The sequence below is a fragment of the Alnus glutinosa genome, chromosome 2, assembly GCF_958979055.1.
Source record: "Alnus glutinosa chromosome 2, dhAlnGlut1.1, whole genome shotgun sequence".
NCBI lineage: Eukaryota > Viridiplantae > Streptophyta > Magnoliopsida > Fagales > Betulaceae > Alnus > Alnus glutinosa.
Genome location: NC_084887.1, coordinates 31,258,744 through 31,400,104, shown reverse-complemented (window position 1 = coordinate 31,400,104; position 141,361 = coordinate 31,258,744). Strand labels below are relative to the sequence as shown.

Sequence of the window (141,361 nt, the reverse complement as noted above, 5' to 3'; positions counted from 1 at the left end):
TTTACGAACTTGACACAAACTGAACATAAAATTAGCGAGTTATGATTTAATGGATTATGGTCGAGTAGTCTAACCCGTTTAATTAAATAGGTTATATTAAAATTGACTTATAGAATATTATATTTTGGTCTCAACACAATCCAAACCCGTGACTAGATCGTCACCCCCTTATGGGCCTACCCATAAACTTAGCATTTGTCTTTCTCGTAAGGGTTAAAGATATTTTTGGTACATGTGGTTTAAAAACTTTATTTTTTGGTACCTTAGTTTCAATTTGCATCGCAGATGATACATGAGTTTTGAGAAAATATGGATATGGTATATCCGTATATTTTTCCATACAAAATTTAACGAATTACCATGTGTCTACTCTCAAGTGTTGACACGTGGCACAATGTAAAAATAAAAACAATAAAAAAAAACTTTTTTTAAAAAAAATATATTAAAAACTTCAAAAAAACAAAAAAGAAAAAGAGCCACCCTCATTTGGCATAGGGAGGCTTAACTACTCCCTTGGCCGATCTGGAGGTAGTTCGGCCACCACATGGCCAAAGGAAAAAAAAAAAAAAAAGAAGAAAAAAAAGATAGAAGGTTTTAGCCCTTGAGGGTGGCTCCAAAGCCAAGCCATCTATTTATTTTTTATTTATTTTTTACTCTTTTTTTTTTAGTGGGTTTGGTGAAGGGCCTCTTTTTTTTTTTTTTTAATAAAAGTTCTTAATATATATATATATATTTTGTTTTTTAATTTTTCCTATATTGTGTCACGTGTCAATACCTGAGGCCGAGAGTGGACACATGACAATCTGTTAAATTTTAGACGAAAAAATAAACAGAAATACCATATTCATATTTTCTTAAAATCAAAGTATTATTTGCGGTATAAATTGAAGCTGAAATACAAAAAAACTAATGTTCCGTTTGTTACGATGTAAAATGATTTCTGTCGTAAAGTATTTTCAACGAAATCATTTTCAGAAAAATAAATTTCTCGAAAATATTTTTCGGCGTTTGGTTCGCACGAAAAAAGTTACAAAAGAAGAAAATGAAACTGTCGCCGGAATCCGGCAACGTCCGGTCGCCGTAGCCGGATTCCGGCGAACACGTTTGGCCGGATCTGGCCAAAATTGTCGGATTCCGGTCGGATCAGTGGCCGGATCCCAGCCATTTTGGCCAGATCCGACCGGATCAGTGGTCGGATCGATCCAAACCCGGCCGGATCAATGGCAGGATCTGGTCAGATCCGGCCAGATTTGCCCGGAATCTGGTTTGCCGGCATACGGCGACAGTGGCCGAATGTTGCTGGATTCCGGCGCCGGAAGTATTCCGGTGACCGGATGTTGCCAGATTTCGGTGCCGCCTGGATTCTGACGACCGACCATTGCTGAACTCCGACACTCGGATATCAAACGTGCGTGTAAGAACGAAGAGTTTAATTTTAGAAAACGATTCATTTTCTAAAAATTAAAGAAGGTTTTACGGTCAAACCGAAAATGATTTTCGTTGATAATTATTTTCACCCCTACCAAACACCGTAAAATGTCAAAACTATTTTTTAAAAATCATTTTACGCCGAAACAATAAAGTTTTCAAAACACATATACCAAAAAGTCTTTAACCCTTCTCTTAATCACTTCAATCTAAACATGGGAAAAAATAAAAGAAAGAAAGAAAAAAACTGTAGAACGCTCTCTCCGTTGAGAATCTTCGCCGTTCTAGACGCTACTGGACCCTTCCGAAGCCACCGCCGTCCGCATATATCATACACCCACAAATCACTTCCGACCCTTCTCAGGCTGCGCCAGCATCAATCTATGATTGGACTCCTGTCGTTCACACTCACTCCGTCTCTCTCTGTAAGCGAAAATGTTCGGCGTCGTATTCCCAAACCGCAGCTTTCCAATGGACATCTCCACCTTCTCCCAAATCGACACCTTCCACTGGGTCCTCGACATGAACACCTTCGTAGGTACGTACTCGCTACTCCACCTTACCCCCGGCGCACTTTAGTCCCCGCCTCCTAACCAATTATAACCTGCGCAGGTGAGGCCTACGATCAGGTCCGGGAGGTCTGCATATTCCTCCTCAACAGCTTCACTCTCCCTCCGGACAAGGCCCTGGCCGTCTACATCCAGTCCCCGGGCTCGTCCTTCCTCTTCTGCGGCGCCATCACTCTGGCTCGGCCCTCAGCCGTGCTCTCGTTGCCGTGGCCGGATCCGGGCGGCCAGATGCAGCTCACCGCCGACGCTGCGCCGCTCTCGGCCAAGATCGGGGTGTCGGTAGAGGACCTGGCGACGCTGCCCTCGCTCGACGTGGCGGCCGAGAGGAGGATCGAGCGGCTGGCCCTGAAGGTCGGGGAGAACCTCTTCAACTTCATGCAGTCCTTCTGCGGCGTAGACGGGAGCAAGCTGGTGGTGCCCATGGATATCTTGGATCGGTGGTTTAAGAAGTTTCAGGAGAGGGCGAAGCGGGACCCGGAGTACTTGAAGGGCTTCGTATTGTGATGATGGAGGTATTTCTAGTTTTTGTAATAGTTAAGTTGCAAAACTTGTTGCTTTGTGTTTCTTTTTTGGATGAGCTGGGCAATGAGGAAATGGCCTTTGTGGGGTTCTTTTTATATGTATGTTGGTTCATTTCCATTTTGTATCTATTAGACTGAAGAGCAGAATTTGAATGAAAAATGACTATTCAAATCAAAATGGATGTGGGAAGTGAGGTGAAAACTGAGGAATTTATGAAAGAGGAAATAGAGAAAGTAACCGTTGGTTTGGTTGCTGATCAAACTTTTTTCAAAAGAAATTGGAATTTTTAGTATATTGCTTGCAAGTTGAGCATTTTAGATTATGTTAATCAACCCTGAAACGGCGGTAGTGTGCTTAGCAATTGCTTAGGTTCATAGAGATTCGAAGAGAATGGAGGGATTCTTTGTTACTCTGAAAGATGGTTGCTGTCTAGAAGCCGTAAAGGGTAGGCATTGTGTTTAAATGGGCTTCGTCTGAAATGTTTCAACGTGCAGTTGCAGGTGTGCCTGGGTCTAGCATAGTCAAATATTTGGTAGAATTCTATCCTGGAACTGGTTTTAAGCGACTGCACCAGTCTTGCGCTAAGGGCCTACTGTCTTGTATGTAGTTGAGAGAGGCAAGCTGCGATATTTGCAAATTCAAATTTCTGGAATTTACAATCTTATGAAGGATGCGCGAGCGCATTGGCTTGGGTAAGTAGAGTTTGAACATTATGCATTCTGTGACTTTTAGCACTCATTACTGCCTCAATCCTTTTGTGGCTTGAATTTTATGGCACCAGAAGGATGGTGAGGGAGCCAAAATTATGGAAGCCAAATCGAATGGGACAGAATGCAATTGAATAATAGGTTTGATAGAGAGAATATGCCAATAGCTAGAATTATACTAGTACTAAAAAAGTGTGGCATATCTGACATAGTTGAGACAAGGGCAGGTTGAGTTGTTTAATGGATGTATGATCTTAGATGTAAATTTTTTTGATAAGTAATCTCATTAAAAGCGTGAGACCTCCCTTAGTACACTGAGAGTATACAAAAGGAAACGTCTAACAAGAGAAACAAGTAAGGAAATCAAGAAAGCTAAAAGATAAGGGGAACACATAAGCCGTAATCTAAAGATACAAAGTGTTATAGAAGGAGGATAAAAGTTCGTTAGGGGTCTTCTCCACGTCCTCAAAGTTCCAGTTATTTATTTCCCTCCATAAGCACCAAAAGAGGCAAGTGGGCACCATTTTCTACATCGTAGCACTCCTCGACCGGCCCAAAGACCACTAACAAGCAAGTAGATCGATAACCCGTCGTGACATAATCCAAGACAACCCAAAGTGATTGAAAAGAGAGCACCAAAAGGCAGAAGCCACATTGCAATGAAGAAGAAGATGGTCTATGGACTCCTCCGTCTTCTTGCACATGCAACATCTATTTATCACAATAACATGACGCTTCTTGAGATTGTCCAAGGTGAGGATCTTCTCTAATGCCGCCGACCACGAAAAGAAGGCCGCCCTTTTTCAGTAGCTCTCGTGGGTTGAGACAGGGTGACCCACTATCTTCTTTTCTCTTCGCTAGATGTAAAATTGCAAACGAACATTGCTATAGCAGGAGGAGCTCATGTTGATTTGAGTCCATGAATATAATGGTAACTCCAATCTAGACTCACAATCAGTCCAACTTGTGTTTACTTTTGTAAGACTAAATTTTCCATGTTAAGCTGTTTGCTATTGAATTTAATGCTCGAAAATGACTCAAGTGGTTAGGATCACATGTAGCATCACTACCTCAATCAGTTACCCCACATAACCTTTTAGAACTGAAGCAGTTGGATCTCAGTGGACGAAGACCTTATTATCTTTAGGTCCACAAAAAGGATTTTTTTTTAATTTTTAATTTTATTATTTATTTTTTAATTTTATTATTATAAGTAATTGAACCATATTGTGGATTAGGGACTTCTGGACTTTGATAAATATCACTTAGAGGGTCTTCGCAATCTGTCATTACTATGTATGTAAAATTTGTAAAGAAAATGGAGTAAGACCGGAGCGTTACGAGGTTGTCGGTTGTGCCATTTTCAGACTCTTTTATGTGTAATATGTTGTAAATGCCGTTAGGGTAGGTTCATTGATACAATACTGAATACATAGCGGCAATAGTTGTCCTTTTGTTGCGATAAGTTATTTGATATATTATCGGAAATCTGTTTTGTCACGTATATGAATTTTACTTCCATTTTAATTTCCCTGTTCCCAGAAGAGTGGAAGTATTTTTAGCAGTTAAAATTGATTGTTTATCTAGCATAATAGCTCTGTTGATGAGGGTGTAAAAAGGGGGATATGTAGAGATGTCATGACAGAGAGTATAATCTCGTAGTATTGAGAAGCATCCAGCTGTTTTTCATAGTCTGCAGTTGGAAGCAAGACAAATCTAAATATAGCCATGAATCATTAGTTGGAAGGACTAGCTGATGCCTTGAACTCTTGGATACTGTTTGCATTTGACATTATACTGTTCATCTATATCTATAGGTGAAAGAGGCTGTATGGATCTTAAAAGGTCTCTGCATAATACCCAAGTCTCTGCATGGTATCCCAGCATGCCTTACAGTAGAGCTCAAATTTCCCATGTGTGTTTCAGGTACTTCTTTCTGACGTTATGCTGGTTTTTATGCAAAGATATTCTACTACGGAGAAACCAACTTATCAAATGTGTATCTCAGATATATGCTTGGAGATGTATGCTTTGACTTTTCTTTTCCTTGTGTTTGGTTTAAACTTTGGTTGACTGTTGCCTTAGAACTTAAACCAGCTATTGTTTTACAGGATGATAAGCTTTTCTTTTTTTTTTTCTTTTTTTCTTCTTCAAATTGATAATTACACACACGTCCATTAAATCTCGAACCCTGATTTCACCTTATACCTTATCTTAGGGAGGAGAGGAAGTGTCATTTGTTTTGGAACTCGTTATTTTACAGAATGATAATCAACAAAACATATTCGTTACACTTTTGATCTTCCTCCGATTCTGAGAAATTGATTAAGTGGGACGCGACCCTTGGCTCACCTGTCTACCCTTTGATCGTCCTGATTCATTATGGAATTTTGCATCATAGTTGTTTCATATCATGAGAGATATTATAGAACAAGATGTACCAGTTTACGAAGGTTAGGGATCATAGATAATTTTTCTTGTCTGTCGATGAAATCTCATAAAAATATTCCTTTTCTTGGACGTTTTAAACCTCTCATCCATCATCTCATCTCATTTGTCTCGAATCACACTTTAGTGGCAAGATCTTGCTGTGTTCTGCCCTTTCTTTTAAGCGAAAGAACTCAAGAAGTTGTGAACCCACCTTCTGCTGGTGGAATGTAATGCCTGCAAAATGAAAACCTTAGCATAAAATCAATGGCATATCACGTCAAGGATTAGTATGTTATTCTCTTTTCTTCAATTGAGCAATCTGAAAAGCATTGAAGAAATAATCAGTGGATTTCACGACCGAATGACACAAGAAAAGGTGTAGAGATATGAGTTAACGTTAACTCAAAAGAACTAGAATCCACGAGGAAAAGAGAGGAATCCTTTTGAATAAAATTTATTTAAATGATGATTAATAATTTGTGTAAGAAGTCTAAAACATGCCTTTGTATAAGTCATAATAATAAATCTTCACCTTAATAACTACATATGGTAGAAACGCCTTTTAAAACGAGTAAAATATAATAAAATTCGTGTGAAAAGCCATAAACGCAATGTTATTTGCTACCGAGACTTTTTCAATCTTTAGACCTCAAAACCTGTTTTAGAGCAATCAGAAAGTACATCCTTATCATAAGTGTATCTGTATTGAGTAATGTTGCATACTATCATTTTATTTTTTTTGTGGCTTTTAAAATCACCATTTGATTTGGAACGAACTAATATTAAATTTTGATTTAATGACGATTTTAAAAGTTACATCAACTTTGGAAGGATAAAAAGATGGTATATAGCATTACTCATTTTAAAAGGCCATTTGACTTTCTTCTTTGTGAATGAGATTGAAATTTGTCAATCATGTGATTTTTACACTTAAAGGACACATGACAATTTTATAAACTGAGTTTGATGAATTTTTTTAATTCAGTTTGGAAGAAAACTTTGTCCTTCTATTTCAGTTCATATAAACCTTGAATTTTCTTATTTTGAAAACTAGGCAATAGGCTTCTCCTTGAATGCTCATGAATGGTTATTCATCATGGTGGGTTGCATGCTTTACCTGTCCTGAATAGGTGAGTTTCGCATCTTTGGTTATCTAAGGTAGGTATTGTTGATACATTTGACTACACGTCAATACATCCATTGAGAGAACCTGTAGAGGGACAAAAAATATAAGTAAAAGAGGCTTGTTAGGTATACTGGCGAGAGACACCTCTGCAACTATCATAATTACTATGTCCTGACTCCTGAAGGTGTCTTGACCTCAAAAGTAACCAAACCATGCTTTTTATCCTTTTAATTTATCTAACTTTCGAAGATTTTCAATCTGCCATTGATCATATTCCAATAAAGAGGATTTTTGTAGGGGCCTTTAATTATGAAGGGATGGAGGCAGATGCGGAACCAAGATTTTGATTTAGGCGAGTCAATTTTTTTTTTTTAATATAAAAAAATGAAGAAAATAATTTTTTAAAAATTAATTAAAAATATTATAAAATATAAATAAAGAAATGAATAAACAATTCAACAAAATCATTTTTGTTCTCTATAATTTTAAGTAACTACAAATATATATTTCAAACAATTAAAACATGCAATAAAAACGATATATATTCATCTACAATTAATTTAAAAGAACAATTTTATATAAAAGTTTAATCAATGTAAAAGTTTGATTACATACCTATTAGGTTGTAAAAAAGAAAAAAAAAAAGAAAAAGCTAAGCCATTGATTTGAATTGTTAAAAGCTAAGCAATTGAAACTTTCCACTTTTTTTTTTTTTTTTTTTAAAAAAACTTGATTTTCAAGTGATGTGTCACCATAAGAATATATATATATATATATATATATATATATATATATATATATATATATATATATACCTCAATGGCTCAATTTGACAAAAGGGAGTCAGAAAAATGTCTTGAATATAGACCTCATGAAATCAAGTCGGTGTTGTTGATACCAGCAAAGTGAGTCAGAAAAAACAAAAGAAAAAGTTGGCCTTTGACCATTTTAAACAAATGCCCAAAGTCCTGCGAATAAAAGAAAAAAAGCAAACAAAAGCCAAGCTCAAAACGGTGTAGTGTGGGTTAAGTTTAGACGAAAGCAAAGAGATAAGTTAAACGACGCGTTTCGCAACCTTGGTTAAGAGTGTAGTGGGGATTGAATTTTTATTTGGTTTGTGAATTTTGAGGTAAAGAAAATGTATTTGGGTAATGAGTAGAATTTAAATTCTATTTAAAATTGTGTTTGGGTGTTAGATTTTTGAGAATAAAAAGTAGTGTGGAATAATGATAAGAAATGATTGGAGGTATAAAGTTATGTATAATGATTGTGAAAAGTAGTGTGAATAATGATTTAAATAATAATTATTTATTATAAAAAATTATTATAATATTTAAATAATTATTATTTGGATTGAATGATTGTATCGTGCGTCAGTTCAGGTGAGATTCACGAGTGAATCCGATAGTTTTTGAAAAAAGCTTGATTTTTTTATTTTTTTATTTTATTTATTTTATTTTTTATTTTGGATTGAAACCGGGTTGGATTTCAAATATTGGGAAAAAATCCTGGATAGAAAACTTATTCTCTTCTGTGTGTTTCTTTAAAAATTAAAAGATCATCTTAAACCTTTAGCATTCTGACCTAATTACTGTGTGAATTACGTTTTTCTTGGAAAATACTTGCCCCTTGATCAATGTCTGAGAATGGGCAATTAGAACATCTCAAAGAATTCTATAGGGAGTGTAAGGATAATTTTCAATAGGTGAGGGAGAGGGCATTTGACTCCTCTCAATCCCAACCTCCGCCCCTGAATGCAGGCATAGAGCTAAAAACAGAGGGCCTGTTTGGAAAAATCAGGAACAAAACATAATAGTGGATGTCACTATTCATATTTATTTTATTTTTACATTTTCTAATAACAATTAACATTAAAATATTATGACTTTTTTCACTTTTTATATTACATTAATAAATTTTTTATTACTATTCAAATAAAAATTCACTACAATACAAATTTTTTTTTTACTTTTTTATACAAATTTTTTTTACTTTATATCATATCATTATTTCTTACTAATTTCAAAACTAATATTCTACTACTCTCTTCTGTATAAGTATTTACTTAACAACACCAGAAATTGAAAGGATTTGTCAATGCTGACTCATCTCCACCGTTAACTAGGCGAGGATTTGTCAGTTATTAATTAATTTTTCTCTACAAAATTTTGAAAACACCCTTTTACGTTCACTATTGTGTATTACAATGACCTTTGTTGACGTGGCTTGAAATTTTCAAGACCGGTGGGCCATTGTAATTACTCTTATTTGTTTTGAATTAGAGATATATCAAATATTTTATATCCATCTAAGATAATATGTGAAGTTTATTTATTAGAATTTGTAATATTTTTTTTATTAATTATTTTGATATTCTCTAATAAATAAGTTTTACATTATTTATCTCTTCATAAAAAATTTGGTTTCCCTAATATATATATATTTTAATTTTGGTAGCTGACATCTGTTTTTGGTTCAGAGATCGACTTGTATTAGGAGAAGAGAATAAACTTTAACCGACGTTTCTGCTCCTTATAAAATAGAGGTAGTCGGGCCTTTGTAAACGGGTGAGAGTTTGTTCTTCGTTTTTCTAAGGTCAATCCTACAGAGTGAGAAAAAAAATAGAGATCAGCCGTCGATCAGTTTGTCCGAGAAAAATAAAGTTTGTATTCTTATTTTTGTTTGTATTTCCTTTTAGTCTTCGCCGCTAATATATAGCCTTTCTTCTTCTGTTTGAAATTGATCGAAGTCTCCGAACTGGTTGAAGGGATTCAAGGGCGAGATTGGAGACGCAGGAGGGCAGGTTCGTCCATCGGAGTTGGCCAAAGCGAAAGGCGAGTATGGCTCTGAGTCTCGGTCTTTTCTTCTTGGGAAATATAATTTTTAGCTGGAGGTCTTTCCAGCAACGCGTGATTCTACTTTTAAAAACAAACAGCGTTTAATTTGTTTTGCTTTTTGGTCACCCACGACGTCGTTTTTCTCTTTTTGACTCTTGACCGCCCATTCCTTTCCTGGAGATGTCAGCCAAATCCTATTTTTGACCTCTCTTCTCTACACAGGCTACACATCATGTTTCCAATTCTAGAATATTTTTAAGCGTAATTATTAACATGGGTAATTGGGTATTACAAACAAGAAAATAGATATAAACATTACTAATAAATTAGGATCTTCTATAATTTTTAGGGTGTTATATCATGTAAGATATTTCAATTTTTTTTTTTTTTTTTAAAATATTTTGATATAAGTATTTCAAATTAATATTTACTAATTTTTATTATATTTTTAAAATAATAAATATTGATGTGATAAAATTATATTATTTGATTTAAAACTTCATCTGATGAATATGATATATAATATTCTAATTGGAATTTCTTCGAAGAGAAGCTTCTCCTGCTTGTACCGGTCGAAATAGGACTAGGATGGATCCAAATTGGAAGGACGGCCGAGAGTAACCGCCAATATTCGAGATGCCCATTCCATAAAAAGGGGAAACGTTGACAACATTCTAGAATGTCGTAAAGCGCGTACATAACCGCCAATTTGGGCAAAAACTAGGAAAAAGAAACAAAGCAAGTACACTGTCTCACCCGTCAGCAAAATCTAAAAGACTAAAACCTATCATATTAAAAATAAAAATAATTTTTTTTTTTAAAAAAAAAGCCTCAATTACCATACCATTATCACACAAGCCACCCCCTTCCTCTTCGTCTTCTCCCTTCTCTCGCGCACACCTTAAATGAAATTAGGGCTTTTCGGTTGTCAACTCGGAGTAGTCGTGCCCCACAACACCCGATTCTCGGTAAACAAATTCCTCCCCCTGATTTCTATGAAATCCGTGTTTGTTTCTCTCGGTTTTGTATCAAGGAATCTCTGTTTGTCATCTTGGGAAAAATATCTAAAGTGATCTCTGTGTTTTTTTGAAATCTTAGAGTTCAATTCTATTGAAAGTGATCTCAGAGTTTTTTTTGTTTTTTTTTTTTTTTTTCCCTCTCTTTTTGTTTGGTTTTGTGACTTTGTTTGCTTTATAGTTGCAGGATTATAGAGCGTACCGAGAACGTAAAAAGAAGCATCGGCTGCTGAAACCCGACGCCACAATTCACCACAACCACCAGGTGCTTCTCTTTTTAATTAATCAAAGTTAATCTCTTTTGTTTTTTTGAATATTTTAAACATATTGTCCTTATAAATGGGTTTTGTAATACAATATTGGATCTTGTTTTATTTTGATGTTGAAATAAAGACCATGAAAGTGTGTGATCGACAATTAGGAATCGATTTAATTATTAGTAGTAAGATTCCTAATGCTTTTTTAAGGTACTTTTTGTTTTTGTTTGAAGAAGTGTTCTGACTTGACGTCGAAGTCATAAGTAGTTTTTGAGTGTTTTGTGTTCTAGGTTGTTTGGTAATGTTTTTGTTTTGAAAACAGAAAACAAGATTGAGAAGGAGAATAGTTTAACAAACAAAGCTATTGAGGTTCTGCAATTTCAGTGCTGATAATAACTGCTGTTTAGTAGAGATCGAAAGTCATGGCCTAAGTTAAAAGTTATGCTGAAAAATAATTTAGTTATCATTTCTGTGGCCTCGGCAGCAATTTTATATTGTTAACAACTGACATTTTTGATTTTATTTTTAATAGAATCTTTGTTTTGCATTCAATATGTTATTATCTACTTCTGATGTCTGAATTATTTTATTTTATTTTGATTTTTATGTTTACATCTCTTTGTATGCAGTGTCACGCTTTGCTAGATCATTTCCATTTTTCTTCCATCAACTAAGTGGCACAACTAGATGGAGGACTGGGGTAATTTCTTCTGCTCTAAATTCTTATCATGTATGACATCAATTTGGTGTGCTATAGCTATTGGAAGCTTTTTAAATCTTGGGATTGGGCAAGCTAACTTTTCAATTCATGAGAATTGTGATCTATTTGTGGTTCTGTTTTACTGATTAATAGGGTTATTCTTGTGGTCAACATCATGCTCATTTTCTTTTCTTTATGACGTGGTATGGTTCGAACAGTTTGCCATTATCCCATTGATTCCATGGTGTCAATGGTTGTTAATGTCTTAGTGGTTCTTTTAATTCAATTTATCAAAATATTTTATTTCATTTTTATTTTGACAAGTTGTAGAATGACAGAGAAGGATCAATATATATTTATAAGTTTATAACAACAATAATTGCAGCGAGGTATAATTATTGTCAATTTATTATTTGTTTTTGTGCTGGTTGTTTCTATTCCTTCTGAATTTTTTTCCCACTATTTGTCTATTGGGAGATAAATATGGAATACTTGGTTGATGGACAAGTACGCCCAGGCACACTATATTCCCCCCCCTGCTCCCTAGTGCCCCCTTTCCCCAATTAAAGAAAAGAGAAACATAACTTACTAATCCTAAGTCCAAGGGTCAAGAAACTCAAAGCCACTACTTCACTGTAGGTTAATGACTTGGAGTCAGGCCTTTCTTAAGCAAAGATTTGTATTGTGATAACTCATTGATAGATTGGATCATTGCATGTGTGCTCATATTTATGCTGGAGGATGCTGTGGTAGAACCAAACAACTTTGCCTACTAGATATAGCTTGTTGAATGCCACAAATCCAATTGCCTATCTATTTGTTTAGGGATTTTCTTGATCTAGAATGAGGAGCTAGTATTCTAGACGATGATGCATGACTCGGTGGCTGAGGTTTCGTGGATCTGATGATTTTGAATCTGTATCTTTCGATCTTTATATGTTTGGGAAATGAGGCTATTCTGAGGCTTCCCTTTTGAAATTGCCATAGTTGATTACAAAACTTCTTTGAGGTCTAGATGGGACATTATTGGTATCTGCATCCTTTCAACTTTATATGTTCAGAGGGATTTTCTTTGTGGGGGTATTGGTGAAGAGTTTAAGTTTCATCTAGTGAAGTGGTTTAAAATATGTACTCTAATCAGCTCAGGGGGTTTAGGTAAGTGGTTATGGCGGTATACTACGGAGAGAGAGGCTATGTGGAGATTAGTGGTGGGTGCTAAATATGATAGTTTGGGGGAGGTTGGTGTTCTAAGGAGGTTGTGGGGCCCTATGTTGTGGGAGTGTGGAAATGTGTAAGGAGGGGGTAGGAAGATTTTTCTAAATTTGTGAGGTATGAGGTGGGAGATGGATCTATGGTGCGGTTTTGGCATGATTTATGGTGTGGGGAGCAGCCTTTGAAATTATCTTTTCCATAATTATTCACTATTGCTCGTTGTAAGGATGCGTGGGTGGCGGATCATATGCAGTTCCGGAATGGAAACATTCATTGGAATATTTGCTTTACAAGACCTGTGCATAATTGGGAGGTGGAAGTGGTCTCTGATTTCTTTTGAGTTGTATTCCCAAAGAGTAGGGCAAGGAGGTGAGGATAAAATGAGCTGGATTCCTTTTAAATGGAAATCGTTTGAAGTGGAGTGTTACTATCGGGTGTTATCTACTTTGGTGAATTCCCCGTTTCCGTAGAGGAGTATTTGGAAAGTTAAGGCTCCCTCAAGAGTGGTGTTTTTTGTATGGACGGCGGCTTTAGGGAAAATCTTAACTTTGGATAATCTGTGAAAGGGACATGTTATAGTGGTGAATTGGTGTTGTATGTGTTAGAAATGTGGGGGGTCTATTGATCATCTTTTTCATTGTAAGGTGGCAAAAAAGAATAATGGAGCTTGCCTTTTCATTTGTTTGGGGTTGTATGGGTTATGCCTCGAAGGGTGAGAGATTTGTTGGTGAGTTGGAAGGACAATTGGGATAATGTAAGGTTTTGGAATTGTGGAGGTTGTGTCCTTTGTGTTTACTATGGTGTATTTGGAGAGAAAGGAACGCAAAGAGCTTTGAACATTGTGAATGTTAAGAGTTAAGTAAGATGCTATTCCAATCCTTGTATACATGGATAGTAGCGTTGTTTAGATTGCATGTTTCTATTTTTTTTGAATTTTTGGAGTTATGTTCTTTTTCTATACTATAGGGGGTTCTCTTGTATGCTTCTTGTATTCTAGGGTTGCACCCATTTGCGCTTTTAATGAATTTGAATTACTTATTAAAAAAAGAAAAGAAAAACATGTGAGGATGTCTTGTCTTATTGATATGTTAGTCAATATTAGCTTTTGTTTGAATAAAAAAAAGAAGAAGAAGCTTTTGTTAATTGATCGTTCAGTGTCTGCATTTGTATGGAAGGGAACTAAATAAGTTGCATGCTATAACTGATTAGTTTAATTTTCTAGAACCTGAAGGGACTTTGAAAAATAAGTCAAGTTATTTTCTAATTTATTTCCTTTATAATTTCATCATGAAGTTTATCGTTTATTTTTCTGTTGGACTATTTAGTTTTACAAAGCCTTATGTTTTTATTTCAGAGGATGAACAAATTCCAACTCTTCTTCCGAAGGGGCAACCTAAAAATAAATGGGATGATGAAGATGTGGATGACAATAACGTGAAGGAATCATGGGAGGATGAAGAAGAACCTACACCGGTATGATTGATAGTTTAATTATGATCTCTTAGTATTTTTCTTTTTACACGTGGATTGGAATAAAAGGACTGAGTATTGGTTGATTGATTGATTATATTCTTTGAATGATTCGTTAGCTAGATATTGAGGGAATGTTGAATTTGTGTTATTTGCATAATAAATTGAACAGTTTGCAGAACTATGGGGATTTTCATCATCTGTATTCTGTAGAACAGATCTAGTCATTTTTTAACTATTCTATTTGATCAGCTTAGTTGAAAAAAATACAAATCAATTTTTAAATTTGTTTTGCGATTCTGGAGTTTGGCATTTGGGGTAGCCGGTAGCATACAGTTCATATTTGGAAATGGATATGTAATTTTGGGTGATGCTTGTATATTTCCATTATAGGGGGTATGGACTTGGTTCATGAAGGGATACATTGTATGGATTGTCTTGATCTGAAGGTTCAAGTTTATAGTTTCTTTGGACCGTTCTCTTGGCTGATGGATACGCTAGTCATATAAGATAGTCCAGAGATAAACTAAAGCATTTGAAATTGTAACATTTTGCTTTCAATGTATGAAGTCTATACAATAATCTCCGTTCCTCTCATTTTTTACCACACCAGTGACATCTGATGCTTAGTTCACATACTGGGGAAAAAAAGTTTCCTTTGTTACAAGGCTGTTTGACTGGGATCCAATGTTAAACTAGTGACATGGACATGTGACTCCATTTTTTGAATTGAATAATATTCCGGTTGCCTACACCTTTCTTGTCTTCTGCCAGCCTCAAGTAACATTGAATTAATCAAAATATATAAACTACATAGGAAAGTGCATATCAATATTTTCTTATCTGTAGTCCAGTGGGGTGATTGCATTAACGCTTCACTGCACATGTTGTATATTGTTCACCTTGTGTTAAAAAAAATTTAGCTCTTCAAATTTCCAAAGGATTATGTCTTCCACTGTCAACTTGTTCGATGCGAATATTTTACTGGAAGGTGGATTAGAGTTTGCTATTATTCTTTGTTGCTAGAGCACTGTAACATGGTGTGATGCCAATCTCTCATTATTGTGGTGGTTTGCTTGTTCATGTTGATGCAATATATGCTTTTGCTATATGTGATGGGATCAGGCACCTGAAGCAAAACCTCCAGCTGAAAAGGCCCCAAAGAAACCTGCAGTGAAGGCTACTGTAAAGAAAGTGAAAACTGCTGAAGTAGTAAAGGAAGAGGCAGTAGATCCTGTAGCTGAGAAACTTCGCCAGCAAAGGTTTGAATACTTCATTATGCTAGTGACGGATGCTTTTTTTTCTTTGGTAGTAAATTAGTTTTTGAGTATGGCTATTCCTCATCTGATGATCAGTAAATGATACATGAAAAGACATTTAAATTTTTTTGGCAGCAATACACTATGTTTTACACGTCTTGAGCAGCATAATGTGTTAAAGTTCCATCTCTTTTTTGTATCTATATTGATATGAACTTGTCAGCGATACGGGTATATTGCACTGTTATGGATTAGGTTTAATTTTACATTGATCTGGTTCTGAGCTCAGGCTTAACTCAGATTGTAACTGGTGATACAATTTAGTTTCTCTCAGTATGCTGCTAGTCTTATAAACTGACTTTGAAATTATCTCCTGTGCATAACAAAATTGATAATATCCAGAATACAATTGAACTGAAAGTGCATCAATTGAGGCTTAATTAAGTTTCAAGCTAAGTTTACAACTAAACCACATCAGTGTCCTCAAACTGATCCTTATCATGGTATTTCTTGTGAATATTTGGTATACTTCTTTTGTCCTCTATTCAAGTGAGACACTTCAGCTCAATTATTGGTTACTATTCTCTGGGAGAATTTCAATGCTTTTTTTGACTAAAAGAAAACAGACCATGTGGGCCTCAATCTTCACCAGGTAACACCGCCAACCATATAAGATTTCATCATAGAGAAAAGGTTGAACACATATAAGCTTCGATAAAAACAACCAGTAGATGATATAGTACCCCCACATACCCCAATTTTTTTTGCAGAGGTGCTGGACAGCAATCAAGGTAGAAGGGAAAAAATATCAAAATCTGATGTATTTTATCTGATAAGAAACTTCAATTACTTTTCAGTCATACAAATAGATGTTTGTTAAACTTTTTTCTCCAAAGTTATTTGGTATTTACGTGGAAAGACTCTTCATGATCAAGTTACTTGTTCCTGCTTTAGACCCATAATTAAAACCAAAACCTAGTACATTTATATTTGTTCCTGGTGTGCTTAGAGGGTCTTTACTGCAACTATATTCTCCATTGCAGGCTGGTGGAAGAAGCAGATTATAAATCCACTCAAGAACTGTTTGGTAAAAGAGGTGACGAGAAGACCCTTGATAATTTTTTTCCCAAATCAGAAAGTGACTTCTTGGAATATGCAGAGCTCATTTCACATAAGCTGCGTCCACATGAGGTGTGTGAAATAGTCTTCCTCTGTTTTGGCCAAAAGTTGAGAATTCTTCTAACTTTGATAAAATATGTGTGCTTCCTTGGTGCAGAAAAGTTACCATTATATTGGTTTACTCAAAGCTGTAATGAGACTATCAGTGACTGCTTTGAAAGCAGCAGATGCAAAAGATGTTGCATCTTCTGTCAACGCAATCGCGAACGAAAAGCTGAAAGTAGAGAAGGAAGCAAATTCTGGTAAAAAGAAGACAGGTATGTTTTTTATTGTACTTGAACTTGAGCTGGACACTTGAAGAGCATTAGACATGGACTCGCACTAAATGATTTTAGTCTCTTGTATTGGTTGGACGTTCAAATTTATGCATCTTCTGTCAACCCTTTCCTGCAGGCCCTAAGAAAAAGCAGATCCTGGTGGACAAGGCAGATGATGATTTAGCTGTTGATGGCTATGATGCTCTTGATGACTATGATTTCATGTGATTGTTTCACTTCAAGAAATGGGATTCAGCATTAGAAACATTGATATGAGTGCCATTGCTGTATTTTGTTGAATAGGAGAATGTGATTCGTGGTTGAAGGGCCACATAAATAGTTATGCATAGTAAAATTTGTCAAACAGAATCATTATCGATGTGTGGGGTAAATTATACCTACTTGAACCCTTGGCCGAGTTTGATATTTGCTTTATTGGGTAAAATTGTTAATTTTTGAATGGTATTATTCTTTTCATTTCTTTTCTAATGCTATTATTCTTAAGCTATTGTGATGGTGGTAACAAAAGAACCCAAAGTGATGGGACTGGACGTCTGGACTATTTATATGCGTATCACAGAGAGGGAAAAATGATCCGTGGATGTGTTTGTCATATCAACCTTATATTCTAGAGGTTTAATGACTATGGGAGACTTTTTGTAATCACTCATATGAATTTGATCAATCTAATAGATGAGGAACTCAACTATGCTCGCACATTCTTTCAAAATACATAAAATATGGAATAATATCACAACCCACTCATTCAAATTTGTGCTGTTCTTGTCAAGCCTTTGGCAGTACAAAATGACAGAAATAAAAAAAGCAACTCAGTTAATTTCTAGGGGTTGTCTTAATTGGTAAGGGCATTGGCTTTGGTGGCTTGATGAGTCTAAGGTTTGAATTCTCTTTTGAGGACAAACAATTATTTGGGCCACGCATGTCAGCAAAGTCGGAGTCTTACCTGACTTGTGTGGAAAGGGTGCTTTGCACGGGTCTAGAGTTTGTTTGACATAGGTGGCTACACAAAGTGACCCTATTTTAGAGGGATTCCGTCATTAAAAAAGAAAAAATGTAACTCACTTTATGAATTAACCAGAAGAAGCAGCGACTAGGCTTTACATTAATAAGCATATGAAGTGATCGGAAAAATACATTCTCCCAATAAGTGCTCAAAGTACTCAAAAGAAAAGTAAAATTATATTATTTTAATACACTTCCAAAAAGTAACTAAAGCGTATTAATATCTTACTATATATTTGCTTAATCGCATACTTTTCTTTTGAGTTAGGGTTCGTTTGAATTTGCGATTTTAAAAAGTGTGAAATAAAATAACGATTTTAAAATGTGCGATTTGAAAAAAGTGATTTTTTAAAAACCCAGATAAGCTTTTGGTAAAATCGCAGTTTAACTTCTAAAATCGCAAATTAGCTTTCAAAATTCTGCGTTTTCAAAAAATCACCATCTTACCTGCGATTTGAAAAAGCAGATTTTCTACGTTTTCAAATCGCAATTTTTAAAAACGCAGCTTTCAAACGATTTATGTTTTACGATTTGGTTTAAAATTGCATTTATTATCTACTAAATCGCAATATCAAACGCACCCTTAAATAAGAAAGAGAAAGTACATACTTAACTTTTATTATATCATTATATTCGAAATCGATAAAGTTTTTATTAGTTTACTTCTTTGATAAGAAAATTATTTTTGTTAATTTTATAAGGAAATTGTCCCTGTCCATGTGACAAATAAGGGCATAAATTTTAAATTTTAACAAATAAAAATCTGAATTTTGACATTGTGGCAAATAAACTAGGGGAGTGTTTACAAAAACAGAGAAACTATTCTTTTCCCAATAAAACTATTTTATCTTCTTTTCCATTTGGTTGTTAACGAAAAACTCGCTAGCTCCAGCCTCCACGTGACGGGCGGTGGGAAGGGTAACAGAATAGATCGATTATGACATCAAGACGTGACGGGCCACTCGCACTGGCACGGCCAAGATCAATCCACACAACATCGCACGCCCACGTATCACAATCATGGCGCCACTGCTCTTAAACGAAGTCTTCCAACTAATTAAGTGGATGAAATCCCATTATCCCAGCGATCAAAGGCCCCATTCCTCACTCTCGTTCCTCAGGTTCAAGAAACAGTCAGCACTGTCGGTCACACTGCACGCACTCGCAAATGGCGGAACCTTACGGGACGGAGAAGCCCAACGGTGGTGGCGGGGTCTTCCTGGAGGTGACGGAGGGCGATGAGACTAAGGGGCTGAACCATGATAATAGGGACAAGAGGACCCACCGGGGGCGAGGGGAGGAGGAGGAGGAGGAGGAGGAGAGCTTGTACGGCGTTTTCCGCCGTCTGATTTCCGAGATTTTCTTTCCTGATGGGGAGCAGCGAGGGCGTGCTTCGCTGCTGCACCGGATCAAGGCCTCTGTGGCCGAGAACGGCCCTCTCCTTCGCGAAGCTTCTGGAAACACGGGGCGGAAGGTTCTTTCCTGGACTCGGAGGGGCAGTCCTTTGCGTGCCCTCCTCGTCATTTCCGTGAGTCTCTCTCTTTCTTACTTTTACCTTGTGCTTCTACTACTTTTGGACCTCATGTTCTGTTGATCGTAACAATGTGTAGATCAATTTTTGACACTCGTTTTCCTTTTTCTTTTCTTAAGGTTTAGATTTTTGTTGTGGGTTTTGGTTATTTGATTCAATCTTTTGAATTGGGATCTAATTGAAATCGTGACTTGCGTGCTTTCTTTCCTTTGTTTTGTCTTGATTTTTTGGTGTAAGCAAGTGTGGCATGCGTTTAGAAATATGGTGATGATGGAATTTCTGTTTGGATTTTGATTTTGTTTATTGGACGTGAAGTTTTCGTTTAATGCAAATTTTTAGTGATCCAATTATTGGCTCAAAGTTTTTTCATCTTTAATTCTAAGTGTAGCAGCCTCAGCGAAAATTGGAGAAGGATTCAGTCAAATTAGTAGTATCCGCTAATGGATCTTATTTTGAAAATTCTAAGTTTTTTGAACGCCTTTTTTCCTTAGATCCCCAACTAGTTTCCTTCTTTCTCGATCCTTCCACATCCCACGATATCATGAGATCATATAGCTACTCGAAGTTTCAACTTTTCCAGAAGTGATGCAACTTGTGATCTTTCGCATTGTTTTTTATTTGTTTTTCTTTTGGCTTCCAGTTTTGCAGCATGATTTAGAAATTAGGAATCCCTTATCTTGGTTTGGTGTTTGAACATCCAGGTAAAAGTTAGAACTTTTGATTACAATTTTCCATTGTTTGTTTATGATGGTTGTATACCAGTTTGATCTCTTTTTCTAGTTTAGTTTTTCTCCTTCTTCTTCTTTTAAATTCATTCAAATCAAGAACACTTCTTTGGTTACTTGATATTTGGATAAATACTAAAAAAAATTAATGATGGTTGTATTAACAGTATCATCTATTTTTTTGCCACTCATGTTGTTTTTGCAGTTGCTCGTGCATTTTGCTCTCCAGTGGTTTATTCTCTCTTAGTAATGATTGTAACAAGAATACTTGCATTTTTATTATGAATTCAAAAGATGAGACCTACCATCGTCTAGATCTTCTTATGTTGATATTTCTCCAGTTGATACACCTGTAAGGATATTTTGATCTGGCATTGGGACTGTGTCCTCTGGTTGTTTGTTTACTTGATTGCTTGACTTAAGATGGTGAGAGTGGATAGCTTCAATGAAAATATAATTATGGAGGCATGGAGACGGGGAGCATCATAATGACTAGCGATTTGGTAACCTAGTACAGGAGTTATGCAAGTGAGGAAGGGCGTTATGATTGAAAATATATTTTGGGGGGTTATGGCTCTAGATCAAACTGAATGGCTAAAGGTCTCTTTATGGCTGAGAATAAAAGACAGGAATTAAAATGCTCTGTGCAGTTGAATTTTTGTCAATGTTTGAGGATTGAATGTTCATGATTCGTTTCTTATAAATTAGCTGTTGTCCCAAAATTTTAAGTTGATAAAAAATAATGAATTTAGTCATTTAATTAATATTCTAGCACTCTCCTTCATATAATTAGTGAGGTCCAACACATGAAATATTTAACCGAAATGAGGGGTAAATTGTAGAGTCAAGTTCGAACTTATGACCTTTACTCTAATATCATGATAAATTACAAGTTGCCTCAAAAGTTTAAGTTGATAAGAAATTCTGAATTTAATCATCTAATTAATGTTTCAACAGTTTCTAAGCTATGACTTGGTTTTCTTGCTACTTATGGCATCGTACAAATAGATATTCCCTATTTCTTCTCAAAAAGTTTAGATTATGAATAGGAACATGAACTTGTATGTCCTGTACATGTGCGTGGGTATATATATATATATATTCTAATATTTTTAGAGCTCTTCTAATTTCTCTTGATTTACTTTCCAAATCTACTGCAGGTTGGGACGATCACTTTTCTAGCGTTGACAGGATTGCTTGTCTTTATGCTTTTCTTTGTGGCTGCAACCTTCAATGCCATTGTCATATCTCTTCTGGTGTCTTTGGCAGCAGCAGGTGGCTTCTTGGCTCTTTTCTTCACATGTGTAACATTTATATACATTGGAGCATTGTCAGTAGCTGCGTTTGTTATTTCCAGCGCTACAATTTCAGCAATCATTGCTGCACTGATAGCTACAGGTAGAGCTGATTCTTTCTTCCTATTGTTTTTGGCCCCAAATTATACTTATTTACCTCTGATTATCAATTCCCACATGGTTAATGGTTTATCAATTCTCGAACCTCGCTCATAATTCCCCACTTTTGCACGTCAGTGTTAGTCTGAAGTGATTGCTGACCTTGTAATGGATGTTTAGCTTGAAATTTCTTTTAAAAAAAAGATTTTAACTCATTGAACTTCCCAATCAGTATCATATCTGTAAACAATCAAGTTCACAGAGATGACAGATATAATAAAAAAAATGATTGGACATCGCCCATAAACTGATGTTGAAGCCTTCAGGGGATCTTTTGTTTTGTTCTATGAAGATGACTGACAATGTGTAAGGGTTTCCCGGGCAGGGGACTTTTTTTTTTCAAATGATTTGGGCCGTCAGGGTACGTACAGGCCTCTGATAATCAGTTCTTCTGGGCAAATAATTATGTAAATATTCTTGTATCAGGATATAATTTTTTCGGTGCTTTCTGAGTTTGTGCAAGCAAGAAACCAGCGAATGTTTCATTGACTGGACCTTCTAGTGAAATCTATGCTCTATGCAACTGAACTTTGCTGCCCCATCCCATCAAACCATGGGCTTTATATTACTCTTCTTTATTATGTGACGCTTGAACTTTTTGTACTGGATTTGCTTTTGATTGTGCGCTCTTTCTCTTAACTCATCGATCCAAAATTTTATCTAAACCAGGTTGGATTGGATTCTTCTGTGTTTTGTGGTTGGCAACAAAGAAAAGCTTGGACTTTGCTAAGCACTCTCTGACCGTTACTGGTTCAGCACTCTCTGTCTACTCTTCTGGTAGACACGTTCGCCACCGTCAAGTAGTACACAAGGTTTCGGATTAAAAAGTTACTGCAAAGAGAAGTCCATGTATGTAGAAACTCCTACATATATTGTACATGGTTATGCTTGCACAATCCTCTTGAGACATGGCTGCTCTGATTATGTTGTTGCTAGGTATTGTTGCCTGTGGTTTGGAAGTATAGATCATATTTGATCCTACTAGCCAAGATATTGCGCGTCATATCTGTTTTTGGTGTTTGTTTTGTAAATTCTTCATAGTTTGCAGTCTGCTTGTCCATATGAAGACTAAACGCTGGTTTCTCGTATTTAATATATGTATTGATTCTCTCTCTCTCGTTTGGGTCATACCAAGACAAGATAGCGATTTCTCGTATTAGATCTCTATTTAATTAAAATCTCACTTTTTACCTAACAAGAAATCCCCTGCTGCTCATTAGGATTTGAATGTATTTTCCGCAAACCTGTTGGTCTATTGGCTAATCCAGTCAGATTAGAGTTTGTAGTCTGCTAGTCTATGTGGGTTATTCATCTTCCCAATATGGGACTGAGATGCTATAATCTTCTCCCTTTAAATTTTGTTGAGGTTTCTTTGATACCTTTTGATGGGCTATTTATCTTTTCAATGTGGGATTGGAGTATTACAATCTGCTCCCTTTAAATCCCTTATGTTTAAGTTTCTCTTATACTATTTGTTGCATGATAGAAGATTAGGGTCTAGTCCAAGTTGGATTCTATAATGAGTGGGTTTCTTTGTTTGATTGCTGATTTTGGCAAATAAAGGATCGTGCAGCCAAAGACATCTCTGAACCAAGAGTATACGACGTTACCCGTATGTGCCCTTAAAGCTTGGATGAAACAGTAGCGAAAGTTACTAGTCATGCTCAAAGGGCCTGCTCGTCGGTAACCGAAAAAAAAAAAAAAACGAGTCATTTCCAGTGACGGAAGTACATGTTGAGTAGGCCCCCCAAGTCTGCCACCAGTTCATCTTTTATCAGATTTTTTACACATTTATCAAAAATAGATATAAAAGGTTCATCTTCTTCTTCTTCATTTTTTATTTTATATTTTATTTTAATTCAAATAAAGGAAAGGGGAGAATATAGAGGTTCATCTTTTATTGGATTTTAGACACCTGAAAAATGTTAGAGCATCTCCTGGTGTTCTCCTAGTGTTTTCTTGGAATGGCATATATGTAATTAAAAAATTACATCTATGTTTTTTTGGATGGCATAAATGTAATTTTTTAGATTAAAAAATTACATCTATGCTATTCCAGGAGAACACTAAGAGAACACCAGAAGATGATCTAGTATTCATCTTAGACACCATTCTCAAAATATCTATAAAGGTTAAATTTTTTTTAGTATATATATATTCACGTCAGTCACTAGTTCATTAATATCCAACCAAGCATTTACATTGAACTCTTCAATTTTATTTATTTTTATTTAATTCTAAAAACTTACTTTAGTTGATTTAGTTAGTCACTTTTCGAAACTATTAAGTATCAAATTCTCTAAATATTTTTCTTCTTTTAACTAAATATTCTATTATATTGATGGAATTAACTTTTGAACTCTTTGCATTAAAAATATTAAAAATTTACTTTAGTTGAGAGGAAAGAAGAAAGAGTATGAAAGAGAAAGAAGATTAAAAAATTGAACTTTCACTTTTGTACTCTTTACATACAGAGAGTATTATTGACGAGAGTTAAATTTAACATGGATTTATAGAGTTTGTTAAATGGTGTATTTTGTTAAAATTTTAGAGAAAAACTAGAAGTAGAGAGTTCATTGTGAATGCTCTAACACCAATGAGCTCTTTATATATATATATATATATATATATATATATATATATATATATATATATATATATATATATATATATATATATATTTAACAAAATTTACAAAAACTACAATTTAACAAATTCTTTATCATTAACACTCTTTACATTCAAAAAGCAAAAAAGGTAAATATTATAATTTTTTAATATTATTTTTTTACATTGAATGCTCCAAAACATTTGGCTTGAATTAAAGTTAATGCATTGAATGCTTTTGACGGTTAACTTTATCAATAATAAAAAATAATATTTATTTAAAGTAAAGAAACATTTACACAGTTTGTTGTTTAATAATTTTAAAAAATGACTAGTTAAATTAATAAAAATATTTTTTTTGAATTAAATGACATGTCATGTCTCTTGTGGGCTCCAAATCCGAGCCCTTCTCTTCTCTTCAAACCTACGCCTACGCCGCCTACGCCGCCGCCATCAAATACATATGGTAGCAACACAAACAGGAAAGCTCTACACCACTGCTACCACCATCAAACATGAAAGCATAAGCCGAACAGCATAAAATTCTACAGGAATCTCACGGAAAGCCACAATCAATCGAGGTCTTGTCAAGAAGAACAAAAGTATTTTACACCGACAACCTTTTTTTTACTTTGCAATTTCTACTCCAACCCCTCTATTATCTTTAATTATCTTGTCTTGCTTGCATCAACATATCCCTTTCCCAAAGAGCTACGTATACGTACCATGATTAATTAGGACAAATTAAAGTGAGGATTTGTTCAATTTTAAGCATACGTTAACATTAAATTTCTGTTAAGAGATTTCCTAATTAGCCTAATCCGGTGAACAAAATAGGGAAATCTAGTAAATTATCTCGATCGGGCCTAGATTTGAAGCTAGCTACATCAGCTTGTTTTAACTGACTAGGTAATGGCCTTCTTCTGATTCTCGTCCACGTATATTAGAATTTTTAGGTTATTTTATTATCTTCCAATTTTACTTATTATTTTAAAAATAAATCATTATTATTTTATCATATTATAAATATTATAATTTAAAAACAAAAATAGTTAAGTAGATTAACCATATTATCAATTGAAAAAGATATATTAAATTTTTTTGAATATAAAAATTAATTAGTAATTTTACATCTTAAAAAATGAGAAGAATAATATTTAAATATATAAAAAAAATGTGTCATTTAAATTTATCGCCTTAAACCTCAAACACTATAGAACCAGCTCTATTCCCGTCGAAACGAATTGTAAAAAGAATTTGATGGCTGCTATGGATCCTCCTAGCTAGCTAGGCTCCGATCCTAATGCTATAAAACTTCTTACAAACAATATCGTTTTAAAAAGTGACGTACATGTGTCCATTAAATATATGAAAAGCGTGAATATGTATTAATTTTTTTTTTGGTCTAATCATATTAAAAAACCTCGTGAGAATCGCTTAAAGAATAAATGGCAACACGAAAAACACAGCCTGACGTACAGCTAGTTGTCAATATTCAGTCAAAAAGAAAAAGAAAAAGAAAAGCCTGAAGCGTTTCTGTAAATTAAATCGGAAGGATTAATTCCCATTTCCCGGTTTCATTATCAATATTGACTTTACATGAATGTGATGGAATTACAAGTAATTAATCTAACAGCAACAGAAATCAGTATTACAGATTACCACATCAACATGCATGCATGCAGTGGAGCTTAATTTGTCCGCCAGCTGATCGATCTTGAAGAAAAGCTCTGCCATTGACGTTTACAAGTATGAGCTGCGTTTACGTACGGGCTTGCTTTGAAACGTGAACTGCTTAATTAGCATCGATTCTCGTTCCTCTCGATCACTTGTAATATATTTTCTCATGTTTGCACGCACATGCATGGTAGAGCTAGCTGTAGGCTGTAGCCACACACAATTACTGGTCCCAAAATAGGTTGCACGTACGCACGCATGTACGTACGTCCAATCAACAGATTGATTAACTTTGATTGTCTAAGGTTTCCTCTTCCTCACAAGCACCCTTTATATATATATATATATATATCTATGACTTCTCAATCACGAAGATAATGAACTCAAAAACAAGAAAAAGTGGGGAGACAGTGAATTAGTCATGTTCTTTTGCTATGCCAGTCTGGTCTGCCTAATGTGAACTCCAAGCTTGGGTTCTTGCACTCCAAGTTAGACCCAAAGTAGCTCTTCAGTTGAGTTGAATCACATTCCTGTAATTTTTGTGGAAATTTGATTACTGTGCATATATATATATATATATATACATATATATTGAATGGGTTTTTGGGAAAACATGTCATGATCATCACATGATGCATGCATGCATGTCTTAAGAATTATTTTGAGGAGCATAATTGATTCATATTATATGATGGGACTCCATGGAATAATTAAATCAGTACCTGCAAATTGTGTCCTCTTGATCTTTGTTGTGGCTCGAAGGATGCTGGTTTGGGCCCCTCCATTGCATTGGGGTTAGCTTGTGCCCAAGCCTCTCTACTACCGAAATTAAGTTTTGAATTGAGTTAGTTAGCCCCAAACTATTTCGATGATAGATTATTTGTCATACAGACATATATATATATTGCATGGTAAAAAGAGATAGACCAAGCAAATTTCCCCTTTATATATTGGATTTATGTATAACAATTGATCTCGGAAGATTAGTTACAGCTTTAAATAAATTTCAATGAAACAGATTCATGATCAGCTCAGCTCTAAACATGGAAAAACTATACTCGATCGATCTTCTAATTAATTAGAATCATTAACTGGATTGAGTGAGGAAACCAATGCGGAAAATATTTAAATAAAAACGAGGATCTCACATGCTTAATTAAGCTAGGTGAGCATAAGGAGTACTTAACAAAAAAAAAAAAAAAACACTCAAGAAACACAGAATTTATGTTCCCCCCCCCCATTAATTCAGTGGACAATAATATGGGTTTTTTTTTTTTAATATTTTCTTAATCACTTTGATGTATGGATTACCAATTAAACGTCTACATGATAATTATATATAGCAAGAAGCACATCTTTTTTACTTGTCTCGTCTCATGCACCTGACAGTAGTCAACTAGTCATACCTCTTCCCCTATCCTATCTAGAGTTTCAATTTGAAGCAATGGCTTTTTGTGTATATTATCTGCTATCTATCTACATATTTGACAAGAGTAGTTAATGATGGGTCAGCATATATATATATATACAACGGATTATAATTAACCAGTTTACATGGAGGAGATCTGGAGATGAGATGGTTTTGGACGTTTTCCTCTCTAAATTTATTTTTTGGCTCTTTTTCTTCTCTAAATTATTACAACTACTTAACCTATATCAAACAAAGCATATAACACACAGAGACACACATATTTAGTTCGGAAATTTATGACATACTTTCAGCTCTCTTCAACTTGATATGTCAATGCCCTCTTATTGAAGAAAATAAATCCTTACATAAATAAACTAAGGTAATTGTATCAGTTTTTAGGCTAGTAATTTTACTAATTTTCACTTTGTTTTTCGTTTGACATATATGAGTAAAAGATACAAAGGGATTTGGTGTTACAGTCAACATCCTATGACAAAAGAAGTCTTAATTTAAAATAAGAATTAATGTATAATTTTATTAGAAGTTTAAGACTAGAATAACTTAGAGATAATAAGTTATCTTTATTGATAACATCAGAATTAATATTAGATTATGATTTAAATGTTATAGATGATATATATGTTATTATTATTGATAACATTAGAAGTGGTTTATTCTAATTAGTCTTTTACTTATACTTTGCATTGTAAGTGTTTATTTAAAGGCACCATAAGTTCTTTAATAAGAAAGCAAAGATTAATATTATTTAGCTCTAGAGTTGATTTGTGAGGCATTAGGGTTCTTCGAACTACCCTTATTTTATCTGTTATGTGCTTGAGAAATTAAGTCCATAACAACTTGGTATCAAAGCCACAACACGTCACCGCCAACCAAAAATATCCCTCCAATCTTCATCAAACATCCCCAACGACTACAACCAATCCATCAATCCATATTATTCAACCACCACATAACTCATCAATTCAGAAAATCCAGCACTGCCTGCAACCCAATTAAACACCACATACAAATCCACCAAAAACCCACCATCCCCACCAAAGAACAAAATTTGCTAGACCCCATCGTACCCAACATATCAGCCGCACTACTCCAGTCGCGCCTTCGCAAATCTCCCAGTAGTGCCCACGTGGTTCATGAAAAGGAAGAAAAGGAAGAAAAAGAATTCTACCCTCTTTGATTGGTTTAGGAAACGAAAAAAAGGAAATTTTAGGGCATTGAGGACAAGGTCATTTTAAGGGGATTTATGGGTCTACATCCTATGGCAGAAGAAGCCTTGTAGTAGCAAGATTATCTTAATTTAGAATAAAAATTTATAATTTCATTAGGAGTTTAAGACTATAAAAACTTAGAGATAGTAAGTTATCTTTATTGATAACATTAAAATTAGGATTAGATTAGGATTTAAATGTACGTTATAGATAATATACATGTTATTATTATTGATAATTACTCAGATACTGTCATAGTTAATTATCTCCTCACTTTAATATCTATGTAGTATATATAGTAGCTAGCGTAACACATATTGTTGACGTATTAATCTTTTAGTTTTTGTTTGTTTTATCGAAATTAATTTGTACAATTTTTATCTAAATTAAATTTTCTTCAAAATATTTTCTCTGAAACCCCTGCTAGAGAGAGAATTCGATCATTTTCTTCTTTAATTCCATTTCTTTAAATTTCTTATCAATCCCTTTTTCTTAGCCAAATTTACATGAACTACCTAAAAAGACTCAAAATATAGATTGGAAAAATATGTAGGAAGGAAATGGCATCTCAAAAGTGCAGGCCAGTATATTTGGATATAACTTATTCTATGCATGATGTTTTTGTATTTAACTAATTAAGTAAAACTTCATCTGAGTTTGATTTGGTTAATTAAACAAAGATTCAATTTGTAGCTAATTACTCCACATGTACTTCAATTATTTCTAGGAATGTCCATATATAAAGCCATTTCATTTTCAAGCCCTAAGCTCTAGTTATGACTAATTACTGGATGCTTATGTTCTTCTTGATCTAAACAATCACATGCATATCAATATGGTTAATTATTGGGTCTTCATATTAATGGTTAATCTGATGTTGATCAGCGTAATCTACAAAGTTGAGTAAAATCCAATTAGATGCAATATATATAATCATTTCCCTTAAACATTTTTTAATAAATGTAAATATTACATAAAATTGTAAGAATCACTTTGTGATCTTAAATAAATAAGAAATATTAATTTAATACGTACGGTCAAATGACCATAAGTATTTTATTTGGTAATAATGAAAGTAGGTTGTATATATACACATATTTAAAGCACACAGTCAGATATGCCTGTTTAAAATCCTTTCCTCGGATACCAAATCAAAAGTTAACAAATAAAAAAATTCAATTAAACTGCAATTATTCTGTATATTACAACTTTTCTATCTATCTTGTTAGAATCAGATAATTAAGTTCTTTTTCTGAAGGGCCGGATATCAACTTCTCAGAAGGTTGAGGATTAACAAAACAAAACCATTCTCATGTGATCACTAGAGTCAGACTCGAAGCAAGAAAGCCACTAATTTCATGAGTTCTTAAACTAATTATGACCCTCAACTAATTTAGAATAAAAGTTGAATTAGCATAATGATCGATCATTAGCAGAAATTATTTTAAAATAAGTAAATTAAGTTTCTTTTTGTGCACATTGTTAATTAGCTAGGCTCTCAGGTCATTCCTAATAATGCATGATTAATTTGATCGGTTATTACACCGTTTAATTTATATTGAACATGCTAACACTTCGATAATATTTTTTTTTCTTTGCATATATATTGAATTGATAAACTGGATCACATATTTCTGATATAAGGATTCTTAGACAGGAAAGATGATAATGAAGCCTCATAGTACTGTTTCGTGTATCCAAAAGTATATGATTTTCACTATATTAATTCCTTATACTTTATCATCATTCCCCCAATAATGGAATCAGTGACACAATGAAGTGCAAAGAATTAAGCATCCAATTTTGAATTAATTAGCGGTTGTAGATGCATGAAAAAGGAAATTTAAACTAATTAATTAATTAAACCTCCCAAGGACAGGCTAGCTAAACTTCATCCTATGATCACTCTTAATTAATCTAGCAGCCATTATATTTCCTGGCCGACAGGTTCCACTAACTAGTTGGCCGGCCTCCTAGGTTTTATACTCAAACAAAATTAAACAAATTAAAGGCGAAAAGAGGAAAGAAATCTAATGAAAAAAGGTGAAGAACATTACAATGGAAGCTGGTACCTCGAACATATATGATTATATCTATTATTAATATATATAAATATATATACAGTACTACTTAATGTGAACCTTGAAAAGAGGAAAGCACTCAGCGTCAGTAGAGTGGTCTTTTTGGTCATATATGCAATATCCTCGTGGACAGAATAAGAACCAGATCGATTTTAATAGACCAACAGTCATAATTATTAAACGATCGAATAAATTAAAAAAGAAAAGAAAAGGTGTTAACCTTGATTTTGTCTGTAACTTTTAATTGATACCTATCAAAGCTACAAATTAAATCTCATGTATATCTCAGCTTAAATAAAAATCTTCCGAGACAAAAGATAAAAAAAGGGAGAGAGATAGAGAGAGAGAAACAAACAAACAGAAATAAAGCAAAAGCTGCCGCAAGAACCCTTTTATTCTTCAAAAATGGTTGACGTGGGTTTCGTTTCTAAGCTAAGCTACCATGCAAAAGCAAAAGGAATGAGAGAGAGAGAGAGAGAGAGAGAGAGAGAGAGAGAGAGGTGAAGCTACCTGGAAGAGTTACTCCACAGAGTGGAGGAAGGATAGTCCATATGATCTTGTTGCACGGGCTGATCAGACGGTCCTCGTTGATCGGTATATGGACGAATGACACGGTCAGTAGCGCGCCCCATAGGGAAGATTTCGTCCTCACCAGATCCATCCGATTGGCCTTCAAGGAAAACCAAGATCGACTTTCATGTGAATGCTTAAGTCATGCACGCATATAGAAAATGTGATCAGTAACTATATATTATATATATGTGGATGTATCATGTATGATTATTGGACGCATGCCTTCATCAATGTTATGTATGCATGCATGTGGTATATATTCACGGGCAACCCTGTCTTTAAATATTATAGGATTAGAAGACACGAATGGAAATGAGAAAGGGAGAATTTACCAAATGGGTGGAGTAAAAACAATGGGAAAAGAACAACGTAAGGGGTAAGAAAAAGATAAGGCTGCTAAAAGAAGCTGAAGGCTAAGCAATACGAATTACCTGATGATGCTGCAGGCTTGTCAGTGGTCTTAACAGTCCGATACATCTGCAAAGCCATTGGGAATCATTTGTAAAGACATTCCAACACTTGGATATATATAATCAAGTAAAGATAATTAAGCACGGCCCATAAATGAGTATATAATGTGAAACAAAATTAAAAAAGAAAAAGAAAAAAAGAAATCAGATCTCTAGCTATCCCTCTCTCTCTCACTCACTCTCTCAGCTGGTTTCATCGTTAACCACGAAGTTGATGTTCGTTAAGGTTGTAATGATGTGTGTTATTGAGAAATGATGACTACTTTTGTCTGTCGTCATTCTACTTTTTTTTTCTCTCTCTCTCTCTCTCTCTCTCTCTCTCTCTCTGAGAAAGCGGAAGCTGTCTGTCCTGTCTCAGAAGCTATATACTCATACATAGATCACTAGTCTTTAATTCACTCATTCATTCATCATTCAGTCATTCACTGCTTTCATCGGCTACTGTGCCGGTGAGAAAGATCAACACCTTAATTCCAAGATGAATGTGCTACAGAGAGAGAGAGAGAGAGATTCTGATATTTACCTGTAAATGGCTCTTGACATGAGCTAATGTGAGATCCTTGACATCCATGAGCTCAAGAACTGACTTTGGTGTAGCTCCTGACAACACGCACAAAATCTAAAACTCAATATACAAAATCCTACAAACAGATCAAAAGAAAAAGCAAGAAATATTTACTTTCGTGGCCGCCAAGAAGCTCAACAGCGTGAACGAATCGAGCATGGAGTGTGCTAGTCCAGCGCATCCTCGGTGCTCTCATACTCCGCTTTGTTGGGAGCTTAGGCAAAAATCTTGATCTCATCATCCCATGAGAAGGCGGATCAGAAGCTCCAATCCCGTACTGATTGTGGTGATGATGATGGTGCAATTGGTTAGATTTGAAAGCATCTGTTGCGAGCCCATTAAACCTTGCTGTAGACATGATTGACATGGGATCCAAGCCCGGCCCTCCGTAGTATGGAGAAGGTGAATGAGACGCAGAAGAGGAAGACAAAGAGGGATAAGAAGGAATTTGGTAGAAGCACATCTTGGGATCTTTCTCTCTTGTGTGGTCCATGGGCAAGAAGGGAAATGAACGGCTGTGATACACCGGAATCCCCTTGATCGGCCTCAAACCGTCTGATGACACATCCAGTAGCGAAACCCCATTATTGATGTGATTTAAGGTGTGATTGTTAGAGTACTGGTGATGAAGAAGATGATGATTACTTTGTTGTTGATAAGGATTTTGTGGCGGTTCTTCAGCTCTACCTCTGCAATTCCTCCCAAGAGAGAGCTCAGTATGAGCTCTGGGGTCATTACTGGTATTGCAAATATTTGAAGAAGATGAAGTGTTGGGAGGAGAAATGTTGAGGGAAAGATCAGGATGTGGGGTTGAAGAGGGTTCAATGAAAATCCCTTCCAAGGGCATCTTCATTAACCGTCTTTACCAAATAGAAGCTTTTCTTTTGCTTAATTCAACTTTATATTAAAGAAACTAAAGAAAAGTATCTATGACATGTGGGTCTGTAATTTTTCTGCTCCTTCTTGAAGATACATTTTTTTTTTCCTGCCAAAAATACACGGAAAGCTATCAACGAACAGCTTGGTATGCTTTTAAGACGAAAGGGGTAGATATATATAACTCTAAGGGATCGGAGTTGAATTAGCAAAGAAGAAATCTGCTATCTTCTAAAAGAAACAGACATGCTCAAGAGAAGGAAAGATAAAGGGATGGGGAAGAGAGAGAGAGAGAGAGAGAGAGAGAGAGAGAGAGAGAGAGAGAGAGAGATGTGTTCTTAAGCAAAGAAGGAAGACATATATAATAAAAGAAACCCAGAAAGGCAGGGAAAGTAAAAGAGGGAGAAGGGGATTTAGGTCCGGTGTTCCTCGAGAGTATATCTAGGAAAATGACAGTTGAAGAAGAAAGAAGAAGAGCACAAGCTCTGTCTCTCTCTGGTCAAAACCCACAAAATGCACCAAAAAAAATGATGATCACTTTGGATTTCCCTTCCCCGGAGGACGGGATAAAAAACGTTAGAGAGAGAAAGACACCCTCATGTGTGATTCCTTTTCCCCCACCCTCCTCGCTCTCTCTCTCTCACTGTCTCCCTCATAATATTTTTTTTCTTCTGAAAATATATTGATGGGGGGTCTCATTTCCCTAAACATATGGGCAGGCAAGAGGCAAGCCGCAAGAGAGTAGTAAACGCACATGATAGTTTTAATTTTTTTTTTTTTTTTTAACAAAATCTTGGAGAAGATATATATATATATATATATATATATATATATATATATATATAGAAAGACCCCCATTGACCTGAGTGAGAGTGAGAGACCCACAAAGGGGTTTTTGTTTGCTTTCATGCGTATACGCATCATAAACCCTAATCCTACATTATTATCTCTTCTAAATTCCAATTCCCCCTTTTCATCCTCCCAAATATTCCCTTCCTAATCTTTCAGCATTGAACAACGACCGACCTTGTTTGGCATGGTGGGTTTTATTATGTCTTCCTCCACATGACCGTCTCGTTGACTACACCCCCTCTCTGTGTGTGTCAGGGTTTTCAAAACCCTAGGCTAAATCGAAGTCAATCTCTTAATTTATATATATGGGATCCTTAACTCTTTCTATTGGGAACTAACCCCTTTCTTTAAATGCTGTCACTAGAGATAATTAACAAACTAGCTCAACCTTTTTGTGCCGGACCATTTCTTAATTAATAAAGGCTTTCTTTACTATGCTACCCTAATTCAAATGCTGTTTGGATGGTGCATGCATTAAATGCAAAAACTGGGTAAAGTAAATGCTGTTTGGTTACTTTTTAGGATAGGATTTATCCGAAGAAAATTAGAAGGAGAATATTCATGGTTCAAATATTAGACTTTATAGATTTTACTGTACATATATGTTATTGAACGGTAAATATGTTGTATTTGGATAATTTATTTGTTAGCGTTGTTAAAGTATTAATTAAATGATTAAATTTATCATTTTTTAATTATTAAATTAAACTTTTAGGTCAAGTGATAATTTTTAAGAAATGATTTTTGTCCAAGTTACATAATTGTAGTTTTTATTTCTTTTAAAAATAAAAAATAAAAAAATCCTGTCCTATATGTAAAGGATTAGGGGATCGGAGGGGGAAAAGTCATAGTTAGTAAAATATTCGATTATACCATATAATATAAGTTCATATATTTGAAGAAAAAAAAAAAAACACTTTCCATTCCTCCTTTGAAACTCGATCAATATATTATTTTAAAAAATATGGATTTTTTTTTAACCCTTTTTTCCTTCCTATATACCCACTCCTCCCGGCTTCCACCACCACCAACAGTACAGTCGCCATTGTCTAATGATTTCCGATAGATTTTTGTTGGTTTGAATAAGGAGAATTTTGGTACAAATAAATATTAAATAATTATTCATGAATTTTTCAAAACATTTTTACCACGTACGGTAGTCTATGGAAATGCTTTTTGTCGAAATTAAACAAATGCAGCTTATTAAAACAATACATATGTTTTGCCTATCAATGGTGATCAAGATCATATATATCAACTCAAAGAAAATGCACGAGAAAGAAAAAGAAGCAAGCATCTAGAACCTACAACCATGTCAAAAGCTAGCCTGCAGTATCACTTCAGATCATTCTATCCAATAATTATATATATTAATGGTCATGATGGCTACATATAAAAATTTATGTGGCCGGTCTGAGATTCAAGGCTGTCAAAATAGGTTATTGTATATATATATTGTCATGCAAATTAATTATTCCTCCACGCGACGTATCTGCTTTAGAACATACAGAAGCTCCACATTAATAAAAATTTCAAGAATTAATTAACATGTTTTTAAGGTCAAAATGGTACCAATATTTATCATATATATCTTGGTTGATAAAGGGAAGATCGATCTCGGATTAAATGCATAAGACGTAGGATTTGAAAGCAGAAAACTAGAGTTGTCTAATTAAACCTGGGCTAATCATGTGGACCAATATTTTAGCCGAGCGGAAGGGGAAAGCACGATTGGAGCTGGGCCACAAGGCCTAGCTAAGACTAATGTGGATTACTCAAAGTCGACAGCATATATATATTAAATTTCCATTCATCATATCATATGGTTATCATTATCTGCGCAGAAGATATCCCGTATGGATCTCATTTATTGGTGCTCAGTTTGACAAGAATGTATGGTGGAGAATATGGAAAACTCTGTACCATTATATACTTCATCTTTGCTACACCTCTATACCATACAGAGGATGCTCATTCCCCATCAATCACAACCATCTGATCAGCTGGCCGGTCCCACATGCACTAGGATATTTTTTTATTTTTTTATTTTTGAAAAGAAAATTAAAAAGAAAGGAAAGAGTAATAACCCAATTAATCAGTTTATGTTGCAAGAGAGCTAGCACAGTGTTATTTTATTTTTATTTTTATTTTTTCTTCTTCCGACAGCCAAAAGAACAGTAGCAGCGTTATGACCAAAAAGTAATGCTATTAAATGATAATCATCCCATCAAGCTGGATTTTTTCATATTTAATTTACTTGGGGCTCCACAGATTTGACAGCTGGTGATAAATTATACTTTTAATATCTAGCTTGCATGAATTTGAATATATATATTGTAATAAATCAACCCGGCCTTCTAATAAAATTTTAATTTTAAGTACGTACTTGATCAGTGTCCATTTATTTAGTCCTTATATTTTTCATTTGCATAATTAATCCCTTAGACTTACCTGTGGTAACAAATCAATTCTTCTGGTAAAATCTACTGTTAAATCTTAAACAACTATAAATTTTAAATAACATGATATATAAGAAAACAATTAAGTTAAAAATAAATAAAAAAAAATGAGAAGAAAAACTTCTATAGTTTAAACTTCCTGATCAGTCATAATTAAGTCGATATGTTGGTCAAAATGGAATTTCGACACCATCGATCATATAGATGTACGTGGAGGCCGGATCAGAGCGCGCGAGGTGTAGGGATCATGTCCTTTTGGATGCTGTAGTTGGGGTACGTACGAGTTGGCTGGCCATTTCAAATTTCTGGCAAGTTTAAGTACGAAACATGTACGTTGATCCAAGAATTTTATTGCATGGATTCATTTTTCAAATTTCTTTAATAGAGGGTTGAAATTTCTTGTTCAATCCAAAAGAAGTTTAAATTTCTCGGCCATTTCAAATTTCTTGCCAGTAATTAACTATGGAACATGTTGATCCAAGAACTTTATGGATGCATTTTTCAAATTTCTTTAATAGAGGGTTGAAATTTCTTAGCTTGTACAATCCAAGAGGTTTTGCTCCCTAGCTAGCTAGCTAGCTAGCTGTGTTCCAGATTTCAATTTCATCCCTAATTAAAACTATTAATTGACTGTAAGTTTTAATTTTGTCCTTAAAATTACCCTCACTTGGCTAATATAACTAACATTTTTGGTAGACATGTCCTTAATTATTTTGTGGTGTGGCTCATTTTAAAGTCCCTCGATCTTCTTTTATTTTTCCAATCCAATTTACTCTTCCTAGCTCCCTAATTATTTTCTCTTCTCTGTATTTCACTTTTCAAGCATGTATGAATTTTAATTTCTTTATGCATCGATGCATGAATTTTCTTTCTTCCATTAGCAATTTAATGGAAAACTAAATTGGAGTCCTTGGTTAAATTAACCAAATTATATATGAAGCATATGATGTGTGATTAAAAAAATTGAAAACCACGCCAAGGGTATCTTATAAATCACCACTAAACCGACTTGTAAGAATAACGACGAGCTGACAGTCAGCTTTTAATACTTGCCGCACCAGATATATTTCTAATAAATATATAATAAGAATAAAAAAAGTTCTTTTTCAAAACACAAAGCTTTTACCTTGAGTTTGATGTTATAATATTTTACATCAAACTTTATTCTATTTGTTTTTTTTTGTAGGTATATTCTCTTTCTCATTAATTAGTCTAGGGATTTTTCTTCACCAATACTTCTAGCCTCTCTCTAAATAGAACCTATTATAATACAGTTTATATATAACAGACTTTAATACAATCAAGATGCGTAACCCTTAGGGCCTTTGTTTCAATTGTTTGCCTCTTTCACTCTCTTTCTTCATATTCTAAATATATATACAATAACAATTACATTAGTATTGAAGTGGTAGCTAGTAACTATTTTCATAAAGTAATTAGTAGTGCATTTAATTATTACCATTGAATCCGTAGCACGTTCTTATGAACCTTGGGCTTCAACACAAATCTAACCTAGCTAGCCTGAGTCGTTCAGGTTACATCGATCCCTAGCTAGGTGAGAAAACCTAATAAGGGTCAATTAAGCTGAAGCTGGCAGGTTTTATCCTCGGTATATCATTAAGAGCTGAGAATTGCATACAGTATTAACATTAGTACCTAATATTCTCTATAACAAGTTTAATTACCTTAATTACTCTCGATCGGGAAGCTTAATTTCATTCAGACAATATTAAGTTCACCCTGCTTATGAGTAAAGAATTAATATATACCGCATTATATTAATTTACAGGTTAATTAAGTATTAGTAGTAATTTGTATTGATAATCTGGCACGCATATATATGCCTTGAGGTTTGTGAAGGTAATACTTTAATTAAGAAGTGATTTGCGTTAAAAAAAGAAAAAAAGAAAAAGAAAAAAGAAAAAAGAAAAAAGAAAAAAGAAAAAAGTAGTAGTGATTCACAATCATATATATGTGAGGATACGGGGCAGGATCAAAATATATAATGGGGTTGATCGAGCACATCAAATTAATTGACATATTATTTTCTGTTTATAGTACTTTTCTTGTGGGTGACAACTCAAACTGAAAAAGAAATAAGCTAAGGCTCATTTTTCAAGAACATTTATAATATATGAAACACAAAAGAAGCACAGAAGAGTTGAAGCAGAGTGTGGTCATCTGACCCTTATGCTATCACATTAATGTTGACGTACAAAATCCACCAAACTTAGAGATTCAAAAAGCATGAAGAAAAAGATCAATCACCCTGCTTTTGAAGCTAAATGAGAGCAACCAAACCCCATGACACAAAAATCCATCCTTTATACTTTTTTGGAAAACTTTCACCATGAAACGTCTCCTTTGAGTACTTAATGCTATTTTTATTCTTTCACTAGGCTTTTTTGGTCTTCTTTATCTACCTTTCCATTCTGGCTGAGCATGAGTGAAAGCTGATCGATGCTACCAAATACACAAAGAAGACATTTGAATCCTCTACTTGTAACTCATTTTTTTGAGAAATATCTACAATCCTTGAGTTGAATGTTTTTTCGTAACTCAAAAAATGAAAAAGAAAAAGTTTACTCGATCTATTAGTTCATGTAACCTACACTCCAAATACTCACAAACAATTACCACAAACCCTCACAAATTAAACTCAACGATCCCCTCACAAATAAACAAATTATTAACTCGATCATAGGTTAGGTAATGTCTTTGGTGTTAGGGAGAGCTAGGGCCATAGTAGAAAAGGTAAAGGACTTGGGCTCCCTTAGCTACTCTATTGGGTTGGAACTGTCTACTGATCGATTTCTATGGTTAGTACCTCTTTCAAGTCAAATATGTTTTTGATCTCCTTTCATGAGTTGAACTTACTGACTATAAAATAGTTGATAGTTGTCCGATGAGACGAATGTCAAACTTCGAGTAACTGATGGTGAGTTACTTCCAGATGCCGCACTTTATAGAGATTCAGTTGCTAGTCTCATCTATCTTAATTACTATTATGAGAATCTATATTGCCTATGTTATTCATCTCGTCACACAGTACTCCATGATCGCAGTGCGCTTAATTCACTATAGTATTGTCCTTTGAATCCTCTATTATGTGAATGGTACATTATTTCACAGTTTGCATTTCTCTCCTCATTCATCATTAGACTTATGTGTATATTCAGATGTTGATTGAGCAGGTGATCCCACTGATTGCCACTTCACCATAGGTTTTTGCTTTCTGCTAGGTGATTCTCTTACTTTTAGCGTAACAAGAAACAATTTGTTGTTGCTTACTCCAGTGCGAAAGCTAAGTAATGTGCACTTGTTGTTGCTGCTACCACTTCTGAGCTACTCTAACTACATTGGCTCCTACACGGCATGATCAGTTCCCTTTAGAAATCTAGCTCTATATATATTCCATGACAATTGGAGTGCGGTTCAAATAACTCATAATGATGTTTTGCATGAGCGCACCAAACATATTGATATCGATTGTCATTTTGTGTGCCATCATCTTCTCCGAAAAATTCTTCGCATCTGCCCTATTTTCTATACTGATCAGCTGGCTGATATGTTCACCGAAGCACGTACATGTGCTTCTAAACTCAAGCACACCCACTTAGACGTTTTCGTGATCTTGTTTCTAAACTCAAGTTGGCTTTTATATTGCCTTGAGTTTGAGAGGGATATTAGAATATATATGTTATGAATATATTTTTCAATACTTATCTTATTGGCATTATACTAAAATCCGATTCTGCGGAAAAACGCTCCTGATCCAAAAACACTGCAACATGGCATTCTATGTAGAACCGTACAACTATGGATACTGTCATGATGTCTGTCAAAGCTCATTCTCGCCCTCATATTTGACCACAGTCGATCAGATCAAACCATAATTAAAGCTTATTCGAGTTCTGGGAGGATTTTGAGAAAAGCTTCCATAATATGGTCATGTCCATTCGCATGATTAAATGAGTTTAGACAGTATTGACATCCGCATGTTTGGCAACAAGGTTTTTTTTTTTTTTTTTTTTTTTTTAAGTGAAAGTGATTGGAAATATTTGGGTGAACTCCAAGTTACAGATGCGATAGCCGTTGATATGTCTATTTTAGTGTGGAATCAATAGAAGGAAAAAAAAAAAAAAAGTGTGTAATTAATCAATATTTTAACACGTCCCTCGTCTACCACGGACGGGTGAATATAGTAAAAAGCAAACTAATTAATTTGGAAAAAAATGACTTCTTTTTTTTTTTTTTTCCTAGAACATCTTTGAAACTTTTCCAACACTAATTTCGATCTAATACACACAACAACAACAACAACACCAACAAAAAAAATAAAGAAGAAAGAAAAAAATAAAGAAGTTCCTTATTTCACATGGAAGCTTGAAATGAAAAAGTTCAACAAAAGCTAAATTAAAGGAAGTATATTTTCAAAGGATAGATCCCCATAGTATACTTTGATGAAAAATAGCTAGGTCCAGCAACTTATTTTTTAAGCTTATTATACACACACCGTAATACTCTGACAATGACAAGTCAGAAATTTTTGTTTGGAGAATTGTGGTCAATCTTTATCTTATATTTTTTATAATAATTATTTAATTGATCTATATTTCCTGCACCTTTTAATTTTTTTATCTGGGTTTGGAATCGTATTTAGTGGGCCTTATCTGTTACTTTTTTCTTTTCTTTTTTGATTTTTTTTTTCAATTTACATATAAGTAAAAAACTAAAAAACTAGTCCATGCCAAAACAAATTTTCTTCTACGAGATCTTTTGAAAGCTTAAAACATATATATGCTGAATTATAGCATGTAGTATTGGTTTGTTGAAATTATTATATAACAAGTATTCCCGAACGTGATATGGGTGGATTGCCAAGAATAGATGTTGAGTCAGATTTAATGGAGATCAGTTGTGTATGTGTTAAGTCTTACATTGATTGTATATTAGTAAAATTAAGTTTATAAATAATTATAAGTTCAATTATAATTTTCACTATATCTTTTTGGGATATAGTAGAGATGTGGTTAGCATATCTATAGGTTGTTGTAACAATTAGCTGGTTGTAGGATGTTGGGGCAGTTTTTTAGTTTGGTGACGTGTCGACCTTTGATTTGCCTCGTTCTTCGTAACTTGCAAAATAATAAACACTCTGTCGGGGGATGCCGACAATCCCAATTTGATGCCTAAGTCACCAAAAACTTGATGTGAATTTTAAATGTACTCGCAAGTGCACAAATTGTTTGCAATAAAGTGTTTTGCAAGTGCGAGGTCGATCCCACAAAGAATCGTGGAATCCACGCCCACCAAATCATAGCAACATATTCCCATGTTCATCAATACACATCTGAAGTTCTCACCATACAAATCTTATGTATGTTCTACTATGTTTAAAAAAATCATTAAATTATTCAATGAATCAATTCTTTGCACAAATCACAAAAGATATCCGGTTTAAACCAAATCATCAAATGTATCCGTAGAACAAAACATAATGAATATCCAACGTTTTGATAAATAAAAGCCCAGACAATCAATTAAATGAAACTATCTCAAATCATCACATGTATCTGTAAATCACAATAGATATCCAAGAATCACATCAATAATTGAATTGAAGTAGAACAATTAGAAATAAAAAACTCATAAAATTGGATAGTATAAACTTACATGAGAATATTGTTGCTCTTCAATGGCGAGTCTTCATCTTCAACCTTAGTTGAAAAACTAGCTGCACATGATTATTGAAAATAAAACTTATCCTAAAGAAAAACTAAGCTAAAAAGAAAGTAATATATTTGGTCTCTAACTTCTCACACTTTTTTCTTGACGCTTAGTGGTCTATTTATAGGGAGAAAACAAATTGTAAAAGCCCTAGAAAATAGAGAAAAATTGGAGGTTAATCTTCTAATTTGAGTAGGATACTCAAAACTCAATCCAAGAAGGAAATATATGATTCCAAATTCGCTCAGATTTTCAGTTTTTTATTACAAGGCACTTTTGGCATAGCATACGTCTGAATTAGGAAAATTCTATTTCATATGGCCAAAATACTATAACATGTGCAGAATCTGAAATTTAATCCAATTCGATTTTAACTCCAATTAGAGAAATTTCGATTTAGTCATCTCCTTGATTTGGTTGAACATAACCACATTATCTAGATCTTCTCAAATTGTGTTTTCTTTCACCTTAAAGCTTTTGTTTTCTCTCAATGACCGGCAAAATACTAAAATACCAAAACTAACAAAAAACATTAGAAAATAACAAAACTAAAGGTTTAGTAAATGCAAATTAAGGGGTCTATATATGCAATATTTGGCACTCATCAGTAGGCAATCTTAGGGAGTGCCCTGTATAATTTCAGAGAGTATTCAGTGTGAGAAAAGTCTAGTCTAGTTGATACCTGTGAATACCTGCCTATTTATAGGACTATGAACGCGTTTAAGTTATTCAGGAGATCCCAAATTTTTTAGGATCGTCGTGATTTACTCCCCAGATCTCTCAGGAACGGCGATAATTTCTCTGGATTCTTCAGGGTCCAGGATCTCTGATTATCTGAGCTTGAATCTTCCAGGAGCGTTACTTAATAAGGGAGGAAACACTTTGCATATCCCGGGGGGTGCCTTCCAGAATCCAAGATTACAACAAATCCTAACTGTAGTTTTGTACCCGACCGGGTCTTCTCGGGTTGGTCATACCAACTAGGCTTGGAGTTCGGTTTTAAGCTTATTCGGGCCATGGGGAATAATAATTTTCCTAACTTAGGAGTTTGTAAGAATTTTTGTTCATAAAATAATTGTCTTTTTAGTATACTTTTCCTCGGTTTTTTTAGATGTAGCTAGAGGGGGTGGCCTAAACCAGCCCCAAGGACCTGGCAGTGGTTAGGCCACTCCTAAATTCGGTTAGAAGATGTGGCTGAACATCTTAAGGCTATGAGTTGTTCAGCCACCCCTGAACCACCCCACCCATTAGCCACTCTTCTTCTCTTTTTATTTATTTATTTATGTTATGTTATATGTTGTTACGATTTGCACCATTCATTTTAAATGAATGGCCTAGATAAACATCCGGTAGTGGATCTCAATCCATTAATACTAGCTAGCTAGTAAAAGATACATAAAGTTAACTTGGTAATTAATAAAACGCCATTCCCCTCCAAGTGGCCTATTTCATGAGGTTTTTTTTTTTTTTTTTTTGAATAGAAAATGATTCTCATTTAATCAGAAAGATGAAACTTGCTCTGCGAGTACAATAAACTGGATGTAGGAAGGACATTCCTCCACCCACAATTCATCTAACAATTGAGAAATTGCAACCTTTGCTAATGTATGGGCTGCTGTATTCACAGCTCTACTAGCATGTTGGATCACCACTGGGTGCAAACTTTGGAGCAACACTTTGGTATCTTTAACAATCTGTCCGTGGGAGCTCCAATTTGGCTGGGTCTGAATGAGGGCAGTGACTACATTCTTAGAATCTCCCTCCAGCACTACATGGTGAAGTCCTCTACCAATACACAGATTGACTGCCTGCCATGCCGCCACAGCCTCAGCAATGGTGGGATCATCTATATAAGGAAAGACTTTGGCTAGAGCTGCAACAACCTGCCCTTGATCATTCTGCACACCAACACGTTAATGGATAATGGATCACATTTTCTCTCTCTCTCTCTCTCTCTCTCTCTCTCTCTCTCTCTCTCTCTATATATATATATATATATATATATATATATATATATATATATATATATATATATATATATATATATATATGAAGCTCTAGATCAGACTCATCTTCTGCAATCATGTAAACATCCTTTTCGATTGTCGCAGTACTGTTCAAATGAAATTGTTCTCCAACCTTACAAAAGATTTTAGAATGGAAAGAATCCCCATATTAATTTTAGAATGGATAATGGACCAATGGAAGGGCGCCGATTGTGGATGGGATAAACCAATGATTTTCTCTCACGTGCTACTACTAATTAATTAATAAAAGTAAGACCAAATTAAGCTAAATCTAAATGGAGTAATGATAGGAGGACTTTTGTCGTATTCTCAACAGCTCCTCAACTATTTTCCTTAAATATAGGGAACAAAACTACTTTTTATTTTTCTATCAAAAAATACCTCACAACAGCTTCCCTTTATTTTTCTCTATATTATTAAAATATTATTTTTGTTTACTTTTACTTTAATTGAAAGTAGGAAAAATAAGATCAAGTAGGAGAGAGATAATATAATTTTTACCTTTACTTTAATTATAAATAGGAAAGAGAAATAAAGTAGGAGAGAGATAATATATTTTGTGAATAAACAATTGAATGGGAAGTACTATTCACTTTTCAAAGAAACGAAAATTTTAAAAAAACTGATGTGGATGAGTTTTTGTAACTTTCTTGAAATTTTTTTAAAAACTTAAGGAACAAACCCTTTAGGGAAGCTGCTGTGAATGCTATAATATTTGTGAAAACACAAGGACAAGAATCATCGGTCTAGCATTAATTTTATTTTTTTATTTTTTTATTTTTATGTTTTTTTCCATTTAAATGCTAGGATGAGGCATTCAATGCAGGAAGAAAACATGCATTATGAACAGAAATAACATCTATCAGTTAAGTTTTTAGAATAAGTGATGATTTAACAAAAAAAAAAAAAAAAAAAAAAAAACAAAAACAAAAACAAAAACCCTTCTAAATAAGTGGAGACGGATGAGAGATAGAGAGAGGAGACGGAGAAATAACGTACATTTATCTGCTAAAAATGGACGGTGATCGATACAAGACGGAATAAAAGCAAATTAACTAGGTGGAAGTTGAATGCTGGGTGACAGTGACTTGGTAATAGCTAGAATCCATGAGCCCAGTGCAAGCTGCCAGGGTCCCTCATCGTGGGTATTGGAACTTTTCAATAATTATTATTGGAGCAAGGATTTAGTTTTGAGTGTCAAAAGGCTGAAAACAAGGACGATAAATTTGCAGGTATTAATTATATCATTAGTTTTGAGAGAGAGAGAGAGAGAGAGAGGTGTGACAGATCGAAAGATATATATATAAATATACCACTTGGAAAGACGAAGAATTTTTTCTTCTTCTTTGATTTAAGGAAGAATTGATAGCAAGATTGATTCCCGGAGGCCATGCATGTGAGAGAATTGTCATCATATATATATATGTATATATATGTTCCGATCCCCCAATAAACATTCATAACATAATAGTACACATAGCATACGCATGCATGGGCAAAATTAAAATGAAAATAATAATATTAATTATTCTAGAGTGTATTCTTCTCAAAGAATATTTTGGACAACGAAAGTCTCCGCTGATTCTGCATGCCCCAAGCTTTTGACTCTCTCTCTCTCTTTCTCTCACAGTTCAACATTCTCGTGGGTCCAAACCAACAAATACGGTCTCCAACAGCTGTCCAACTCAATCTCTACGTGAATATATTTAGCTTTTGGCTTTGACCCCACTAGTTTCCTGTATACAAATACAAGTATGGAAAATCTAGCAGAGAACCCTCTCTCTCTCTCTCTCTTTCTCTGAAGAGAGAGAGAGAGAAACCGAGGAAATTGCTTTCGTGATTCCCAAAACGAAAGACCGCATTATGAGAAGGTCCTTGTTCTGGTTGTGCTTGGTTTGGTGACATGTAAAATGCTTTCATTTTCATCAAAGGTCACCAGAGTGCATGAAAAGCAAAGATAACTCCTTTCCGTAAAGCAATTCACATCTCTCTCTCTCTCTCTCTCTCTCTCTCTTTTTCTTTTTCTCTTGCATGGAGGAATATTTTCAATCTGTCCTTTCTCTCGTGTGATAAAATATGCCTATCTAGAATGTGTACTACTACTCAACCTCATATTATATATATTTTGGGTACCTTAGCCCCACCTCTTTTGGATGTAACGTGACAAAATCTGCTAAACTACTCTGCTCTTAACTTATGTCTCATTGCAAGCTTTGAAGATTATCTTAGAATTGTGGCTGTTTCTCCCCTTTCAGATGGTTGTTACAAGTCCACATCCACGTATGTTCGACCATAAACCTATTTCAACTCTCTATACATACATACATACATATTGCAAATAATTAAAGCTTCTCATTTGTGATCAAATTAAATGATCATATAAAATTATGGATTTTGTAACTTGCGAGCGGGGTCACTGAGTTTTGCTCTTCTATAAGCTTTTTAATTATGATCGATCAAACCAACCTCATAATATTTAATAATTAGGAATATCTCTGGCCTTGTGCAGCACGACAAATCCCACAAACTGCCAAGTACTGCCATTCTTTTTTAGTGTTGTGAGGTTTACGATTCCATTGTTGCCTTCCTTAAATATATATATAGTCTAGTTCCAACATCAATTAGAGTTTGACATGTTCAAATTCTTCAAAACTTGTACAGCATACCACTTTTGGCAAATACAAATTCCATTGCATGCCCAACCTGCTTAATTGTGGAGGAAGTGTGACATTAGCCCCATATATATCAGTCCTTTTAAATTCATGCATTATTGTCTCCTTAAATAATGCATTTTAGAATTCCAGATCTCCAAATGTCGAAGCGTTTTAGAATTCTCTAGCTATGTAATATATGCAATATTTCTCATAGTTCTCTTCATCATCATGTCTTTCTTTTCTTTTATTTTTCTTTTTCTTTTTTTCTTTTATTTATTTATTTATTTTTTTTGTGAATATCTTTTTTATAGATGCATAAGAACAAGTACAAACAAACAACACAATTACAAAACACAGAAAATTACAAAATCCACGTACAATACAAATTAAGACAAAAAATAAAATAAAATCTTGACAGCGATCTAACCACAGCTCTAGGGGAGATCTTCGAAGGTAAAGAAGGCAATTGAGAATGCTGCCAGAAAAATTGGTTATAGTGAATGTTGTCGATATCAACGAAGAAATTCCATTTTAACTTGGCTCCCGTGAGACTAAGGGGTAGTTGTACAGTAGAGGAGAAGACACCGTATGGGGCAGAGAACCACCAATATCGAATATTTGTGAGGTTTAGATCCGGATTTGAAATTTATGTGGGACCAAAAGGGTTCTACAAAGAAAGCTCAGAGGTATTGTGATGGAGGAGATCTGCTACAAAAGCACAAAAGAAACGGCGGCACATGTAACCCACGTGTGCATGTCACAATGGCGTGTGGAGTACACGCGAGAGGGAGGAGGTTGGGGGATGATTGAGTGGCAGTCGGTGATGGAGGCTAGGAGGGCGTGCGCATGAGTGGCGAAGGTTGTGGGTTTTCAGTAGATTGATCCAACCTCTAATAACCCAAATAAAAGACTAAAAAGTCTAAAGGAAAAGAAAGAAAAAAAAAATGAAGTAATTACAAAGAGGTGAAGATGAAAACATGAGAGTTGAAGCTCTTCCCTCCTGGCCTGCAGATTGAAATCTAAGAGGTGGGCGGAGGTTTTACAGATCTAGAGAGAGAGAGAGAGAGGGAGAGTAAAAGCCCTTATCGATCACGTCATTACTATCTACTCAGATCCATTCTGTATAATTGAGTCAATTATGAATGCTGTCGTGGAAACCTTGCAGATTCAACTCTATTTTTTGACAGCTAATGAAATCCAATATATTCTATTGTAGTGCATTAATTCGTTTTCTAGTGGCTGATTGTCATGCAAGCACTTAATTTCCTTTGGACTATGAAGGAATTTGTTCACTCATTTTAGACACACTTGGAGGGATACGTTAGTTAAGAAGGACACGGATGTCTGTAAAACCCGTGACATTTTTCTTACATTAACACACAGCAATTTCCAATATCCCTCTGTTTTTTCTTGCATCACTATCCGACAGGAGCACAAACCCAGAGGAACGCGTACTATATCACTGTAGTGCAAAAGGTGAGCTGCGCGCTCCTATGGGAGACAAAAATTACACAGACCATAATAATTATCACTGTCATGCAAAAGGTGACTGGCAAAGTCAAATGCCTTGGTAGTTGAAAGTTTTGTCTGAGAACCTTAATTGGTTCCGGCCAGTTTGTTACTCCGATCCAGGCCAGCTTCTTCTAGTTGTAGTAGTGTAATAAAGAAGTAACAGGAATAAAGTATTGTTTGGCTGATCATTTAGCAGCTAGCATGATCATCTCCCCGGCTGGCATAGATTTATTCTTTGGCAGGCCATTAGTAGGATCGGAGCCATCCATAACTACCGGCCTTTTCTTTTCCTATCCCTTTTTCTGAATATTAATTGTATATGGAGTTAATTAATTACTTTGCAGAAAGTGCATGTAAACTCTTTTGGTTTAATCAGGATTTTTGGCAGGGAGACCATTCAATGGGTGGTGTCCATTTCCGACACTAGTTAAGGAAAGACCCTCTAGCTAGCTTGTGTTTCATTGTTAATTTCATGCGTGCTACAGCACTGTTTAATTATTATTTAGAGAAAAATGAAAAATTAGTTCTTGTACTTTAACTGAATTGCAACTAGCTTTTTGGAGTTTCTAAAATGTGACCAAAAATTTCCTATGGTAAGTAAAAAAAATAAAAATAAAAACATAAATAGGTCTAGGTATGTGCTTTTCATTAGTAAATCGGACGGAATCGTTAATGTCCTACGTCAAAAACTAATATTATTGTGACATGAGTCGTTTAAAACAAAAATAAATATAAATATAAAAAGAAAAAGGAAAATTTAAGATTTAAAAAATAAAAAAATTTAGGGGATAGTTGAACTGCCCACCCCATGTCGGTGAGATGATCACCATATATAGAGGAAACCCAGCCGTGAGGCTTCTCCCATGGTGACCCATGGCCGTGAGTCAACATGGTAAACCACCTGCTCCCATCCGTGACTCTCAGGTCGCCCCTACAAGACTGTCTTCTCAGCTGAGTACAAACCTCAAGTTGACATCTATGATTACTGATTTGTTTTTGTTTTGATTAAACAGGATTTGAATGCCCACTTCAATCATTCTCTCATGCATAGTGGTGGCGTTGTATGTAAGGGTGGACACCGCGGACCCAAGCCAATTTTTTCCTTTTTCTTTTTTTTTTAAAAAAAAAATATGAAAAAAATTTCACGTACTTATAACTTTGATTTTTCATTATTTTTGTAAAAAGGTACACAAACTTTAAAAAGTGTCAATTTAAGGTATTCATCTTTTAATATTTTTTTTTTCAATTTCAACGCTTCATTAGAATTTTGCATTCAGTCCTATCAAAATTTCTAAAATATCCGTGTTTATTTATTTATTTTTTTAAAAAAAATCATAAATTTTTTTAAAGATTCAAGCATGGGTATTTTTGCAAATTCTGTAAATTTTGACCCACGCCTAAATCCTAACAATTTTTTTTTCCTTTTTTTGTTTCCTAAAAAAATGAGGGATATTTTGAAAATTTTGATAGAATTTATCAAAAAATTCTAATATAGGGTTGAAATTGAAAAAAATTGTAAGATAAATACCCTAAATTGACACTTTCTAAAGTTTAGGTATATTTTTACGAAAGTGAAGAAAGATTAGGAATTATAAATGAAGTTCTCCCTTTATATTTTTTATAAGGTGGACCCCTAATCAAAATTTTTGGTTCTGCCCCTAGTTGTATGGTCACATTGGTTACAGAGCTTGGTTTTAAGAAATAGAGGAGCAATAAAATATATAGATCATAGAGTGACTGGCTCAGACTGAGCATGGTCATTATTGAAAATATATCTCAAAGATGCAACGGAAAAACCCAAGAATATGTATCATGAAAGCATAGCATAAGATTGATTATATAAAACAAAAATTGAAAAAGCTAGAACACTACCTTGCACAAAGTCGACTAGCTCCCTTTAAAAATGCTTGTATTTTCAAGTGAAGGTTGGACTAAGTTTCCTTGTCAAAGTGAGAATTAGAAAACCTATGACTTATCACCAATATATACACGTCCATAGGGGAGAGAAGTTCTCCTTGTGTAATTAGGTCAAGCTCAACAAGGATAATAGTCAGCTTTGCTGAGATGAGACCTAAATGAAAAAATAAAACTAGCTCCAATAGGCATATGACACTTGTCATTTCATGACTTGTTCTACGTTACCATTAATTACAATTTATTTTACTAAAAAATTGTAATTGCACTATAGTATCTATTTTGATTAATCAAAACCCCTAGTGATTGACATCTTATAATTGCAATTGACCCCTCCATGAAATATACATATTCAAATTAAAGTCATAAATAAACTGTTAATTTAATTTACTATCTCTTAATCCTTAAATACTCGATTTAATATATTGATTATTCGTATACTCTTAAAATATATCATATTTCATTTAATACATTTAATTTTAGTAACTACTCACTAAAATACTCCGACCAAAGATTTAAAATAATAATTTCTCATTAATTTATCTTAATGAGATATTTCATGTCTTTTTGATCAAATTAAAGGATTGTAGATTCCATATATATTGAAGAGTAGTATTTTGACAATATTGATTCATATGATCGCTCAACACACTGAAATTTTTATGTAAAAAAAAAAAAGACCGAGATTTTGACCATGAAAAATCTCAATCCTAATTAATTGTATCAAAGTGACCAACATTTCACATTCATCTCCGAATTGAGAGTTAATGTTATAAGCAGTTGCGAGTTCAAGTTTTTAATATTGGCAATAGTTATATAGAATAATATATATATATAACTCACTCGGTCCGTTGTTTGGCTTTGGGTTACTTGATCAGTTGGTTGCTAATGTGCAGAAGATAGCTAAATCTGCAGCCCCTAAGATCTATAAGATTTTACGGCTCTATATCTTCAATATCCAATCCTGGAAAACGGGAGCATAGATAGTATGTAGGTTTAGTAGCTGTTTCATTGAGAGAGAGAGAGAGCTAGAGAGGGGTAGGGTTGAGGAAATAAAGTAGGCTTCAGTATTTCATCCCCTTTGACAAGCGAATGGATTGAGGGTGAAAGAGCAACACTCGAAGAATGTAGCGTATAATTATAACGCCCAGGAAACGACGCTATTAACCCAACAAAGCATCTCACCCACTTGCACCCTCTTTGTACCTCTAATACTCATCCATCGTTGTTTAATTTACGTAGCTAGGCCTAGTTGAGATAAAATTTGGTGACGACGATCTATATATATATATATATATATATATGGATGGTTCTATGCTATAACAAACCTACTGCTTCAGCCCTTGAATAAAAAATTTTGGGACGTGGGTGGTGAGGGAGTTGGCTAGAGATGGCGGCGGCGCGTGGTTTGTGTGGGTGGAGAAGTTACAGTTGATCTAAAATTTATACTTCAAACAAAAGTCCTGTTGAGACTAATTAAAAAAGGAAAAGGAGGAACCAAAACGAAGTTGGGAAAATGTTATTTGGGTGGGGGATCGAGGAGCGGAGGAGCTCTTCCCTCCATGACAGAGATCTGGTTGGGTTTAACACAGCATTTTTTTATTTTTTCGGAGAAACTTCACTTAAATTCTCCTGAATTGTCACAATTTTTACAATGTTCTTCCTAAAGTTCAATATCTCTTAATTTATTGTATTCATCTTTCAATTGTTTACATTGTCACCCATTTGATAGAATTTTTCGTTAAATCCCATAAAAATTCAAAAAATGCTTTTTTTTTTTTTTTTTTTTTGCAAAGATTGATGCATAGTTATTTTTGCAAATATTGTTAAATCCTGAACAATGCCTTAATCTTTGAATTTTTTTTCTACCTAAAACGAATGGGAATATTTTTGAAATTTTAACACTTACCTAGTTGGGAGTTAACGGAAAATCCTAACGGATAGGTAACATTGCAAACAATTGAGAGAAGAATTAATTAAATTGACAGAAATTGAACTTTAGAGAGGAAGAGATACCCATTTTTAGATATAATTTCTTAAACCAAAATATGATCCTCTGTCTCTCTCTAAATAATTTAGAGACCATGAGTAGTACTGTGCAAGGAACATATTATGATTTTAAACTTTGCAGTTTGATGAGTATTACTTCTACTTTAATCACTGAAGTTAAAGGCCACTAGTGCACTGTTAATCTAAAAATATATCATGAAATGCCCCTTCCATAGAGGTATATATGATGAATTTAAATCATCCGTTAGGCTCCATTTATTATTACATAATTAAAACTCTTTCCCGTAAACTATTTTCAACATCTTTTGGTGTAATTTGGTCGTACTTGAACAACTTGGTTACCCAAAAAATATTTTCGATCAATCATAAAACACCTGGCCTCTAGTAAGTTCTTCATAATATTGTTTACAATTTTTTTTTTTTTTTTTTTTTTTTTTTTTTTTTTTTTTTTTTATGGTGTAAAATTTTCTCTTCAAAACTTCCCGTCAAAGTACTCTCCTATACAACGGCATATATACTTCATCAGTCGACACCGGCCAACACCAGCAAAAGACATTTTCAAGAAAATATAAATTATGAAACACCACCGTCCACCGTCCACGGTTACATCCGCTCAAAAGAGAGGGGAGGCAGGAGAAGAATGGTTTCACGCGCGGTTTTATAGGATCAAAAATGGTAAGCACATGGTTTTCATGCAAAGGGGAGTGATTATTCAAGTAACTATTCATTAACACGTGGAACAAAGTTGTACGCTTTGAAGTTGACGCATGAATACTCGAGCGAGAGAGAGAGGAACCCTAGGTGGCCCATTCCTCGAAAAGAGAGTAATAAATGCGATGGGGGCAGAAGAATGCAGGACTTTTTTGGCACAACGGAAAAGATGGTAATGATGTGAAAGGAGAGGAAATGATTTTGTAATCGATTGCTTTATGATTGATAAAGCCATTTTTCCCAAAGCCCTTTTCTTTTTTACTTTTTTTTTTTTTATTTCTTTTCCTGACACCCAAAAGTGAAACTATCATGGGGCTATGATGACCATATGATGATGATGATGATATCTGCATGCATGCATGCATGGATGCGCTCGATCGTTTCTCTTCCTTTTTAACTTTTTCTTGACCTACTGGTAGAGTAGGGGCTGTTGAGAGAGAGAGAGAGAAGGGTGGGGTCATGTATGGGGGTTAGTGTGGGATGTGTGACTGAGCTTTCACATCATGCCTTGTGAAGAGAGAAGGTGACCATGAAAGTCGCTGACCATATTGTCTGCCCCGCATTTAAAGCGGGCTGTGTGTTTCTTATATACTCTATAATTGTACTATACTACGTGGACCCTCTGTTTCATTTCAAATTTGGCTTTCCTCTTTAAATTAAATAAATTAAAAAATAAAATAAATTTGGGTTTTCTGTCAGCCCTTTCGTCACATTTTCGTGGCCTGTTTGGGCACCTAATTAAACATATTGGGTCTTAAATGAAGTAATCTAACAAACAATTTTCCCCTAAAAAAAAAAAAAATACAATTTCCACATTTATATCACTTTATCCAATTAAACCCAAAAAAATATTGATTTTTTTCTTCTTCTTCTTTGTCAAATGATAGATACTCATGCTGAGTTGAACATCAAATCCTACCTTTGAAAGAACTACATACTTAGATTATGACATCATTAATAAACATGTGACAATCAGTTTAAAAATGTATTTTGGGCTTGGGCTTCCTAAGGCAAACCCATCTAGGGTTCCTTTATTTATTTATTTACTAGATTTATCCCGCACGTGAAATATTTTCTTTCTTGCAATAAAAGGTCAAAAATAGAGTCGGTATTCGAACTCAACAAGTAACATAGTTAAGTTAGGTGGTCACAAGTTGAAAACGAAGAAAGAAATAATTTTGGAGTCCTTTGGTGGCCCTACATTGTAATTAACATTCATAATTGAAAAGGAAACCTAAAGCTAGAAAAGAAGTGCTAGTTGTCTACTAGATTTCCTACATGAACTTTAAGATAATGGGGACCAATATACAGAGAACAGATGGGGGTGGTCCAGTCCATCCAAACGCCAAACCCAGACCCAATAATTGCAGGACCAAGGTGTGTAGGAGGGTCTATTGGACTACATGCAACTCGGTGCATCCAGCTGCCTCCAAAGTCCAACCCCAAACCCATTCTGAATCCTTATCACCTTCCATAAGTTGAGGCATAAGGTGGTAATTCGTGTTCGGGTCATGTCGATGTATAGATAAAAGACTATATAGGTCAATTTTAATATAACTTATTTAATTTAATGGGTTAAATCTCTCAATCCTAATCCGTTAATTTTATATTGAGTTCATAGATCGTATCGAGGCATAGGTTTAAGAACATATAGGCGATTAACTTCAATCTGACTCATTTAATTAAACGGGTTAAACCACTCAACCATAATTCACTAATCGTGTATTAAGTCTGTATTGAGGCATGAGTATAAGAATATATAGGTGATCAACCCTAATCCAACTTATTTAATAGGTCAGACCCCTCAACCATAAATTTACTAATTATGTGTTAAGTTTGTGACGAGACATGCGTATAAGTATATATAGATGATTAATTTTAATCTAATTCATTTAATTAAATGAATCATACTTTTCAATCTTAATTCATTAATTGTATGTTAAATTCAAGCCAAATTTAATGATTGTATCAAAATTAAAGTGGTGGTCAATTATGTGACTGGTCATCAAAACTGTTATACGTTTGAAGGGTTGTGCCTAGGTTACCAATTGATAGCTAGTACCACCCTAGTTGAAAAGTCAGCAGCACTATTAGTCTTCAAGTAGCTACAGGACAATATTAAGGAGAATAACATGGGCCTTTGACTATTCTAACTCTTTTTCATATCTCTACAAGAAGAGGATTTTGGATGTTTTCAAGGCTCTGTCCTTGTGGTATGTATAGTATGAACAATGAATGTGGCACTTGTATTGTTCAAGCCCCACCTCAGTTTTAGTAAGAAGGTACTGTGAGTTAAACAGCTACTTCAATTCCAAGGTCAAACCACAAATAAATGGCAGATTCACTTTTTTGAATTCTCCTTAATTATCTGCTGCCATTGTGGTTGTTGATAAAGTGACCATACCCGTCGAACATTTTGTGTGAGAGATTTGCATAAAAAGAAAAAATATAAAGTTAGAATAGCGAGCCGGAAGTGATGACCGAATCACATCCAATGCTTAAGTTAACAAAAGTGAAACAAAAAAAGTAAACAGGCAAAATGTAAGCAAAAAGGATTAGAGAGCTTGTGTACATGTGATGTGAACTACTTTATCTTTGTAGAGGTTTTCCGTCTTTAGTTAACAAGAAAGTTTTAAAAGGCAAGTATATATCGAAAGTCAAGGGATTAGTGTAGAAAGGGGTGCATCTTCACTATTTAATTCCCTTGCGGTGACAAGGCAATAAAGTCTTATAAGTTACTTTCCTTTGAGGGAGTACCCCCAACGATTCATTTCTTTATCAAATAAGTTGGTAAAATATGCAAATGACATTCTTTATTGGATTATTACGGTTTAGGGTGTATGGGGGAGGGTTCTAGTGTACCACGTATATATGTCGCTCAGTGAGCCCGGGCCTTAGATCTGGGATGACGTTGCCCTCGGGCCAACGGGCCGTCCGCTGGATCCACTGGACCCTTTGATATTTAGATACTCCTATAGTTATTCAGATATAGCTGTATAGATGTTTAGCTATTATTTTTAAAAGTTCATCTGGAGTATGATTGTCGGGCATCGAAGGTGAAAATGCAAACAAATTGAAGAAGAGAAACTATGAAGATGAGTAGAGAGTGATTGCAGATTTGACTGATTTTGAAAATCTCAGATCCATGATGGAGGTTGAGGCTTTTAGGAGGAGGAAGACAAGGAAGAGAAAAAAAAAAAAAAACTGTATGTGGATCTCTCTCTGTTTTCTTTTTTGCCTTTAATTTTCTTTGTACTGGTTTGTTTGATTCCTAGGAAAGATATACATACATAACATAGAAAATATATATATATATATTTTTTCAGTTTTCATCACCTTCATGACTAATGTGTTTAAAAACAAATGAGAATTCTCAGCATTATAACTGAAAAATATTAATCTTCTTTTGCACAGTAGTACCTTTGTTTCTTCATGAGTGGAAGCCAATAAGAGCAGGCTAAGAAAGCTGTCGAAACAAAGAAAAAAGAACAGGAAAATAGAAAGAAAAAAGAACAGGAAAATAGAAGTATCTGCAAAAGATACAGTTGTGATATTAAAAACTGATGTGCCCCACATGTTTGTTTTGAGTTGAAGTGCTTCTGTGTGTGTGTATACATATGCATGCATGCATTATTGAAATTTCCATTCAAGTCATTTTTCTTCATGTAAAACCACAAATATATAATTCACTACAAGAAATAAGGTCCTTAGCAACGGCCTAAAGTCGTCACTAAAAGCCTTTTTGTTGTTGCTAATGACCATCAGCGACAACATAATCCATTGCATTTGCACCGTCGTTGCTAATACTGATATTTTTTTCTTAATAAAATAAAATAAAATTGCCAATTGCATTTTACTTTTTTGGTATCAATTATCTAAATCCTACTTATTAATCAGCATATAAGAACAAAACAAAACAAAAAAGAAAAGAAAAAAAAAATAAAAAAATCAAGCACAGCCAGATCGACAACGACGAAGTACTGAACAATATATAGCACATATATATATCATATTAACATGGTAAAAGAGATCCATTGAATATCATACATTATAAAATAAATGGAAAGAGGTGGGCGAAGGTTTAAGCAAAACAATCATCGTCTATTAAGTGGTTGATTATGTACTAGAGTGAGAGTTCTACTTCTGAAATGGATATCTTTAATCCTATTAGTATTAGCTGTCTTGAGTCTCACTGATGCCTTAATGGGGCTGGGTTATGTTATGATTTAGTCGGACTTGAGGGAGTGCCTACGGTTCCCACCGTCTAGGCCCCCGTGCGGCTTCTAACGGACATGTGCTACTATGGTCACACTCAGATAAAATAGCTACAGTTGACCTCGCGCCTCCTTTTTTATTAGGAAAAAAAAAAAAACCATGTAACTAGAAAGTTTTTACATTCAACAGTCATATCTGAAATTTCAAATAGAATAAACTAAGATGCAAGTGAATGCTCAAAAATTATAAAAAGCATATGTTCAGCAAAACCGAGGCTTGGAAAGAGCATTCCACGCAAGTTAGGGCCGCTTCCAAAGTTACCACAGGGGCAGTGAGCAAGAACACAAGAGATCTCTAAGGGAGCTTTACTGGCCAGCTATACAGTATATGCTAGAATAAGAGCCGCCATTGAACTTGGTTGGCCATCCCCCTCCTGTCTCTTGATATCTCAAGGCCTGAGATTACATGAGAAAGGATGGATCAAATTAAGCAAACATTGCACTCGCCAATTATGAAAATATATTAATCTCAATATGAGATTCTGTCTTTAGAAGAGTTGCTCCTAACTCCAAATCCAAGTGTCAAGAATTACGCCTCAGTGAAATTGCTCAAACAATATATCTGTTTTCCTTCCACAAGTTAAAAGAAAAAAACAACTTATTGGAGAGCATCTTGGTCTTCAAATAACGATTGTGGACATTTCAAGTAGAGGAATTCTAGGTTCTCATTCCAGAAAAATTGACAACACATGCTAGTGAAAGAGTGGGTGAATTTATTTCTTCCCTAATTCACAAACACATACTTTACATATAACTTCTCCACTGTGTCTACAAATTCATCCTCATTTTTCTTCTCAACATTCTTCCCCAATTTAAAGACAAGCACCTACCCAGACACTAATGGTTAGCCAAGGATCGATGGCCAGTAGCATTGTCAAATAGGCCAAGTGTATTCAGCTTAACATAACTAAAATGTGATTCAAAGCGAGAGATTTTCATGTTAATTAAATAAAGGAACTTTTAATAAAAATAACATAGCTTAAAATTGTTTTTGAGATGAGGAAGAAAGAAGAAAAACTTCTAATATAAGAAGACACTGTTGCTGTAGGTGGAACTAAGGATTCCTGATTAAATTTCTCCCAGAAAATGTTCATGAATATTTGAGCATTGGAACTTTAGATAGAAATGAAACAAATTTGTTCTTGGAAAAGTTATTTTCGGCCTTAATGTAAACGGATAGTTTAGAAAGTTGATGTGAATTCTATACTGCCTAATTTACCAGATTCAGGAAAGTGTATAACTTTTACACCCAAATAAAAAATTATTAAAAAAAAAGGAAAAAAGGAAAAAAAAGAGCTACTTTTCCAAGTAAAAGATGACAGAATAAGAAGCTAAAAACAAAGAAGATTAGGAATGATGAACTTTCTCCATGATTCGCCCACCCCACAAAAATTATCTGAGCACCACACAACCTCACACAGAATCAAATCAAAACAAATAAATCTTTATAACAATTTCCAAATTAGTAAGTCCATTACCAATATTAAAACCACTTAGAAAGGGACACCCATAAATACACACACATACAAAGAAGAGGACAACGGGGTTTTTATGCAAGCAAAGCCCTCAAGAGGACTTTACTCACGAAGAAACTTAAAGTGAACCAAGGACATACTAAACACGCAAGGAAGACCCATGTAACACATCTTTTGGCCAAACTTCAACCATCTAGACGTTGTAACCTTGTTACATACCGGACACGCAAGCTTTCTTTTAGTACACCATCCAAACAAGTTTCCCTACGCCAAAAAATTGTTTATAGTCCATAATAATGTCGCATGCAACTTAAATGTTTGTTACGTCGACGCGTCATACATAAGCACGCCTTCATTCCATAATTCTTGCAATCATCCACCAACTGCTGCAGATACACATAAATTTCGTTTCCAAATGCCTTAGGTCTAGGGATTAGTAAGGACATTATCGAATACGGATCCTTCATACACCTCTACAGAGATAAATTATACGACATAATTATTACTGGCCACATGTTATATGACAAACTTATATTACCAAATGGGTTAAAACCATCGCTTTCTAAATCAAGTCGCACGTTGTAAGAATCCTGAGCAAACTAGTCATGTTTTTTATCAAAGTCTTTCCACACTATTGAATCAGGTGGATGGCATGTTTGGGTGAGAAGAAATTTTTCAAATACTGTTTTTTAAATATCAAATTTTACTAAGATTTTATCCAATTTTTTCTAATTTTATCTCAGGTTTTCTAAACCATCCAAACATAATTTCAAAAAATAATTTCTCTCAGTATTCACAATTTTTCAAAAAATCACACATCCAAACAAGCCTTTAGAATCCCATCATCTCAATGCCCATCTTTGTGCCATTTCATATCTTTGGCAATATCTCTCACCATAAACAATCGTTGCAACCTCAATTTTATTGGGAAATACTATAAGACCTTTTGAGAAATTTTCTTACTTTTACCTTGACATTTGTCCATCTGAAAGTTTTACATTTTGGGCATTCTTCTTCATCAATATGTTCCTTCCAAAAAAGCACACAATCATTCTTGCATGCACCTCATAACTAAAACTCAAGTCTCGCCTAAACCGTTTTGCTTCATAATACTTCTTCGGAATGTCTCCCCATCTAGGAGAGCCCTCTTTATCAAGTTAATCACCATATCAAACACTTTGTTACTCATGTTGCAAAGTGTCTTTATATGAATAAATTCACAATGAAAACCAACAGTCCATAATCAAATCACACATTCTTATCATCAAAAACAGCTTCAAATTTCCTTGGAAAACCGAAAAATTCAGCCTTCTAGGAGTTCTGTAAGGGTTCGGTTAATCATTTCTTCAGATTTCAATATACTAACTTCTCATATAACCCTATTCAACATATATGAATTCCAAGCGAATTCCCTAACAAAATCACAAACCCCAAATTTCAAAATTGGGACTTTCGGCTCTACCAATTTCTGCACGTAATCTGAAACTTTCATCCCCTCATCAAGCCACTTCCACAAATAAATCTTCATGGTTTTCCCATATAAATCATGCATAGTCATAGCCCAAGTATATTAAATCAAGAAATAAAAAAATAAAATAAAAAATAAAAGTTTTACCTTTGAGTTTTCCCATATAAATCCTGTTGAGACCACGCCAGAAACGCTGGATTTAGACGAGGTTCGTGGGTGTCATCATCGGTGGAGAGAAGCTGCGGCGGTGGTGTAGACGAGTTGTTATGGGCCTATCGTGTGTGCGTGCAGTGATGAGTAGATGTGCAAGTGAACGTGTGTGTGCGTGCAGTGATGAGTAGGTGTGCAAGGGAACGTGTGAAGTGGATTGTGCAAGTTGTGGGTCTTGCAAGTGAAGCTCAAGGGAATGGATAATGAACACATGGCAGTGCAGTTAAGCCATCGTGGGGTAGGAACAAATAGTTAGATGCACATTATGTTATTGCTTTCTTGTTAAGGGGTAGTGGGTAGACGTGGCTGAGTAGTGGGCCAGGTCTCTAGGGGATCAACTATGTTATTCAGCTTTCTTTAGTGAGTCAGTACCCAACGTGGGCTACTAGTTATGTATTTAAGCTTAACGTTTTCTATGAATTAAGCATCCAGAATATTATCTTGAATATTTCATCTCTTTACCGTGTGTTAGAGTGAAAGACTCATTTCTTACCGTGTGTTCGAGTGAGTGGAGGGATTGACCCCTTTAAGTGTCAAATTCTATCTTTATTTTCCAGTTATTTTACAGTTATTTACCTTAAAATTCTAAGGTTCATAACAGTGGTATCAGAGCTGCGTTCCTGCGACATGGCGGAAGGAACTAGGGCCCAACAAGCTGCTCAACAAGCTGAAGCTGTGGCTTCTCTCCAAGGCACTGTAGCCCATCATGCTACCAAGCTGAATGACATTCTCACTCAGTTGGGAAGTCTAGCTGTGAGTATTGCAGAAATCAAACAAAATACAACAAAGACAACCGAAAACCAGCCACCAAAGCCAACCGAAAATCAGCCCTTAGGGGAATCAAGTGGAGAGAATGTGGTTTCCAACACTCCATTTTCAGAAGGAGGAATTCATGCACGCGCTCTTAAGCTGGATTTTCCGAAGTTCGATGGAACGGATCCTATGGATTGGATTCAAAAGGCGCAACAATTTTTCAACTATGGCAACACATCGGATGACCAAAAGGTAACCATTTCAGCTTTTCACATGCAGGGAAAGGCTCTCACATGGTACAATTGGCTTATGGAGTCGGGACACACCGGAGGATGGGAAGAGTTTGTGGTTGCACTCAAAATACGGTTCGCTCCGTCTGCTTATGACGACCCCATTGGGGCATTCACTAAGTTGACCCAAACAACCACCGTGGAGGAGTACCAATCTGAATTTGAGGTACTATCCAATCGGATTTCTGGCCTAACTGAGGAATTCCGAGTGCATACATTTTTAAGTGGGCTTAAGGAGGAGATTCGTATCATGGTGACTATGTTAAAACATGACTGCCTATCGGCGGCATTTGGGCTTGCTCGGTTGCAGGAAGAAGAAGTGTTGAGGAGGGATCACAATCAAAAGGTAAACACTTGGTCATCCTATTCCAGACTTCCAGCTCCTAATTTTTACTCCAAACCAGTACCTATACCCATTCCCCTAGATAATTGTAGCCCTCAACCTAACCCTGCCATTCAGCCATCTAATAGCAATCCAAATCCCTACAACTGCAAGCCAAATATTTCTGTTAGACGGATTTCTCCTACTCAAATGCAGGAACGAAGGGAGAAGGGTCTTTGTTACTTCTGTGATGAAAGGTATCAACCCGGTCATCGTTGTAATAAGCCAAAAATCTACTTGTTAGATGGAATGGGAATGGAAGAAGAGTCCAGAATGCTAGACAGTACCGATGAGACACTTCCAGTAGAAGAACTTGAAGAGGCCACTTGGAAGGATCCACACAAGCTCAGGAAGAAACAACCCGACCTTGTGGACAAGGTCTTTTAAGACTGGGAGATTGTTATGGGCCTATCGTGTGTGCGTGCAGTGATGAGTAGATGTGCAAGTGAACGTGTGTGTGCGTGCAGTGATGAGTAGGTGTGCAAGGGAACGTGTGAAGTGGATTGTGCAAGTTGTGGGTCTTGCAAGTGAAGCTCAAGGGAATGGATAATGAACACATGGCAGTGCAGTTAAGCCATCGTGGGGTAGGAACAAATAGTTAGATGCACATTATGTTATTGCTTTCTTGTTAAGGGGTAGTGGGTAGACGTGGCTGAGTAGTGGGCCAGGTCTCTAGGGGATCAACTATGTTATTCAGCTTTCTTTAGTGAGTCAGTACCCAACGTGGGCTACTAGTTATGTATTTAAGCTTAACGTTTTCTATGAATTAAGCATCCAGAATATTATCTTGAATATTTCATCTCTTTACCGTGTGTTAGAGTGAAAGACTCATTTCTTACCGTGTGTTCGAGTGAGTGGAGGGATTGACCCCTTTAAGTGTCAAATTCTATCTTTATTTTCCAGTTATTTTACAGTTATTTACCTTAGAATTCTAAGGTTCATAACACGAGTCATCAATAAAGCCAAAAAGTTGCAAGCTACGGAGGTAGGGGATGATTTGGGCTTTCTAGAGAAGATAGTTGCCTCTGGAAACCTTGATTGGAAACTGATGGCATGGGTGAGATTGACAAGTGTGGTGGAAGGATTTGGTTGCTGTGGGATTGTGTGCGATATGAGCGGCGGGCGTAACGGAGGAAGAAGAGTTGCCAGACATGGTTGCAGCAGAGGTGCTCGACAAGATGCGGCAAAGAACGCATAGAAAAAGAAAAAGAGGAAAAACATGGACGAAGTTTATCGCTTGTTAATGCTCTGATACATAAACAATGTGACGTGGTGACTTTTATTTCCAATTGGCTTTGGAATATCACAAGCCGACATAAACTCCTTTACTCAACCGACTTTTGCTTTTATAAATGATTTTTCTTTTCCAATTGCTTATTTGGGATCCTAAATTTATTTTTCTCATAACGAACAATTTATTTTTCACCACACTGATATTCACGATTCACAAGTTTATATACATTTCTATTGCTGTGGGAAAGAAAATGCTGCCATGAATGGTGGCTGTGATCTTTTGTTGAAGGAGGATTTGTCTCAATACCAAGGAAAGATATAAACCATCAATCAGTGATCTTTTGTTGATGCAATGACTCGCAAACTGATGCTCTGTAGCGAAGATCATAGAAGTTGTAGCTTCTCAAATTGCCTCAACAGAACAACCATCCTGCCAGCAGTTTCCTCTGTTGCAAGATTGTCTCCCTCGGCTACAACCTACAAAACAATGCTCAATTTTCAAGGCAGTGCACACATATTTGATCTAGCAGTTAACCTTCTGTATTTAACAAGAGACATAGATGAGGACCAAAACTTCTAGGAATTGAAGGCAGAGATCAGACAGTCCTGAAAAATACATGGAACTTATTTATAGGCTTTTGGGGTGACTGGTTTTTGCTTTCTTCTTCAGTTCATCTAACCAGAAACCTTTTGCAGACCTTCCTCTGATATAGGAGGATATCTGAACTCAAATAATTTGTACAAAGTAAAATCTAAAGCAAATCTGATCTTCAAAGAGCTCAATGGTTCTTTATGACACCACACTGAACTGCAAACTTGAAAGGTTTAATAGAGAATGAATTAGGTATCATCTAAGTCTATAGTTCCCTTTGGTAAAGTTCAAAACTCCCTTATCTCCTTTGTGGTGAAGAAAACCATCTAAGGTGCTCGGGTTGAATTATCTTCATACTGCGGCTAGCATAATGAGCAGAGTCTCCTAATTCAAAGGGAAATATGGCAACCATCTTTTGTAAAGGATTTTATTTACTTATATCCTTTCTTTGTGACATTCATTCAGAAATCAAGACCGTTCCAACTCTCAGAAGGTAGGTGGGAATTGAATGGAAAATTCAATGTCAAATGATTTTATCTTTTCTAGCTTAAACAAATATTCTGCATTTCCCCTTCATTTCCTTTTTAATTTCAATGAACAAACATAGAGATAACAGAAAATTCCCTCAAAAAAATTGGGAGGAAGAAGTTAAACACATTGATGTTATCCTAATTAGTAAAGAAGGATGCAGGAGTTCCTTCATATTTCTCAAAGAATATGTATACATATGCATAAAATTATCTATTTTTTTTGCCTTTTGGGATTATATAGAAGCTTTTGATCAGACTTACTAAACAAAAAAAGAATCTTTTGATCATAATAGAATGAGAAACATGAATAATTCACCTTGGCAAAGACTTCAGTAATCTTTGGAATGTGTAGATTGTTAGGGCCTAAAAGTTCCTTATCTGACCTGAGAATCATTAAAACAATGCAAATTAATGGTGTTTAACATGGACCTGCAGTTATGCAAAAGACTTAAACGTTGAAAGAAAAGTAGAAATAGTTTGTTTTAGGAAGATTCTATCTATACAAGGTGTTCAGATGAATATTACCTTTCTACTATTGAACAAAGCTGTTCATGCACCACTTTGGCTTCAGTTGGGTCATCTTCTATTGGCAAGTAGCTTAACCAGGTGGGAACAACCTGCAAAATAGCATTATATGGAAGAGTTAAAGGGCAATACGTTGAAACACATTCAACCTACAAAAATAAATTGTTTTGCCAGGACTATTAACTCAAGAAATTATAACAATCATGAAAGAATTATTCTCCAATAAGAAAGAAAAAAAAAACTTTTAAGTATTTTCTGAAAGAAAAAAAGGGCATCTAAAGCATCTATTAATGCATTAATTGATTGAGAGTGACCCTGTCAGGAAGACATAAAGGACATGCAAATATCCTTTCAGTTGGAATTTGCCTCTAAAATCGTAAATTTAGTTAACTATGCAAATACATCTGACACATATATGCTGGAACTTATTTCCCTTTCAGCTGCTGTAGTCCTTCGACTTTGATAACACTACAACCATGAAATGAATCAAATCGGTCCTTCTAACAAAGTGATAGAGCAATGATCTCTAACAAAGTGATAGAGTAATGATCTCTAACAAAGTGGTAGAGTAATGATCTTTAAACACCATAAGAAATATGCACAAGTCATAGGTTAAAATCCAATGAAGGGCTTCTCTATTTTCCATGAAACTCCTGCTTTTTCAGCAGAGAATATAAATATGAAATAAAGGATACCAACTGGCGAGTATTTTATTTTATTTTATTTTTTTGTAAGTTTTTAAGTGGAATGTTCATTATGATGAGAAATAGTTGATTGGGAGAACTGCCGTGTCACTACAGGCTATACTCTTCCTCATGTTTCATTATTCATATTTTATTTCCTGGATAATAGATAGTGTGTATATATATATATGAATCACCAAGTCTTCCTAAAAGACAAAAGAAAATCAGAATATGTGAGGGATATTGTAATATGAAAATGTAAGCCCAATAGTACTTGGACAGTGTCCAGTCCCAGATCTAGAGTGCGGATGGGTTATAGTTGCATCAGCTTAGCAGCCGGCATGTAATACTTCATAGAGTGTTAGAAGTATTACAGCTTTTACTACAAGTCTTTTACAAAATTAATGTGGCAATCAATAATTGGTAAAATGATTAAACAGAAAATCTGAATTGTCAATTTAATTAGTTGGTGGCTGACTTGTCAATTATACACTCTTAATCATTTCATCAATTATAGACTCCCACGTCAGATTGTAAGGAATTTACAGTGAGAGCTATAGTACCCTAAGAATTTTCCAATCCAATAATGAGGACACCCAGACACCTGGCAAGCAGGGCAAAGCTGAAGTACCCCTAAGAAACTCCTATGGTGGTCAATGATCCTGGGGTCCTGTCTTCTAAGATTTTTCTTGTTTTCCATTTATCAATGAATTGAAATGCGTATCACCAATATTTGACCAACATTTGAAGTGAAAAAGAAGCATAAAATGTGGAATAACAGCATAAGATATGTACCTGAGGTGCATTAATACTCTCACGATGGAACTTGCATATTTTCCCTAGGGCTGAAACAGCAGTATCATATGCCTTTCTATTTTCTGAACTTAAGAATGCATCTGAATGACTTATCACAGAATTCAAACTGACTACAGCAACTACAGAAAGGTGAGAGTAATCCTTGATTAATAAAAGTATAATAATGTTATAGTTCCTAGTGCATGCTTAACAGGATAAGCAAGTTACCTTCAGCAATATTTTTAAACTTAGATTGGGCAAACTCAGCACAAACACCAATTCCATGTGCAGCTTCCTGCAGACAAGAGAACAGGAAGAAAAAAAAAAGAAAAGAACTTTTAGATGCACGGAAAATACTATGGGCAGCAGCAAACCACCACAGGTTCTAATTGACCGTAAAAAACCTGTTTGACATCTGAGTTCTCATCATCACAAGCTTTCAAGAGGAATGGAAGATATGTGTCATAATACCTGTCCAGAAAACATGTAGGAAAGACATACAGAATGTACAAATGAAAATCATGAATTCAAACAACACAGTTTAAGGGGAATGTACTTATGTGCAGCCTCTTGGCATTGCTGAATTACACAATTAATAATGGAAAATGCGATTGTTTTCTCTCTAGCTGTGTGATCATCTCCCTGCATGAATGACCAAGTAGAAGCAAAAACGTATTATGGGAAGAGAAAACTTTGCAACATGGTAGAGGTATACAAATACCAAATATATGAGTTTCTAAACTGTGAAATAAGAATATTTTCTATTTTTACTTAATATGAGGTACCCTAATATCTGACATTTGGTCATTCTAACCGCAAAGCCATGTATTTGGTGTTAGTTGTAATTTCATATTTTACTTAATATTTTCTATTTTTTTGCGACACACACTTGATATTCTATGGTTTGTGAAGTCAAAGCAAAGATGTTCTTTACAGGTTATTCTTGTCATGGTCCTTCTGCAGTAATAAGATAAAAAAACTGTCTGCAGTCTATTTTGCTTTGTACAGTTTTAAGCTATGCCTCTTTCTCTATGACCCCCAAAGATCGAATCCAACCATGAAAAATTACTCAATTTTTTTGTAACTACAAAATATTTTACCAATCAGTACAAGTAGATGTATGCTAGTGAAAAGTGGTTTCGTATACGCTCCAAATTACATATAAGCGGCCACTTTATTTAAGAGGTCTCTACTACCAAACTACAGAAGAATGGTGATGCTAAGAGGATAAAAGTTCAGAAGTGAATGAACTCATCTAATTGGATTTTCCAAGTTCATGTGATATGTTACCAAAAGGATGCACTAGCTAGTATTTTTCAATAGTGCAATGCTATGAGACAAAAGACCAAAGAAGATTGGAATGAAAGTGATGCGCGGCGCCAAACACGAGCCACAGATCACATGTGTAGGGACGTCGACATCAGAGGATGCCCAGGCACCTGGTGATTGAGTGATTGAGAGCTGGATCATTATTGGGCTTAGTTTGCATTTTTGTTTTATTGTTTATTTTTCAGACTGGTTTTATTATTTTATTTTGGGCTCTATGTTATTTTTAGAGGGTCATTAGCCCAAGTACTGTTACGGTTAGGATTAGGGTTTAAGTCCCAGTCCATTTAAACCTAATTTTCTATTGTATTCAGCAATTTATGATGAATTGATAAAGGTGTGTGGCCTGCAATGTGAATATAATCATGCATTGAATTGAATTTTCTCAGTCCATGCAAGATAGCTGCAGGGGAAAAACTAGCTAGTATTGTTCATATATTTTCACTTGCAGGCCACACACCCATCAGCAAAAAGATGACCCAAATTATCAGCAAGATCATTTTATTCTTTAAAGTAAAGACAAAAAGCTACAATCATAAATCCTTTCAAAGTTTCTGAGCACAACTGCACAAGAAATTATTCTGAGATACATAGATTGCTTGTGTGCATTAAATATCCTAATAATATAATGATTTTGAGATGTTACCATAAGCATCTATAAGAAGCACATGACAGATGGGAACTAAAAAGGGTAGTAGTCAAAGAGAATCTAATTACTAACCAACATGGCTGTTATATCTGACCAAAGTTTCTCAAAATAAGGCATGAATTCAGCCTTAAATACTTTGATCATCGTGATCAAGCAATTCCCAGCCTGTACCAAGAAAACAGTATGAGGCCGGCAAAAAAAGTAGATTATTGTTCTGAACCGATAAGATACAGAGAAAAGAAAATCTGAAAACGGACTTGTTGAAGGATATCTTCCAATGGCTCTTTTATGTTCTCTTCCTCTTCCATATCAAAATCTTCATCTGCTTCTCTTCCTGCCATTTCCAGATTTCTAAATGAATGCACAGCTAGCACATGCTTCATCCCATCTGCAACCAGCCCGATATGTGCTTCAGGGAAAACAAATCCAGATACCTGTACAAGAAAAGTGAGATCCTTGTGAGATAATTGTAAGCACATATGCTGTGACAGCAAACAGTGTAAAAAGCTCTTTAGAGTATTTGCTTAGAATAGAACTTAATGTAGATAATGCATTCAAATTTGAAATTGTGCTCTCCTCAACGATGACTCACAATTGTTGGGGGCACAATGTGATATGACAAACCTCCTTAGAAAGGTTTTTTTAAATGAACAAAAAAACCACACCTCCTCAGAAAGGTTAATTTCTTCAGTAAGGGAGATGACAAACCTCTACACATTTGTTCAGTGAGTTTAACATTCTTGCACATATTTCCTTCTCTGGTTCCTGCAAGGCAAATGTAGTTTCAACCTTAAAGTGCTTCACCATAGAGAAAATATGATAATGTATTGCATACTGGATACTGGAAAAGAAAAGGTGTCAAATTAGTGTTTAGTAATAACATTCAATAACCATAATCAAAAGGATGATCCTGTTCATAGCTTTTACCAAAGCAGGTATAATTAAGATGACTAATTTCTTAACATAACACATCTATACAGATAATATACCAAACGTATCACATGCAGGACATTAAAAAGAAAAAGCCAAATCAGCATCTGGTAAGAACATTCAATAACTTTAATCAAAAGTATGACCTCCTTCAAAGCTTTCACCAGAGCAGGTACAATTAAGGTGACTAATTTCTGAACATAAGACATACTATACCCTCCAGATTCTCCCTTTTGAATGGCCAATATAGCTGAACACAATAATTCCGGCATGGCTAGAAACAGAAAGTGAATAAATTAAACCACGTAACCATATGACCTATAAGAAAATGGCATTAGGAATTGCAATTATATGTTACCTGAAACAGAAACCATTTTGGTTTCAAAATGGGGATGAAATTCTAGCAGCGGAACCAAAATTTTAGCAACCTAAATCATGTAAAATCACATTAAGTTATAGCGATCATAGTTGAGATCAAAATCCTTGGGAAAAATCCATATTGAATGCATCACAAGTTCACAACTAACCTGATTGACCCAAATAAAAAAAAATTCCTTAAACTGAACAGCACAGCAGAATAGCAGGTTACAAGCCAATGCTTTTTCCCTAAGGATATCACTGCAAGACACCTACAGCCCTTAGCGAAAGCTAAAATGTGCTTGCATTATCTTTATGAAAAATAAATCTATTTTCAAGTCTTGAAAGTCTCACAAATCTCTTCTACACCGAACCAATCTTGTATATTTTTTTCAACCTAGACGACATATTGCCTGCCAGCTAGAAATTTGAATTCTACTTTTCCGGAGAGAGAGAGAGAGAGAGGGAGAAAGATACACAATCTATCAGTATGACATTTTTTTTTTTTTTGATTAGTAAATTTAATTTTATTGAAACAATCTATCAGTAGCACATTATTGAAGATAACAATGACCAACCGCCAGATAAAGCTAAGGATAAGAAATGATAAGAAACATCAGATCGTTGTAACCACTTTGTTGTGATCCACTCACTTGTAGTCTATTCAATTATTACTCTTTCTCTCCTTCTCATTGATTGTGTTTGTGTGTTCATCTTCTAGATCATTGGTCTTTGGTGTTTTTCTCGCAACAATTTGGCATCAGAACTGTGGGTTCTTTGTTTGGATTTGGAGCTATTTTAGTTTTGCTCTCGGATTGTTTTATCAAATGGATAGTTATTTCAATAGCTTTCAAATATATTTTTTGTACAGTGTTTGCTTCGATTAAGATTTTATGGTGGTTCCTATTACTTCACTTGCAAAGTTGAATATAAAGCAATTTGATGGAAAAATAATGAGGGCTTGTTCAAACTTCGGAAGGTAAGGCGAAATACCTATGACGATGTGACTAGAGATTTGTTGTGACTTGATTCAATGGAGGAATTTTGTTTATGTGACTTGATTCAATTTAAGCAGAACTAGAGATTTGTTGTGACATGGCTTGAATTGAATGGTGTTGTACCCATCACATGGGATTAAAATCCTTTGAAAGTTGGTTAGCACTTTAGCTGACTTTGTTATGTGATTTGGAAACTCTTGTTGTTTCTTTGGAAGCAAAATTTACTTATAGGCTCTAATTCCTCTTCCTTGTTGGTCATAAATTTTGATGGCCCAGGAATACTAACATTTTTTTTTGGACAAGAAAAACATTGAAATACCAAACTACTTATGTGACAAGGAAAACATTTTATTCCACAAGAAGAAAACTCAAGCAACTAATTGAAAATAGGAATTTGAGGCAACTTCCAATATAATTGTTCTTCAAAAATATTGTCAAAAGATTAATTTCTAGTAGTACTAAAAAGTTAAGGCGAACCTTTGATGAGGTGGTTCATCAGTGTTTACGCCAATGCTCAGTTCTGCAGACCAAAGAAAAATAGGCATTAAATCTCTAACGTAAGGGACAAAACTCTGCCCTAGGCATTTGCAGAGTCCTAACCATGCCTGCAAAACAGTTAAGCATTTATCACGTATAAGATTGTAAACAATGGTGAAGATTAATTACTTGATCATTTGATATGAAATATGAAAAACAAAAAGAATATACACATACCTGTAACAAGTGGATTCTCATTGAGTGATCTGTTTCGAGGGAGGATTGATGTATTGACACAAGAACTTCTATCACCTTAATAAATTACAAGTTTAATAAGTTTAATACACACATATTCATTACAAATCTATGACTGCTTTGGTTCAGAGTATTTGAAGGAGTGCCATTCCAGTTGGTTATCAAAAAATGTCACGTATCTACGAAGAAACCAAAGTAAAACATTATTCATGAAGAAAATGCACTTCCCTCAAGTCTGTCATGGAAACAAACATCCCAATGCATTTAAAAGGTTCAACTCAATGCTGAAACCACTCTGTCAAAACAAATGTCCCAATGCATTTAGGAGTTTCAAAAACATCTAAAGTATTTGTTAAAATGGGTAGTAATTATGAGGCACTTGCCTTCAACCTTGAATACCCTTTAGTTTAAGATAAATCCCTCAGCAAAAAAGTACAAACTTCTATAACAAAACTAGAAATTCAAAAATATTTTCTTGTTCATATAAGTGTAAGTCGCTCAAACTCAATCCCCTTTCAATATATGCATTCCCTATGTCTACAGACTAATAAAATGAAATGAAAGCTCGATTTCACATCAACAATTCCCACAACAAATATTTCAATGGAATTGGTGTCATCACTCTACAGTGAAGTTTTCATTTACTAATTTTTTTTTCAATTGTTCATTACTTGTCAAGTCCACAAAAAAGAATTGATCTAAGTTTTAGCCTTTGAGCTGCAAAAGACACCCGGAAATGGAGATTGTAGAGTTAAAACTAAACTTTCTTACTTATCTTGCCATGTGATCACAATTGTTTCCTTAGACATCGCATTGGAAAGAAAATATTCGAGTTCAATTTCCTAAGTTTCTAGCACGCAGCTCATAATGTTGTTTGCAGACAATACTAGGTACCATAATGATATTAAAATTGACAACCATTGACAAGAAAATTTTTTAACTGAGCTTACTTTGAAAGTGCCAAAAAACATAAATAAACTCAACTCACATTCCAAGAAAGATGAAATGAAAGTTTGCTTCTGATATTGTCCAGACGCCTAAATTATTCTAGTCTCCTTATACTAATGCTGCACATGACTTAGTCCCCTATTTTACAGTAAAGACAAACAATTGCTGCATTCCTTTCCCTATCCGAATAATAATATAGCGTGACCATTCAAACAGAAACATAAGAAAGGCTAGCAATATAGGTTTTGAGAGAATGAATTCCTTTTACCAAAGTGTGCCTGGAAATTGCTTGCTTGCATTTTACATCAGAGTTCTATGGGACATTAAAACATCTACCAGATGGTTGTATTAATAGAACCAAAAAAATATAATATGATATGAATTCTCACCTTCGTAGCATCATTCATAAATTTCTCCTTTCCAACAGCCACTGCAATGGAGCTAATGCACTCAACTGATTTGGCACGGAGCATTAGCTTAGATGCATCACTTTCATTGAAGAAAATAGCTTTCAAGGAAGCCATTGTGGCATCATAGTATAGTTGGAACTGGTCCTGCAGACGTGAATGAATGGATTGGACAAATACTTCAAAAAAAACAAAAAACAAAAAACAAAAACACAAGAAAATGAAAAAAGTATATGCTGCATTACTATACTTGTGATGAAATTGCAATCGATGCCAGAGTAGCCATAGCCTCCTCTTGTAGCTGCTGGTTCTCATTCTGGAAATTAACATGTAACATGAATATTAATGCATGATAAATTCAGAAATTGGGAAATCAATATTACTCCATATAAGAATTTGGGTCATGGAAAAGCTTCATTGGTTTGAGTTTGTGCATAGACACATATGTTTAAAGATAATAGCAAAAAAATGGTCATCATGTGTGAGTTTGTGTTCTTCTTCACAAACAGAACATAAGACCTACCCAAACCTTACTCACACCTTTACCACCGTAAATAAGCAAGGAAGCTGAGAGTTTGTATTCATATGATTATTTTGTAGGCAGATTTACACGTGTGCTCTAACAAGGTGGAAGTAACAAATATTGGTGATACTACATTTTATACCTGCAGGAGTGCAAGCAGCTTGCTCACTATTTCCTCCAAGTGAGGTTTTAAATCATTTCGAATACAATCCTTGCTGAACAAACGAATTTCCAGAGCAGCACGTTCCTGTAGAGGAAGTTTTATTACTGAAACACAATAATTGCATATGAAGCAATACAATGAGTACAGATCTAAAGATCTAGAATATCTACTTGTCACTTGATGGAGGCAAACATTTTGTTGGAAAGATAACTGAAAGGTGTTATGTATCACATTGAAAATGCATGCTACAGCTGTGATAAGCGACAATCAAAATTCAAGGATATGAATGAGTAAAGCAATAAAGAAGTCGAAAAGTAATATACCTGTAAGTGGGGAAAGTGGAAATCTGCAATCATTGCAGTTAGTGCAGGCAACATCTTATGATGATATTGAACTTGTAATGTTGGCCCCAAGTTTATACTTAGCATCCTAAACACACTCACAGCAGCCCAGCGAACTTGAGGGTTCAGATCATGTAATGAATTTGAAATCATTGTCACAACTCGCCCAAGATAATTTACGATTACCTGTGCCAAGAGAAATGAATAAAAACACACGTGTTTGTGTGTGTGTATATATTCAGCTTTTTTTTTTTCAATCTTTTCGTGATGTCTCTTAATGATGAGTCACCAAATTAATCATGAGATATCTTTTAGTACTATGTTCCTCATTGAAGATAACGCCTTCAACAATTCTTATATCTGATGCAAACTGTAGCTTATCACAGCTATACAAATGTCAAATTTTGAGGCAGAAGTGCATACCAAATAAGTGCTTAGCAGATTTATTTCCAGTCCTTTTGATGGCTTAAACTCATTTTGTATATTGTCTCTATTATGGAACCTTGTCTCTAGTTTTTCTTGAGGACAAAAAGCTTTATGTATCGATAATCAAAATCAACTCAAACCAATTCTTCTACAATCATTACAATATTTTAGAAGTTGGCTTTTTAAGAGAGACGGAAGAAAGAAAGAAAGAAAATTAGAGTCTTGCAGAAAAACACAAAGGATGTAAAAACCAACGATTTGAACATCAGTTAAAGCTCTCAAGATTTGACATAAATTTATGTGCAAAAACAAACTTAATTGTTCCTTGACATGGTTAAGAAGGCCTTTGATCATCCCCAAATGCCTGTCTCTTCACACACAAAACGTGGACAGAACGCAAACAGGGGAATTGCAAAGGGCTCTTCCTTTGCTTCAGAGAATTCTTTTATTTTGTGTCTCTTCACACCCAAAATACATGAAATGCCCTTTTCTTAAATTTTTCACTGTAATCCCTAAGAAATCATCCCATGATGTTAAGAAGCACTTTCTGCTGATACACACGCTCACCTAGTAGACCTGGGGCAGCAGAACACAAGCTTTGTGATTCTTTCTCCAATATCCTATCGATAGAATAATAGATTGGGCGGCCATACCTATCAACCGATTTTAGAATAGCTCTTTAAATTTAAGTGGGTTAGAATGACCCATTAAATTACTACAGTGTTTCGAAAACATCTTTATTCTCTTTAAAAAAAAATTAAAAAAAAAAAAAAAAAAAAAAAAAAAAACACTAAGGGGTGGATTAATACAAGAAAAACAAAATCGAATAAATGTAAAATCAGTCATTGTAATTAGCCTAAATCACAAATTATTCAATGTGGTATACAAATAATTAAAAGGTCATTAGGGTAAGCCAATATAACAATTTAGGCCTTGTTTGGTTCGTAGAATAAGTCATTGGAATGGAATGACTATTCTATTGGAATAGCTATTCTTTTATTTGGTCGGGACCTATTCCTTGGAATAGCTATTCTATAGGAATAACTATCCTTTTACGAAGAGGAATAATTATTCCTCTCATTTTTAGACAACATTTAAAAAAAAAAAAGAAAAAAAAAATCTTTAATTTTTCCAAACTAAACTTTAAAAAATCAAAAAAAAAAAAAAAGAACAAAGAATTTAGATCAGATCTGTCACCCACAGATTTAAGGTCCAATATATATATATATAAGATTTGAGTTTTTTTTTTTTTTTTTTTGAAAAATAAGAAATTATGTGGGGTTTTTTTAGTAATTTTAGGTTAATTTCAATTGTGGTATATATGTTGTCACCAAATTAAGGAATTATAATAATTATTCCATTCTACTTTTCCTCATCCCCAATAATAACTATTCATTTTCTTAATGGAATACTCATTTTACGAACCAAACGAGGTCTTAGTGTCTGCAGTCAAAACACTTGACAAATTTCGTTAATGCCTATGTCAACACTAATAAAATGATGTCATGTGTCACTCTTAGTAAAAAATAAAAATGCAAAATTAGTTGATGTAGTTTACAATTTACTCTATGAACTCAAAAGTCTTTATGGTATGCCAAAAATACAAATTAATCCCTCCAGTCAAATTTCGTTAAAAAAATGTGATAGATTTTGTTAGATGCTACATCAGCGCCAATAAAATGGTGACACATGTCAACTCTTAATACATAGATACAAATATATTAAAATAAAAATATTATTATTTTTTAATTAAACAATTTTAATTTTTAAAGTTTTTAATTTCTTTAACTTTTTTTTTTTTTTTTTTAAATGTAGAAGTTTTAAAATAAGAAACAATTCAGTGTACCTCTGAGCATCTCTCTGCAATGACGGCAAGGGTAACGATTCCGGCGTGACGTATCCGCCACCCCTTAAGAGATAGATACTCCTGTATCAACTCCAAAGAAATGGGCAGGATAAGATCCCCAGGCACTGCAGATGAAATCACACCCAACAGGCAAATTCCAAGATCATAACTCCTCGTCTTCCTCGCATTCTTCCTCGCATTCTCACCCTTGTTAGCGTCCATAATATACCACGCAGGATCATGCTCAATACGTACAAGCATGTCCATTGAAGATGAGATTAGCCTGTTCACAATCTCGCCATGCAGGTTCTGCATCATAGCGGACATTTCCTTGGTCGCGGAATCGTTTACTGCCTTGATAACCTCAAGGGCTGCATACCTTGAGCCCTCCCATAAATCATTAACCTCGGCTATTTGAACCATTGATTCACACAACTGTTTCAAGTGCTTTGTAAAGAAGCTGGGGTCTATTGCGGCCAAGCGAACCAAGTCCTTTAGACCCTCTTCAATAAACAGGTCATTCGTATCATCGATCAAATCAATTAGCAACTTTAACATTGCTGGCAAGAGATCTCCTTTGTTGTCATAGTCGACATCAAAACCCGCCAACTGCTGCACCAACAGAGACGAAGCAGAATAGGCCAAGATACGGATTTTCATATTAGGCGAGCTTAAGCACTTCAAGAATGCCAAGTAAAGAGAGTCAAATTTTGGCTTCAAGAATCGACCCATATTCATTGGCAAATCAGAGAACACCATAAAGGCCAATTCGTTCAAATCATCGGAATCAACAGACGAAACTACATAATCAAGAAGCTCTTGCCAATCTCCGTGTTCTGTCTCAAAGACCCTGGAAGCAACAATTGATATTGACTTGGACAGAGTCCTGAAATTGGTGGGGTTTATTCTTTGTTGTTGAAAGCAAGTAAAAATCCGGGGCTTGAGCTCGGTTAAGATCATGGGGGAGATGTTGGTTGACTGCCGAGATAGAAGGCCGTGGAGGAGGGTGGCGTAGAGGGAAGTGCTATTGAATTCGGTAGAGGATTCAAGGAGGTCACTGAGCTTGAGTGAGAGAGCGTTGGGGTAGTGCTGGCGGCAGTAGGCGAAAATGACCTCTGCTTGGACCCTGTCTCGGTCTTCTCCTCGTGGTGGGGTCAGGTAGGAGAGGAGAAATTCCAGTGATGAGAGGACTGGGGAGAGAAGAAGCTCTTTGACTAGGGTTTTGACCGTCTCATCGGACTCCATTAGAGGCAGAAAGAGAGCTGGATTTTCAAGACTGGGAGAGAGAGATTGAGAGTTTGAAATGAGAGTTTTGGAGGGGTTTTTATGGGAGAGAGAGAAAGGGGGGCTTCACGGGGAACGTACTTTCTGTTATGGCAGTTGGCCACGTCAGAAAGAAAAGAGAGGGAAGTCAATGGGTCAAGATAGTTATTTCAGCTGAGAAGGAGGGTACTTTTGCCATTCAGAGTAAAAGGCTATCACTTTATGGTCAATAGAGCCACCTCATATTATCCTCCATTGGGCCAAAGTCCGGAGATGTCCTCTGAGCCCAAGAAGAAGCCTGCGGGCGCGCGCCCGTGTGATTTCGGGTATTAACGGCTTTGTGCTTTGAACGTTGAACTACATTACGCTCATAGGGCTGAAGTTTTATTTTCAATAGATCCTTTTAATTATCGGTAAAGTCTTACGAATAAAACTTGTTTACCGGCCGAAAAATATCATCAATTATAAAATATTCGTGCGAAATTCAAAGAGCAAGAGTTGAGTTGAGAATAAGCAACTCCACCTCATCCTCGCTAAACTGGAGATTTAATTATCACAGTTGACAATTTATTGTGGCACAAAAAATATCCACTTAATAATGATATTCAATTGTAAAGTCAGCTTGTTGATAACGAGGTCGAGATCATCTCTAAATATAACATCCCCTTCACGTGTGAGCTTAAACTTATTTTTAATAGGTGATATCCAACACTTGTTTTAATAGATAATTAAATTTATCTCTTCTTATAAGCATAAGATTTTGAAATAAGTAGTGATTTAGCATTTGATGATAGGAATTATAAACTTAAGAATGGAGATTTCTAAAATTAAAGGTTGGAATTAGGATACAAACCACTAATGTATTTTGAAATAAGAAATTGAAACTCCCACACATTTTCATTTACAAACCAACTTTAACCCACATTATTATTAACATAAATAAGAAATTCAATCGTATATTTATTGATAAAAAGAAATTCAATCCTCGATCACAACCTCACATATGTTGTTTACATTTAGAAAGAACCAATGTAAAAAAAAAAAAAAAAACAGAAAAATAAAAATAAATACTCACCAAAACTTCTTTTTTTATTTGATTCACGGGCAGTGTTGCTTACACATTCACTGCCAAAAGAATTGTGGAGAGAATACTTTATACAAGGAAACAGAGTGTCAGCGCAATGCTACAAGAAACTGAGAAATGAAAATGGTCATAATAGCTTCTCAAATTGCATCAACAGAGCAACCATCCTGTCGGCAGTTTCCGCTGTCGCAAGATTGTCTCTCTCAGCTACAACCTACAAAACAAAATGGCAAATAAAGTTGCCTTTTAAGATCATATGGAAGCTTTTGATCACAACAAAATGAGAAACATGAGGAATTCAATTCACCTTGGTAAAGACTTCAATAATCTTTGGAAGGTGTAGATTGTCAGGGCCTAGAAGTTCCTTATCTGACCTGGGGGTCATTAAAAGAATGCAAATTTATTCAATTTATCGTTGAACTGCACTCATGCAAAAGTAATGTTGAAAGAGAGGTGTTAAGAGGAACATTACCTTTCTACCATTGAACAAAGTTGTTCATGCACCACTTTGGCTTCAGTTGAATCATCTTTTATTGGCAAGTAGCTTAACCAGGTGGGAACAACCTGCGAAATAGGTGGAAACACAAATCAACTATTTGGTCAATATACTATTAACTAATACTAGCCAATATTTGGTCAATATGTGAAGCGAGAAAAGAAGCATATAGTGTGGAACAAAAAGCACAAGACATGTACCTCAGGTGCATTAATACTCTCACGATGGAACTTGCATATTTTCCCTAGAGCTGAAACAGCAATATCATATGCCTTTCTATTCTCTGAACTTAATGCATCTGAATGTCTTATCACAGAATTCAAACTAACTACAGCAGCTACAGAAAGCAGAGACTATTTCATAATTAATAGTAGTAATGTTATAATTCCTGGTGCACGTTTAACAGGACAAGAAAGGCACCTTCAGCAATAGTTTTAAAGTTAGATTGGGCATACTCAGCACAAACGCCAATTCCATTTGCAGCTTCCTGCAGAAAAGAGAACAGAAAAAAAAAGGGGAAAAAAAGAAAGAACTTTTAGCTGCACTGAAAATACTATGGGTAGAAGAAAACCACCACAGGCACAGATTGACCCTAAAAAACCTGTTTAACATCATAGTTCTCATCATCACAGGCTTTCAAGAGGAGTGGAAGATAACTGTCAAAATACCTGTCCAGAAAACATGTAGGAAAGACATAGAATGTATAAATAAAAATCATGCCTTCAAACAACAACGTTTGAGGGGAATGTACTTATGCGCAGCTTCATGGCAATGCTGAATTACACAATTAGCAATGGAAAAGGCAATCGTTTTCTCTCTAGCTGTACGATGGTTTCCCTGCATGGAAAGACCAAGTAAAAGCAAAAGCATATTATGTGAAGAGAAAGCTTTGCAACCTTGTAGAAGTATGGTAATACCAAATATCCTAGAATTGACGAATCACGACCACAGATATCAATATAAGTTTCTACTAACGTGCTACAGAAGATGGTGATACTAAGAGGACAAAATTTCATAAGTGAATGAACCCATATAATTGGATTTTCTGAGTTTGTGGATATGTTAGGAAAAGGAAGCACTAGCTAGTATTGTTCAGTTGTGTAATGCTATGAGACAAAAGGCCGAAGGAGAGTGAATGAATGAAAAGGGTTGACAAGATCTGATAGTACATATAAAATAGAATTATGCATTGAATTGAAATTTCAATATGTTTTGATGTGCAGGCAACACACCTATCAGCAAAAAGATGCTCCAAATTATTGGAAAGAATATAATTTTATTCTTTGAAGTTCATACAAAAAGCTACAATCATAAATCCTTTCAGTGTCCTGGCACAACTGCACAACAAATTATTCTGAGATGCATAGTTTTCTTGTGCACATTAATTATCCTAATAATATGATAGCATTTTAAGGTGTTGCCATAAGCATCTATAAGAAGCACAGGATAAACGGGCACTAAAAAGGCAGTAGTTGAAGAAAATATAATTACTAACCAACATGGCTGTTATAACGCTTGAAATTTTTTTAAAGTAAGGCACGAATTTAGCCTTAAATACTTTGATTGTCGTGATCAAGCAATTCCCAGCCTGTACAAAGAAAACAGTATGAGGCCAGTAACAAAAGTATATTTTTGTTCTCAACCTATAAGATACAGAGAAAAGAAAATCGGAAAACAGACTTGATGAAGGATATCTTCCAATTGCTTTTTTCTGTTATTTTCCTCTTCCATATCAAAATCTTCTCCTGCTTGTCTTTCTGCCATTTCTAGGTTTCTAAATGAATGCACAGCTAGCACATACTTCATCCCATATGCGACCAGCTTGATCTGTGCTTTAGTGAAAACTAATCCAGATACCTGTAAAAGGAAAGTTATTGTAAACATGTGTTGAAGTATTGATTAAGTGATTAAATTTACTACATCTTTCTACCAGTTTAAGCTTTTGAGATAAGTGGTGGTTTAAATTAGAGTCAAAGATCCTGAGTTCGAATCTTGACCCCGTCATTCACTCCATTTCAATTATATTCCACGTGTTGGGCCTCACCTATTAAAAGGTAGTTTGAACTCACACATGAGGGAGAGTGTTGAAGTATTGATTAAGAAATTAAATTTACCTTTATCTATCAGCTTAAGCTTTTGAGATAAGTGGTGGTTTAACAACATGGTGTGACAATGAACAGTGTAAAAAACTCTTCAACATATTTGCTTAGAATGGAACTTAATGTGGATTATGCATTCAAATTTGAAATTTTGTGCTATAATCAAGGTCCACAATGATTCACAATTGTTCGGGTACAATGATTTACTTTAAATGAACACCAAAACCACACTTCCTTAGAGAGTTTAATTTCTTCAGCAAGGGATATGACAAACCTCTACACATTTGTTTAGCGAGTTTAACATTCTTGCACATATTTCTTTCTCCGGTTCCTGCAGGGAAATGTGGTTTTAAACTTAAAGTACTTCACCATAGAGAAAACATGAAAATGTAAGGATACTGGAAACTACAAAAATATAAATAAAAGGTGTCAAATTATTGTCTAGTAATAAAATTCAATAATCATAAGACATCTATGGAGAAAATATGCCAAATGTATTGCATATTGGAAATTAGAAAGAAAGATTCAAATCAGCGTCTAGTAATAACATTGAGTAACCATAATGAAAAGGATGACCTTCTTCAAAGCTTTCACCAAAGCAGGTATAATTAGGATGACTAGGTGCTGAACATAAGACATACTATGCCCTCCAGATTCTCCCTTTTGAATGGCCAACATAGCTGAACACAACAAGTCTGGCATGGCTAGAAACAGAAAGTGAATCAATTAAACCATGTGACTAAAGACCTATAAGAAAATGGAATTAGGAATTTCAATTATAGGTAAACCTGAAACAGAAGCCGTTTGGGTTTCAAAATGGGGATGAAATTCTAGCAGTGGAACCAAAATTTTAGCAACCTAAAACATTTAAGATCAAACTAAGTTATATCAATTATAGTTGAGATCAACATCCCTGGAAAGACTCCTTATTGGATGCATCACAACTAACCTGATTGACCCAAGTAAAAAAATTTTCCTTTAACTGACGAGCGCAGAGGCATAGCAGGTTACAAGCCAACGCTTTCTCCTTTAAGATATCACTACAAAAGACCCATATTCTCCTTAGTAAAAGCTAAAATATGCTTGCATTAGCTTTATGAATATAAATTTCTTTTTAAGTGTTGAAAGTTGCTATCACAAATCTATTATACATAGAAGCAATTATTTTGTGTATTTTTTCCAGGGGATATATATATAATTGATCTATCAGTATGCCATTATATCCTTTCAGCTATCTTCTAACGTACTCTAGCACCTGCACTTTCCAATGATCTATAACCCAGCATGAGGAAACAGAGTACTATTTTTAATTTACAAACCCTTATGTTAATGGCCAGCTTCCGAGTACTGATTTCAGATTTTCTAGCCTCTAATGATCTATAACAACAAATTTTAATGTTAGTTTGCATATAAAAATAAATGAAAGTTTCAAGAATCTATTCGTTCAGTTAAAAATGCAATGATCCTCCAGATGAAATCCTTATGAACAAAATTTGACAGATGAGAAAAGTTTGATTTGGGGTACCTCAATATCACTTTTCCTGTCTATGCTCTTATCAAAGTTCATTTAACACATTCCCCCCATTCAATTCTGCACTATTGTTGGAATACTATTGGGTCTAAAATTGAAAAAGACCAGTAGAAGCTAACTTAAAAAACTTACTACATGTGAAAAAGAGAAAGATACCTTAAAGGTCCAATTGGATGAAGCCAACAGTCTAGCTGACCAACTTAGGGATAAGAATGTGTCTCTTGAGACTAGAGTTGGGATTCTTGAGAAAGAGCTTTCCGCTTGTACTCAAATCCAAGTATCCGTAGAAGAAAAGGTGAAGAACCTAGAAAGTGACTTAAAAAATCTAGCGCACAACTCCAAAACTTGTCTAGTGGATCTGAAAAGCTAGATAATCTTCTTAGTCTTGGTAAACTATCTGGTGATAAGAAAGGCTTGGGTTACACTGAAATGGGATCTTCCACCTCTTTTACTTCAAGCTCTCCTCCTGTCACCAAAGGAAAGATTGTTTTTGTACCTTCCACTGTTAAAGGTAAAAAGGAGGAAATCAAGACTTCTCAAGTCTCAAAGAATAAGGGCAAAAAGCCCATGGTTGATGCCCAAACCCAAATCTCCTCCTAGGTCACAACCTAGGTCTAGATTTGTTCCTATGTGAATAGTTTAGACTTGATTCCTTGTGCATTTAATACATATTTTTGAGTTAAATTATTGTTAAATACATTGAGCTTATTTGATAAATTTCTTTTTTTATAATTCAAAAGTTGTTCTTTTAACATGTCTCATTTTTTGAGTAAGAGGGAGTTGTCTTTTGGTTTTTAAAGTGTTGGGTATTTTGATCATTTAGGGAGATAGAAGTCAATTTCAGGAAACTTTTATTTTCTGAGTTTCTTGTGGTTTTCGTTGAATTATCTTCTCTCTCCCAGAATCGTTGTTTCTTGATTCTAAATCACTTCTTCCTCTCATCATTTCAATTCCACATCTTTTAGAGATTTTCCTTTGTCATTTTGTGACAGAAAAGGGAGTAGTATATCTGATGATGTAATGTTATTTTAATTTGAGATTTTGTGGGATGCTATCATGGGTCAATTGAATACTATGGATGCTTTGATATGTTTGAGTATTTTAATGTTCATGCTTATTACTTATTTGTCATTTTACCTATATATATATTCTCTATGCCTTTATGTGTTTATTATTGTTCTAGAACACAGGTTCATTCTATTCAGCAGTTCAGATGTGTTGAGTCTCATATGGTTTTGGTGGTTTGATAGGAATAACTTCAGTTACAATTTGATGTATTTTATTATGTTTTGTCACGGAATTGCCAAAGGGGGATATTGTTAGATTTTGTATTCGTTTGGCAAATTCCAGTGTCAAAACATAGGTCATTTGGGTTGTAATTGATAGTAATTGAGTTAGACCTGAGTCTGGCTTGAAATTTGGTTGAAGATGCACTTTATGAAGACTCACTTGAGCGTGCAAGTTCCATGGAGAACCTGAAACTTCACTCGACCCTTGCATGACAGTTCCTCGAGCGAGTAGAAAGAAACTTCACTCGAGTGAGTTTTTGACAATTTTATCTTTAATTTGAATTCCCTATTTAATGGCCATATGTTGCCCTACCTATATACCTGTCTTACACAAGTTTTGAGGTAAGGGATAGGTAATCCTGAAAACCCTTGAGAGAGAGAGAAAGCCTATTCCTTTCTTGAGCTTAAACTTTCTTCCTTCTCTCATTCTCAAACCACTATGAAATCTGTAATCCTCTTCTGAGTGTTGAGGTTTGGCTGGTTAGTTCATTAGAACTGTAGTTCCAGAGATCGAGCGAGTTTGTTCATGAGAAGTCAAAAAGAAGGCTAGAGTTCTAGAGTTGCTTTGGAACATAGATCGAGTGCATCATTTGTGGAATTACAAGCCTAGCTTTGAGTTTACAAAGACAAACTCAAACAAGTTGTAAAACTTTTCTACTATAGTGAAACTTGTTGGTGGCTGACTACCCCCCCAGCATGGTTTTTCTTTTGAAGAGTTCTTCCACTAGGTCAACAAAAATCTCTATGTATTGCCTTCATTTACTGCACCTTTTTTTTTTTTTTTTTTTGGATTTTTGTTGTTTTTTTTTTTTTGACATGTCCACTCAAGAAGAGGGAGAGGGGATTCGAACTAGTGACCTCTGCTTCATGAAACGTGGTCCCTAGCCGATTAAGCTACCCCTTGGAGACGGATTTTTGCTAATTGATATTGTTTGGATTGTGCTTAATTTTAATTGGCAACGTTTGTCTTGGAACGCATATTGTTGGGTGTGGTTCTAGGGGTCTAAACTGTTTTTCAACTTCCAATATAAATTACATATTTGATCTTCAAAAATATTTTCAAAATATTTACTTTGTAGTAATTAAAAGTTAAGACAAACATTTGATAAATTATGTAAGGTAATATCCTTACATTATTACCTTACATTTGAGCAGTCTCATGATATCTTTGGTCAATTAAATCTCAATTAATCTTCAAAAAAAGAAAAAAGAGTCAAAACATTTAATTTCTAGTAGTACTAAAAAGTTAGGCAAAACCTTCGATCATCTTGAGCGTTTATGCCAATGCTCAAATCTGCAGACCGAAGCAAAATAGGCATCAAATCAGTAATGTAGGTGACAAAATTATCCCCTAGGCATTTGCAGAGTCCCATCCATGCCTGCAAACAGTTAAAGCATAAGATTGTCAACAAGGGTGACGATTGGTTACATCATAATTCGATATGAAATATGAAAAACAAAATAGAACATACACATACCTGTAACAAATGGATTCTTATTGAGTAATCTGTGTTGGACAAGGATTGTTGTAGTGACAAAAGAACTTCTATCACCTTAATCAATTGAAGTTTAAAATATCTCAGATATTCATTAAAAATATGTGACTGCTTTGGTTTAGAGTATTTTCAGGAGTGTCATTCTAATAACAATTGAATACCCTTTAGTTTTAAGAAAAAAACATGAGAAATTCAAAGACGTTTGCTTGTTCATGTAAGTGTAAGTCAATCAAACTAAATCCTCATTCAATATATTGATTCCCTGTATTCTCAATGGATTGGGTGTCCTCAGTCACAATGTAGTTTTCCTTTGATTTTTCGAATCGTTCATTACTCCTCAAGTACACAAATGACAACAAATTTTGACTAAACTTCCTTCGAAAGTGCCAAAAAACCAAGATAAACACAATTCAAACTCTCAGAGAGATAAAATGAACATTTGCTTCTGATAGTGTCCAGATTCTTAAATTATTCAAGTCTCGTTATACTAATTCTGTACATGACTTAGTCCTATTTAACAGTAAAGGCAAGCATTTGCTGTACCCCTTTCCCTATCAGAGTAAGAATACAGCAATATTGGTGCTGAAAGAATGAATTCTTTTTGCCAAAGTATGCCAGGCAATTGACCGTGCCATTTTAGATCAGAACATTAAAACAACAACCAACAGAACCAGAAAATAGAATATTATATGAATTCTCACCTTCGTTGCATCATTCATAAATTTCTCCTCTCCAACAACCATTGCAAGGTAACTAATGCACTCAGCTGATTTTGCGCGGAGCAAGAGCTTAGATGCATCAGTTTCGTTGAAAAAGACAGATTTCAAGGAAGCCATAGTGACATCATAGCATATATGGAACTGGTCCTGCAGCCATGCATGCATGGATTATGGATAGAACAACCAATTTTAAAACAAAAACCGAAAACACAAGAAAACAAAAAAAGCATATCACAAGTACCTGCGAGAAAATTGCAACTGATGCCAGAGTAGACACAGCCCCCTCCTGCAGATGCTGATTCTCATTCTGGAAATTCACATAAAACATGAATATTTAATGCGTGAGGGAACTCGTACTCACATATAAAATGAATATGGATTGGGGAAAAGCTTCGTTGATTGGAGTTTGTGCATAGCCACATATATTTAAAGAGTAGCAGAAATGGTCATTGTCTGCGAGTTTGTATTCTTCTTCACAAACAGAACCTAATATCAACCCAATCCTGGAATTTTATACCTGCAGGAGTGCAAGCAGTTTGCTCACTATTTCCTCCAAGTGAGGCGTTAAATCATTTGGACGACAACCCATGCTGAAGAAACGAATTGCCAGAGCAGCATGTGCCTGTATGAGAACAATTTATTCACGTACTGAAACATTAAGTAATTGCAAATGAAGCAATACAATGACTACAGCTCTAAAGTTCTAGTGTATCTACTTGTTGCTTGATGGAGAGAAATATTTTGTGTCAAAGACAGCTGAAAGTTACATTAAAAAGGCCAAGTATCCATAACTTGTGATGCATAAATCTATGAAGACTACAAACCGCCATATAAATCTTTATAAGGTTCTTGCAGCCCATTTAACTGCCAATCTATAAATTCAGTATTCTTTTTAGAACCCAAAGTTACATAAAGTGACAAATGGACTTCATAGCCTTAAACGTGTCTCCAGAAAATTTCTGCTACCTCCACATTTCAGCTTTCTCTCCTACACGTTGAAGCCATACCCAATGCTTCAGAAAAATACTCCCACATGCCTTGCCCAACGCTGCCTCCTCCTACCTATATAAACCAGCAGACACCCCCTCCTCTTACCCCCTCCAGCTATCAATCGTGTGTTATCCAAAGAAAAAGAAAAGACTCAGCAGGTATTTCTATTGGCAACTTTTTCTTTTAATTTATTGTTCTGATTTTGGGTAAAACACGTACGCCTCCCCCTTTTCTTCTTTTCCTCTTCTTTCTCTCCTTTTCTCCCCCGCTTTTTTTCTTCTTCTTTCTCGTTCTTTTCTTTCCTCTTCGTCCGAGCAAACGAGAGAGGAAGATCAGAGAGACCGAGAGAGAAAGAAAGAGAGAGCGAGAGACAGAGACAGAGACAGAGAGCTTGAGGGAGACGTGCGGTGGGCTAGCCACCGTTTGGGGCGGACGACGGCGCCTGGGCCGGTGGGGCCAGGGAGCTTGGATTTCGGCGTTTTATCGGTACCCAAACAAGAAGAAATCCATTTTTTTTTTTTTTGGGTGAGTGAAATTCTTAGGTTTGATTCACGGCTGAAAGAAGGGGTTGTGAAAATTTTTGGGTTCTTTTGAGAATAAGTTTTTGGGTTTGTAGATGTTGAGAATTTCTGGGTTTATTTTGAAACTTCGATGGAATTATGTTGGTGTTGGTTTGGAATGGGATGTGGTATATATGCAGAGATCAGGTTCAATAGTAGTTGCTAGCCTTGTTCTGAGAGTGCATGAGCCCATGACAGTGCTGAGTCTCTGATTGCAAAGTGATTATTGAACAGCAAACCTGGTCCTCTCTAACTCTAACTGCAAAGTTAACTTCACTCAGATACACCAGCTAAGGGAACACAATCTCAAAAACCAGACAAAAATTTTATTAAACTTTTCTAATAAATAGTCGGTGATTTTTCAAACCCTTTATTTTTTTTAATATTACTTGCCTTTTTATACTCCAATCATGATAATTCTATGGTTATAAAAATGTGATTAAATTTTCATGTGATCATATGAAGTTGATTATACATGGTCGACCGAGCCATCAAATGAGCTTCTCTAGTTTCAGTATTGAGACTTGATGCACTAGTTCAGTTGACCAAGCCATTTTGTCAAGATTTTCAAACTTCTAACTACAACCCGTTTTGACTAAATAAACATTAGAATTGATTTTTTTTTTTTTTTTCATGAAATAAACATTAGGATTCAATTTCCAATGCCACCAAAAGCTTGTCATCTAATGTCAAAATCAAAATCTATAACCATTTTACTATGACAAGGTATTTGCTAGATGGCTGATGGCATTCATAAACTTGAATTCTTCATGTCTTGGACCAACTTTTCAATCGACTTAATCCTTAACTCAACACTAAACATTACAACCCAAAAACATGTTTTTGACACATTAATTTGTCAACACAAAATTCAAATGCATGTCAACACTAAACTTTTACACATGAATATGTAAAAGGTGTTACATATCACATCACATGACAAATGCATGTTATAGCTATGATAAGTGATAAGTGAGAATCAAAAGTTCAAGGATATATAAATGCGATTAGCATGAGTAAGATAAAACTAGTGACCAATCAAAATGGAATATAATAAAAGAAGTTCAAAAGAAATATACCTGTAAGAGGGGAAACTGGAAATCTTCAATCACTGCATTTAGTGCAGGCAACATCTTATGATGATATTGGGCTTGTAATGTCGGTGCCAAGTCTACGCTTAGCATCCTAACTGCGTGTACAGCAGCCAGGCGAACTCGAGGGTGGAGATCTTGTAATGAATTTGAAATCATTGTCGCAACTTGCTCAAGAGAATTTATCATTTCCTTTGCAGAGAGAAACAAATAAAAACACACACACAGAGCATCAAACAATGAAATTCTGAAACAATTCATTGTACCTCTGAGCATTCCTCTGCAACTATAGAAAGGGTAGCCATTGCCGCATGATGCTTCTGCCATTCCGGAGCAGCTAGATACTGTTGTGTCAACTTCAAAGTAATGGGCAGGCATACATCCCCAGCCACTGCAGCTGAAATCTGGTCCAAGAGGAAACTTCCAAGGTCGTAACTCTCCATCTGCCCCCCATTTATATCCTCGAAGGTGACATTAAAGTCCATATTATACAATATAGGATCATCTTTAATACGAACAAGCATGTCCATTGAAGCTGAGATTAGCCTGTGAAGATTCTCGCCGGTCAGGTTCTGCATCAGAGCGAACATTTCCGTGTTCAAAGAATCATTGAGGGCCCTAACAATGTCCATGGCTGCATACCTTATCTTCTCCCCTACATAATCAGCCTCGACTATTTGAAGCATTGTTTCACACACATGTTTCAAGTGCTTTTTAAAGAACTTGGCGTTTTCTTTGACCAAGGAATTCAAATTCTTTAGACAAAGTTCAGTAGACCCGTCTTGCCTATCATTCATCAACTCAATGAGGAACTTCAACATTGCTGGCAGAAGATCTTTTATGCTATCATAGTCAACAAAGCCCTCCAAATGCACCACCAGTATAAGCGACATACGAAAGCCGAATGACCGATGATTCATAGTAGGGGAACTGAAACACTTCAAGATTGTCAAGTAAAGAGAATCAAATGTTGGCATCAAGAATCGACCCATTTTCATTGGCAATTCAGAGAACAAAATAAGACCCAATTCTCTATATTTTTGGTCCTCCGAGTCAGCAGACGATACTATATAATCAAGAAGCTCCTGCCAGTCTGCGTGTTTTGTCTTATAGACCCTGAGAGCAACAATGCCTATTGACAAGGCCAAAGGCTTGAGGATGGGCTCTAAGGTTTGTCGTTGAAAGCAAGCAAAAAGCAGGGGCTTGAGCTCCGTCAGGATCATCGGGGAGATCTTGTGTGAATGCCCAGTTAGAAGGCTGCTGAGGAAAGTGGCGTAGGCGGCGGTGAGAGGCGACTGAGTAGAGGATTGAAGGAGGTGAGTAAGCTTGAGTGAGAGAGTGTTGGGGTAGTTCTGGCTGCAGTGGGCGAAGATGGCCTTTGCTTCGAGTTTATGTGGGTCTTCGTGTGTTCCGATCATGCGGGTGACGAGAGACACTAGTGATAAGAGGTCTGGGGAGAGAAGAAGCTCTTTGGCTTGGGTTTTCAGGGTCTCCATTGGAGGCAGAAAGAAAATTAAGATTTTCAAGACTGGGAGAGAGAGATTGAGACTTTGAAATGAGAGTTCTGGAGGGGTTTTTCAGAGAGAGAGAGAGAGAGGCTTCACAAGGAGGTTGAGGAACGTACTTTCTGTTATGGCAGTTGGCCACGTCAGAAAGGAAAGACAGGGAGGTCAATGGGTCAAGATAGTTATTTCAGCTGATATGGAGGGTACTTTTGCCATTCAGAGTAAAGGTTAGCAGTTTATGGTCGATAGATCGAGCCACCTGATATCATTATCATCCCCTGGATTTTCTCTCCACAAGCAAAAATGGCTGAGAACCCAGTACGTTTTGGTATCATGGGGTGCGCCCAGATAGCCAGGAAAGTGGCTAGAGCCATAGATTTAGCACCCAACTCAATCATCTACGCCATAGCCAGCCGTTCGATCGAAAAGGCTAAGGCTTTTGCGGCTGCAAATGGGTTACCCGAGGCCGTGAAGATCTATGGGAGCTATGAACAGCTGGTCGACGACCCATTTGTGGACGCAGTGTACATGCCCCTGCCGACCAGCCTCCACGTGCAGTGGGCGGTCCGGGCAGCCCATAGAAAGAAGCATTTGCTTTTGGAGAAACCGACGGCTGTTGATGTGGCAGAGCTTGATCGGATATTGGAAGCATGCGAATCAAACGGTGTACAGTTCATGGATGGGAGCATGTGGCTGCATCATCCTAGGACTGCCAAGATGAAGGAGTTGCTCTCTAGCTTCGGACAACTCAACTTTGTGAGTTTTTCTTTCTTTTCTGGGCCATGGGACTGTACGGTAAACCGTTAGGGTAAATCAAAAGCCAACTTATTTAGGTATATTTTAATTAATTATTGTGCCCATTTTTTTACTTTAAAAGATCTTTAGGGGCCTGTTTGGACTTTAGGGCAAAACTGAATTTGGTTCTTTTTTCACCTTGAATATAATTTTGTGACTGAATTGATCATTATGTTTTATGAATGGGATATTTTTTACAAGAAATTCCAATATTGCTGGTTGTTGGTAATGCTCTTTGTGATGAACTATTTATTACTGATGATATATTAATAGAAACTCACAATTATCTTCTGCTTGTGTTCCTCTGATTTTAAGATCCAAAGTCAATCAACAACTTCAGCAACCCCTGAATTTTTGGAGAGCAACATAAGAGTTCAACCTGACTTGGACACCCTCGGTGCCCTTGGAGACTTAGCCTGGTACTGCATTGGAGCCACCTTGTGGGCTAAGGACTACCGACTGCCAACTGCAGTAGTTGCTCTGCCTGATGTCACCAGGAACTCAGCTGGAGTCATCTTGTCATGCACCGCCTCCCTTCACTGGGATCAACTGGGCGGGGCAGTTGCAGTGATTCACTGCTCATTCCTCTCCCACACGTCCATGGACTTGGCCATATCTGCTTCCGGAGGATCCCTGCACGTCATGGACTTCATAATCCCCTATCAAGAGCATTCTGCTTCTTTTGACTTCACGTTGGGCGCCAAGCTTGTTGATCTCCATATTGGGTGGAATGAGAAGCCTGAGGTAGTTCACGTGGCTTCTCAGCTCCCTCAAGAGGCTTTGATGGTTCAAGAGCTAGCAAGGCTTGTTGAGGGCATTAGGAAACATGAGTCGCACCCGGATAGCAAATGGCCTGAGATTAGTAGAAAGACGCAGTTAGTAATGGATGCAGTCAAGAAATCCATCAATCTTGGCTGCAAACCTGTTAATTTGTAATTAGCTTGCACTGAATGAACTATTCCTGCGCAATCATGTGGCAGACATTAAGCATGAGACCATATACTATGTAAATGTTAACCTTTCACTGTTATATAACGTTTTTGTAGCCCCCAATGATGTCTAATGCTTTTAGCTTTTGATGTTATATAATGTTCTGCTTGAAATTCCCACAAGCGCTTGTTATTCCATTTTGCATTAGGGTCAAGTTCTGCATTGAAAGGTCAGCTAATACTGGTAGTGATAACTTGTTGAGAAAAATGGAGCAGGGAAAACATGCAGTTACAAGAAAAGAAATCATTTGTGGACGGAAGAAGATAATGCATTTGTGAATAGACTTGAGCCATGTTGTATCAGTGAGACCTATTACTGAACCGAATAAATCGAATCTCCACTTCTGAAGGTCTTCTTCTCAGTGCAGCTACTATGTGAGTTAGTCGCGAGACTCAAAGACATACTAGCGACAACAATTTGCAGCAGCTCTAGGGTACATAGTATCATGCAGTCATCTGGGTGTCCGTTAATCTGACTCTACAAACCATAGCCAGGGGGAATGAAGCTAAACTCAATCATTGGATTCAATACATAGTTCAGAAAAATTGCCACATTTATAGCTACAAAGAAACAACTGTACTGTGTATTAATGATAGTCTATTGGATGTGTTCATCACAACTCTCTACCTTGATGTACCTGGTTGTAAAACATTTTGCTGCCCTGAGCTCCCATGTCATCGGAGTATAGAGAGAAATGGGAAGCTATTGTTCTCTTTCAGCCACATCTCCAGGCAGCAACTTTGTGGCCCAAGATCGCATGTGAAGCTAAAAACATAGGCTTCGGCTTTCATGTGCAGCCCATAGCTCCATTATGGCCCAAGATCCTATCGTTCTCTTTCAGCCACATCTTTCAGGCAGGCAGCAACTTTATCTGCCTGCACAGGCACGACACCACTCCCTACCCAACAATTTCTCCCAAGTCCCAAAAATGAAGAGAGGATAAGAAATACCCAAACTGGTTTTGATAATGATTCCCGCCATTTATCTATCTACTAATATAACCGTCACCACTAACATAACGGTCACCTCAGCTCCCAAAACTCTCAAACACAAAAATCTTCTAAATTCAACCCTCAAGTATCTGACTAAATCGGGAAAACTCGATGAGGCCCTTCGCCTCATCGAATCACCAACGTCCAAATCCTTGGCCACTGAGCCGGATCTTGAGGCCTACTCCCTTCTCCTCCACGCCTGTATCTCAAGGAAATCCTTGGAACATGGCCAAAGACTCTACTTGCATCTTCTCCTCTCTAGAGGTAAACGGAACCGCAACCTTATCAAGAACCCCACTTTAAAAAGCAAGTTCATTACACTTTACTCCGTCTGCGGCCTACTCGACGAGGCCTGCCGCGTTTTCGAGGATGGGCTTGAAGATGAACATGTACCCGAATCAGTCTGGGTGGCAATGGCTATTGGGTTTTCGAGAAATGGGTGTTCGAAAGAAGCTTTATTTCTTTATTGTGACATGTTGTCCCGGTTCATCCAACCGGGTAATTTTTCATTTTCAATGGCCTTGAAGGCGTGCGCTGATTTGTCTGAATGGTGGATTGGTAGAGCGGTCCATGCCCAGATCATAAAGCGTGATGAAGAACCAGATCAAGTGGTGAATAATGCTCTTCTAAGGTTATATGCAGAGTGTGGGTGTTTCGATGAGATATTGAAGGTATTCGAGGAAATGCCTCAACGGAATGTTGTTTCTTGGAACTCTTTGATTGCGGGTTTTGTTCGGCGCGAAAAAGTTTTTGAGTCCCTGAGCGCTTTTAGGAGGATGCAAGGAGAGGGGATTGGGTTCAGTTGGGTTACTCTTACTACAGTTTTACCAGTTTGTTCCCAAGTGACTGCGCTGAATAGTGGCAAAGAGATACACGCCCAGATTGTGAAGTCCACTGGAAGGCCCGATGTCCCAGTACTAAACTCACTAATGGACATGTATGCAAAATGTGGAGCAATAGATTACTGTAGGAGAGTGTTTGATGGAATGTGTAGTAAAGATTTGACGTCATGGAATACCATGCTGACAGGGTATGCAGTTAATGGGTGTATACAAGATGCTATGAAGGTTTTGAATGAGATGGTTGAGTCTGGCATTAAACCGGATGCAGTAACCTTTATTGCCTTACTATCCGGTTGTAGCCATGCAGGGCTTACTGATGAGGGACAAAGATTGTTCAAAAAAATGAAGAAGGATTATTGGGTGTCACCGACTGTAGAGCATTATGCTTGTTTGGTGGATATGTTGGGTAGAGCTGGGAGGATAATAGAGGCACTAGAGGTAGTGAAATTCATGCCTATGAGGCCAAGTGGGAGCATTTGGGGATCATTACTCAATTCATGCCGGCTGTATGGCAATGTTTCTGTTGGAGAGGTTATTGCAGAGCAATTGTTTGAGCTTGAACCTAGCAATCCTGGGAACTATGTGATGCTCTCAAACATTTATGCAAATGCAGGGATGTGGGACAATGTCAAGTTCGTTAGAGAGATGATGGAAAGGAAGGGAATGAAGAAGGATGCAGGGTGCAGTTGGATCCAAATAAAACATAGAATTCACACTTTCGTGGCAGGAGGAGGTTTTGAATTTCGTAATTCTGCTGAGTATAAGAAGGTTTGGAATGAACTCATGGATGCTATGGAAGAAATTGGATATGTCCCTAAAACAGATGTTGTACTTCATGATGTAAATGAAGAAATAAAAGCAATGTGGGTTTGTGGGCATAGTGAACGACTAGCAACTGTATTTGCACTAATTCACACTTCTACCGGAATGCCAATTAGAATTACAAAGAACCTTCGTGTTTGCGTAGATTGTCACACCTGGATGAAGTTTATTTCAAGAGTTACCGGGAGGGTGATTGTTTTAAGAGATACAAACCGCTTCCACCATATCAGACAAGGAGCCTGCTCTTGTAAGGACTACTGGTGATCACACCATAGTAAGAAAGCACAACTTGTTTGCATTTGTTTTTATTTAAATTTTAACTCTTCCTGCTTTTACCACCAACCAAAAAAAATATCATCTCTCTGTGTTTGAAAAATATATTTTTATAACATAATTTAGGATAGGCTTTTTCTTAACACAAACATTGTCATACCATAATCATCTGAATAATTAGCAAAGTAGAATCCTGCATGAAACCATTATAATAATCTAAAGCATGATTTAAACTAGGTTTGTCCTCAACAAATATACAATAACTGAGTAATAGAAAAGCACAATACTGAATAGAACTGAGGATTACATTATTATGATCATATTGGTTGTGGGGTCACAGCTTAAATTGCTCTGAATAGAGCAGTTGTCCTAGAAATGCAGAAGATATGCGAACTTTAGGTTAGTTAAATGGTGCCAACTAGTCTATCTTTGAGTTCAATATGCTTTTTTAGTCTCCAAATTTAATGTGCATATTATTTATCAAAATCAAGTTTAATGTGCATATAACTTTACACATTAACTTTTAGTAACCATTTGTACCTGTAAATGGTTTCACCTTACATGTAATAGGAGTAAGAGGATGTAGAATGCGACTCATTTTGGATTTTGCACAAGAGGCTGCTATGTATTGATCAATACATGTTTACTATTAGCACGGATCTGTTGCTTATTAATTATCAAAATTTACATATGTGGAAGACTTATCAAGTAACTTTAGTTTCATGCTCCAGATTGTAACCCCACCACGCCCATGCAGGCCCCCAGCCAAAATGAAAATCGATAAATTCTGTAAACATATTTTCAGCTCAAAGTTTGGGGTACACAATAATAATATGAAAATATGTTTAAAAAAAAAAAAAAGAAGAAAGAAAAGAAAAGAAAAAAAGATAAACAAGATTACTTGTTTAGCTAGATCTTTAAACACTGCATACCATCACAAACTTAATTAGATACCCAAGTGTTTAAGGTGTACATCGCATCTTACTTCAATACTTCCTGTTAGAAACTAGACCTAAGACTAATAAAACTCTCAATGGCGATGATGGTGGCGGAGATTATACTCTCTTGTAATTGAAGTGTTCATGATTGAATTTTCCCCAACTTCTTCTGGAAGTATATAGTCAGGGTCTTCAAAATTGTCCAAGTCTTCTGGCAAGTCAGTGTCGATCCATTTAGACCAATTTACATCACTATCCATGTCGCAATGCAACTCCTTGTGTCTTTCCATGCGATTAACCTTCTCAATTAATGTTAGTAGCATCTGATGGTTCAGCACTTCATAGTCTCTGCATGAGTTACAAAACATTTAGTTAGATGGACAATCTACAATGCATCTTCTTACCCAAATATTATATCATTCTTCATTTTGACGCACCTGTATGTGCAAATTGCATGTAGAATCTGAATTGAAGCAAGGAGCACAAAAAGTGACCTGACCAAGTTTATTATCCATGATTTTTGTTCAATATTGTCATTTGTTGCAATCCGAAGTATTGCAACTTCTATAAAAAATGTAGCAGAAAGCCCTGTAAACAATAATTCTTTTTACGAGTGTCCAAATAAATAAATAAATATATTAAAAATAAAATAAAAAAAAGTGAGAGGAAAAAGTGGAAAACTTACCAATATATAGCCAGGGTCTGACTTTGTATGTTTGTCTGGTGCTAGTGAACATGTAGATGATAAAGATTGATATACAGTAAACAAAGAAAACTTTTATTAATCGTGATTCGAGCAGTATGGCATTGTGCAAAGCAAACAGCTTATCTAAAGCAATAAACATGCTTGCTTGCTTTGATTCAAAAGTTTCCTGTAAGTAGAAATGGAGATTCCATAAGTAAAATCAATAATGAATAGTTATCCAAGGAACAGCTGAAATAGTAAGGCTTGGAAGAAAATGCTAACCTGAGCTGCTAACATTGACTTTGAATTTTCCACCAAGTGGTCATGAACTCTTTGAAGCTGTTCTTGACGCTGAAGAAGCTCTTCCTGTTGTCTATGTCCATATTCAGCTAACTGTTGCAGCATACTCCTGTAATTGAAAAAAAGAATTAGAGAAGGAAAATGTACTGATATTCTTGGTTTTAATTTAATTTATCATTTAGTTTCCAAGTTTACCTGCTCTTTTCTAGTGCATCGGATTGAAACTTGGTTAAAATTTGAAGACCTTTAAGTGCTGTGGATTGCCCATCTAGAAGAAGTTGTTGCTTATCTAAGGAAATCCCTGCCATATTCCCAATATCATCAGCTTTGCTTTGCAGATTTATCATCTTCAAAGACATTGCATCTCCAACTTTAGTTATCTCCTTCTCTATTTCGATTGCCTCGATTCTTAAATTATCTATTTGTTCGCCCAAAATGTTGGAAGAATCTTTGAGCATTACCATCCCGTCCTCCAAACTTCTCCTCATTTCCACTTGTCCTTCTTGCAGCTCTGATTGAGAAGCTGCAATTCTCTTGGATTGCTCAAACACAGCTTCTGAATGCTTCAAGACAACATCTACATGATCTCCTACATTCTTAGATGTCAGAGCAACTTGTTGAATTCGAATATCAATGGTATTCAAAGAATCATAAATTTCATTTGAGTTCTGTAATAGAACTTCTGTTTTTCTCTCTATGATTTCTAATTTGTCTTCTGCCAATTCGGCTGAATTTTTCAAATCATGCACCAGTCTCTCTGTTTGTTGCTTGAAGATCTGAGCCCTGAAAATAGCACAGGAAACAAAATACTATCTTTAGTTCTTCATACAAGGAGAATAGAAAAATTCAAACTATGTGAAAGAAACAATACTCAACTGTAACTGATGGCAGATGGAGTTGGTTTCGAGGTAGAACTCTAGATAAACCTTATGCTCATATTCATTTAAGTTCTTTAAGCATTTAACCATGGCAGATTTTGAGTCACAAGAAGGGAAAGGCAGCCTGCCAGAGTCTATTTGAAAGCAATCACCAAGATGCCAAGCAAACCTAGACCGCTTCTCATCCACGGCAAAAATCTCCGAGCAGCCGGCAAAGAGATGCTTGTAAGCATTTTGCCAACAGGAGTTTGTACCAACCAGTTTCTTTTTAGCACTTTCTACCACCCTGATTCCTTTCTGATCGTTAAAAGCTTCCATGGAGAATTCAGCAATACCAGAACTATCCGTTTCCCCTGAAGCTCTCTCATCAGGATGAGACTCTGTAGAAGAAGAGAACCAACTCCAAGACTGGCACTTCAGTAAAAACGAGATTACAATTAACAGAAGAAGAAGATGGCGATGATAACCACCCATTAATTGAGCTTTTTTATGTGTGAATGTTATGTATACTGAATAGTTCTTTCACTCAAGTTATAAAACCTGCGTCACACAGTTCAAATTTTGTAGGTTTAGGGTTCTATGGAATACGCAAGTTCATCCACAAACACATAAAAATACACCGATCGATATGCATGTCTTCGCTATAAATAAAGCTAGAGAGAGAGAGTGTGTGTGTGTAAGACTTGGGAGCCAAGAAAAGAAAGTAAGTAAAATTCAACCCGAAAAAGACAGGTTGAAAGACAAAGGAATGTGAAAGATTGCCAAGTAAACAAGCGACAACGGAGATTGAGAAGCCTAAAAGGCTAAAATCATTAAAATAGGGATTCTTTATTACTACTTTCTTTCTCTCTTTTTTTTTCTTTTTTTTTTTCTTTAAAATATCTAGCATCAAGAATTCAAAATAGTTATCATAGACAGTATTAGGGTCCGTTTGGGTGTTGAATTTTTTTGAATCAAAATATTATTTTAATTCACTGCTTGAATTACGAGGTTTGACTTTATGAGATAAAATTTTAAAAAGTTGAATCAAATATGATTTATTTTTGAAAAAAGTAGAATATTATTCTATATTTTATTCAAACCAAACACACTTATGCAATTCAGCCTGCAGCAATTCAGTGAACTCCCAAATTGGGTTAGAAGAACGTCGTCCAATTCAATTTGTAAATTATCGTGTGTTTATTGACATGTGAAAAATTCATACTTTTTTTATAGTATATGAGTAGCTCATGCTTTTTTAAAAAAAATAAATAAATAAAAAGTTTGTACTTCTCACATGTTCAAAGAGATATGTAATATTTTTATAAAATGTTCTTCCAAACTAATTTGAAGAAAAACTACTTTTTTTTTTTTTTTTTACTACTTTCTTCCTCTTTTCTTTTTTCTTTTACACATATGCATAAAAATTTCAAATTACTTAACAGTGATAGAAAAGGTTAGCCAAAGCAAGATTCGAACGAGCTTTACTCGAACTATTGCATCCTTGCAGGAGATTTCTCGTAATTATGAGAAGTTTCATAAAGAATCTCTCACAATTATTTATCAAATTACATAAGAAAATAATTGCAAGAAATTCCTGAATATATGAGATCGAACATTTATTCATAAAAGTTGTGGGACTTCTAATTAACGTAGAAAAGCCAAATCAAGGAAACTTGCTGGGATTGATAATCACTTCTTATTCTGCTCATGTTTTTGCTACTAAACAACAACAACAACAAAAAGTCTGGTTTTTCTTCGTTATTGATGGAATTGATCATTCCTGTCTCCCAGTTGTGCAGAATAAACAAACAAATAAAAAACAAGTAGCATGCAGAAGAAGCAAGCAGTCACCATATTATTAGCATAAACAAAAACAAAAAAGAGTTATTAATGGAGAGTAACATATGAGACATTACTCTGCAAATCAAGTGTACTAACAATCAGACTTTGTCTAATTAATATCTAGAGTTTTGTGCCACCCATGAAGGAAGAAAGAAAATATACATGAACTTGGTGGATGTGTGTTGATGTGTTTTCAATAAGAATATAAAAACTGCATGCTTTGTACCAGAAACAAAGACACAAAATACAAAAAAAAAAAAGATAGAGAAAGAGACAGAGACAGAGAGAGAGACCTTGGATTGCTTTGGACTGTTTAGAGAAAGCAATCTGTGGATTGTTGTGTTTGCGCTGATATTTAAGTCCTCGTGTTAGAAGGGAAACTATCAAACAATGAGAAAGAAAACAGAACATATTGTTATATAGGAAGCCGACGTGCCTCTTCAGAAGGATCATCATCAAACGATGCTTTCAAGTGTGTAACGGTTCGTGTGTTCGTTTCCATTTTTCTTCTCCTTACCATTTCTGTCCAGTAAACTCAAGTACTCTTTTACGATTCTGCCCTCGCCTCGCCTCGCCTTTTTTCTTTTCTCTTTTTTTTTTTTTTTTTTGAGAAGCTCCACTTACTTTCTACTGTGATCAAAAGTTTTACGAAATTAATTTATTAAATCATCATTTATTTCAAAAATTTAAACTAATAAAAAAGGATAAATTTAATCATTTTATTAATATTCTTACACCTTAGTCAAGTAAAAACCCAGTCGTAGATATTTAACTAACATTAAGAATAAATTATAGAGTCAAGATTCAAACTCAAGACATCTAACTGAAATTAGGGATGATAGACAACCGTTAATTTAATTATTTAATTAAGATTCTACCATAGTTACACGTTTAAAAGAGGCTAGCTCACAAGAAATTTCATGATATTTTTGCTTGCAAAAACTTCTTGTATGCTCTCCTACTTTTTAGAGGCGTCTTGTGCTGGAATGACAATGGGGAAATATCATATTCTTGAGGACTCACCCTATTCATCCTTAATCTATAGTCTAAGATGTGTGAGGTTTTAAACAACTTAGAGCAGAATCAGAAGAACCAGCTAGAGGCTCCAAGGCCAAAGGGTTGGAACATGTATATATATATATATATATATGAAAAAGGAAAGATGGTCAATCATAGTACTTTGAGCACTGGGATTACGTTATATAAATCAAAAGCTGTCATAACAAGCATAGGAGCTACAAATTATCCTTGCGAGGCTCTTATACATAGACAAACATTCAAAGTAGATAACCAAAAGAAAAGGAAGAAAAAGTACAAGAAAAAGAAAAGAGCTATAAGAAGAAAAGCTTGCAGTCATTTCCCAGGCACATCTCACTGTACAGAGAGATAACAAATGTGGAGATACTGAAGCCAGATTTGGAAGCATCGAATCAACCTCTTAAAGTTTCAATGTGAGGTCGGGTGTAGAGTTGTCTATGTCCACTGATGGAGTCATCTCTACAAAATTTATATTGGAACTTTCAGTCAGTACAAAACTCGGATGGGGATTACCTGCCTCAGCAACCTGACGGAAACTGCCGGGCCACAACAGCTCCGCCTCATCATCCTCCACAAAAATGGGCATGCCTAAATACCCGTGCTGAAACTTTGTGGTGTTTCTGATCTCAGGAGGCCTCGCTGGTGGCACAAAGCCATAGTGTGCTGAAGAGTGTGCCTTAATTCCCAATGACCTGAATGGAGATCCATGCAGAGGCAGAGATGCTAGGCTGCTGGCATACCTCTCTGAGAAAATACCCATTCTCATAGCCCGCTTTGCCAGTGTTCTTTCTCTCTTATGCGCATTTTGGTGGCCGCCGAGAGCCTGCGAGCTGAAGAACTTGCGTTGACAGTAATTGCAAGAAAAGACTCGTGGAATGGCTGCCGTTGTAGTATGAGATGCAGGTTCATTGCTACTCTCGCTTGTGCTTGACAATGAGAGTCCTGAATCCCTTCCCCCAAAATCATCAGCATTGAAGCTGAGAGTTAAGTCAAGGGTGACCGGCTCTGACTGCGACTGAACCGCTACGAGATTTGTGAGTTGCGAGGAGTTTGTGACACTGTCTTTGGAGGGAGATGCAGAGGTTGTGGACTTGTTCGAAGCGACTTGGCTGCTAACTTCGGAATCATTTTCGGAAGAGGCCTTTACTTCAAGGTCAAAGTTACGTTTCATTGTTGATCTGCGTAGTGATCTGGAGAAGCTACTTCACATTCTAGATGAGAGAAAACCAGGTTTATCCTGCATTGTGAGGCACAATAATATTCAGCACATGCACATCACATCTGATTTCACTCACAACTATGCAACAGATTAAGAATGTTAGCTTAAAAGTTTTTAAAGCTTTATCACTCCTGGCAGTGAGACTTGCCAAAAGAAGAGAGCAGAGAGGCAAAACCTAGGGTAAATGTATAATAATTAAGTAACAAAATAGAAAAAGAAAATAGTAAGATGTGGAAAAAGAAAACAAATCAGAGAGAAAGAGATACAGAATCCCTTATTTCAAGCACAATCAAAGTCTTCTGACAATGATAGTCCATTTTTGTAGTATGTATGGTCAACCCCAAGTATTTACATGAGACACAGCATAGCTCAGAATTAAACTTGTCTTCATTGCACAGTATTTTTTATTTTCTATGTATATGCTATTAAGGAAAATTTCAACTCTGCCGACAATTTGGTCCTGCAAATTCTCAAGATTTTCTGAAGGCACGATAGTTTATGCTCCATAAGGATTCAAAAAGTATTTGTGGGAGCCGGTACTTAGAATGTGGCTGCCATTCAATCCAAAAGCCGGTACATCCTCACATCTTATTCTTTGCAAATGGATAATAATTTAAGAGAATAACTATTTGTTAAAACGAATTCTCCAAAAGCAGGACATCTGGTAGAACTCTATCAATCACCAGCTGCTTCTTTTGACCAAACCTCAAACCCCTTGCCAATTATCTAACCTACTTTAACCTAAATATGTCCCACCAATTGATTACAGAACAAGGAGGCATATATCACAAGGTTAAACGCATTCTAAAGCACACTACTGGGTCCCTTTCCTCCATAATTAGATCGTTATCAATGATGCTAAGAACAAGACAACAGCCAGATTACAACTGAAACTTCAAAAGGATAACAAAATCAACAGCCTCAGCTCTTGATCAGAAGCATCTATGAAATCCTGGCAAATGTTAAGAAAATATAGTGATTCCAAAATTCACATACTTTTCATTCATACACTAGTATTTATAGGAGTAAATACAATATTCTAGATTTGGGACACCTCACATTAGGACACCTCATAGGGACACCTCACTACCTTCTAGAATAGGAGCACTTGTCCCTTTCTCTCTAACAATAATTGAATATGGCAAAGCCAAGATAATTCAGAGAGAGCTTGGTTAGGACACATAAAATTTCTCAAGTCTTCTTCCCTAATTGGGCTTGGTAGGTTTCCCTCAATTCTTTTGACATTGGAAGGTCTATCTTAGATAACTACACATTCTGTTTAAAATCATACTACTAAAAGACTACAAAATGCATCTCTTAAAATTGAGTCTAGTGCAGATCTTCCCATTTAAAAAAAAATCTCCATTGCACATAGAACATTGCATGAATATATAAATCACAAAAAATTTTACTGTCAAAAGAACCATAATTTTAGTGTTAATCCATATAAATTAAAACATTTAAAATATTCTCATATGTGTAGTTCAAAATGGAAAGAAGTGTAAAGAGAAAAAAGTAATAAGAGAAAAACCTGAATTCTGATTATCAAAACATTAATAGTAGGACTAATAGTAAGAATCACTGATATTGTTAGTGTGATACGTATTACGTTTTTAAGTTAGAACTCGGATTTTATATATGTGTGTGTGTGTGATGATAAGGAAAAGTTTTTAATTTTAGATTTTTTTAAAAAAATTCTCACCACTTAATGCTATAATGACACTTAATGCTACAATACGAAAAAAAATCTTTATTTTGGTCTCATGAAGATTCACACCCATGATGTTTTCATTTAAGCACAATAAATTTATTAAAATCATGACAAAACTAGTTCAACCTTTAAAATTCACCGGTTTTTTACTTAAAAGACCAGTTCAATGTTTAAAAATGAAGGGTTCACGCCACGTGTCACAATTCTAAGCCAACTCTAAGTTAGAACTCGGCTTTTATATATATATATATTATATGACTAGTACTTCCACATAAAGATTTTGCAAACATGAAAACATTGTGTGTTTCATCTGAAAATGGAGATATATCCATTGGGAGACAACACCACCATGTGAGATACCAAAATCATTAATATTCTAGATGCACATTTATTTATGCTGGTTTCTTCAACTACATTAATTCTGATTTTGAATTTAAGGATTAGTATTTTTTTTTTCTTTTTACTATTTCAACTTGCATAAAATTTTTAAATCTTGAGTTGATAACTTGATATAACTATGTTTGAAGTTTTATGAAAAGAACAGAAAAACATGATAGACAAAGAGACTTATGCCTCTGAATTAGACTGGACAAAAAGCAGCCAAAAGGCCCACAACTTCAAATCGAGGAGATTAACCAGACCCTGTGTTCCAACCAAAGAAGAAATAAATAATATAGTTAGCTAGGTCAAGTTTGGCTAAGACGGCATATAAAAATTGGCACCAAAATTTGACATCATACATCTAAACCTTATGCCAATCTTCAATGTTAAGCCAGAGTTTAGGCTAGTAATCATCAAATACTTGTTTGTTTGTTTTTTTAACCCTTCTCTACAAGCTTCGTTTTGGACCTTCTTAATGCTAAACACTTTAAATGAGTTACATTAACTGCTCCAGATGTTTGCGTTTATTGCAGATGACTAAACCATCAATCAGTTTTCATGTTCTAAGGCAAACAAGTGTGCTGACATTAGAGACACTAATTTTGTCAATTTAATAGTCTTGCTAACCTTTCATGTCAACATCATTATCTCTACCAACTCCAATCAACTTACTTCTAAATACATGACTATGAATAAGTAACATAACATAGTGCTGAATTTCTAAGCATTGTTAGAAATTTTTCCATCTAGTTTGATTTCTATATTACTATATGCAATCGCAGAACTTGGAAGAACTTCAATATACTTCATTTCACTCAACAAAATGGCCATTTGGGTCCTCTTTCCCATTGCCATAACCGACCCTCATCTATGTTGTTGTTTAACAGAAATCATATGTTAATATTGGTTCTTAAGCAGCTTGTCCAAAACCTATCAAGTCTTACATGATCACTCAAATTGCTGAAGCTACCAACCCTGATGTAAGCAAATTTCTGTTCGAGATATGGTTCCCTGTTAAGTGATTATCCTGCTAGTTATAGCTAAGTTGTATCTCTTCTTGATCTTATCAGTATATCCACTTGTCTATATATTTTTCCTAAACATGCATTTAATCTTAAAAATTGTTCCTTCAAGAAAAGTCTTTTAGTAAATGAAGAAATCTAGGTATACACAAAATAGTGGACTGCCTAAGTGTCAATTCTAATATGATAATACCTTAAGTTAACAAAAACCATTGAACTATACATATCTAGTCAGCATAAATACCATGTGAGAGTTGTGTCAGTGATGAACAACTTGCATCAACATCCTTAAGAATATGTTTTTCTGCTATATGTGCGTAACAGATAGAGATACCATTCTTGTCACATAACAACAAACACCTTTCTAACAGGAATACGGTATGACAACCAAGAGAATAAACCTCTGTGTCTTAAGTGATTCTTGCTACATAACAATTAACACTTCCAAACGCACAAAGGCATCACGAAATAGGAGAGTTGACACTATTAAGGCATAAGGCTTTCTGGGAATTGTTAAATCATGCAATATACCTCAAGAAAAACTACTTTAACAAAAATATATGAAAGAGAATATACAATTTTTCCCAGAAATGAAATGCAGCCTATAAGAAGAAAAGCAGGGGTATTTACAATTCAAAATTGATTCCATGAAGATAAGTAGAGAATATATACACAGCATGTACAGGTATATCCTAATCCAAGTTGAAGGAGGAGATTAGCATAAAGCATATCTCATAGATCAATGGAGTAAAATTATGATTCGCGGTAATATGTTAATAATTAACTTATCTTGCTAGTTACCAGAACAAAATTACATAGCTGGCTTTGCTTAAAGAATTATAACCATATATGCACACTAAAGTAACACGTCTGTTCTCTTTTTGGCTCCAATAGAGATATACATAGAGTGTAGGCAACATAAATGGCACCTAATAATTGCTAAAAGGTGCCGGTAATTGAAAAAATAAATAAATAAAAGGAATATGAAAATTACAAAAGAGACGTGTGAAATTCAATTTTCTGCCGTGGCAATCTCAAATTAACCCAATTTTTGACTTAAATTTACATATTTGATTGGCTTTTCTTTAAGTTGAGAATAAGCAGGTATGAGAGATCTGGAAGGGCAATGGAGAGAATCAGAGTTCAATTCATGGATGGTAACAAATTTAAAAGCCAGCCAAAAGTTCAGACACTATAAATTTCGTATCTAAGAATCAATGGGAAAACCCGAAAAAAGGCATAAGGACAGGCATGAAAGACAAAGAAAGCACTCCTTGAAAAGACAAAACTCCAAGAACTGAATTTAGAGAAGTGCATGCAGTGACCATAGGCTACGATTCCATCTTCATCCTGCAAATTTTCTGTAAATTGATCCCCATTTTCATTAACACACGAACAAACTCAACCTTATGAATAGTAAACACTTATCAAACACTATTCTAAACTAAAACTCGGAGACAGAGACAGAGAGGGAGAGTAATTCAGCAAAACCATAGGCAGGGATTACAGGTGTCCTTCATAGATAAAGGCTAAAACTATAGTTGACGCTAGCAGCCTATATTTTCACTATAATCCCACGAGCAGAGCATACCAAAAGCCAAAGAAAACAAGAGCAAGAGCATTTTCAGTATGGAGTTAGTGATTTATACTGATCATCATCATCCACTGACTATATATATAAACTAGTACTACATACAACCCAAAGAAGATTAAAAAGAGAAAAAAGTCACCACACCATCATCAAGATCAAGCGGATATTGCAAAGCTTATGGATTTAAACAGCTTCAGTCTTGTAGGTCTCTTCTTTCAACAGCAACACAATTAATGGAGGCTGAATGAGAGCACATAGCTAGAGATTGAAAATAATAATAATGGGAAATGGACAAAGCGAGGGGGGGGAGAGAGAGAGAGATGGTGGGTAGTGATGTTTAATTATGGGAAAGCAAAGGTAAGAGGAGAGTGGTGGAGTGGGGGGGACAGTGGTGGGACGTCAGAAAGGTCAGAGGGAAAGGTGGTGTTGGGATAAATTTAACTAGAAAAAGCAGGATATGACATAATACTTCTCTCTAGTCTCTCGGCCAGTGTACCACTTCCTTGTTGATTTTTGGGCTCTTCCCAAAACAAAACAACTGCTTATTTCACACAACTACAATTGGGATCGTACATGGAAAGAGATAGAAACAGAAGCAACATCAAAGCAACCAGTGTTACTTCATAGTCCCACCTAAGATTCTCTCTCTCTTTCTTTCTCCCCACTTTAAAGTGTTTTAGATAACTCAACAGGAGCCGGCTTCAGATTCACCATCACCTTTCCTCTGCACGTAACTACTCGTTTCACCCTCATCCATGGAATCCCAGACATGCATATATATATATATATATATATATATATATATATATTGATAAAAACCCCACGCACCAAAAATGAAATGACACGTGTCTTTTGGGAGATTATAGGAAAATAAACCTTAATTATGATGATCTTGAGCTGCAACAAAATGTTTCCTATTGTTTTAAGATTGATTATGGAGTTGATCGTACGGTCCTATATTCAGTCAACGAATACCTGAACGCGGATAGACGGAGATTTGCCAAAACTTAATTGTCCACTGACGAAATCTCTTAATATTGACTCCTTTCTGTGTTTAATTTTTTTGAAAAATTGTGAATATAGAGTGAATTTATTTTTTTAAATTATGTTTGGATGGTTTAGAAAATTTGAGATAAAATTAAAAAAAAAGTTGAATAAAATCTAAGTAGAATTTGATAATTGAAAATCAATATTGAAAAAAAAAATTTCACCCAAACATGCCATTAAGTCAACAAAGGAAATTGTATAAATTTATAATAAATTGAATATGGGTCTACTTGAAATGGTGATTTAGCCCTACCTTATAGAGCTTTCACGGGTGAGTTTTGGTCTTAGTTGAATATTGAGCTGTCTGAATTTTTATTTTAATTTTTTTGAAATGAGCTGTCTGAATTTAAGTCAAACTAAAATCACGACATAATTATCCTCGCTGTTACAATTTTGACATTATTTTAACGGGAGTTATTGTCATTAATTATTTAAGTAGTCATTATACTAACATTGCTGATCGAATTATCTAAATTTCTTCTCTGGTTGAGTTCGATCATGCTACTCTCTTCCTTTGCATCCGGACCCGAATTTTACGTTCTCAAGTCCCCTTTTTTTTTATCCGAATTAGTCGAGCGTATATCTCATATATTTTTAAATAATAATAATAATATCATATATTTTTAAGACTATAGGATTGATATTAATGCAGTGACAACTTTAAATTAAGTTTAATTTGAAATTGAAAAGAAAATTTCAGGTTTATTTTTATTATTTTATTGTTTTATTGCTCCCTTTTACTTTTTTGACTCGCTTTCTCAAAAAGGGTTGTTTTGGTTGTTTTCATGATATTTTAGGCAAATATGCCAATGAAGTACTGATCATAAGCGGCGGAAGAAACTATATAATTATTATTTTCAATTTTTCTGAGCTTCTAATTTAATTTTATTTATTTTTTCAACTTTTTGGTGAATATAATTATGATCGAACAGTGCTTAGCTAGGAATCAAATATGAGATCTTTTATTTCAATATTAAGATACAGTATTACTATATAATAGAGAAACATGCGTGGTGGAGTTTCTCAAGAACCTTTTTTTTAAAAAAAAAAAAAAATCTTTTCTCTTTTAAACGAGATTGGGCTTTTTAATTATCTTCGGTAGTTATTAATTAGGATAATTACACTTAACCCCCCTGATTTATCCACGGTGTGGCGATTTACCCCCCAATGTACCAAAATTGGTACATGACCCTCCCGAACTTGCCAACGTGTGGCAAAATCAACATTCCGTCCAATCGACCGTTCGTTTGGACGGAAAGTCGGTCACATGCAAGTCGCGTGACTTGGGGAGGGTCTCTGTCTTAAACGGTCACGTGACTTGCACATGACCAATTTTCCGTCCAAACGAACGGTCGATTGGACGGAAGGTTGATTTTGCCACACGTTGACAAGTTTGGGGGAGTCATGTACCAATTTTGGTACATTGGGGGGTAAATCGCCACACCGTAGATAAATCAGAGGGGTTAAGTGTAATTATCCCTATTAATTATTTTTGATATATACAAAACAAAACTTTTTATTTTCTTAATTCTTCCATGACAAATTAACTTTGCAAGAATGTGAATACTTCATTTAATCTCACGTGGTTGGCTCAAATGATAAGAATTTTGGTTTTAGTTATCTAAAGTTCAAATCTTCTTAGGCAAAAATATTTTCTTTGAGGCCACGCTCGTTGGTAAAGCTAGTGTTTTATCCGGTCTGTGTAGAGAAAACGTTTTGTATGGGTCAAAAGTTTAATCAACATGAATTGGTAAATGAAGTAGCCCTTAAAAGATATCTTTTTTTTTTTTTCTTTTTTTTTTAAAAAAATAATAATAATAATAATAGGAGGGGGGTGAATACTTCACTTTTGGTGATGGGAGAAAGTAGGGAAGTAGATAGATTTAAGGGAATATGTACGTAGGGTGGGAAGATAAGGTTGTTTTTTAATCTTCTTTTTCCTCTTTAATCAGAGTGGACTTTTAAAGGGGAGGGGGGGAAGGGTTGGAACTAACCTTTTGATCTTTGAATCTTTTGACAACTTTTTTGGGTACTTCATCTTTTCAAAATTCGTTTTCATTGTATACCTCGACACCCGAAAAGAATGTCCTGTTACTACAGTAGAATATGTTTTTAGATTTTACAATTTTTGCTCTAATTTTTGTAAATTCAATTAGCAGTTATATGGTATATATATATAAGTGTTAAGTGATACAATATGATTAACAAAACTAAGCAATAAATGTTGAAAAATAAATTTAATTATTTAGTGTTAACGAGATAACGTGGTACGTATCACGTGAACTATTTCATCAATTTATAAGAGATTTATAATAAAAATTAATCATAATACCCCTAAGGCCCTACTAATATTTTAATATACCACCTAAACAGAATGCCCGTTAATGTACCACTATTAGACTTCGGAGTACTAATTTCTCACAATGACCATTAAGTCTATATAAAAAGTGAGACGAAATAAGAGTAAACTGATAATTAAAATTTGAATTCAAGATTTTGATTCTAATACTATATTAAATTATCAATTATTCTAAAAATTTAAGTTAATAATAAAAATTTAATTGATATTTTAACAAATTAAAATTTTAAAATTGATGCATGCCAAACATACAAATAAGTGTAAAAGGAGAGAATAAGAGATAATAACTGGAAATTTCTTATTCCACCCTTTTGAAGTCCCACTTCAGAGAAGAATCTATCTGCACTCGGCCCTCTGGGAATTCGAATGGGTCCCCTTTTACACCACATTTGGACCCACCAAAGCGGTGTGATCCATATAGCTTTTGCAAAAGGTAAAATATGATTGAAATGCGTAAAAAAAAATAAATAAATAAATATCTGCCACGGGGCAAATTGCCAAACAATGGCAAGAAAATAGCTGTCAAGGTGACATAATTTTTTATTTTATTTGTTATAAAAAAAATTAAAAATTATAAAAAAAAAAAAAAAAAAAAGCGTTAAATATGTGGCGTTAATTATTTGCAATATTTGAAAATAATTGGACAAATGTCATACTCGAAATTTCATAATTATGTTTTAAGTCTTGTATGGGGTGGACAAATTATGAAGCGGTTGCACAAGTATGAAAAAGAGGTTGATTCCTATCCTCTCCTAAATATTTTTAAAAAAAATTAATCATTTTATCTGTAAAACTCTACAAATTTAATGGTTAATTTTTTATTTTTAGAAAAAAGATGTATAAGAAATATACAAAATATGTAAAAAAAATCATTTACCAGTATGCATGAAAAGTGTTATATAATCGCATATTAGGAGGAAAGCTTTGATCAATCATTTTATGCTGACATAGTATGAGCTAGTAGCCTTTAATTTTATTTTATTTTTCCTTTTTAACAAAGACGGATCCAAAGACTACTAACCATGCCATATCAATATAGTGTGATTGTAGTGTAATTGTAATGTGAAGAATAAACGTTTTTCTTTTAGAATAATGTTATTGTTCATACACATTTATCACATAAATTTTACATTAGTTGATGTCGCGTGCATGTTTTAGGTAGCTTCAAATGTATATCAATCACTTGCAAAATAAAAAATAAAAAAATTTAAAACACGTCGCGTCAATTAATATAAAATGCATACGATAAATGGGTGTAAAAAATAACATTACTCTTGGCCAAACAACTCCATAAACGACTCTTTTTATTTATTTATTTTTGTTGTGAACTTCATGATAATCATATGCATTTTTTTTTATTAGTTACTGTTATGCATTGTTGAGTTACCGTGATCAACAAATTTACTGAGCACTCCGTAGCCAAATTGATTGGAGGGATTTTTTTTTTTTTTTTTTTAACAAGACTAATTAGTCACCAATTAATAAGATGTTGAGATATGATGGAAACCCCATTATTCTCTGCTTTCTCTTTATAATGAAAAAGAAGTATGTGGCTTAAAGCTGGCATTTGAGTAATTCTAAGTGAGGAGTGGCATTTCGTGAAGGGAGTTGTCTCTCTCCCTCCCCCTCTTTATGGACAGAGAGACAGCGAGACGAGAGGGGCATTGGTGGTGGGTCGTGCATTTGTCACCATCTTCATCCAATAAAACCTTTTCAACTCAATTTGCATAACCTTTTTCTTCGGGTTTAAATTAGTTAAACTTAATTAGGGACACAGGTCTCCATCCCCAGAAACTTCCAAGAGTTTTCCTTTATATGCATGTGGGGTGCATGTGTCAGCATTTGGTTGTTCCTATTCTATGCCTCAATGTGCTCGATCTTCAAAACCCTAGCATATATATATATATATATAGGCATATAACCACCCAAACCCTACAAATTCATTAAGAAAGAAATATTGAAGATATATATATATAGAAGGGCTTCCCTAACATGCACGACTTGCAACAGCTCATCCAGGCTTTGGTTTAATTAATAGTATATAACATAGGACCTCAAAACTACAACCTTAGTGGTCGTACAAATTTTTCTCTCATTTCTTAAAGTTGAAGCATGCATGAGATTCAAACCATTTGTAGGCAATGGTGATTCTTGGATTTGAATTCTTTTTTAGATCTTCAAGAAGTACATCTGGGAATGCCCTTGATGAGTGCTCGACCACCACTCAAACGGTGGTCCAATCCACGAGATGATTAGTCATAGAATCATTCGCTCGAACCATACTTACAACCAAAAATAACAATATATCTAGTCATTTCTCCGCTAACTTCTCATCCGTTACGTCATATGAATATTAAAAAAGAAATTCAAAACCAAAAATTATACATGAGGATTGCTACACAAATTTTCACCCTCACATTCTTTAACGTAATTTTGATCAAAATTTAATACCAATTCATATCGAATCCAATAGCAATATACTTGACTAAAGAGGGTGATAATTAGTGCGGGTAAATTTATTAGGGATTCAAAAATATACCTAGTGATTAGGTGATTAGAAGACTAGCTAAAGCACATGCTCAAAGTAGCTAGTTTTTTAGTTTAAACCTAGAATAATGAGAAAGCATAAAAAGTAATGCGTATCAAACGATGCAATCCCAATTAAATTTGGACACAAAGAAGTAGGCTGGTAGCCTAGACCCAGTCATGTAAGAAGTAGATATATAGGTTAGGTTATTCTTTTAATTATAATTATTTTTATTTAATTAAAAAAGGTGTGCACATCCTACCAATGCAAAATGGACATGTCATAGAATCCACGGGAGGTTGAGCCTGTCGGATGGAATTGTGCACGTAAAGAAAGTGAATAGTTAAAGGGAAAAAAACAAAAGGAACAGTAGTCTTATCTAGGGAAGGGGAAAAAGAAAGGACTACTGTATGCATCTATTATGAACAAATTCCATTAATTCCTATGCTGTTTCGAACTGATCTATCACAGAACATGCACGTGAGCCAGTGACACACTTTGTTCTAGTCTCTGCAGTTGCCGACACTTCCACGTTCGCGCCGCTCAATGTGCTTCCCGAGGCACGCCGGTGGGCCTTCGTCCCAAACTCCGTTACCAACTTTAACTGGTCCCCAACCCAACTCACACGTTTCGATTACCTCCGCCCTCTTCTATCAGTAACCTCTCAACCTTATCCTTTCCATTTTTACGACCATTCATATATATTTATGTTTCTTTTATCAAAATTGTTTGGCTACTACAAATTTTATGTCAAATTTTTCATTTCATCATTAAATCTTAATCTAATGAAAATTCGTAACAAAACCCAAAACCCATCATTGTCTCTTTGTCCCATACCACACTAGCCATTTATGTTATTAGAGTGACCGACGAGAGCTCGTAGGGTTCAAGAGGTGAACGTGATTACTCCAATAATTCAAATAATGATGAGATTACTCCTAAGAGTGTGGCAGTGGTGTCACCCCCTCCAATGATATAACGAAGGGTGACTAACTATTTTAAAGAATAATTTGATCACTCAAGAGATGAACTGTCATGCTTATTTTTAAAGAAATTGTATTAAAAGTTGTGTAATACCTTTAGCAACATTTTAAATCACCATTTAGAGGAATATGTACGTTCACAATTTACAAATTCATTAAAGTTGGTTTAAGTGGGTTTTGTTCAACATTTTCTTTATATCGTATGTTCAGTGCTTACTAGCTAGTAGCTAGTAGTTAGTACTATATAATAACTGTCGAATGATGATTATAGTCTCTTATTATATAACTAGTTAAATGTACATTCTTCCATGCACTATATTGGTGGCTCTTTAACATATTCTCAAGCTTAATTAATTGCTTTATCATATATATACATAGTTAATTACTATAAACATTTGGCATAAATAGTGCAGATTAGTTAGGTCCGGCCACTTTAGAGTGGTATATGCCAAACTTTGTTAGCATATCGATCCATGCATGCTTTTCCAGTTATCAAATTATTTATCGGCATAAAATAATAATTTAACAATTATTTATTGGTATAGTACTCACACTTAGCTTCTTTTCTATTTTGATCGAACCCTTTCAAGTCTGATTGAGCTTTTCCAGCTGTTGGTGAAGCAAAGGTGGTCGAAAGGTAAAAACATTAAGAAAAAGGTGTGAGAATGAACAGATATTATTCAATGAATGAGAAAATGGGACTCCTATATATTGTTTTTAAGGAACATGCAGCAATGCCATTCGATCAATTGAATTTCCAAGAGATGAATTGGTATTCCAATTAGGGTTTGTTCCTTTGTAATTAATTTCTCCTTTTAATCCTCATGCATGTGGTTTGCCTTCTCACATTTCGCTTTCTAGATATATATATAGTGGATGCTAGGGTTTGTAGATTCTAGTGCTTGATTGTGTCATTGTTTTTTAAGGATGATTATTTGTTTTCCATGTGGTGATGTGATGCTAGCTAGGTTTGGTTGTCTTCTTGCTTTTTGTTAGGAGCTACCATTTGCTTGTATTTTTCTTTCTTGATAATTGAGTATCATTTATCCGGAAAAAAAAAAAAAAAAACAAGCAATTTATGAAATAAATAAAACATTATAATTTTATATTCATATACATAATTTAAAAAATCAAAAATCAAAACTTTGTGCATGTCTTCTTTTAAATCAAAACTTTATGTCTTCATTTGCCATGTCACTAATAAATTTAATTTAAATATATATATTTTAAATTAAATTGACTTTAAAATTTTCAATTCATTCTCTCTCAATTACACTAAAATATTAAAAAGAAAAACATAGAAAATTTTCAATTTTGAAGAGAACATCCTAATTAATACGTTCTTATTGTCTCTAAGGATTAGCTCAATCGGTTGGGGACCACGCCTCAAGAAGCGGAAATTATTAGTTCAAATTCCCCTCTTGTGTGGACATGTAAAAAATAAAATAAAAAAAAATAAAAAGGTTCTCATTAGAATAATGGAACGTACAACTAATTAACTTTCAAATTTCCTCCTCTTTTTTTTTTTTTTTGTTAGTTATCATCTATTAATTGTAATGACGTGTCATGCTCAGTGCTCACCTCAAAAAACAAAGGCCCAAGCTTTATGGCTTCTGCTAATAAAAGCAAGCTTCTTAAGCAGTGCAGGAGCCCAGCTCTTTAGTGCTTTCAAATACCCTTCAAGACAAACAAGCCGTATGGGTCCAACTAAACAAAAGCCCAAATGATGGAACTCAAAAGATCATCACGGTCATCAAGATACAAACATAATTCATTTTAATATAATAATAAATTTCAATACATTATGGGGCTTAGAGTAGAAAGTCTAGATAGTATATATATATATATATATTTTTTTTTTAAAAAAAAAAATTCATATAATAATATAATAAATTTTTACATTAAATTTATCAATACTTTTTTTTTAAAAAAAAAAATAATAATAAAAAAAAGATTTAATCCATTTTTCTACTGCTCTCTCTCTTTAAAATCCTAAGTTTAGAGAATAAAATTACTTTTTGCTTCCCTATTTAAAAACACTCTACAATAGATTCCTTTAATTTTTCCCTAAACCATTAAAATATTGTTTTTTTACTTTCACTTTATTTATTTATTTTTCTTTCATTTTAAGATAGGTGAGATGAGAGAGAATCAAGTTTATGATTATAATAATCATTGGGAATGCTTAGGAAACCTGCAAGGAATCTGTTGCATGTGATTTTTTGTGATTTTTTTTTTACATTTTTCCTATATTTAGGCAAGGAAAGCACTTATAGGGTATCTGCTACTAATAATCTTACAATACACTTCACAATGAATGGACGTACATAAATCCAAAATATATATATATATAAAGTTTAGGACAATAAAATTTGGTATTAGGTGAAAAAGATTTTAAAGGAAATAAAGCTGTAGATAAAATGGAACATTAGGTGAGTTAGGTTAACTTTCTGAAAGCGATATTTTAAGGGTATATTTTATTTTAAGTGTTTTATGTTTTTATTTCAATTTTTTTTTTTTTTTTTTTTTTTGGGTAAGAAAATTTCATGAAGAGAAAAATGTGAATGGCAACCATCCGCTAACCAGCTAAACAATCAAAGAGAGAGAGAGAGAGAGAGAGAGGTGGGTACTTGCCATTATATAAGGGAAAAGATGGAAGGGCAGAAGTAAGTGAGAATGTACTCAAAATAAACTCTAACTACGGCCTAATATGCCACATGATAGGTGCTGTGAACTTTCTGAGCCTTCCAAGAGAAAGAGGACGGGATAATAAAAACAGAATAAAAAATTAAATCATCAAACTTCCAATGTAGAACCTGGGAGGGGTTTTGCATAGCCAAAGCCCAAAACCATGTCAAGGACAAGGAGTCTCCTTCCAAAATTTGAAAAAGTTTTTATGTGATAGAAAGTTGGTTGCAAAGTATTTTTGGTGGGGTACTTCTTTCTTACAAAAATATATTTAACTTAACAAAAAGCAATATTTTCATAACATGGAACGTAACTGATATGATCATTTGTACAACTATTTAACTTATTATAGCAATTTTAAGTCCTACGTATAACGAATTAAATTGTTACTCATCCATATTCATGTTGGGTCGTCTTACGTTTCTCTCAACCTCAAAAGCTAGCTCATGAGGTGAGTGCTTTCTCTCACACTCATAAACTGATCATCCAGCCCCTTCCACAACCGATGTGGGATAATCTTAACAATCTCCCCCTTACACATCGCGCATTGGGTCGGAGCAGAGACAACTCGTTTCTCCCTTGGATTGTTGGGCCTGAGACTTGTTGGTAAATTGGGCTTTAATACCAGTGTTGGGTGGTCTTGGGCATCTCTTAACCCCAAAAGCTAGTTCATGAAGGGAAACTTTCTCCCACACATCCAACCCTTTCCATAACCGATGTGGGATAATTCTAACAATCTCCTCCTCACACATCGGGCATTGGGTCGGAGCAGGAACAACCCGTTTCCCCCGTGGACTGTTGGCCTTGAGAATTGTTGATAAACTAGGCTTTGATACTAGTGTTAAGTGGTCTTAGGCCTCTCTCAACCCCAAAAATTAGCTCATGAGATAATATTTTCTTTCACACTTATAAACTGACCATCCAACCCCTTCTACAACCAATGTAGAATAACCCCAACAATTTACATATTTCCTACCTTTAATAGGGTTCTTACTTTTTCTATCGACCTTTATGAAGTTTGGTGGATCCAAATATTCATTAATTTCTTATTCCAATTGTTAGCAATTCGAACAACAAATATAAAAGAGTCTTTATAGGGCTCACTGTCTGAACAGGTTGGCGGTCAACTCAAGACCTACTCGAACAAATAAATTTCATAAATCTTATATTTATAATTACCAAAATTATTAATTCCTATTATGTTATGTTTAAAAGCTAGTAGTAGTTAGGATAACAAATTTCTATGCTGGAAAGTTGTCTGGTAGTTGAAAAAAGTAGTTCGTGATGCCCCACAATTATAGGGTAGTATACTTTCTTTTGTTACTAAAGAACAAAGGATTCAGTGTACCAGCTCATGGACTTGCGACAATGAGTTTGCCTCTTGGGAAAAAATATTTGGAAAGCAGAGCATTTTTCAAACATTCAAGTCATTCATATGATCACCCAACAAACCTAGCAGTAAGGATGTTCAATTAGGCCAGCGGTGTAACCAGAATTTTGGTGTGGGAAGATGGTTCTTTTTCTTTTTTTTTTTTTTTTTTATCTTTTTTATCTTTTTTATCTTTTTTTTTTTAATTAGGGAGACGGACTTAAATAAATACAAAAGCCCTTAAATACGTATCTCTCTCTCTATATGTGTGCTTTCTAAGTATACATAAAATAAAAAAGTATAGAAGACTTAAATTCAATCTCATGGCATCACAAACATACAATAGTTTAAACAACTAATAAAATAAATTAAACATGATTTATAGGGTCTAATAAAAACGATATCTTTGAGTGTGGACTCTTTCTTCTAACAATCTCCCGAAGCACCAAACAACAACAATGTTAAAAATTGAGTCAAACAATAGTGCAATAATAAATTATTAAACTATTTAACTTGTGATGGCAAAACAAATACTGTGAACTTAAATGATTGCAGAATAACCACTTAAAAAATAATTACTTAAAGTCCCAAACCAAAATGAGTTTTTGGTTAGGAGAACTAGAATATGGATGAAAACTAAATAAATTGGGGTATTTTAAGTTTTTTATTTTTATTTTTTTTATGTTAGAAGAGGGGGCAAAATTAAAAAAATAAAAAATAAATAAATTAAAGGGGGACACAAATATTATTTTGGGGAGACAAAAGTATAATTTTGAAGGGAAAAATTTATAGATATTACTTTGACAAATTTTAAAAATTTTGGGGGACACTCGTACCACAACCTAAGAGCTCGTTTGGCAAATTGGATTTCTGTTTTTGTTTTTAAAATTGTTTTCGAAAACTTCGAAAACAAAAATAGAAAATTGTTTTCTGTTGTTTTTTTGTTAAAAAAGTGTTTGGCAAATTGTTTTTAAAAATAGTTTTCAAAAACAAAAAATAATGTTTGAAGTGTTTGGACAATTATTTTCAAAACAATTTCTTCCTTAAGAAAGAAAAATAGACTATAAGCCATAAGGGTAAGTCTGACTCAATAGGCCAATAAATAAAATAAAACAAGGGAAAAAAAAAAAAAAAAATCAACTCCATAAACATTATGGACACATATCAATTCACAAATTTGATTTGACCAAAAAAAAATGATGAGGATACATTCATAAAACGAAAATGTAGATTCAGATCAAACAAAATTAAAATTGCTTGGAGAAATCTCAACAAAAAAATTTTAAAATTAATTTTTATAGGAGTTACGAAGAGCCACAAGTACCATCAATTTTTATCAAGACAGAAAAAAGCCATTAAATATAAGATAGATTTTGCAGCTAGGTCATTAAGAATAACCTTAGTATAGGGCCTATGGGCCTTCATGTACCCTTTTCATTTTTATTTTTTAATTTCTTTTAAACAGCCCAACCTCTCTTTGAGGCATTCTGTCAAACACCTTAGCCTCAAGATCCTCTCCTCTCTTTCCCTCGTAGTACCAAAAAAAAGAAAAAATCCTGTCCTCTTCTTCCTATGGGAGAGAATAGGAGAAAGAAAGAAAGAATGAACGAGCATGTAACAGGTGAAAATGAACGAGTAGTTGGGGAAATGAATGCGGGAAGGGAAGGAGATGTACCAGGTGGAAATGAAGAAGGATTTGAAGAGCTTGCTATGCAGTTCTCATGAATCGAACCACCGTCCTAGTGCACTGTGCTTGTTACTGTGCACTTAAACTGAAAGCGCATTTAGCTTGTTTTCGTTATCGTAGATAAAACATGTTTTCGAAAACAGGTCTAAACTGTTCTCAGATTTCGTATTTCACTTGTTTCTGTTTTCACGCATTTCGTGTTTTAAAACAAGTACCCAAACGCAAGGCTACAGTGACAAAACCGGTTTCGCTGTTTTGGAAACAGAAAATCTGTTTCCAAAACAGCAACCAAACAGGCTCTAAGTCTTGGGTCCACCCTTGAACTAGACTGTTAAAAAATGTCCTCATTCACTATTTGCCCGTTCACATAGATTATAAGCGAATTTTTAACCCCTAATCTTAAGTGGGCATATATCATATCTGCAAGCGTATGAGTGGAATACCTTATGTATAAAAGAATATTTTGTCTTATAAAATGTCGTTTAAGGATTTAATCCCTAAACGATGTCGTTTAACGCCTTATCTAAAGGCAATTGAAGTCAATTATTTTTTTCTTTTTTTTTTTCGAGAATATAATTCAATCGAATTGTATTTTGTAGTTTCTTCTCAATTTACTTGTATTATGCAAAGTTTATAAACATATAATTTTCTTTAGATTATAATTCAGTTTATAAATTCTTGCATTGCCTAATGTTTATAATTCAATTTGTATTTTCATATTACAATTTAAAGTTGTATCTAGTTCAAAAATTGGATTAAACTCATTAAAAAAGCTTCTTCTTTTTATTTTTATTTTTTTAAAAAAAAAGAAGCTTAAATTGCAAAGCGAATATCACCGGCAATTAGTACAAAAAAAAAAAAAAACGTTCGTCTATGTGCGGTTATGAGCAGATCCGCCTGCCGTGAACGGGCTGATGGTGACTAAAATCTGTCATCCGCGTAGCGTGAATACAAATGATAATTAGGAATATTATGAGTCTATTATATGGTGCAATTTACACCCTACCTTGCAGCAGCCTAGCTACGTGCCGAGGCCCTGTGGCACAAACGAGTCATGACAGCACCTTGCTGCCTTATCCCAACTTTCCCAAGCACATCTCAGAACAGATCAGAACTTTGGTGATAGCGCGTTGCTAGTTGCTACTACCTTTCGGCAGCTTTTCAAGCTGTTTTTCCAACCCACGGCATGCCTCCCTTTTGCCATTATATTATTGATCATTAAATTAGATGCGCTGAAAGTCAATTACAGATCATATGATCTACTACTCTATAATTTCAAAATAATTTCTTGGATTTTATGAATGCTTTAAAATAGACGAGTATTTTGACCCAAAAATAAAATAAAATAAAATAATGTTATCAAATAGACAAATAATAAAATTAGTATGTATAAAACTCATGAAAGGATCGGCTTTGTCCATTTTTCTTAAGTATATATGTATAAAACTCAGTGGCCGTAAGTCTAGAGGCTAGAGCAGAGAAGCCATGGAGTAATAAAGAAATAAAAACTGCAAAATTCCAGCAAAGAGAGGCAATAATATCTTCAAACAAAAGGAAGGCCATGTGCAATTTGCTCAGTCGACAAAGGCCATGTGCCATTTCAACGCCTGTGACGCCCAGCAGAAGCAAGTTTCCCTGTATGAGAGAGCCCTGTGTGGGAGGGAACACGTACCAAAATCAAATGCCAAAAAAAATAACTGGAATACCGAAAGTCGACTTGGCCACCATTCGAAGACAACAGCTACAACACATCTCTCAGAAAAAAGAACTTTCAAGGACAACATGGATTTGTAGGAATCCAAATCCAAACCCCACCCGCATCATCTTCCAGCCTTTCACCACTGTTTTGACAGCCATAGCTTTTAGACCCGTGGCCCCCACATCCCATGTGCATGCTCTCAATTTCACTCTGCTCGAGAGAGACCAACCCCAGGTCCCCAACCTCCCTCTCTCTCTCTCTCTCTCTCTCTCAATTTCCCAGAGCTTCAGCTTTCCAACTCCCCAGATTCCCTGAATCAACCAACCTCTCTCTTATCTGTTTATCCAGTTCTTATGCAGTTTTAAGCTATGCATTGAAATCCTTAAAACCCATCTCTCTCTCTCTCTCTCTCTGAATGAAGATGATGAAGAAGACTTATCTTGGATACAAGCTTGTGGCCGTTTTTCTTGCTGGGTTATCTTCACTTTTCCTCTGTGCAAGCTCTCAAGCAAACCCAACTGATGACACTTTGGTAATGCTAGCTCTCAAGAAGAGCCTCAGCCCACCGGAGTCTCTCGGGTGGTCCAACGACTCAGACCCCTGCAACTGGAAGCACGTGATCTGCTCAGGCGACAAACGGGTCACCCGGATCCAAATCGGGCACCAAGAACTCCAAGGTACACTTCCTCCAACACTCTCAACCCTCACCCAACTCCAGCGCTTAGAGCTTCAGTACAACAACATCTCTGGCCCTCTACCTAGCCTAAACGGCCTAAGCTCGTTGGAAGTGCTTATGCTTAGTAACAACCAGTTTAGTTTCATTCCTAGTGATTTCTTTGCTGGCATGTCTTCGCTTCTATCCTTTGAGATCGATAATAACCCACTTTCGGGTTGGCAAATCCCCGAAAGTCTCCGAAACGCTACGGCGCTTCAGAACTTCTCGGCGAATTCGGCCAATATTACCGGGATTATACCGGAATTTATCAGCGCCGATGCGTTCCTGGGTCTGACTAATTTGCACTTGTCTTTCAATTACCTCGAAGGTGGGTTACCTAAGAGCCTTGCTCACTCGCAAATTGAGTCCTTCTGGGTTAATGGGCAGAGAAGCGAGAGTAAGCTTAGTGGCACCATTGATGTTGTCCAGAACATGACTTCCTTGAAAGAGGTTTGGTTGCATTCGAATGCGTTTTCGGGTCCGTTGCCAGATATTTCGGGCTTGAAAGACTTGCAGAGCTTGAGTTTGAGGGATAACGGGTTTACCGGCCCTGTGCCAATATCGTTGGTGAATCTCAAATCGCTGAAGATTGTGAATTTGACAAACAATTTCCTTCAAGGACCAATGCCGGTGTTTTCGAGTGAGGTGGCAGTAGACATGTCTAATGACTCGAATAGCTTTTGTTTGCCCACTCCTGGTGCGTGTGATTCTAGAGTCGATACATTGCTTTTGATTGTGAAATCAATGGGTTACCCGCAAAGGTTCGCAGAGCAATGGAAGGGGAACGATCCGTGTGTAGATTGGGTTGGGATCTCTTGTAGCAATCGGAATATAACTGTTATAAATTTTCAGAAGATGGGTCTCACGGGCTCAATTTCTCCTGAGTTTGCTTCGCTTAAATCGTTGCAAAGACTAGTTCTTGCTGATAACAATCTCATCGGTTCGATTCCGGAGGAGCTTACTACTCTGCCTGCACTCGTTGAGCTAGATGTTTCAAGCAATCAGCTTTATGGGAAAATTCCTGCTTTTAAGAGTAATGTGATGGTGAATACTAATGGTAACCAGGATATAGGAAAGGATAAGAGTAGTTCTTCATCTCAAGGTGCACCATCACAGAATTCGACGATTCCATCTACAAGAACAGGTTCTGGAGATGGTGGCAGTTCTGGACACGGTAACAAGAAGAAATCTTCGACATTAATAGGAGTAATTGTATTTTCGGTAGTCGGAGCTGTCTTTGTGATTTTCTTGATTGGTTTGTTGGTTTTCTGTCTGAATAAGATGAAGCAAAAACGTTTTAGCAGAGTACAGAGCCCCAATGCAATGGTGATTCATCCTCACCATTCTGGATCCGATAATGAGAGTGTGAAGATCACAGTTGCAGGCTCAAGTGTTAGTGTTGGTGCAATCAGTGAGACCCAAACTGTTCCTAGCAGCGAGCCTGGCGATATACAAATGGTTGAAGCAGGAAATATGGTGATATCTATACAAGTCCTGAGGAGCGTGACTAATGAATTCAGCAAAGAAAATATATTGGGACAAGGAGGTTTTGGGACAGTCTACAAAGGCGAATTGCACGACGGTACAAAAATTGCAGTAAAGAGAATGGAGTCTGGGGTAATAGCTGGGAAGGGATCGACAGAATTTAAGTCTGAGATTGCTGTTTTGACTAAGGTCCGGCACCGGCATCTTGTTGCCCTTCTCGGGTACTGCTTGGATGGGAATGAGAAGCTTCTTGTGTATGAATACATGCCTCAAGGAACACTCAGTACGCATCTCTTCAACTGGGCAGAAGAAGGATTGAAACCACTGGAATGGACCAGAAGGTTGACCATTGCCTTAGATGTGGCCAGGGGTGTTGAGTATCTCCATGGTTTGGCCCATCAAAGCTTTATACATAGGGACTTAAAGCCTTCAAACATTCTTCTTGGAGATGATATGAGAGCTAAGGTCGCTGATTTTGGCCTTGTGCGTCTTGCTCCAGAGGGGAAAGGCTCAATTGAAACAAGAATTGCTGGAACTTTTGGATATTTGGCGCCAGAATATGCAGGTTCTTCATCTTCTACTTCTGTGCCCGTTATTAATTGTCTACATTCTTTTTGGCATTAGACTTACTCAAGCATGCATTTCATCTTCTTGGATGTTCCTTAGTTTACTCAAACATCTCCCTCCAATATAAAAATTGTGTCTTTTTTTTTTTTGTGATTACAGTTACTGGCAGAGTGACAACCAAAGTGGACATATTTAGTTTCGGTGTGATTTTGATGGAGCTTATCACAGGGAGAAGAGCACTTGACGAGACTCAACCTGAGGAGAGCATGCACCTTGTAACATGGTTCAAAAGAATGCACATCAACAAAGACTTTTTCCGCAAGGCAATTGACCCGACAATCGACCTCAATGAGGAAACACTTGCCAGTGTCAGCACTGTCGCCGAGTTGGCCGGACATTGCTGTGCAAGGGAACCGTATCAAAGACCCGACATGGGTCACGCCGTCAACGTGCTTTCTTCTCTAGTGGAGCTCTGGAAGCCAAGTGACCAAAATCCGGAAGACATATATGGCATTGACCTTGAAATGTCACTGCCTCAAGCACTAAAGAAGTGGCAGGCTTATGAAGGTAGAAGCAACATGGAGTCTTCTTCCTCTTCGCTCCTTCCAAGCTTAGACAACACTCAGACCAGCATACCAACACGCCCTTATGGATTTGCCGAGTCTTTTACATCTGCAGATGGGAGATGAAAAATGGTTGTATATGATGTTGATGTGGTGTATTTTTTTTATTTTTATTTTTATATTCATTCCATGTGTTTCTTCCTTGCTGTTTTTTGTGTAAACTTTGTTGACCTTTTGATGTTTTATCTCATCCCACTGTCACATATTTTTCTTGGAAACCTAGTCTGGGTATTCATCACTTGTTTAGAACTTCAATGAAAAACCCTAAAAAAAAACGACCTTTAAATTTTGCTCTCTTTTTTTATAAAGATTTTAGAATTAAATATGCATTATTGAAAAAATCATAACACATTGATAGCAGCTGAAGATGCTGCTAAAAAAAAAAATATCACAATTGAAGAAAAAAGATTGAAATTGACATCGTTTTAGAAACTTATCATATGCCATGATTTGTAATGATAGCATCATTTAATTGATCATATGCCATGATTTCTCCAATTGTAATTGATGGAATGTATATACCTTGAAATTTGGAAGGACCAACATATGGTGAGAGCCGTTTAGGATTTCCATGGCTAATAATGTGGACAATGAAAATTTTGATATGATTTGTAATTATGTCAGTGGGACAGTGGTATCTCATATGTCATAAGTGCCCAAAATTTGGGCATCCCGTACAATACGGCAGGGTATTGTACGGATATTAAAAACACACTTCATTAAATTATACTGTTCACTTATCTTTCTTTCTTTTCTTTTCTTTTCTTTCTTTTTTTTTTTTTTTTTTTAATAAATAATAAAAAATTATTGTTCATCTCACGCATATTACGACAAACACAAACCAAAATAGAGAATAAATAACTCTTAAACCGGCTCTGCTTTCCAATCACATGACAAACCGCTTGAAGAAAGAATAAAAGGTCGAATTTCTTTTTATTTTGGCCACCAGTCGATTTTTGTCTTTTATTGTCTTTTTTTAAAAAAAAAATTATTTTTCTTATATATATATATATATATATATATATATATATATATATATATATATATATATATATATATTTTTTTTTTTTTTCTATTTTACAACATTGTATATTTATCTTCCTTGTTATTTTTGTTTTATGGCATATTATAAATGCAGCTAAAGATATGTACAGTTAATTTTAGTTTATAGTATTTCTTATTGCTTTGCAAATATTTATCATTGACAAATACGACTGTTAAATATATGACAGTTAGAAAAATGACCATTCAAAAATTATTGTATCAGAAAAATGACAGATTTAATAAAACGACTGTTAGAAAATAACCGTTTGAGAAAAAATGAACGTTGAAAAATTTGCATTAGAAAAATGACTGTTTTAACAAAACGATCGTAGACAAATATGACCAAATATAACTGTTTGAAAAAAAAAATTACGATAAATAAAAAAAAAAGTATATCTAAATAATATAGAGTTAAAAATAAATAATCAGATATATGATGCCTTTTAAAAATTTATTAGCTAAACTAGATAAAGTAATTTTTAGTTAGTTATTTTAGATTGAGATATACGTAAGCTACTGAGAGTTTTCTTAAACCGTTTCATCTTTTAGTCCTGGTCCGTTAGGGAGGGAGTTAAGCTCAAAACTTATGCCAATTAGGGTAGCTAGCACTATAGGCCGGCAAAAGGACTGAAGCCCAAAATTCCGCAAGACAACAAAGTCCATGTGAATGCAATCAATAGCAAAAACACTCAAGCCCAAAATTCCACAAGACAATAAAGTCCACGTGAATGCAATCAATAGCGTAATGCCCTTGGCTTAAATATGAAGCCGTAAAGCGGAAAGTAAATGATTTTCTACATGACGCGCTACTACTTACTAAAACATACACGGCGAAAATTATTAAGAATGGACAAATTATTCCACTATCACCTACCGAATTGAATCGAACTGTCATTGACAACCTATCACTATACCGACTAATTTTGATTCGGTAATCGGTAAAAAATTTTATTCTGAAAGTCGGTTCGGTTACCGAACAGCCTTTTAACCAATTTACCGAACCGAGCCAACATAAAACAAAACGACGTTGTTTTAGTAAAAATGAAACGTTTGATCATTTTTTTTTTTCCTTAAAAAAAATCAAAACAACGTCGTTTCATTACCAATGTTAACCGATTTAATCGACCGCCTATTAATCGACTTAACCGAAATAATTCACCTGAGTACATTCCGACAAAGGTCGGTTAACCGACCGACTTACTGAACCGATACCAACCCCTAAAAATTACCAACTTTAAATATTTCTTTTTAATTTTATGAACCACAAACTCGCTTAGGGACATAATGCACAAAAGCTTTTGTTGAAAATAGATCTTTATATTTACGAACTTATATTGTCATTATAATTTTACCACTAATGTCTATTACAACCAAAATGCTGCCATAAGCAGCATACAAAATCTACAACTGACCTACGATAAGTCATATACCTTCAAAAGGGAGGCATGTTGCCAGCCTTATGAACAAAATGTCCATACAAGCGTATGGGTTTTTTTTTTTTTTGACTTCCTTCTTTGCGACATCCGTTAAATTATATCTGGATGTGAGAGTCCATGGCTCAACAAGTATAATCATTCTGATCATAACTATGATGTGAGCTCCCATTTTTTCTTTAACAATTTCTCTAACTTTTATTTACTAAACGACTATCACAATACAAGGTTTTTATAGAGGGTTTGTTTCTAAAGTCATAGCCGTTTTGCAAACCAAACAGAGGAGTTTGTTTATACACAATAATAAAATCACAAATTTAATATGTATATAATCCCGCATCCCATAATACCGGACAATAAAACAGTTTGTATCATAATAATGTATATAGAATATCTTTCACATGTCAACCATTACATATTGGCCTTGTTTGAAAATTTCTTCTGCCCACTTCTCTCCCTGCCTGCGCATTGTGTACTGTCTTTGTGCACATGTCAGAAAAGTATAGCTCTAGAAAAAATAGAATTTTTACTTTTCCATTTTACCCCTATCAAGAAAAAAAAAAAAAAAAAGCTATGAAGTGAGGAAATACGCATCTTGACAGGGGTAAAAAGTTATTTAGTCTTTTTTTTTTTTAAGATTTTTTAATAAGATATAATTATTTAGTGATTTTTATACAAAAAAGTTACAGGTTTCTAAAAGTTGATTGACCCAATTTAAACTCAAATGAAATTAGTACGAAGAGGCGGAGGAAGAGATGAAGAAGGTGGTTGATTATCCGTGTTGTGCTGGAAACTCCGTGTGTACGCAACGTGTGTGTGAGTCGGTCGAGCATCGCCTTATTTTTCCCAATTAATATTGAAAGATTGAGACTTTGACTACGTGTCTTTGCCCAGGAAGTAATTATAATGGTGTGCTATTTTCACATCCCAATTTCACGCTTCCACACCATCGCTGCATGTGCAACCAAACAAAGTGACACATGCACAACATGTACATAATAAGACATACGAGTGAAATCTATACATGTGGATCCTGAGAAGTGATATATGAACAATAAAAATATGTACAATAAGACACATGAGTGAAACCCATCAAATGCATGCGTTCTACCCATTTATCTTATTGTGTAAATCATTTTTCGTGGATCTCACGTGCATGAATTCCACTCATATCTTTTGTTATGCATATTTTTGTTGTGTAAAAATCATTTTTCAAACAATAAAGCCCAAATGAGGATGAGGGGATAAAATATATTTACCCCCCTCCAAATATTGTTCACTCTTTTAAAGCAATCTACCATTTCACAACATATATATATAATAAGTATTTACATAAATATCACAACAAAGTACTTATTTGAAGCCAGTAAAAGCAGCATTAAAACAGCTGGTTCACCAAGTTTACTTTTAATTTTAGTTAAAAAATCACATTTTTCTATTTTAGTTATTTACTTTTTTAAAGTACCAACTCTCTATTTTAACTATTCACTTTTCCTGTTCTATTTAAAAATTTATTTTCATCTCAAAGAAATAATCTTTCTTTGAGTTGAAAAAAGAATGTTAGAAATTTTAATTATTACTTTTTTACAATTGGTGAGTCACCAATGTTCACCAAATTTGGTGTGTACCGTAACAATTTACCAAATGTAGTTTATTTTGATCCCAATTTAGCATCTTGGTTAGGCAAAATAACATTTAGGTTATTTTGGGCCTTTGGCTAGTCAGATGATAATGTCCTCACAACCATAACAAACAAATTACATGTTAATTAGAAACATGATTAAGAAAAATCCTTTAAATTAGAAACATGATTAAGAATTGATATACTAAATATCCACTCCGCTAACCCAGGTCGAGAATTCCGGTTCAAGGGGACCACGATTTGAGCTAAGCTGATCAAAGCCCAATCAACGGACCCAAAACATACCATGAAGGCTAGCATGCCAACGAGCGTGTAACCCGACGCATCATTTAGATTATGGCCATAATTCGATGTCACAATTGGATATCGGTGTAATTCGCCTCTAAGATTGGTCAGGGCTGTACTCCATCAGCTGGCAACATTAGTCAAGTACTCAAGGCCTTGCTTCACAGGGCATACAATCATTTCACCATTTATCAAAGAAATTGTATCATCACATAATCAAGTCTTCGACTGTATTACTTATTTCCTATAGTCTGTTGATTATGCAATTAATTAACTATATCATCAAATCATATTTATTATTTAGTAGATATGTAAACAAGACGAGAAAACCAAAGATAATAATTATAAAACTGAAATCACATAAACGGAATATTCTGATATTAAAAAGTTTTTGTTGCGCTTGAAGCATCCTACTTAGGTTACCTTTGAATCACTCCAAAAACCCTTCAATTTCTTTTAATTATTGTCCTTCCATGATTAGATTAAGGGAATTTGTCTTAAAAAGTTCTTACTTTTAATCTCTGTGACAAATAAGATGTGAGTTATAAATTTTGATAATTAAAAGTTTGAATTTTGGTATTATGACAAATAAGTACTTTCATCATTTTTTATTTTTTTTTTAAAGTCAATTTTTAAAAGGAAAAAATTGTATCATTGGTCCTTATTGTTGACTTAAATTACAAATCACTCACTGTGATATCAAAATTAATTCAGATATCTTTGTGGTTGGAGTCAATTTCCGTTAATTTTTTTGATAGATTCCGTTAGGCGTCACGTCAACAACAATAAAATAGTGACACGTGTCACTTTTAATAAAAAAAAAATTATAAATATATAAAACATAAAAAATTATTTTTTTAAAAAAAAAAAAATTGAAAAAAATGAAAGGGTTGGCACGAGGCCACCCCCAGAGGGATCTAGAGTTGGCACGAGGCCACACCCAGAGGGATCTAGGGGTGGCCGTGCACCACCCCTGGCCACCTTTGGGGGTGTCGTGCAGCCACCTCCATTAGCAGGGGTGGCTGCCCAATTGGTCACTTTTGGAGGTGGTGCTCGGCCACCCCCATTGGTAAGGGTGGCTGCTCAATGTTTTCTTTTTTGAATATATATATTTTTTTAAAAAAAATAATTTTAAGTTTTATATATTTATATTTTTAATATATATATATATATATATATTAAGAGTGACATGTGTCGTTATTTTATTGGCGCCAAACGAAATCTGTCAAATTTTTTAATGAAATTTAATTCTAATGAGCGATTTGTAAATTAGGCTAATCACATAAATTTATGAATTAATTTTAATATTACTTAAAATAATTTGTAATTTTAGGCGATCAATAATACAATTCTCCCCTTAGAAAAATAAGATGAGATATTGAGTAATGCACTTCTGTGTTACTCCTATTGTAGACTGTCAGGCGCGTATTCTGCACTCATGTGAAGTTAACCAGGAAGCACCCATGAACTAGAGGTCTTAAACGGACGAGGATCTTTTAAATTTTATTTGAATTTAAAAGATTTTGAAAGGGTAATTATGACAAATTATTTATAAAATTTTTCTGATCAAATAAGTAATTAAACAATTTAATTTTTATTTAGTTAAATAAATTTATAAATAATATCTTACAACCACATTTGTCTAAGAATTAGAACAAATAATTTGAACTTTTATTTTGTTGTCTTAGAAAGAGATAAGATATGACATATATAATATAGTCCTTCCCTGTCTTCTCTCCCTTTGAAGACTAGGTGAAGCTGTGGATCTCTAGTCCGGCTAGGGCGTAGAGTTGTTTGTCCCTGCTTTCTTTGCTCAGTCTCTCGGGGCATATATCCCTGGATCTAATCGAGTGGCATTGCAGTGAAAAGGATGGATGAAATATCAGATATGTGGGGTAAGTTTTCGTTAAAGGAGGAGGAAACAGTGGGGGTCTCTCTGGATACCCCGGACATAGTACCTCTCGTCAACCGTGGAAGATCGTGCGTGGTAGGGAAGATGGTGGCCGACAGGATAGTCCCTAAGGAGTATTACAAGGCTCCTCTGTTGAGGGTATGGAAACCTATGGGATCTGTGGTGTTTAACATGATAGGGGAAAACCTATTCATAGCGGAGTTTGAATATGAATGGGACAAGTCTCGGATTATGGAAGGCCGTCCCTGGCTTTTTGATGGAAACCTGGTGTCTCTCAAGGAGTTTGATGGCTTTACCCCACTGACAAAGATGTGCTTTGATCAGGCTTCGTTCTGGGTCAGAATGTATAACTTGCCTTTAGCTTGCATGGGCAAATCATCGGGGTACAAGATTGGTGCCTCAGTCGGGGACGTGGAGGAGGTTGATGTACTGGACGAGGATGCAGGGTGGGGAGAATATTTACGAGTTAAGATCTCCCTAGACTTGACAAAACCCTTGGCTAGGGGGAGGATGCTTCATTTGGAGGGTCGATCATCCTGGGTGGCTTTCAAATACGAAAAGCTCCCAAAATTCTGTTACACCTGTGGTACTATCAAACACGGTCGATTTGGCTGTGCACAACCAGGGAGCCGGTCAAAGGCAGGAGAAGGAGAGGAGCAGCAATATGGGCCCTGGTTACGTGTTCCCTTTCCGCCTCGAAGGAGCACGGGTGGTGAATTCCGGTATGGGAGGAGTAGGAATGCGGGGGAGTCGGGAGGATCAAAAGAAAGAAGGGACACTGAAAATGGCTCAGAGAATACCACTCTGTCTTCAGGGTCACCGGCGGCGGGGGGTTGGACCGGTGACGGCGGGGTGAGCTTCTCGCGAAACCCTAGTATGGTTCAGAAGGCGCCTTTTTTGGAAGGCATGCAAGGATCGCGGGATGATGTAAAGACAGGGGTTACGTCCTCGATTTATGGTCGAGAATCACGGGAGCTGGAGGCGGGAACAAAGGAGATAGTCAATGAGGTGGCTTATGGAAAGAATAAAATGGCTAATGTGGAATCTGGGGATATAAATGAGGATGTAGAGAGTAGTGGGCCCAAGAAGGTGAACAAAACAAAATACGTGGGCTGCTGGGATCCCTCGTTGGGCCGTATGACTTATGAAAATGTAGATGAGAATCTCAGCGATATTCTGTTGGAAAAAGACCCAAAGAACAATACGTACCATCCACGTGTGGTGCCCAGAACACAGGAGAAGGAGCATGCTGTCTTCCTTTTTAAGGCATCAGTCCCCAACCATACGGAGAAGTCAACGGAGCTTGTTTCTGGACTCCCACAAGGGCAAGTGTCACTAACGAATAAGGAGAGCACACCCAACCCTCCAACAGCAACAGATATAACTCGGAAGTCCCCTGCGTCGGTGGCTAACTGGAAGAAGAGGGCGAGGCAAGGACAAAATTCGGTGGCAGCCACTGCAAAGAAGAAAGGGGTTGAGGGCAAGCGGAAATTGGCCGAGGATGAAGTGCGTGCACAGGATGGAGCTGTTCCGCTACCCAAAAAAGGTAGAAAAGGAGGAAGGTCTACAAGATGGAACCATCAACGAACTGGCGCTGGCTGTGGTACAGCCCCGCCAAATCCAATGATTCTGCTGAGCTGGAACTGCCGGGGGCTTGGGAACCCCCGGCGAGTTCGGGCACTCCACCGGTTGGTGAGAGTGAAGAAGCCCAAGTTGGTGTTCCTTATGGAAACCAAACTGATGAGTAATAAGATGGAAGCTATACGTATAAAGATGGGATATGATGGTATGTTTGTAGTAGATTGCCTTGGCCGCAGTGGAGGACTGGCTATGTGGAAGTTGGATGCACAGGTGACGATCCAGAATTTTAGTAGGGGCCATATTAATGCTGTTATTAACGAGGGTAATGATGCCAAAGCCTGGAAATTAACTGGTTTTTATGGGAATCCAGATACGGCCCGCAGACCCGATTCATGGGCTCTCCTTCGTCATCTTGCCCGGCTCTCCCCTGTGCCCTGGCTCTGCTTAGGTGACTTTAATGAAATCACCTCTGCAGCAGAGAAATACAGCACAACAACGCGCCTCCCAAACCAAATGAGAGCGTTCAAGGAGGCACTGGAGGATGGAGGTTTGTCTGACTTAGGCTTCTCGGGGCCGAAGTTTACTTGGTGTAATGGTAGAAGCGGAGAGGAGTTCACTCGGGAGCGACTGGACAGGGCTTTGGCGAATCAGGCATGGACGGCTATCTACAATGTAGTGGAGGTCAATGTCTTACATCGATGTAGTTCGGACCACCACCCTTTGCTGGTGGATTTCTCTCATACCCAGGATGTGAGATGGGAAAAGAGTTCTATGTTCAAGTATGAAGCTAGTTGGGCAAAGCAGAAGGGGCACCAGGAAGTCATCAAAAAAGTTTGGAGGGTAAAACAGAACATGAGTCCATGGGAGGATATCCAAGGGAAATTGAGTGGCTGTCGACGGTCTCTGAAGAAATGGGTGCGAAAACAGGGCCATTTGGTCGAGGAACAGATTCAAAAATTGGAAGAAGATCTCCACAAGCTTCAGATGCAAGAGAATTTGAGTAGTCTGGGAGCTGAAGGTCCACTAAAGGAGGAACTGAATTCCTTAATGGAACAGGAGGAGCTGAGGTGGAAACAACGAGCCAAAGAAAATTGGCTAAAGTATGGGGACCGTAATTCCAAGTTCTTCCATGCAAGTGCAAACCAGAAATATTGTAGAAGCAGGATCTCGGTGATCAAGGATGCGAATGGCAGGCAGTGCAACACAAAGGAGGAAATCGAAACAGCCTTCATATCATATTTTCAAGAGTTATTTACTGCTGGAGACAACTTGGTGGTTACAGCTAGCATTGCTGCTCTTGACAGGAAGGTCACAGATGCAATGAACCAGAAACTGCTTGAGCCATTTACAGTGGAGGAAATTTCTGTAGCACTTAATCAAATGCCCCCACTCAAGGCCCCGGGACCAGATGGTTTCTCTGCTTGCTTCTATCAAACTAATTGGGCCACAATTCATCCGGAGGTATGTGATGCAATTTTGTATTTCCTGAATTCCGGTGAGATGGAGGATAGTATAAATACAACCCATATTGCCCTTATCCCAAAAAATCTCTCTCCGGATTCTGTATTGGACTATAGACCTATTAGTTTGTGTAACGTTATATACAAATTGATTTCGAAAGTCCTTGCTAACAGATTGAAGGTAGTTTTGCCAGACATAATTTCCCCTACACAGAGTGCATTTATTCCTGGAAGATTGATAACAGATAATATCCTTGTTGCATATGAAACTATGCATTCTATGCAATCGAGAATGTGGAGCAAAACAGGGTTCATGGGTATCAAACTCGACATGAGTAAGGCGTATGATCGAGTTGAATGGAATTTTCTGGAAGCAGTTATGGATAGATTAGGTTTTGACGCAAAATGGGTAAAGTTGGTGATGAAGTGCATCCAGACAGTGACCTATGCAATTTTAGTGAATGGATCGCCTGTGGGTAATATCCGACCGTCTAGGGGGATTAGACAGGGGGATCCCATTTCTCCCTACCTTTTCCTCCTATGTGCTGAAGCCCTTAGTGCCCTTCTTAGTAAGGCGGAACGTACAGGGGCTATCACTGGAGTCCCGACCTCCTTTAAGGGCCCTCGGCTGAATCACCTCTTCTTTGCGGATGATAGTATGCTGTTCTGCAAAGCCAATTCGGTGGAGTGGAGGAGACTATTCCGAATTTTGGAGACTTATGAAGCGGGGTCGGGCCAAAAATTAAATATTAACAAGACTTCAATTTTCTTTAGCAGGAATACCAGTCCAGAGAGAAAGCAAGAGATCCTAAGGCTATCTGGATTGTCAGAGGCGCACCGCATTGATACCTATTTGGGGCTTCCAACTTTTATTGGAAAATCCCGAAATCTGGCTTTTAAGAACATTATTGAGAAGGTGGCACAAAGACTTGATAACTGGAAGGTGAAATTCTTATCACAAGCGGGGAAGGAGATGCTCTTGAAGGCGGTAGTCCAAGCCATTCCAACGTATAGTATGGGAGTGTTTCAACTTCCTATTTCACTTTGTAGAGAATTGAACCAGTTGATGCAGAACTTTTGGTGGAACCATATGTCTCAAACCTCCAAAATTCACTGGATGTGCTGGGAAAAGATGGGAAGAGCCAAATCTATTGGGGGGCTCGGCTTTCGGGATCTAGTAATTTTTAATAAGGCTATGCTAGCAAAACAAGGCTGGCGAATTTTGCAAAATCCTTCTTCCTTGGCGGCCCAAATCCTAAAGGCAAAATACTTCCCTAAGTCAACTTTTTTGGAGGCACCTTTGGGTACAAGGCCCTCTTTCGTATGGAGAAGCATTCTTAGTGCAAGAGAGCTTTTGAAGCAGGGGCTGGAATGGAGAATAGGGGATGGAAAATCTATCAAGGTGTGGGGGGACAAGTGGCTACCAACTCCCATCACATATGAAGTTCAATCGCCCCCCAAAATCTTAGATAAGAAAGATATGGTTGCTGAGTTGATAGATACTGAAACGAAATGGTGGAATATTTCTTTGATTAAGTCTGTCTTCTCGGAGGAGGAAGCTAAGGTAATTACAAACATTCCCCTAAGTCCTGCTCTGCCAAGCGACCGGTTGTTGTGGAGGGGCACCAAAAATGGAGAGTTCACGGTTAGAAGTGCATATCATCTGGGCAGAGAGATCCAGGATCAAGTAGGGGGCCAGTGCTCTTACACGGTAAAGGGGGTGGAGGTGTGGAAAACAATATGGGGATTAGAGGTACCAAATACAGTGAAGATGTTTCTGTGGAAGGCATGTCATGATGTTCTCCCCACTAAGGAAAACCTGTATCACAAAAGAATTGTGAAGGATAATTCTTGCCCCTGCTGTACACTGGAAACCGAGTCAATTTTTCATGCAATCTGGTCCTGCGGTGCAGCTAGGGACGTGTGGGGGACAACAAAGTCCTGCTTCCAAAAGTGCTTTTGCGAGGGACCTACCTTCAGGGATCTGTTCGAATATTGCATGGGCCGACTGAGCAGGGACGAACTGGAGCAAATGGCGGTGACTGCAAGGAAAATCTGGCTCCGCAGAAACGCGTTGATTTTTGATGGGAAATTCGCTCACCCAGACGTGGTATTTGATGAAGCAAAGTCGTCTTTGTTAGAATTTAAAAGGTGCAACACTAAGGAGCGATGCTCTCAACGGGAAGAAGATTCAGTCAGCAGAGCGAAAGCTACCTCTTGGTTTCCTCCTCCAAGGGGGACAATAAAAATTAACTGGGATGCCTCTTTGAACATAAAGAGAGGATGGATTGGATTGGGGGTTATTGCTAGAGACAACAATGGATGTTTCCTGGGGGCTAGGAGTGTAACCAAGCAGGTTAGAGCAGATCCCAACCTGGGGGAAGTGATGGCAGCACTGTTAGCTTTGCAGTTCAGTAAAGAGGCTGGATTTCTTGATGTTATCTTTGAAGGTGATGCAGCTAAGGTTATTAAGGAAATAAACTCGGAGCCTCCTTATCCCTCACGGATTGGACACTTCCTTGAAAATATCCATCTAGAAAAGGGATGCTTCAGATCTGTTTTGTTCTCTTTTATTCCAAGAGAGTGTAATAATGCAGCCCACACTCTTGCAAAGGAAGCCTCTAGTAATTGTGTGGATAATAGATGGCTGGAGGATATGCCTGTGAGCGTTAGAAGCATTGTTCTTAGGGAATGTTCATGTCCCTAGATCCTATTCCTTGGGATCAATTTGTATTTGTTTCTCATATTTGAGTTTTAATGCTACATACCCGTTCAAAAAAAAAAAAAAAAAGAACAAATAATTTGAGACAATAGTAATTCGTCTTTTAAGAGGCGGTGACCCAGTCCACACTCGCCCGAGTGGTTGAACCAAACCCAGCCAGCTGGTCAAACCTCAGCCGACTTAAAACTAAATAGCCAGTAAGCCTTGGGCCCCACGGACAGCTTTGAACATTTATTCAACGGTCAACATTCAAACACTGCAACGTACCAATCTTGCTTTTACTTTGATTTTGAGCAATTTTCTTTCTCCTACCTTACCGGCTAGCTTTGACCCCGCGTTAAGGAAGAGAATAAATACCCCTTGAGACTCGTTCGCATTCTCCACAAGCAAAAGACATAATATTCCCTTTGTTGGATAACACGGATTCAAACTATTACCACAATGATTTTATCTTGGAGAAGAAGGAGAGCCAGCCATGGCGGCAACAAGAACAGCGAGGTTCTGAATGGCAATTTAGACACAGAGATCAGAATTCCGAGCGACTTTCGGTGCCCGATTTCTCTGGAGTTGATGAAAGATCCCGTTGCGATATCCACCGGGATCACGTATGATCGAGAGAGCATCGAGAAGTGGATCGAAGCGGGGAACCAAACCTGTCCGGTCACTAATCAGGTATTGACAAGCTTCGATCAAATCCCAAACCATGCACTGCGTAGGATGATTCAGGATTGGTGTGTTCAGAATCGTTCTTATGGGATTGAAAGGATCCCGACGCCTCGAATCCCGGTGACCCGGTATGAGGCTTCGGAGATTTGTTCAAGGATTGCGGTCTCAACTCAACGCGGGGATCACAAAAGATGCCGAGAATTGGTGGCGAAGATCAAGGCGTGGGGAAAAGAGAGCGAGCGTAACAGGCGGTGCATTGTGAACGGCGGAACAGGGTTTGTGCTGTCGGATTCCTTCCATTCTTTTGCAAGCGTTTCAATTGAGAAACATGTCGACTTGTTGAAGGAGATCCTGTCGGTCTTGACGTGGATGTTCCCGTTCGGTGAAGAAGGGCAGTCGAAATTAGGATCGGCGGCATCTTTAGGTTGCATGGTATGGCTATTGAACGGCGGGGATCTTTCGGCAAGGCAAAACGTGGTTTTAGTACTCAAAGAGCTTCTTTCTTTGGATCAAACACATGTTGATGCCTTGGCAGAGATTGAAGGAGTTGCCGAAGCTTTGGTCGAGATAATCAGGGACCCAATTTGTCCCAAGGCTACCAGGGCCTCTTTAACAGCAATTTTCTACATGATCTATCCATCTGCGATCGGTCTGAGATTCACAGCAAGATTTGTGGAATTGGGTGTGGTTTCGCTTATACTAGAAATCCTCGTCGACTCGGAAAAAGGAATCTGCGAGAGGGCTCTAGGCGTTTTGGCTGGCATTTGCGATTGCAAAGAAGCCAGAGAAGAGGCCTCTAAGAACGCTCTAACCATGCCTCTTTTGGTTAAGAAGATGTTGAAGATATCACCGTTGGCGACGGAGTTTGCTGTCTCCATTCTTTGGAAGCTCTGCCAGAATGATAAGAAGAACGAGGGCGGTGTTTTGGTCGACGCAATTCAAGCGGGTGCCTTTCAGAAGCTTCTGGTTCTCTTGCAAGTTGGTTGTGGCGAGGGCATAAAGGAAAAGGTCACTGAGTTGCTGAAATTGCTGAATCTTCACAGGGATAAGCTGGAGTGTGTTGATTCATCGATGGATTTCAAGTATCTCAAAAGAACATTTTGATTCATTAGATTAATACAGCTTCTTCCTTTTTGTTGATTCAGCTTAGAAAAGAAAAATGTGTAGAAAATTTTCCAGTGAATACTCTTCAATTAAAAGAAGAAAATGTACAAAAGAAACGGAAAAATTCATCCAATTATATATACATTCTGTCAAATTTATATCCATTCCAAGAGGGTTTTGAGACTTCATTCATGAGCTTAATTAACGTATTCTCTTTTTTGCTTCTTTTTCGCTTCTTTAATTGGGAACAGTAATGCTAATTAACTTAACTAATCTCTTTACCATCTTCACGCCATACATGGACTGGACCATCACAATTAAGACACCCATGTGATCTGACTCGTTGGAGCGGCCCAAATTAGTCAAAACCCACATCGGCATTAATGGAGAATCAGCAATTCTGCAGGCGGTAAGAGAAGGGCCACGTATTTTTCCCTTTTTATTTCTTTGCTTTTTTTCCTGACCACTGACCAGGGCCATGTATGATACATGAGAAATGCTAGAACATTTCTTGGTATTTTTGTAGTATTTTCTTACAATGCCATTCTAAGAAAACACTAAAAAAATACAAGGAGATAGTCTAATATTCCTCGTGATACATATCTCTATCTACCTGCAATATATCATGTGGTGTCGGTTCTAATATTATCTTATTGTAATTCGTAACTGATCATTTTCACGAGTAATAAATGAGCACATTCAAATATATTAGCCTCACTGTTAATGCATGGTGTAATTATTCATGAATAAATATATATTTTGTTGGTGAAACATGTTTAATTCTTGAGATTGTGAAAATTAATTATGTTTGTTAGCGTGTTTTTTGAGGTGTTCTTTGCCTTTTGTTTTAAAAAGTTTTTGTGTTATATAAATGTGAAAATTATTTTTTGTGTTTTGAATAGTATTTTATGTTTTGAGTTGTTTATTAATATTTTTATTTTAAAAAAAGAGACAATTTTTTTTTTTTTGAACAAATATAACCATATTAGTGAGCTAGTTTATTGCTAGCGCCAAAGAATAGTAATATGACATTTTATTAAGAGCATTTCCAGCAACGTTATGCATTTTAGTTAACAAAAGAGCACAATTTTCTATTTTAATTTACCTACTTTTTTTTTTTTTTTTTTTTACAAATTCTAACAATTTTCTTTAAATATTATTTCTTAGCGCTTTTTTGTTGTTTTTTTGAACCGCCGTTCAACAACTGACGATTTAGCGAGTTGAGGCTTGCAATTTGTCCTCATTTTGTTTGAGAAATACTTGGTTGTACACTCTCATCTCACTCCTATCCCACCTTTGCCTACGTGGACCAATAATGTTGTTAAAAAAATAAGGTCCCACTACATTCTCTCTATTATCTCTCACATTATTGGTCCACGTAGACAAGGGTGAGATAAGAGTGGGATGAGAGTGTACAACCAAGCATTTCTCTTTTTGTTTTAGAATCCATTGATGGAGAGGAGTGACTTGCATGGGACGAGGGTTGGACATTGGCTAGTCATAGATGAGTTGAGAGTTGGACTAAGGTCGGACAATGGCTAACACTAGGTGGGCCGAACAGTACGTGGTTAGTAGTAGACTGGGCCAAGTTTGGCCGGAGATTGAGCCAAACAGTGGCCGATAGATTGGATACCGATCCAAACCTTAGGGTCTTACCCATTTATGTTTCCATTAAATGAGCCCTAATGTCTCTTGGTTAAGCAATTAATAAGCAAGAGATTTGTTTGAAGAAATATCTGACTTTCTTGTACTACTCTCCCACCTCATCCAACAAGAATATATATATATAGAATTAAAGCATAAATCACGGATATGCATGTGATTTACTCTATATTTTTTTTACAATTAGGTTCGACTTTCGAGACCGGCTCAGATTTCATCCCGCTTATGCGGATCTACGCATGCAGTTCGCTAAAAAGTCAAATATATACATATCACGTGTCCACCCGCTTCTTTCAATTGCCTCAAGTCTTCACCGTAGGATGTGGTGCGCACGATCGAGTTCGATTTAATTGACCTTCACCGACTGTTGACTTCTAAAATTAGACTTACTTTTTTATTTCTTATTTCTTATTTCTTTTTTTTTTTTTTTAAAAAAAAAAAAAATTAGACCTAGTTTTAGTCCCACTACTACCTCGAATAGGTTTACTGGGGGCGAGTGATCATCCCCAACCAACTCAGCCCCTACCACGGATGACTTTTTTTTTATTGTATACCTATTAAGTTATTAACATCGCAAAATAGAAATATTCTAAAACATCTCAAAATAAAGAGGATTGCTAGAATTCATTTTAGTATTTTTTTTTTTTAAGCTTTTTTATGCTAACATAGTATCATGTATTTTTTAATAAAAACAAGAGAAAAAAAAAATTAAATTGTAGTTTTTTTTATTAAAAACATAATGTCATGTCAACATAGAATGACCTAAAAAAACACTAGAAGAAATTCTAACGTTTTTCCAAAACAAATAGAGGACCAAATATGTAAGACAAGCTCGGGAGCAATAATAAAAAAGCCTCCGCTTGCAAAAGACCTTCCATTTTATGATTATTTGCTAATAATAGTCGGTACTTTTAAAATTAAAAATTATTTTAATGAAGTCAACCCTAAATGTAAAGTGTCGAATTCAGGTTATACCGAGATATAAATACAAAATTATATAAAACAACACTAACCAATCTGATTAGTTTATTTAAACAAGTCATACTCCTCAATTTTACTAAACTATTTTTGTGTGTTTGATTTGTACCTAAACCTACCAATTGAGATTGATAAACAACAATACGAAGAGAAAGAGTAATAAATTAATGAACCTCCCCTAGTCAAAATCCAGCCATGTTATATTGTTAAGATCATTTTTTTCCGTATAATTAATTTGGTTTAATTAAAGCAGAATATATATATAATATAGGTTCGAGAAACCCACATCCTACTCAACCTCTTCTTGTATCTTCAACTGTAAGGGACCCATGAAACAAGCAGCAGCAACAAAAGCCATGGATTCTCCTCGTAAATCCTGCACCAATTTCTTCCTCCTTTTGTCAACAAATCTTCTCACCTTTTTTCTTTCCACTACCTTCTATTCCTCCTCTTGCTTTTACAACCCCATTACCGCCGCCGCCACCGCCGCCGCCGACATTACCACTCCCCCAACCAACTCAACCCCGCCTTCACATGATGTCTCTGAAACTACATTGGAGCCATCGGACCTCCCACCTGAATACGTTGCCTTCACATCCGGACAATTACTCCCGCTTGGATTCAATGCTAACTTTGATTCCGACACGATATACCCTCCAGCTGGCGAAGCTTGCACCCTATTTCCCGACGAACTCCGCCGCTTCATGTCTTACAAAGTCAACGGATCCTGCCCTGACGACGAGCGCCTAGCCCAAAAGCTCCTCCTCAAGGGCTGCGAGCCGC

The 141,361-nt window shown here is 35.8% G+C and overlaps 16 protein-coding genes and 1 long non-coding RNA gene across 22 annotated transcripts in view; 8 read left to right on the top strand and 9 right to left on the bottom strand.

Moving 5' to 3' along the window:
* Positions 1-1,642: 1,642 nt before the first annotated feature.
* On the top strand, positions 1,643-5,360 carry LOC133859457 (protein OPI10 homolog). Of its 3 annotated transcripts, none has more exons than XM_062294865.1 (3): positions 1,643-1,966; positions 2,041-2,509; positions 5,153-5,360. In XM_062294865.1, exons 1-2 carry the CDS (start codon positions 1,864-1,866, stop codon positions 2,499-2,501), a joined length of 564 nt encoding a protein of 187 aa, XP_062150849.1. In that variant the 5' UTR covers positions 1,643-1,863; the 3' UTR covers positions 2,502-2,509; positions 5,153-5,360. The 3 variants fall into 3 exon arrangements, with proteins under 3 accessions (XP_062150849.1, XP_062150848.1, XP_062150850.1); XM_062294864.1 differs by having other exon boundaries at positions 5,044-5,360; XM_062294866.1 differs by lacking the exon at positions 5,153-5,360 and adding an exon at positions 3,014-3,034.
* Positions 5,361-10,430: 5,070 nt separating this feature from the next.
* LOC133860869 (uncharacterized) lies at positions 10,431-17,434 on the top strand. Of its 2 annotated transcripts, none has more exons than XM_062296503.1 (8): positions 10,431-10,587; positions 10,817-10,900; positions 11,522-11,592; positions 14,159-14,277; positions 15,400-15,536; positions 16,577-16,724; positions 16,810-16,969; positions 17,106-17,434. In XM_062296503.1, exons 3-8 carry the CDS (start codon positions 11,580-11,582, stop codon positions 17,195-17,197), a joined length of 669 nt encoding a protein of 222 aa, XP_062152487.1. In that variant the 5' UTR covers positions 10,431-10,587; positions 10,817-10,900; positions 11,522-11,579; the 3' UTR covers positions 17,198-17,434. The 2 variants fall into 2 exon arrangements, with proteins under 2 accessions (XP_062152487.1, XP_062152486.1); XM_062296502.1 differs by having other exon boundaries at positions 10,437-10,587; positions 10,823-10,900.
* A 1,543-nt stretch (positions 17,435-18,977) lies between these two features.
* On the top strand, positions 18,978-22,816 carry LOC133859455 (uncharacterized). Its single transcript, XM_062294862.1, has 3 exons — positions 18,978-19,520; positions 21,409-21,646; positions 22,372-22,816. Exons 1-3 carry the CDS (start codon positions 19,161-19,163, stop codon positions 22,524-22,526), a joined length of 753 nt encoding a protein of 250 aa, XP_062150846.1. The 5' UTR covers positions 18,978-19,160; the 3' UTR covers positions 22,527-22,816.
* A 3,026-nt stretch (positions 22,817-25,842) lies between these two features.
* LOC133859583 (transcription repressor KAN1) lies at positions 25,843-33,829 on the bottom strand. 2 transcript variants are annotated; one of them, XM_062295024.1, is made up of 6 exons: positions 32,430-33,829; positions 32,274-32,350; positions 31,712-31,757; positions 31,218-31,377; positions 26,709-26,805; positions 25,843-26,516 (listed from the first exon to the last, which is right to left on the bottom strand). In XM_062295024.1, exons 1-6 carry the CDS (start codon positions 33,166-33,168, stop codon positions 26,406-26,408), a joined length of 1,230 nt encoding a protein of 409 aa, XP_062151008.1. In that variant the 5' UTR covers positions 33,169-33,829; the 3' UTR covers positions 25,843-26,405. The 2 variants fall into 2 exon arrangements, with proteins under 2 accessions (XP_062151008.1, XP_062151009.1); XM_062295025.1 differs by having other exon boundaries at positions 26,709-26,802.
* A 23,553-nt stretch (positions 33,830-57,382) lies between these two features.
* Positions 57,383-60,539, bottom strand: LOC133861288 (uncharacterized). The gene is made up of 2 exons (XR_009898990.1): positions 60,425-60,539; positions 57,383-57,730 (listed from the first exon to the last, which is right to left on the bottom strand). It is a non-coding gene; the product is annotated as an uncharacterized LOC133861288 (long non-coding RNA).
* Positions 60,540-64,788: 4,249 nt separating this feature from the next.
* Positions 64,789-72,761, bottom strand: LOC133861557 (uncharacterized). Its single transcript, XM_062297343.1, has 14 exons — positions 72,600-72,761; positions 71,245-71,319; positions 71,008-71,135; positions 69,703-69,793; positions 69,534-69,603; positions 69,322-69,449; positions 68,954-69,010; positions 68,503-68,679; positions 68,318-68,410; positions 66,827-66,912; positions 66,675-66,741; positions 66,499-66,565; positions 66,271-66,410; positions 64,789-64,884 (listed from the first exon to the last, which is right to left on the bottom strand). Exons 1-14 carry the CDS (start codon positions 72,732-72,734, stop codon positions 64,789-64,791), a joined length of 1,410 nt encoding a protein of 469 aa, XP_062153327.1. The 5' UTR covers positions 72,735-72,761.
* A 100-nt stretch (positions 72,762-72,861) lies between these two features.
* On the bottom strand, positions 72,862-74,681 carry LOC133860505 (uncharacterized). The gene is made up of 5 exons (XM_062296095.1): positions 74,638-74,681; positions 74,068-74,162; positions 73,627-73,830; positions 73,283-73,387; positions 72,862-72,933 (listed from the first exon to the last, which is right to left on the bottom strand). Exons 3-5 carry the CDS (start codon positions 73,795-73,797, stop codon positions 72,862-72,864), a joined length of 348 nt encoding a protein of 115 aa, XP_062152079.1. The 5' UTR covers positions 73,798-73,830; positions 74,068-74,162; positions 74,638-74,681.
* Positions 74,682-75,907: 1,226 nt separating this feature from the next.
* On the bottom strand, positions 75,908-77,161 carry LOC133860504 (uncharacterized). Its single transcript, XM_062296094.1, has one exon. It carries the CDS (start codon positions 77,159-77,161, stop codon positions 75,908-75,910), a length of 1,254 nt encoding a protein of 417 aa, XP_062152078.1.
* Positions 77,162-78,250: 1,089 nt separating this feature from the next.
* Positions 78,251-87,638, bottom strand: LOC133861411 (uncharacterized). 2 transcript variants are annotated; one of them, XM_062297200.1, is made up of 19 exons: positions 86,860-87,638; positions 86,411-86,515; positions 86,135-86,200; positions 85,876-86,040; positions 85,157-85,231; positions 84,936-85,057; positions 81,808-81,898; positions 81,647-81,716; positions 81,435-81,562; positions 81,133-81,189; positions 80,440-80,616; positions 80,255-80,347; positions 79,511-79,596; positions 79,361-79,427; positions 79,180-79,246; positions 78,960-79,096; positions 78,736-78,827; positions 78,571-78,637; positions 78,251-78,477 (listed from the first exon to the last, which is right to left on the bottom strand). In XM_062297200.1, exons 2-19 carry the CDS (start codon positions 86,480-86,482, stop codon positions 78,391-78,393), a joined length of 1,719 nt encoding a protein of 572 aa, XP_062153184.1. In that variant the 5' UTR covers positions 86,483-86,515; positions 86,860-87,638; the 3' UTR covers positions 78,251-78,390. The 2 variants fall into 2 exon arrangements, with proteins under 2 accessions (XP_062153184.1, XP_062153185.1); XM_062297201.1 differs by having other exon boundaries at positions 81,435-81,553.
* A 1,153-nt stretch (positions 87,639-88,791) lies between these two features.
* LOC133860503 (uncharacterized) lies at positions 88,792-90,030 on the bottom strand. The gene has a single exon (XM_062296093.1). The coding sequence runs from the start codon at positions 90,028-90,030 to the stop codon at positions 88,792-88,794; it is 1,239 nt and encodes a 412-aa protein (XP_062152077.1).
* Positions 90,031-90,258: 228 nt separating this feature from the next.
* LOC133859451 (uncharacterized oxidoreductase At4g09670-like) lies at positions 90,259-91,887 on the top strand. Its single transcript, XM_062294859.1, has 2 exons — positions 90,259-90,795; positions 91,150-91,887. Exons 1-2 carry the CDS (start codon positions 90,343-90,345, stop codon positions 91,768-91,770), a joined length of 1,074 nt encoding a protein of 357 aa, XP_062150843.1. The 5' UTR covers positions 90,259-90,342; the 3' UTR covers positions 91,771-91,887.
* A 557-nt stretch (positions 91,888-92,444) lies between these two features.
* LOC133859449 (pentatricopeptide repeat-containing protein At3g14330) lies at positions 92,445-97,767 on the top strand. Its single transcript, XM_062294856.1, has 2 exons — positions 92,445-94,754; positions 97,650-97,767. Exon 1 carries the CDS (start codon positions 92,792-92,794, stop codon positions 94,742-94,744), a length of 1,953 nt encoding a protein of 650 aa, XP_062150840.1. The 5' UTR covers positions 92,445-92,791; the 3' UTR covers positions 94,745-94,754; positions 97,650-97,767.
* LOC133859450 (protein GAMETE EXPRESSED 1) lies at positions 95,627-98,046 on the bottom strand. The gene is made up of 6 exons (XM_062294857.1): positions 97,553-98,046; positions 96,872-97,459; positions 96,659-96,785; positions 96,377-96,563; positions 96,129-96,279; positions 95,627-96,039 (listed from the first exon to the last, which is right to left on the bottom strand). Exons 1-6 carry the CDS (start codon positions 98,026-98,028, stop codon positions 95,784-95,786), a joined length of 1,785 nt encoding a protein of 594 aa, XP_062150841.1. The 5' UTR covers positions 98,029-98,046; the 3' UTR covers positions 95,627-95,783.
* A 2,495-nt stretch (positions 98,047-100,541) lies between these two features.
* LOC133859448 (zinc finger protein 4-like) lies at positions 100,542-106,953 on the bottom strand. The gene is made up of 2 exons (XM_062294855.1): positions 106,485-106,953; positions 100,542-101,653 (listed from the first exon to the last, which is right to left on the bottom strand). The coding sequence occupies exon 2, from the start codon at positions 101,585-101,587 to the stop codon at positions 100,817-100,819; it is 771 nt and encodes a 256-aa protein (XP_062150839.1). The 5' UTR covers positions 101,588-101,653; positions 106,485-106,953; the 3' UTR covers positions 100,542-100,816.
* Positions 106,954-120,469: 13,516 nt separating this feature from the next.
* LOC133859446 (receptor protein kinase TMK1) lies at positions 120,470-124,307 on the top strand. Its single transcript, XM_062294854.1, has 2 exons — positions 120,470-123,464; positions 123,626-124,307. Exons 1-2 carry the CDS (start codon positions 121,115-121,117, stop codon positions 124,153-124,155), a joined length of 2,880 nt encoding a protein of 959 aa, XP_062150838.1. The 5' UTR covers positions 120,470-121,114; the 3' UTR covers positions 124,156-124,307.
* A 12,230-nt stretch (positions 124,308-136,537) lies between these two features.
* LOC133859445 (U-box domain-containing protein 21-like) lies at positions 136,538-138,102 on the top strand. Its single transcript, XM_062294853.1, has one exon. It carries the CDS (start codon positions 136,610-136,612, stop codon positions 137,936-137,938), a length of 1,329 nt encoding a protein of 442 aa, XP_062150837.1. The 5' UTR covers positions 136,538-136,609; the 3' UTR covers positions 137,939-138,102.
* A 2,769-nt stretch (positions 138,103-140,871) lies between these two features.
* Positions 140,872-141,361, top strand: part of LOC133861070 (probable methyltransferase At1g29790) — a 1,485-nt gene continuing 995 nt past the window's right edge. The window contains exon 1 of the mRNA XM_062296771.1: positions 140,872-141,361. This exon is cut by the window's right edge and continues 995 nt beyond it. Within this exon, the coding sequence (XP_062152755.1) occupies positions 140,908-141,361 (454 nt within the window). The 5' untranslated portion in view covers positions 140,872-140,907.

Bases quoted from the DNA above. Each gene is read 5' to 3' on its own strand.
- LOC133860504 (XM_062296094.1), bottom strand. From the start codon at position 77,161: ATGGAGTCCGATGAGACGGTCAAAACCCTAGTCAAAGAGCTTCTTCTC.
- LOC133859445 (XM_062294853.1), top strand. From the start codon at position 136,610: ATGATTTTATCTTGGAGAAGAAGGAGAGCCAGCCATGGCGGCAACAAG.
- LOC133860503 (XM_062296093.1), bottom strand. From the start codon at position 90,030: ATGGAGACCCTGAAAACCCAAGCCAAAGAGCTTCTTCTCTCCCCAGAC.
- LOC133861411 (XM_062297200.1), bottom strand. From the start codon at position 86,482: ATGGGTTGTCGTCCAAATGATTTAACGCCTCACTTGGAGGAAATAGTG. The intron at 86,201-86,410 runs GTATAAAATTCC...GTGAATTTCCAG, and splicing joins AACTGCTTGCACTCCTGCAG to AATGAGAATCAGCATCTGCA. The intron at 81,717-81,807 runs GTTAGTTGTGAT...TAAATGTTTTAG, and splicing joins TTTTTACTTGGGTCAATCAG to GTTGCTAAAATTTTGGTTCC.
- LOC133861557 (XM_062297343.1), bottom strand. From the start codon at position 72,734: ATGGCTTCCTTGAAAGCTATTTTCTTCAATGAAAGTGATGCATCTAAG. The intron at 69,011-69,321 runs GTCATACTTTTG...TTTGCCTTGCAG, and splicing joins TGGTGAAAGCTTTGAAGGAG to GAACCAGAGAAGGAAATATG. The intron at 66,913-68,317 runs GTTAGTAATTAG...TCATTCATGCAG, and splicing joins CAGATATAACAGCCATGTTG to GGAGATGATCACACAGCTAG.
- LOC133859449 (XM_062294856.1), top strand. From the start codon at position 92,792: ATGATTCCCGCCATTTATCTATCTACTAATATAACCGTCACCACTAAC.
- LOC133859583 (XM_062295024.1), bottom strand. From the start codon at position 33,168: ATGAAGATGCCCTTGGAAGGGATTTTCATTGAACCCTCTTCAACCCCA. The intron at 31,758-32,273 runs GTAAATATCAGA...ATGGCTTTGCAG, and splicing joins ATGTCAAGAGCCATTTACAG to ATGTATCGGACTGTTAAGAC. The intron at 26,517-26,708 runs GTACTGATTTAA...CAAAAATTACAG, and splicing joins CAAGAGGACACAATTTGCAG to GAATGTGATTCAACTCAACT.
- LOC133859457 (XM_062294865.1), top strand. From the start codon at position 1,864: ATGTTCGGCGTCGTATTCCCAAACCGCAGCTTTCCAATGGACATCTCC. The intron at 1,967-2,040 runs GTACGTACTCGC...TAACCTGCGCAG, and splicing joins CGACATGAACACCTTCGTAG to GTGAGGCCTACGATCAGGTC.
- LOC133859448 (XM_062294855.1), bottom strand. From the start codon at position 101,587: ATGAAACGTAACTTTGACCTTGAAGTAAAGGCCTCTTCCGAAAATGAT.
- LOC133859451 (XM_062294859.1), top strand. From the start codon at position 90,343: ATGGCTGAGAACCCAGTACGTTTTGGTATCATGGGGTGCGCCCAGATA. The intron at 90,796-91,149 runs GTGAGTTTTTCT...TCTGATTTTAAG, and splicing joins GCTTCGGACAACTCAACTTT to ATCCAAAGTCAATCAACAAC.
- LOC133860505 (XM_062296095.1), bottom strand. From the start codon at position 73,797: ATGATTTCAAATTCATTACATGATCTGAACCCTCAAGTTCGCTGGGCT. The intron at 73,388-73,626 runs GTATATTACTTT...CTTCCTCTACAG, and splicing joins TCCACTTTCCCCACTTACAG to GAACGTGCTGCTCTGGAAAT. The intron at 72,934-73,282 runs GTATAAAATGTA...GTTAATTTCCAG, and splicing joins AGCTGCTTGCACTCCTGCAG to AATGAGAACCAGCAGCTACA.
- LOC133859450 (XM_062294857.1), bottom strand. From the start codon at position 98,028: ATGGGTGGTTATCATCGCCATCTTCTTCTTCTGTTAATTGTAATCTCG. The intron at 97,460-97,552 runs GTTGAGTATTGT...TGCTATTTTCAG, and splicing joins TCCATCTGCCATCAGTTACA to GGCTCAGATCTTCAAGCAAC. The intron at 96,280-96,376 runs GTAAGTTTTCCA...TATTGTTTACAG, and splicing joins CAGACCCTGGCTATATATTG to GGCTTTCTGCTACATTTTTT.
- LOC133859446 (XM_062294854.1), top strand. From the start codon at position 121,115: ATGAAGATGATGAAGAAGACTTATCTTGGATACAAGCTTGTGGCCGTT. The intron at 123,465-123,625 runs GTTCTTCATCTT...TTGTGATTACAG, and splicing joins TTTGGCGCCAGAATATGCAG to TTACTGGCAGAGTGACAACC.
- LOC133860869 (XM_062296503.1), top strand. The intron at 15,537-16,576 runs GTTTGAATACTT...TCTCCATTGCAG, and splicing joins GAGAAACTTCGCCAGCAAAG to GCTGGTGGAAGAAGCAGATT. The intron at 16,725-16,809 runs GTGTGTGAAATA...TCCTTGGTGCAG, and splicing joins ATAAGCTGCGTCCACATGAG to AAAAGTTACCATTATATTGG.
- LOC133859455 (XM_062294862.1), top strand. From the start codon at position 19,161: ATGGCGGAACCTTACGGGACGGAGAAGCCCAACGGTGGTGGCGGGGTC. The intron at 19,521-21,408 runs GTGAGTCTCTCT...AATCTACTGCAG, and splicing joins GTGCCCTCCTCGTCATTTCC to GTTGGGACGATCACTTTTCT. The intron at 21,647-22,371 runs GTAGAGCTGATT...TATCTAAACCAG, and splicing joins TGCTGCACTGATAGCTACAG to GTTGGATTGGATTCTTCTGT.